This window comes from Bombina bombina, chromosome 10, assembly GCF_027579735.1.
Source record: "Bombina bombina isolate aBomBom1 chromosome 10, aBomBom1.pri, whole genome shotgun sequence".
In the NCBI taxonomy this organism is placed as follows: Eukaryota; Metazoa; Chordata; class Amphibia; order Anura; family Bombinatoridae; genus Bombina; species Bombina bombina.
In genome coordinates, this window is record NC_069508.1 from 57,405,603 (window position 1) to 57,532,052 (window position 126,450).

General features: G+C 39.5%; 1 protein-coding gene across 2 annotated transcripts; it reads left to right on the forward strand.

Moving 5' to 3' along the window:
• The first annotated feature begins 16,325 nt into the window (after positions 1-16,325).
• Positions 16,326-86,249, forward strand: HSD17B7 (hydroxysteroid 17-beta dehydrogenase 7). Of its 2 annotated transcripts, XM_053694079.1 has the most exons (9): positions 16,326-16,413; positions 25,479-25,682; positions 34,117-34,209; positions 42,009-42,123; positions 43,825-44,019; positions 63,174-63,278; positions 64,892-64,948; positions 65,350-65,448; positions 85,721-86,249. In XM_053694079.1, exons 1-9 carry the CDS (start codon positions 16,379-16,381, stop codon positions 85,814-85,816), a joined length of 999 nt encoding a protein of 332 aa, XP_053550054.1. In that variant the 5' UTR covers positions 16,326-16,378; the 3' UTR covers positions 85,817-86,249. The 2 variants fall into 2 exon arrangements, with proteins under 2 accessions (XP_053550054.1, XP_053550055.1); XM_053694080.1 differs by lacking the exon at positions 63,174-63,278.
• The last annotated feature ends 40,201 nt before the right edge of the window (positions 86,250-126,450 follow it).

Consider the following 126,450-nt stretch of genomic DNA (forward strand, 5'->3'; position numbering starts at 1 on the left):
TCCCAGGTATCTGCTTTGCTGAGACCCAACCAAGCCCAGAGGGGAATACGATACCAAATGATGCCTTCTATAAGCTTTTTCAGTGGTTCTTAGCTCCTCACACATGCATCTGCATGCCTTGCTTTCCAAAAACAACTGCGCATTAGTGGCGCGAAAATGAGGCTCTGCCTATGACTAGAAAAGGCCCCCAGTGAAAAAGGTGTCCAATACAGTGCCTGCCGTTTTTTTAAAACAATCCCCAAGATTATAATAACTATTAATAGTTATAATCTGCCAAATATGCTTAGTAAAGTAATCGTTTTAGCCCAGAAAAATGTCTACCAGTTTTTTAAGCCCTAATGAAGCCCTTTATTCTTATACTAAACTAAGAAAATGGCTTACCGGTTCCCATAGGGAAAATGACAGCTTCCAGCATTACCAAGTCTTGTTAGAAATGTGTCATACCTCAAGCAGCAAAAGTCTGCTCACTGTTTCCCCCAACTGAAGTTAATTCATCTCAACAGTCCTGTGTGGAAACAGCCATCGATTTTAGTAACGGTTGCTAAAATCATTTTCCTCTTACAAACAGAAATCTTCATCTTTTTTCTGTTTCAGAGTAAATAGTACATACCAGCACTATTTTAAAATAACAAACTCTTGATTGAAGAATAAAACTACATTTAAACACCAAAAAAACTCTTAGCCATCTCCGTGGAGATGTTGCCTGTGCAACGGCAAAGAGAATGACTGGGGTAGGCGGAGCCTGGGAGGGACTATATGGCCAGCTTTGCTGGGCTCTTTGCCATTTCCTGTTGGGGAGGAGAATATCCCACAAGTAAGGATGACGCCGTGGACCGGACACACCTATGTTGGAGAAATGTGTCCTAAATCCTTTTCATATAGTAGATATGTAAGATTGAGGAAGAGAGTGACACTCAATGGATACTGTATATAAACTACAATGTATAGAAGGAATCTCTACATAAGCGCCAACTGACACCACTCTGCCCGGAAGATGGTGAATCCCTAGCTGTCACCAGTGATAAATGAATCAGAAAAAAGTGGAAGAACCAGGCGCCAACTAGTGAAGGCTTGGTGAGAGTAAAATAACAGAAGTTTTAATGCTAAATCAATAACATATATAAATACAGTACATATAATAAAATCAAATTCCTAGTCTATGGATCCAAGACTTCTTACAGTCTAAAAATATAAATATATATATATATGACGATGCAATAATCAATATAATTGAACAAATGAGTAAAATTCAACTCTTAAAAAATCCTGGTAGAAGAGATAGAGGAGTAATCTTAAAAGATGTATATGTGTGTATTCTACTGTGCTTTTAGATACAACCTTGCTGCTATCAAAGGTTATACAAAATAGTCCATAAGTTAATGTTCAATATAATGGAGATTGGTGTTGGTTTCTAAAAATAAACAATATTCAAATGTTAGGTGTTCAATGTCACTTCCTTAATTGTGTCCTAATGTGATAATCCAAAAAATACAATCCAAAAGTTAACTTGCAAGCCAAAAAATTGCTGGTGAAATCCAATAAAGATTCAATAAAAATACTAGAGTCAAATGTCAAATTCCAGAAAAATAATAAGTGCCAAAAAATCAAATGTTCCAAAAGAAACGATTAAATCTAAGTACTTTGCAAAGTGAAAAAGTTCTGTCAACCTAGGCGTAATTTTTTTTGCTGTTTCAACACCAGAAATAAAAATAAACCTCCAAAAAAAGTTATGATTCCAATGCAAAATGACTGTGCGTGAAGATTATGCAAAACAATCCAAAGAATGTCCAAAAAATATCCAAAAAATAGTGATGTGACGCAGTGTGCTATTTTTCAACACCAAAAATAATGTGCTATTTCAAACACCACAAAAACAATAAGTTATAAATCATAAGATCCTGGGGTAAAAGATGGGTATTGTTCCAAACTTTTAAACACAGAGGGTCAATTCATACAAAGGGAGAGTAATCCATAGTAGATGGTGAAAGTGTTAAAACAAAAATGGAAAACACATGAGAAAAATAAAAATAAAAATGCTGGTGAAAAATACCTGTGGAGAAAAGAAATGGATACAATGTGTAGCAGGTTTTTCACAAGGTGCTCCAGTAGAATTAGACTTACCAGTACAAGGTCTACGCGTTTCGGCCTCTCATCAGGCCTTTATCAAGACTGGTTTCTTATACTGGTTACTGGCCTTTTATAGTAGCTGTCTGTAAATGACCGGAAGTAAACATCTATGTCACTTCCGGTTTCGGGTCTAGCAATAACAATAAAGATCTTTCTTTTGACAGACTCCCTAAGTGAGTGGAGCCATGAGAGGATGTTTCATAATATGTTTCCTTTCATAGGATGTGATTCTATACATCTGTCTTCTTAAAGGAGAGATTTTCCTAACTTTCGTTTAATCGTGACGTCACTTCCGGTTTGGGCTGGTTATCGAAAGTACAGCTTTATAACAGATATAAACATGTCCGTGTGTACTTTTAATGTAGATTAGTGGACATATGTTAATTTGAGCATGTCATATTATAGATAATCTTCCGGAATTGGTTTTTAGTTATTCCGTTTTTTAAGGCTTTCTATTGGTTGTTTAGTGGGAGTGCCGTCTTTAGAGTTATCCCATTGGTCGTGACGTCATGATCAGCTGTGTTTGTTATAGGAGGTAATTGGAGGTGTGTAATTTGTAGTGTTTTTGTGCTCAGACATATATATTTCAATATTTATTGTTTGAGAACATTCGGATGGGAAAGCTAAATTTACTTTTAAATATCATTCCCTAAGCTATCTTGTGTTTTCTTGTCTGCAATCTATCAGGCCCATTTATCAAGCTCCGTATGGAGCTTGAAGGGCCGTGTTTCTGGCGAGTCTTCAGACTCGCCAGAAACACAACTTATGAAGCAGCGGTCAAAAGACCGCTGCTCCATAACCCTGTCCGCCTGCTCTGAACAGGCGGACAGGAATCGCCAGACATCAACCCGATCGAATACGATCGGGTTGATTGACAGCTCCCTGCTGGCGGCCGATTGGCCGCGAGTCAGCAGGGGGCGGCGTTGCACCAGCAGCTCTTGTGAGCTGCTGGTGCAATGTTAAATGCGGAGAGCGTATTGCTCTCCGCATTTAGCGAGGTCTTGCGGACCTGATCCGCAGTGTCGGATCAGGTCCGCAAGACCTTTGATAAATGGGCCTGTAAGTGTTTAAAGTTATAATCTTTGATTTGAGTAGGACATATGAGTATAATATTTCTTAACTGAGTCTTCCTTATTCTTTATTTTTTAAGGTATGATCAAAAGTGTGATCAAATTTTCTCAGTTTTGAAATAAACACTATGCTGTTTATTATTTTCCTTTGTGTTAAGTAGTACATATGAGTATAATGTTTCTTAACTGAGTCTTCCTTATTTTTTATTTTTTAAGGTGTGATCAAAGGTATGATAAAACTTTCTCAGTTTTGGAATAAACACTATGTTGTTTATTATTTTCCTTTGCGTGTTATATTTTCATCAGACCTACATATGAGAGAGCTAGTAAAACAATGCTTTCGAGCATATTTATATAAAAGGAGGGGGTATTTTGTAATGGTTCTACTCAGGGAATTGCTTGCCTCATTCTTATTAGCCCTTTAAGGAAAAATAATAATAATACTCACAAGCAATATCTAAAAACTTTCCTTGATTTGGGTCAGTCTTTTTTTCTTTTTTTCTTTTTTACTTGTATGGAGGTAGTTTCTTGGTAATTATTAATTTGATATTCCCTTGTATTATAAAGAACGCATTTCTTATGAATCGATCTTTATAGATCTCAAAGGGTGAATTTTATAAAGGAAGGTCTACTTTATGCCTAACTGTCCCCAAAAGTTAGGAGCCTTGTCGATGTTGTAATGGTGGTGACATATATACAGATATACTATAGGATGATATTGGACGGAAGTTTCGTGAATAGATATTCCTTGAATTTCAGAAAGTGAAGTGTGTTATGGCTACACTTATGAGGTGACATATGTTTTAGGTAGACTATTTGGGGGGTTGGCTGGACAATTTTTAAGATTGGTTTAATTAGAGTGCTGATAGTCAAAACGGTTGGCCATTTACTCCAAACTTGGTTCCTCATCATTAGTGGTAGTGTAATTTTATCCGAGGTGGTCTGAAGGATCGGCTTTTTGATCCAACTTGTATTATGGAACAACGAACTTTGGTAAATTTTAGATTTTAAATTTTGCCCTTGTTGTTTTAGGTAATAACGATATCTGATTTAGGACACAAGGAGAGAGAATGGAATCAACATTTCAGGAGTTTCACAAGGAGAGAGAGTGGATTCAACATTTCAGGAGTTTCAGCCATATACTTGTTTTTCAGATGATATTGAATAAATGTGAGAGGTCTTCTTTGTTATTTAACCCCTTTGGGTAGAGGCAATCGAGGTTGAAGATCCACTTCGATTCGGCAATGCGCAGTTTGTTATTATAGTTGCCGCCTCTCCAACATTTCGTCACTTTTTGTATCCCCATAAAGGATAACTCTTTTGTGTTCCCTTGGTGTTTTGTTGAGAAATGGCGGTATAGGGCTGTGTCCATGTTTAATTTCTCAATTGAGAGCAGGTGTTCGCGGATTCTATCCTTTAGGGTCCTTGACGTTTGCCCCACGTATTGGAGCCCGCATGAACATTGTAACATGTAAATGACCCCGCTGTCTTGGCATCTAATTAGGTCATGGACCTTATATTTTTCTTTTGTGTGGAAACAGTCAAATGTTGCAGATTTGATACCATGTTTGCAAGCCTTGCATGATATACAAGGAAAGAAGCCCTTTATCTCATTGCCATAGACGTCCTTGACGCCTAATTTTCTCTTCCTTTGTATGCTAGGGGCTAGTTTATTTTTTAGATTTTTGGTTTTTCTGTACACGAATCTTGGTTTAGGTGGACATTCTTTGGATTGTTTTGCATAATCTTCACGCACAGTCATTTTGCATTGGAATCATAACTTTTTTTGGATGTTTATTTTTATTTCTGGTGTTGAAACAGCAAAAAAAATTACGCCTAGGTTGACAGAACTTTTTCACTTTGCAAAGTACTTAGATTTAATCGTTTCTTTTGGAACATTTGATTTTTTGGCACTTATTATTTTTCTGGAATTTGACATTTGACTCTAGTATTTTTATTGAATCTTTATTGGATTTCACCAGCAATTTTTTGGCTTGCAAGTTAACTTTTGGATTGTATTTTTTGGATTATCACATTAGGACACAATTAAGGAAGTGACATTGAACACCTAACATTTGAATATTGTTTATTTTTAGAAACCAACACCAATCTCCATTATATTGAACATTAACTTATGGACTATTTTGTATAACCTTTGATAGCAGCAAGGTTGTATCTAAAAGCACAGTAGAATACACACATATACATCTTTTAAGATTACTCCTCTATCTCTTCTACCAGGATTTTTTAAGAGTTGAATTTTACTCATTTGTTCAATTATATTGATTATTGCATCGTCATATATATATATATATTTATATTTTTAGACTGTAAGAAGTCTTGGATCCATAGACTAGGAATTTGATTTTATTATATGTACTGTATTTATATATGTTATTGATTTAGCATTAAAACTTCTGTTATTTTACTCTCACCAAGCCTTCACTAGTTGGCGCCTGGTTCTTCCACTTTTTTCTGTATATAAACTACAGCTGTTTCCATTGAATCCCAATTTCAATATGGTTTAGTAGCTTTTAATTGATTTGTTTCACTTTTGTTTATGGTTATCAATTTTCCTATTATTAGGTATTCTGCTAGACACATGGCATACACTTTTCATATACAATTTTTATATTTTTGTTTTATAATACACATATTATTTGGTTTATATTATCTTTTTTTATGTTCACTTGCACTAGATCATTACATGACCTATAGGTAATCAAAGAGTATTTTTATCGTATTAGAATACACTTTGCCATTATTTTTAGGTAGATTTTCCTTAATTGGTATTTGTATTCTTTTTTTACAAGTGGAGAGCTAATTTATTGTCTAGATAATTATGTCAAGAAAAAACTTATGCCTAGGGGACTGCGTATCCAAATAGCACCCTCTTTTCATATTAGCGATGAGACATTTATTCAGAAATGGCAGGATATTCTAACTCAGTGCTCTTTAGATCTAATGCAATTGACTTTGGAGTATGAAAGAAAAAAATATGAACAACTAACTAAATGAGTGGAAGATGCAAAAGTACAAACAAATAAATTTATGACACAAAAAGATTTTAATACTCTAGATCAAAAATTAAAAATTCATATACAGTAGATAAATTAAAAGAAGAACTGAGTGAGAGTAAAAACAGAAAGCTTCAGAGAGATTGGTCAGACCACCAGAAAGGGAATATCTACAAATCAAATTACAAACATAGAAATCCCAGACAGACACAGAATAGAAGAGGTAAGCCACAGTCAGATAATTCCTCCACTGAATCTGAACCTTCAGATGATGAACATGCACAAATAACAACAGGGAATTTAATTACACCGACTACTGAACCTTCAATAACAAGGATTTTTTTAGAGAAGGATTTGTTCCCTCCAAAAAGAACTATAAGAACAAGACAACAAAACAAATCAAAGCCCCCAAACAAACAGATATAACACAGGGTGACCTACAGATAATAAACTTGCTGGCATTGAATTGAGAAGAGAACACTACACACTTATATCCAAAGGACTCTCATTTATACCTACTCCTAGATTTGACACTTTTAATTGGGTTAAAGGCACACACTTGTTTGCTAGGAAATTGGCATTGCATACATTTTAAAAAATATCCAATAAAAACTGTCTTACTGACATGGGAATTGAGGAGGATGACCATGAAATGGTCAATCTAATGCTAACTTTATTAGATGAAAATTACACTGCCCAATAAACAATAAACAGAATGAATCTTTGTAGCATGCAATATATCATGATGTAGACACCAGTGTCAATGCTCTTCAGAAACTAATCACACCCTCAAGATACCTGCTGCAGCTTCCTCATAGGCATTAGAAATTATGTTGGTAGGCAATATGGATATAGTACATTGAGTATAATCACGTTAATGTAAATGATGGTTATATATATAGGATGATAACTTTACTCATACATGTATATTAGTCAAAGTAATTAATAATACACCTAAGATATTGAGCACAGTGACACGAATAGTACAATGTGGATATAGCACATTGTGAATTTCTAACAAAGCACGAAATGGGGATTTTTTTGAAAAATATGACCACATTATGCATTTCAAACAAAGTATAAAATGGTGTTTTTGAAAAATATGACCATTAGTGATGTCGCAAACCTAAAAATTTCGGTTCGCGAACGGCGGACTCGAACTTCCGCAACTGTTCGCGAACCCAGTAGGCAGGCGAACTTTAATACCAACAGGGACTCTTTCTGGCCACAATAGTGATGGAAAAGTTGTTTCAAGGGGACTAACACCTGGACTGTGGCATGCCGGAGGGGGATCCATGGCAAAACTCCCATGGAAAATTACATAGTTGATGCAGAGTCTGGTTTTAAGCCATAAAGGGCATAAATCACCTAACATTCCTAAATAGTTTGGAATAACGTGCTTTAAAACATCAGGTATGATGTTGTATCAATCATGTAGTGTAAGGGTTACGCCCGCTTCACAGTGACAGACCAAACTCCCCGTTTAAAGGGACAGTCTACACCAGAATTTTTATTGTTTTAAAAGATAGATAATCCCTTTATTACCCATTTCCCAGTTTTGCATAACTAACACATTTATAATAATATACTTTTAACCTCTGTGATTATCTTGTATCTAAGCCTCTGCAAACTGCCCCTTTTTTCAGTTCTTTTGACAGACTTGCAGTCTAGCCAATCAGTGCCTGCTCCCAGATAACTTCTCGTGCACGAGCACAGTGTTATCTATATGAAATACGTGAACTAACACCCTCTAGTGGTGAAAAACTGTTAAAATGCAATCTGAAAGAGGTGGGCTTCAAGGTCTAAGAAATTAGCATATGAACCTCCTAGGTTAAGCTTTCAACTAAGAATACCAAGAGAGCAAAGCAAAATTGGTGATAAAAGTAAATTGGAAAATTGTTTAAAATTACATGCTCTATCTGAATCCTGAAAGTTTATTTGGGCCTAGACTGTCCCTTTAACGCACCGCAAACAACCGCAAACAGTCCATTTGCACAACCGCAAACTCCCCATTTGCACAAGGTTGGATACCAAGCTAGCCATGTCCCGTTCCTTGTCCTCACTGATGTCATTGAAGGTCTCTTCCTCCACCCAGCGACGTACAACACCAAGGGTCCCCGAAAGGTGACAACAAGCCCCCTGGGACGCCTGCTGTGTTTGGTCTTCCACCTCCTCAAAGCCACCTTCCTCCTCTGATTGGTGGCACTAGTTGGCAAGTGGGCCTGGCACACACGCTGGCAGGCAGTCAACTGCAATTAGTTTACACTAGCAGACTGATGTTTCACAGTCAAAAAAGATTTTTTTGTAAATATTTACACTACTGTTACAACAAATATGAGTGGTGGCACTAACTTGGCAAGTGGGCCTGGCACACATGCTGGCAGGCAGGCAGACAACTGCAATTAGATTACACTAGCAGACTGATGTTTCACAGTCAAAAAAGTTTTTTTTTTAAATATTTACACTACTGTTACAACAAATATGAGTGGTGGAACTAACTTGGCAAGTGGGCCTGGCACACACGCTGGCAGGCAACTGCAATTAGATTACACTAGCAGACTGATGTTTCACAGTCAAAAAAGTTTTTTTTTTAAATATTTACACTACTGTTACAACAAATATGAGTGGTGGCACTAACTTGGCAAGTGGGCCTGACACACACACTGGCAGGTAGGCAACTGCAATTAGATTACACTAGCAGACTGATGTTTCACAGTCAAAAAAGTTTTTTTTTTAAATATTTACACTACTGTTACAACAAATATGAGTGGTGGCACTAACTTGGCAAGTGGGCCTGGCACACACGCTGGCAGGCAGGCAACTGCAATTAGATTACACTAGCAGACTGATGTTTCACAGTCAAAAAAGTTTTTTTTTTAAATATTTACACTACTGTTACAACAAATATGAGTGGTGGCACTAACTTGGCAAGTGGGCCTGGCACACACGCTGGCAGGCAGGCAACTGCAATTAGATTACACTAGCAGACTGATGTTTCACAGTCAAAAAAGTTTTTTTTTAAATATTTATACTACTGTTACAACAAATATGAGTGGTGGCACTAACTTGGCAAGTGGGCCTGGCACACACGCTGGCAGGCAGGCAACTGCAATTTGATTACACTTGCAGACTTATGTTTCGCAGTCAAAAAAGTTTTTTTTTTAATATTTACACTACTGTTACAACAAATATGAGTGGTGGCACTAACTTGGCAAGTGGGCCTGGCACACACGCTGGCAGGCAGGCAACTGCAATTAGATTACACTAGCAGACTGATGTTTCACAGTCAAAAAAAAAAAAAAGATGTTCTAGCCCTAAAAAGGGCTTTTTGGGGTGCTATCCTTACAGCAGAGATCAGATTATTCCTTCAGGACTGTATTGGACACTGAATACACTAGCCTAGCTATGAATTTCCCTATAAAATCAGCAGCAGCTACACTATCCCTCCTCTCACTAAGAATGCAGGATCAGAATTAATCTAAAATGGCTGCTGTCCAGGAGGTGGGAGGGTCTGGGAGGGAGTGTCTGCTGCTGATTGGCTGAAATGTGTCTGCAGACTGTGAGATACAGGGTCAAAGTTTACTCAATGATGACGAATAGGAGGCGGATCGAACATCGCATATGTTCGCCCGCTGCGGCGAACAAGCTATGTTCGCCGGGAACTATTCACCGGCAAACTATTCGCGACATCACTAATGACCATATCCTTACCTCCAACATTAGGCCAATAAAACTTACAATTAGAACGTAAGATGGCATTTTAGACTAGTGACCAATTAGATTAGAGGGACATGGATGTTTGTCATCAAATTATATTCGGACTAAGTCTAAATATATTATTGGATTAAATGGCTACTCAAAGGATTTCTTAAAAATAGGTGGTTCATTGCAGATGGAAGATTTTCCGTGTTTATCATTAAAATCGCCAAGTGTAGTTCTAAACACTTCCGTGCATACAGGAATCGGTTACCTAGACAATAAAGGGAGTAGCGTAAGGCTGGGTCGGCCCTATGCCCTGACGAAGTCACGCACAGTGCCGAAACGCATCGGTGGGCGGAGCCTGAGGGACAGTTCTGTGTGAATGTAGCGGTCTTAAGTCTACCGCTCTCAGAGAAAAATCTTTCTTGCTACATAGTCTTTGGCTACAGTATTAATGAGTGATATTGATACTAAATGGCTGATAAGCCAGTGATGTTTTGACCGATTATTTACATCACAATTAGTGAATGCTTGGCGGTTAAAACTGCATGATATGCTGTATGCAAGATTTAAGAGGCTTAGGGAAACTAGTTAGAAATCGGCTGACTGTGTTCAATCACAGCAGTAAGCAGGCATGCAGGACGCCTATGAGCGCACAGACTGTGTGTCTTCAGTATGGATGTTTTATACTTTTCCCTTTCTCTCACAAAGATTCACTATATCATCCACACCAATATACTAAATGAAGAAGTGGTAGTGACCATCCCACTTTCTTTTTATTCCAATTTCAGTATTTGGTATGTCTGTATAGATGTTCAATAAAGTGTTTGTTTTTAACCTTATTGCAATTACGGTTTCGTTGGAACGGTGTAAAAGCCGGAACGGAACGGAACAGGCCGGAACAGGCCTTTTATGAAGGAAATTGATTTAAAATATAATGGGATGTATTAGAGACTCTTGAGAACAATTTTAGGAACAAGAATATTTGTGATATAATAATTAATTAACCCTTTAACTACCAAAATAGTGTCCGGAACCAAACATAACAGCCCGGAACAGCACCTTCCCAGAAAACCAGATACACCAAATTCACAAGTCACATGTGACTAAATGTAATAAGTGTAATCAGCCACAAACCATCCACAGAAACCACGATCCAATACCCGTTCCGGCCTGTAAAACGCTTTTTCATGAAAAGTGACGGAACGGCACCTTACAAGCAAACCAGATAGACCAAATTCACCAGTTACACATAACTAAATGTTATAAGTGTAATCAGCCACAAACCATCCACAGAAACCACATTATGATATCTGTTCCGGCCTTTAATACACTTTTTTTATAAAAAATGACGGAACGGCACCTTTCCAGCAAAATATACAGAACAAATTCACCAGCCACACATAACTAGATGTGATAAGTGTAATCAACCACAAACCATCCACAGAAACCACATTCCAATACCCGTTCCGGCCTGTAAAACACTTTTTCATGAAAAGTGACGGAACAGCACCTTACCAGCAAACCAGATACACCAAATTCACCAGTCACACATGAGTAAATGTTATAAGTGTAATCAGCCACAAACCATCCACAGAAACCACGTTCCAATACCCGTTCCGGCCTGTAAAACGCTTTTTCATGAAAAGTGACGGAACGGCACCTTACCAGCAAACCAGATAGACCAAATTCACCAGTTACACATAACTAAATGTTATAAGTGTAATCAGCCACAAACCATCCACAGAAACCACATTATGATATATGTTCCGGCCTTTAATACACTTTTTTTATAAAAAATGACGGAACGGCACCTTCCTAGCAACATATACAGACCAAATTCACCAGCTACACATAACTAAATGTGATAAGTGTAATCAACTACAAACCATCCACAGAAACCACGTTCCAATATCTGTTCCGGCCTGTAAAATGCTTTTTCATGAAAAGTGACGGAACAGCAACTCACCAGCAAACCAGATACACCAAATTCACCAGTCACACATGACTAAATTTTATAAGTGTAATCAGCCACAAACCATCCACAGAAACCACATTATGATATCTGTTCCGGCCTTTAATACACTTTTTTTATAAAATGTGACGGAACGGCACCTTCCTAGCAACATATACAGACCAAATTCACCAGCTAAACATAACTAGATGTGATAAGTGTAATCAACCACAAACCATCCACAGAAAACACGTTCCAATATCCGTTCCGGCCTGTAAAATGCGTTTTCATGAAAAGTGACGGAACAGCACCTCACCAGCAAACCAGATACACCAAATTCACCAGTCACACATGACTAAATGTTATGAGTGTAATCAGCCACAAACCATCCACAGAAACCACATTATGATATCTGTTCCGGCCTTTAATACACTTCATTATAAAAAGTGATGGAACGGAACAAACCCAGCAAAATATACAGACCAGATTCACCAGCCACACATAACTAGATGTGGTAAATGTAATCAACCACAAACCATCCACAGAAACCACGTTCCAATACCTGTTCCAGCCTGTAAAACGCTTTTTCATGAAAAGTGATGGAACGGCACCTTACAAGCAAACCAGATACACCAAATTCACCAGTTACACATAACTAAATGTTATAAGTGTAATCAGCCACAAACCATCCACAGAAACAACATTATGATATCTGTTCCGGCCTTTAATACACTTTTTTTTATAAAAAGTGACGGAACGGCACCTTCCCAGCAAAATATACAGACCAAATTCACCAGCCACACATAACTAGATGTTGGAACGTGGTTTCTGTGGATGGTTTGTGGTTGATTACACCTATCACATCTAGTTATGTGTGGCTGGTGAATTTGGTCTGTATATTTTGCTGGGAAGGTGCCGTTCCGTCACTTTTTATAAAAAAGTGTATTAAAGGCCGGAACAGAGATCAAAATGTGGTTTCTGTGGATGGTTTGTGGCTGATTACACTTATAACATTTAGTTATGTGTGACTGGTGAATTTGGTGTGTCTGGTTTGCTAGTAAGGTGCTGTTCCGTCAGTTTTCATGAAAAAGCGTTTTACGTGCTGGAACGGGTATTGGAACGTGGTTTCTGTGGATTGTTTGTGGTTGATTACACTTATGACATCTAGTTATGTGTGGCTGCTGAATTTGGTCTGTATATTTTGCTGGGAATGTGCCGTTCCGTCACTTTTTATAAAAAAGTGTATTAAAGGCCGGAACAGATATCATAATGTGGTTTCTGTGGATGGTTTGTGGCTGATTACACTTATAACATTTAGTCATGTGTGACTGGTGATTTTGGTGTATCTGGTTCGCTGGTAAGGTGCCGTTCCGTCACTTTTCATGAAAAAGCTTTTTACAAGCCGGAACGGGTATTGGAACGTGGTTTCTGTGTATGGTTTGTGGTTGATTACACTTATCACATCTAGTTATGTGTGGCTGGTGAATTTGGTCTGTATATTTTGCTGGGAAGGTGCCGTTCCGTCACTTTTTATAAAAAAGTGTATTAAAGGCCGGAACAGATATCATAATGTGGTTTCTGTGGATGGTTTGTGGCTGATTACACTTATAACATTTAGTCATGTGTGACTGGTGAATTTGGTGTATCTGGTTTGCTGGTAAGGTGCCGTTCCGTCACTTTTTCATGAAAAGTGATGGAACGGCACCTTACAAGCAAACCAGATACACCAAATTCACCAGTCACACATGACTAAATGTTATAAGTGTAATCAGCCACAAACCATCCACAGAAACAACATTATGATATCTGTTCCGGCCTTTAATACACTTTTTTTTATAAAAAGTGACGGAACGGCACCTTCCCAGCAAAATATACAGACCAAATTCACCAGCCACACATAACTAGATGTTGGAACGTGGTTTCTGTGGATGGTTTGTGGTTGATTACACCTATCACATCTAGTTATGTGTGGCTGGTGAATTTGGTCTGTATATTTTGCTGGGAAGGTGCCGTTCCGTCACTTTTTATAAAAAAGTGTATTAAAGGCCGGAACAGAGATCAAAATGTGGTTTCTGTGGATGGTTTGTGGCTGATTACACTTATAACATTTAGTTATGTGTGACTGGTGAATTTGGTGTATCTGGTTTGCTAGTAAGGTGCTGTTCCGTCAGTTTTCATGAAAAAGCGTTTTACGTGCTGGAACGGGTATTGGAACGTGGTTTCTGTGGATTGTTTGTGGTTGATTACACTTATGACATCTAGTTATGTGTGGCTGCTGAATTTGGTCTGTATATTTTGCTGGGAATGTGCCGTTCCGTCACTTTTTATAAAAAAGTGTATTAAAGGCCGGAACAGATATCATAATGTGGTTTCTGTGGATGGTTTGTGGCTGATTACACTTATAACATTTAGTCATGTGTGACTGGTGATTTTGGTGTATCTGGTTCGCTGGTAAGGTGCCGTTCCGTCACTTTTCATGAAAAAGCTTTTTACAAGCCGGAACGGGTAGTTTGTGGTTGATTACACTTATCACATCTAGTTATGTGTGGCTGGTGAATTTGGTCTGTATATTTTGCTGGGAAGGTGCCGTTCCGTCACTTTTTATAAAAAAGTGTATTAAAAGCCGGAACAGATATTATAATGTGGTTTCTGTGGATGGTTTGTGGCTGATTACACTTATAACATTTAGTCATGTGTGACTGGTGAATTTGGTGTATCTGGTTTGCTGGTAAGGTGCTGTTCCGTCACTTTTCATGAAAAATCTTTTTACAAGCCGGAACGGGTATTGGAACGTGGTTTCTGTGTATGGTTTGTGGTTGATTACACTTATCACATCTAGTTATGTGTGGCTGGTGAATTTGGTCTGTATATTTTGCTGGGAAGGTGCCGTTCCGTCACTTTTTATAAAAAAGTGTATTAAAAGCCGGAACAGATATTATAATGTGGTTTCTGTGGATGGTTTGTGGCTGATTACACTTATAACATTTAGTCATGTGTGACTGGTGAATTTGGTGTATCTGGTTTGCTGGTAAGGTGCCGTTCCGTCACTTTTCATGAAAAATCTTTTTACAAGCCAGAACGGGTATTGGAACGTGGTTTCTGTGTATGGTTTGTGGTTGATTACACTTATCACATCTAGTTATGTGTGGCTGGTGAATTTGGACTGTATATTTTGCTGGGAAGGTGCTGTTCCGTCACTTTTTATAAAAAAGTGTATTAATGGCCGGAACAGATATTATAATGTGGTTTCTGTGGATGGTTTGTGGCTGATTACACTTATAACATTTAGTCATGTGTTTATGGTGAATTTGGTGTATCTTGTTTGCTGGTAAGGTGCCGTTCTGTCACTTTTCATGAAAAAGCATTTTACAGGCCGGAACGGGTATTGGAACGTGGTTTCTGTGGATGGTTTGTGGTTGATTACACTTATCACATCTAGTTATGTGTGGCTGGTGAATTTGGTCTGTATATTTTGCTGGGAAGGTGCCGTTCCGTCACTTTTTATAAAAAAGTGTATTAAAGGCCGGAACAAATAATATGTGGTTTCTGTGGATGGTTTGTGGCTGATTACACATATTACATTTAGTCACATGTGACTTGTGAATTTGGTGTATCTGGTTTTCTGGGAAGGTGCTGTTCCGGGCTGTTATGTTTGGTTCCGGACACTATTTTGGTAGTTAAAGGGTTAATTATTATATCACAAATATTCTTGTTCCTAAAATTGTTCTCAAGAGTCTCTAACACATCCCATTATATTTTAAATCAATTTCCTACATAAAAGGCCTGTTCCGTTCCGGCTTTTACACCGTTCCATATTTATAAATAGAAAACCCATTTTACATTTCAAAATGATGTGATAGAATTTACAGCACTTTTAAATAAAAAGTTAAATACAAAAAAAATCTATTTTGTTTTTGTTTTACAAGATTTCTATAAAGGGACAGAACCCATATGTTGAAATACGACAAATGTAAAATATATATAGCTGATTTTTTTCCCCCATTATACAGAGTGACGATACTAGTATGGTAATCTCAATAGTGTGTCACACTCGCATGGCGCAACAGCTGTATATAATCATCATTGATATCAGCATCCGGTTAGCTTTCGCTAAATGAGTTTGTCCCATCCGAGCTCCTGTACACCAGACAATGATTGACAGTCAGCATACACGGACCTCCCATCGGCCCATTCTCACCTCACTGATGTTGTCTTCCTAAAAGCAGCGCTTGTCGTGTTCCCGCCCACCGCTGACGCACTTATGTTATCCTCTCTTTGCTGTTGGCAGTCATGCTCTTTGCCCCGCCTATCTTTTTTACAAATCCCCGCCTATCTTATTACAAAGCCCCGCCTCTAGTGCTGATCGCGGCCGCAAAAGCGTATTATTGTATTGATGGCTCAACCCTCTTATTGGTTAGCCACGCCCCCATTTTCCCCGTTCCTTTGGTTGAGTGTCAGTGTATGTAGTTCTCATTGACAGCTACTGCAGCACATTCTCACACCTGTTAGAGATGCGGAAGGTGGTGGTTGTTACCGGGGCCAACAGGTGAGGGATAGGAAGCTATGGAGAATGCTAGAGGGAAGAATGAGCAGCTGCTGCATGTTTGTGAATAGAAGCAGTGCTGAAGTGAGTGTAATTTATTTGATGTAGTAGTGTTGTGTGAGTGAATAAGGTATGTGATCTGCGTGAGTGGAAGGCAGAGTAAGAGTTGCTTGTGTTAGTGGATGGTACAGTGAGAATAGTGAGTAATGAATTATGTATCTGCTTTAGTGTGAGTGGAAGGCAGAGAAAGAGTTGCTTGTGTTAGTGGATGGTACAGTGAGATTAGTAAGTAAGGGTTTATGTATCTACTTTAGTGTGACTGGAAGGCAGAGGTAGAGTTGTATGTGTCAGTGGAGGGTACAGTGAGATTAGTAAGTAAGGGTTTATGTATCTGTTTTGGTGTGAGTGGAAGGCAGAGGTAGAGTTGTATCTGTTAGTGGATGGTACAGTGAGATTAGTGAGTAATGATTTATGTATCTGCTTTAGTGTGAGTGGAAGGCAGATGGAGAGTTGTCTGTCTTAGTGGATGGTTCAGTGAGATTAGTGAGTAATGATTTATGTATCTGCATTAGTGTGAGTGGAAGGCAGAATTAGAGTTGTATGTGTCAGTGGATGATACAGTGAGATTAGCGAGTAATGATTTATGTATCTGCTTTAATGTTTTAGTGGAAGGCAGAATATTTCTGTAGTTGTCAGTGGATGGTGTAGTGTGGGATCTGCATGAATTTGAGTGGAAGGAAGAGGGAAAATTGGTGTAGGTGTGTCAGTAGTTTAAATGGAAGGCATTATGTTGTGGATGGTGTAGTGTGGGATCTGCATGAATGTGAGTGTAAGAGGGAAAGTTGGTGAAGGCATTATGTTGTGGATGGTGTAGTGTGGGATCTGCATGAATGTGAGTGTAAGAGGGAAAGTTGGTGAAGGCATTATGTTGTTGAAGATGGTGTAGTGAAGAATCTGCATGAATGTGAATAGAATAGGGAAAGTTGATGTAGCAGTTTCAGTAGTGTGTCTGTCCGTAGAATAGAGAGTTTGTGAGTGGACAGGTTCGGGATCTGAGTGTAAGAGGAACAGATTTAGGCGTAGTCTGAATGCAATTGGTAAACTTCCTTCATAATTGAGTGGTCGATTTTGTGACTGGAATGCAGAAAGAGAGGATTGCTGTAAATGCCATTGATTGGTGAAAGGCAGAGGGAGAGTTGTATGTGTCAATTGAGGGTACAGTGAGATTAGTGAGTAATGATTTATGTATCTGATTTAGTGTGAGTGGAAGGCAGAGGAAAAGTAGGTGTCAGTGTGAGATCTGCATGAATTTGAGTGGAAGGAAGAGGGAGTGTTGGTGTAGTTGTGTTAGTGGAAGGTAGAATATTGTTGTAGGTGTCAGTGGATAGTGTAGTGTAGGATCTACATGAATGTGGGTGGAAGGAAGAGGAAAAATGGTGCAGGTGTGTCAGTAGTTTGAGTGGAAGTCATTATGCTGTTGTGGATGGTGTAGTGTGGGATCTGCATAATTGTTAGTGGAAGAGAGAAAATTGGTGTAGGTGTGTCAGTAGTGTGCCTATCGGTAGAATAGAGAGTTTGTGAGTGGAAGAGGAACAGATTTAGGTATAGTCTGAATGCAATTGGTAAACACAGGGAAAAATGGTGTAGGTGTGTCAGTAGTTTGAGTGGAAGTCATTATGCTGTTGTGGATGGTGTAGTGTGGGATCTGCATAATTGTTAGTGGAAGAGAGAAAATTGGTGTAGGTGTGTCAGTAGTGTGCCTATCGGTAGAATACAGAGTTTGTGAGTGGAAGAGGAACAGATTTAGGTATAGTCTGAATGCAATTGGTAAACAGAGGGAAAATTGGTGTAGGTGTGTCAGTAGTTTGAGTGGAAGTCATTATGCTGTTGTGGATGGTGTAGTGTGGGATCTGCATAATTGTTAGTGGAAGAGAGAAAATTGGTGTAGGTGTGTCAGTAGTGTGCCTATCGGTAGAATACAGAGTTTGTGAGTGGAAGAGGAACAGATTTAGGTGTAGTCTGAATGCAATTGGTAAACTTCCTTCATAATGGAGTGGTTGATTTTGTCACTGGAATGCAGAAAGAGAGGATTGCTGTTAATGCCATTGACTGGTGTAGTGAGCATTACGAGTGGGAGATCTGCAATCTTTATGAGTGCAGGTGTCTGTGAATGGTATAGTGAGTTATTAGTGGGGGGTGGGCTATGAGATCTGACTGATGTAAGCAGAACACAGATAAACGTGTAGTTTGAATGCAATGGGTAAAATTGATTTACAATGTGAGTGAATGACAGAGAGAGAGTTGCTGTGTATGTCAGTGGATGATGGCTGCTTTTGAGTGGGGTAAATATAGGAAATCTATGAGTGTGGGTAGCAGACAGAGAGAATTGATTTAGGTGTCAGTGTAGAGCACTTGTTTTCAAACCTGTCCTTAGGCCACATTTTGAGGATATCTGAACTGGAGCAGAGGTAAAATAATCAGCTGATTAGTAGACATGGTTATTTTATCTGCTTTCGTCCAAGGTAATCCTGAAAATCTGGCCATTTGGGGAAGCCTAGTTTGAAAACCAGTGTGCGTTAGAGATCTGCATGTTTGTAAGCAGAATAGATGTAGGTGCAGTTTTATTGAAATAGGTAAATCTTCTTTACAATTGAGGGGAAGATGTATACCTGGAACAGGAGTGCTAGTGGAATAGATAAAAGGCTAATAACTTTTTTTTTTGCATCATGTTAAAGGGACATGAAACCCCAAATCTTTCTTACATGATTAAGATAGATAATACAATTTTAAGAAAGTTTTGACTTTACTTCTATTATCAAATTTGCTTTGTTCCCATGTTATTCTTTGTTGAAGAGATATCTAGACAGGTAGCGTGCACGCCTGCAGCACTACATTACAGGAAATAGTGCTCTTGCTTATGTATATAATATAATGCTGCAGACACTTGCACACTCCTGAACTAACCTTACTTCTTTTTAACAATAGATTTGATAATAGAGCATAACATTTTAAACAACTTTCCAATTTATTTCTCAATCATGAAAGAAAATTTTGGGGTTTTATGTCCCTTTAATTATAAAAAGTTATATTCTTACCCCTTTGCTGAAATTGTTTTACTAGACCTGGAGTAGAGGACATTTCCATTCATGTGCATTAATTTGGAGGAGGTCTGAGTGCTGTTGAAGGGGGAATGAGAGATGGAAGCATTTTCTGTAAGCTCTCTAGGGAGCAGGGCCCTTAAAGCCTGTCCCAGCCTGCCTTTCCTTTCTTGTCTTTATTCTATTATTTATTCTAATTCAAGCCTCAAAAAGTAAGGTTAGAGACCCCCCTGTAGGGAACAAAATACCCTACTGAGTAAAGACAGGGACTTCAGCACTTAATAGAAAATCAACTTCAAAATGTATTAGTAAAATTAAAGGGACATAATACTCATATGCTAAATCTCTTGAAACTGATGCAGTATAACTGTAAAAAGCTGACCGGAAAATATCACCTGAGCATCTCTATGTAAAAAAGGAAGATATTTTACCTCACAATTTCTTCAGCTCAGCGGAGTAAGTTCTGTGTAAAAAGTTATACTCAGCTGCTGCTCAGCTGCAGGTAAAAAAAAAAAAAAATGAAGAAATGAACAGCAGCCAATCAGCATCAACAGTGCTGAGGTCATGAACTCTTTTACTGTGATCTCATGAGATTTCACTTAACTATCATAAAATTTCATTGTAAACTTCCTTAAACTGAATAGGGAAATAACATGAGTGTGCACAAAAGCTCGCTCCTTCCGCTGTCCTGGGACAGACATACTGATTTGCTGCTTAGAAGTCCTTTACAATGGGATGTGGCTACTGAGAAACTTTTGAGGTTAAATATCTTTCTTTTTTACATAGAGATGTTCAGGTGATATTTTCTAGTCGGCTTTTTACAGCTATACTGCATCACTTTCAAGTGTTTAAACATTTGGGTATTATGGCCCTTTAATTATCAAATATATTTAGGTAAGGTTACAAAGTGAAAGTTAGCACAAATAAAATGCAGGTATGGATACCTTATATGTATTCCTTTATAAAGTAAAATACAATAAAATATGTGACCCCGAAGATCAACTGAGAAATTATCAAATAACAAATTTAATAGTTATGTACATAGACAAAAAAAAATTCCTAATAGGAAAAAAAAACTTGATAAAATCTAGGTCTAATGTGACACTGGTGTTGTCTACAATCAACAATTTTGCACTTAGCTTAATAATCATAAAATCATACATTTAACTCCATTTATACCATACAAACCTTTCTTTAACCCCTTAATGACCACAGCACTTTTCCATTTTCTGTCCGTTTGGGACCAAGGCTATTTTTACATTTCTGCGGTGTTTGTGTTTAGCTGTAATTTTCCCCTTACTCATTTAATGTACCCACACATATTATATACCGTTTTTCTCGCCATTAAATGGACTTTCAAAATATACCATTATTTTCATCATATCTTATAATTTACTATAACATTTTTTATAAAATATGAGGAAAAAATGGAAAAAAAACACACTTTTTCTAACTTTGACCCCCAAAATCTGTTATACATCTACAACCACCAAAAAAAACATATGCTAAATAGTTTCTAAATTTTGTCCTGAGTTTAGAAATACCCAATGTTTACATGTTCTTTGCTTTTTTTGCAAGTTATAGGACCATAAATACAAGTAGCACTTTGCTATTTCCAAACCACTTTTTTTTTTAAATTAGCGCTAGTTACATTGGGACACTGATATCTTTCAGGAATCCCTGAATATCCATTGACATGTATATATTTTTTTTTTAGAAGACATCCCAAAGTATTGATCTAGGCCCATTTTGGTATATTTCATGCCACCATTTCACCGCCAAATGCGATCAAATAAAAAAAATTGTTCACTTTTTCACAATTTTTTTCACAAACTTTAGGTTTCTCACTGAAATTATTTACAAAAAACTTATGCAATTATAGCACACATGGTTGTAAATGCTTCTCTGGGATCCCCTTTGTTCATAAATAGCAGACATATATGGCTTTGGTTTTGCTTTTTACTAATTAGAAGGCTGCTAAATGCGACTGCGCACCACACGTGTATTATGCCCAGCATTGAAGGGGTTAATTAGGGAGCATGTAGGGAGCTTCTAGGGTTAATTTTAGCTTTAGTGTAGTGTAGTAGACAACCCCAAGTATTGATCTAGGCCCATTTTGGTATATTTCATGCCACCATTTCACCGCCAAATGCAATCAAATTAAAAAAAACGCTACATTTTTCACAATTTTAGGTTTCTCACTGAAATTATTTACAAACAGCATGTGCAATTATGGCACAAATGGTTGTAAATGCTTCTCTGGGATCCCCTTTGTTCAGAAATAGCAGACATATATGACTTTGGCGTTGCTTTTTGGTAATTAGAAGGCCGCTAAGTGCTGCTGCGCATCACACGTGTATTATGGCTAGCAGTGAAGGGGTTAATTAGGTAGTTTGTAGGGAGCTTGCAGGGTTAATTTTAGCTTTAGTGTAGAGATCAGCCTCCCACCTGACACATCAGACCCCCTGATCCCTCCCAAACAGCTCCCTTCCCTCCCCCACCCCACAATTGTCCCCGCCATCTTAAGTACTGGCAGAAAGTCTGCCAGTATTAAAATAAAAGTTTTTTGTTTTTTTTTTTAAATAAAATACATTTTTAGCATATTTATATATGCTACTTTGTAGGATCCCCCCTTAGCCCCCAACCTCCCTGATCCCCCCCAAAACAGCTCTCTAACCCCCCCTCTGCCTTATTGGGGGCCATCTTGGGTATTGGCAGCTGTCTGCCAGTACCCAGTTTGCAAGAGAAATGTTTTTTTTTTATTGTTATGTTCTTTTTCTGTAGTGTAGCTTCCCCCCCCCCACAGACCAATCCCCCACCCCCTGACTAATGTATTTTTATATAAATAAAACAACTTTTTAAAACTTTTAATACATAATTTTTCTGTAGTGTAGCGGTTCCCACCAGCTCCCTCCCCGTGCACGCGCCCGCCCCTGCCCTCCCGTGCGTGCGCGCTCGTGCGCACCTCCGATCACCCCCGCCCACGATCCCGCCCCCCTACACATCATCAGGGCCATCGATGGCCGCCTCCCGAACCGGCTCCCACCCACCAACGGATTTAGCCGGTGATGTCCGGTGCAGAGAGGGCCACAGAGTGGCTCTCTCTGCACCGGATTGCTAAAAAAGGTTATTGCAGGATGCCTCAATATCGAGGCATCACTGCAATAACCGGAAAGCAACTGGAAGCGAGCAGGATCGCTTCCAGCTGTTTTCCAGATCAAGGACGTACGCCACACGTCCTCGGTCATTAACTGTATTTTTTTTGAGGACGTGTGGCGTACGTCCTTGGTCGTTAAGGGGTTAAAATGGTATAATCACAGAGCTCTGTGTGTAACCATAAAGCCTGAAAACTCCAGCTGTATTTTCAACTATTTGATCCGTAATTAGATGTGGAACAAACAGTCCATAGGAAACAACCAGTATAAGAGATTAGTTTGTATGTTCAATATATCTTTCACCCTTTTTCCAATAGGTAAAGGGCACAATGTTGCTTTTCATAAATGTATCAACAAAGGGGAATTATGGTTAAAGGGCCATAATACCCAAATGTTTAAACACTTGAAAGTGATGCAGTATAGCTGTAAAAAGCTGACTTGAAAATATCACCTGAACATCTCTATGTAAAAAAGAAAGATATTTTACCTCAAAAGTTTCTCAGTAGCCACATCCCATTGTAAAGGACTTCTAAGCAGCAAATCAGTATGTCTGTCCCGGGACAGCGGAAGGAGCAAGCGTTCGTGCACACTAATGTTATTTCCCTATTCAGTGTAAGGAAGTTTACAATGAAATCTCATGATAGTTAAGTCAACTCTCATGAGATCACAGTAAAATAGTTCATGACCTAAGCACTGTTGATGCTGATTGGCTGCTGTTCATTTCTTCATTTTTTTTTTTTTTTTTTACCTGCAGTTGGGCAGCAGCTGAGTATAACTTTTTACACAGAACTTACTGTGCTGAGCTGAGGAGATTGTGAGGTAAAATATCTTCCATTTTTTACATAGAGATGCTCAGATGATATTTTCCCGTCAGCTTTTTACAGTTATACTGCATCAGTTTCAAGTGATTTAGCATATCTGTATTATGTTCCTTTAAGATAGATTCAAAAGATACCTTAAACCTCCTCAGTCTGTTTTGCAGTCTCTATTCAGCGTTTCTTTCTAATCCCGTCTTAGTCACGTATCACGTTATCTACTCATATCCAACCCATGAGCTGTGTTGTGTCCATAGACAGTGCACTGTTTTCCAAATGTATTTTAATGCCAAATAGAACACATCAGCAGCAACTTATGAGCTATGAGCATATACTTCTCTCTGTAATGTACATGCACACTTTGTCTCCAATCAGGCGCTCCATCTGGAAGTAAATAAACAAACCTCCTCCCTTCATAGCCCCACTGACAGCATTTATTGGTTCTAGATCAAGCAATTATGCGTTTCGGCTATACAGCCTTTGTCAAGATGCTTGATCCGATCTACACTCCTTCCTTTTATTTCTCTCAAAGGTCCACCTCTTCGGATTAATTGTATTAACCCCTTCTTTTCTTATTCCAATTTGGCCTATATTTTCTCTTCATGTCATTTTATTCTCCACCGTGTTCATAAAAAAGGGTCTCTCAAACATTTTGCTTTTTTCCTTCTTGTCCTACATATAGCATCTTATAACTTTATGTGTAAACACCATTATCTCTACTCCACATTCAATACTAATACTCCCTAAAAATAGAATTATATATTTGGAAAAACTAAGATAAGCTCAAAATGGACATAAGGGACATACACCACTTTATTAACACCATTATTAAATAATAATACAGTATATAAACAAACATCCCATACTTACAATCACACCAAATCTCTCTATCATCTATATAAAAAAACTTCTAGAATTTCAATCATAACATTTGGCTGTTCGGATTTAAATGCTTTAATTATAAAACTAAGGTCTAATTCCCTGTTTAGACCCTTTGGATAAAGGGTCCAAACTTATAAATAAGTTCTGCTTCTTGGTGGAGCAATTTTGTTTCTCAATACTTCCCCCCCCCAGCATCTTTTTATTATTTTCTTAATTCAACAAAAAAGCATCTCCTTGGGGTTACCCTTTTTCTTTAAAATGCTTGTAAAGCAGTGATCTCAAAGTACCTGCCCTGGGGCCGTATGTGGCCCTCAAGATAGTTTAGTCTGGCCCTCCCTTGTTTATTAGGTAAGTTATTCATTTGGCCCCATCAATTTTGTTTAGGGTTCTAAGAGGTGTAACAAGTTGATGTTCTATATAGGCACTTACAAGATAAATATAAAGTCAAGAATGCATTGTCCAGTGTAGACTCCCATCATGCACTACTTGCAGGGGCAAAACTACAGGGGGTGCCAAACCGCAACTGCGACTGGGCCCCTGAGGGTGGGGGCCCACCTTCTTAGATTCTTGCACCTAAGCCCTGTTGTTTCTAGTTACGCCTCTGACTGCTTGGATAAATGTAACTTTTTATTCAGTTCCAGAATGATCACTTCACTTGGCACTCACAAGATAAATATGCACTGTGTAAGTCTAGTGTGGGCTACAGCTTCTACCATGCACTACTACTTGGGTAAATGTCACTTCCAGTTTCTAGTATATCCAGTTCCAGAGCACTCACTCTTTTCAAGTGGCCCCCATGGGATAAGAACACTTGGCCAAGGGCCCCCGGATACAATGAGCTTGATACCACTGTTGTAAAGTCTTCTTTTTCTAGTTCTATACTTCTTACGTGTGCTATTATTCGATCTCTCAGTTTGTGAGCCACTCTTGCCTTTGTAAAACCCTGTATAATTCATTGATTGGATTGGTTGTGAATTTGGGGACCCTGAGAAAATTAATGAATAAAAAAGGAGGCTTCATGCTACCTTAGCAGTTTTTCGTAAAGAAATCTTATTTTTCGGACATGCTTAGAATGTTGTATACTATATAAACTGAATTATTCTATTCTTTTCTAATAGTGGCATTGGTTTGGCTCTCTGTGAGAGACTCCTATCTGAAGATGACCAGATTCGCCTATGCTTGGCTTGCAGAAATATGCAGCGGGCCGAAGCAGCCCGCTTTGCCCTCCTCTCCTCTCACCCATCAGCTGATATCAGTATCTTGAGAGTTGATGTAGGTAACTTAAAGTCAGTAATACAGGCAGCAAAAGAGTTAAAAGAAAGGTAAGTAAAATGTGCTGTAGCTGCACAATGTTAGAGAATATACATTACAAAGTATCCTAAACTGTCTACATTTAGTTTAACCGATTAATGACCATGATGTACCCTATACGTCGCTGGTCCTTAAGGGGTTTTTGCCTGTAATAGCACGGGTCTCGTTGCTGGGAGCAAGACCGCGCTATAACAATCTCCCTCCTGCAGGCCTCACTGCGATCATGTGCTTTTCAAACGGTGCTGATTGGCTCTTGGGGAATTGCTTGTGTTGCTATGCACGTACCTTATTCAGATCAGCCACTGTTTAATTTTATAATAGAGCCGGACTTCACAAAAGTTAGGACGTTCCATGCCGTCCTAAAGGAGTTTAAGCCCATTGCTTTTAGGATGATATGGAACGTCCGAACGGCATTAAAGGGACCATCTACACCAGAATTTGTATTGTTTTAAAAGATAAGATAATAGATAGATAATCCCTTTATTACCCATTCCCCAGTTTTGCATAACCAACACAGTTATATTAATATACTTTTAACCTCTGTGATTATCTTGTATCTAAGCCTCTGCAAACTGCCCCTTTATTTCAGTTCTTTTGACAGACTTGCAGTCTAGCCAATCAGTGCCTACTCCCAGATAACTTCACGTGCACAAGTACAGTGTTATCTATATGAAACACATGAACTAACACCTTCTAGTGGTGAAAAACCGTTAAAATGCATTCTGAAATGAGGTGGCCTTCAAGGTCTAAGAAATTAGCATATGAACTTCCTAGGTTAAGCTTTCAACTAAGAATACCAAGAGAACAAAGCAAATTTGGTGATAAAAGTAAATTGGAAAATTGTTTAAAATGACATGCTCTATCTGAAGCATGAAAGTTTATTTTGGCCTAGACTGTCCCTTTAAGTGGTTAAAGGAAAGTCAAAATTTAAACTTTATTCAGACTTTCCATTTTACTTCTGTTATCTAATTTGCTTTGCTCTCTTCATAATGTTTGTTGAAATGCATACCTAGGCAAGCTAAGGGACAGCAATGCACTACTGGGAGCTAGCTGCTGATTGGTGGCTGCATGTATATGCCTCTTGTTGTTGGCTTACCTGATGTGCTCAGCTAGCTCACAGTAATGCACTGCTGCTCCTTAGGATACCTAGGTATGCTTTTTTTTTAAATAAAAAAAATACCAAGTAGAAGAACCAAATTAGATAATAAAAGTACATTTGAAAGTTTTTTGCAATTGCATGCTTTGCCTGAATCATGAAAGAAAAATGTTGGGCTTCATGTTCATTTGACTAATCAACTAATTAACTAATTAGTAGGTCAACAAAAATGAGTTAATTTGTTAAAGTGATAATCAAATATAAAAAATGCACAATTGATTAGCATTTTAAAGGGACAGTCAACACCAGAATTTTTGTTTTTTAAAAAGAAAGATAATCCCTTTATTACCCATTCCCCGGTTTTGCATAACCAACACTGTTATAGAAATACACGTTTTACCTCTGTAATTACCTTTTATCTAAGCCTCAGCAGACTGCCCCCTTATTTCAGTTCTTTTGACAGACTTGCATTTTAGCCAATTAGTGCTGACTCCTAGGTAAATTCACGTGCATGAGCTCAATGTTATCTATATGAAACACATGAACTAATGCCCTCTAGTTGGCAAAATGCATTTAGATTAGAAGTAAGTCTTCAAAGTCTAAGAAATTAGCATATGAACCTCCTAGGTTTAGCTTTCAACTAATACCAAGAGAACAAAACAAAATTGGTGATAAAAGTAAATTGGGAAGTTGTTTAAAATTACATTCCCTATTTAAATCATTAAAGTTTATTTTGGACTTGACTGTTCCTTTAACAAATGAACAATGAATCAACTAATTTTCGTTGATAACTGTTTTGTTAATTGATTGATTAGTTAAGTGTTACTCCTTTGCAAATGAAAATCTAAAAGGGAAAACATGATTCAAATACTTTTGGAGTCTGGGAATACCTTCATATTGATGTATTATACCATGATGCATAATAAAAAGTAGGTGCATTTGTGTACTTCATTAGCAAACGAATGCCGAAAATGGCCGCCCTCAGCATCATTCGTCTCTTTTCAGAGTGGGATTTCTTCTTGTGAAAAGGCAACACGCAAAGATTTGTGCAAATCCAGATCTCTCTGTGTTGCACTTTCACAAGAAGAATTCCGGCCCTGAAAAGAGCCAAATGCCGCTGGCGGCGGCCATTTTCATTATTCGTTTGATAAAAAAGTGCTGCAGTTTACCTGTCCCCACTACATTCTACACAGAGATCAAAGCGGAAACTCATATATTTGGTCCTAATTAGCCACAGCAAAAAGGCTAATTAAACAAGCTCAAGATGATTTTTAGCGGCTATGTCCCTGGGCTTTCGAGAATTTGCAAAAATTTTGGTAAAACAAATACATTTTTTAAAAGTATGTAAAACCTATATTTTGAATGCATATCTAATGTGACGCAGTACTCAAAAGCAGACATACTATGCATATATTAAGAATGACTTTAACAACCCTTTAATGAGTGAAATTAAAGGGACAGTCAAGTCCAAAAAAAACTTTCATGATTTAAATAGGGCATGTAATTTTAAACAACTTTCCAATTTACTTTTATCACCAATTTTGCTTTGTTCTCTTGGTATTCTTAGTTGAAAGCTAAACCTAGGAGGTTCATATGCTAATTTTTTAGACCTTGAAGGCCGCCTCTAATCTAAAGGCATTTTGATAGTTTTTCGCCACTAGAGGACATTAGTTCACATGTTTCATATAGATAACATTGAGCTCATGCACGTGAATTTACCATGGAGACAGCTCTGATTGGCTAAAATGCAAGTCTGTCAAAAGAACTGAAATAAGGGGTCAGTCTGCTGAGGCTTAGATACAAGGTAATTACAGAGGTAAAACGTGTATTATTATAACTTTGTTGGTTATGCAAAACTGGGGAATTGGTAATTAAGGGATTATCTATCTTTTAAAACAACAAAAAATCTGGTAATCAAAAAACAAGAGTCTGGACTAAGTCTAACCCTCTTAGCCTCTCTAAATAAGACTGATATCTCCCTACTCAGTCCAATAAAGGAAACAAAAACTTGGGTGTAAGAGAGGCGCTGTGTAAACAGCTGAGAGAACCAACAATAGCTAAAAAAAGATTGAATAAAAATATCTCAATATGTATAATACAATGTATTGTAAAATTAGATATATATCAATATGTATAATAAAAAAACAACATAGAAAGGGATAATATAAACTAGTTTAATAAAAGGCAATAATAAATAACAATAGTAAGTTGTGGCCACAACTAAATAAAATGATGAAGAAAAATTAGCAGCATAGATTTACAATTCACAATTCTAATGCTATTAAGTAACTAGGACGGTTCAGCGATGTAGTATCACTTAGATAAGGTGCAATACTAAGCCTCCTGTAAGTAAATAAGACTGAAATAATTGGCTTGTAATTTCTCCGATAATGTCCGTATGTGATTTAAATCTGGTGAGTTAGGGTATCCTTTGTGAATGAAAGAGTCCCGTTGAAAGTGTGTAGGCAAATTCCTATTGCGTGTACTGAGTTGAGCTCCTTGAGTTGAAGTGAGTGAGAGACAGGGCAATCTGCTGTTCTGCCGTTCTGTGTTAAAGTGCAAGTGATAGATAGTTCTTTGTTAAGTGAACTAGTAGATACGTGAATTTCTTTGAATTAGCTTATTTGCAAAAAAGTGACAAATTTTCTTGTTTGAGAATAGTTTATCAATGTGATAGTTATAAAATGTTCAATGTGAATCTTCAGCTGTATGACAGGCTTATTAGCTGCGCTCCCCGGCCAGCGTATGTGTGTAGATGCGTGGCGGAAGTACTCACAACTGCTTCACTGTCTGTGACAGCACTGAATCCTTTCTAGTTGCCGTTCGGCTGTTCCGTTGAAAGAATGGACAATGGTCTCCTTGATCTTCCTGGATCTTTCCTGGGTTCTATCGATAGATGATGGGTGACAAATGGAAAGTGTAAACAGACTCCACAGCTAGCTGCGCTCCCCGGCCAGCGTATGTGTGTAGATGCGTGGCGGAAGTACTCACAGCTGCTTCACTGTCTGTGACAGCACTGAATCCTTTCTAGTTGCCGTTCGGCTGTTCCGTTGAAAGAATGGACAATGGTCTCCTTGATCTTCCTGGATCCTCCTGGATCTTTCCTGGGTTCTATCGATAGATGATGGGTGACAAATGGAAAGTGTAAACAGACTCCACAGCTAGCTGCGCTCCCCGGCCAGCGTATGTGTGTAGATGCGTGGCGGAAGTACTCACAGCTGCTTCACTGTCTGTGACAGCACTGAATCCTTTCTAGTTGCCGTTCGGCTGTTCCGTTGAAAGAATGGACAATGGTCTCCTTGATCTTCCTGGATCCTCCTGGATCTTTCCTGGGTTCTATCGATAGATGATGGGTGACAAATGGAAAGTGTAAACAGACTCCACAGCTAGCTGCGCTCCCCGGCCAGCGTATGTGTGTAGATGCGTGGCGGAAGTACTCACAGCTGCTTCACTGTCTGTGACAGCACTGAATCCTTTCTAGTTGCCGTTCGGCTGTTCCGTTGAAAGAATGGACAATGGTCTCCTTGATCTTCCTGGATCCTCCTGGATCTTTCCTGGGTTCTATCGATAGATGATGGGTGACAAATGGAAAGTGTAAACAGACTCCACAGCTAGCTGTGGAGTCTGTTTACACTTTCCATTTGTCACCCATCATCTATCGATAGAACCCAGGAAAGATCCAGGAGGATCCAGGAAGATCAAGGAGACCATTGTCCATTCTTTCAACGGAACAGCCGAACGGCAACTAGAAAGGATTCAGTGCTGTCACAGACAGTGAAGCAGCTGTGAGTACTTCCGCCACGCATCTACACACATACGCTGGCCGGGGAGCGCAGCTAGCTGTGGAGTCTGTTTACACTTTCCATTTGTCACCCATCATCTATCGATAGAACCCAGGAAAGATCCAGGAGGATCCAGGAAGATCAAGGAGACCATTGTCCATTCTTTCAACGGAACAGCCGAACGGCAACTAGAAAGGATTCAGTGCTGTCACAGACAGTGAAGCAGCTGTGAGTACTTCCGCCACGCATCTACACACATACGCTGGCCGGGGAGCGCAGCTAGCTGTGGAGTCTGTTTACACTTTCCATTTGTCACCCATCATCTATCGATAGAACCCAGGAAAGATCCAGGAGGATCCAGGAAGATCAAGGAGACCATTGTCCATTCTTTCAACGGAACAGCCGAACGGCAACTAGAAAGGATTCAGTGCTGTCACAGACAGTGAAGCAGCTGTGAGTACTTCCGCCACGCATCTACACACATACGCTGGCCGGGGAGCGCAGCTAGCTGTGGAGTCTGTTTACACTTTCCATTTGTCACCCATCATCTATCGATAGAACCCAGGAAAGATCCAGGAGGATCCAGGAAGATCAAGGAGACCATTGTCCATTCTTTCAACGGAACAGCCGAACGGCAACTAGAAAGGATTCAGTGCTGTCACAGACAGTGAAGCAGCTGTGAGTACTTCCGCCACGCATCTACACACATACGCTGGCCGGGGAGCGCAGCTAGCTGTGGAGTCTGTTTACACTTTCCATTTGTCACCCATCATCTATCGATAGAACCCAGGAAAGATCCAGGAGGATCCAGGAAGATCAAGGAGACCATTGTCCATTCTTTCAACGGAACAGCCGAACGGCAACTAGAAAGGATTCAGTGCTGTCACAGACAGTGAAGCAGCTGTGAGTACTTCCGCCACGCATCTACACACATACGCTGGCCGGGGAGCGCAGCTAGCTGTGGAGTCTGTTTACACTTTCCATTTGTCACCCATCATCTATCGATAGAACCCAGGAAAGATCCAGGAGGATCCAGGAAGATCAAGGAGACCATTGTCCATTCTTTCAACGGAACAGCCGAACGGCAACTAGAAAGGATTCAGTGCTGTCACAGACAGTGAAGCAGCTGTGAGTACTTCCGCCACGCATCTACACACATACGCTGGCCGGGGAGCGCAGCTAGCTGTGGAGTCTGTTTACACTTTCCATTTGTCACCCATCATCTATCGATAGAACCCAGGAAAGATCCAGGAGGATCCAGGAAGATCAAGGAGACCATTGTCCATTCTTTCAACGGAACAGCCAAACGGCAACTAGAAAGGATTCAGTGCTGTCACAGACAGTGAAGCAGCTGTGAGTACTTCCGCCACGCATCTACACACATACGCTGGCCGGGGAGCGCAGCTAGCTGTGGAGTCTGTTTACACTTTCCATTTGTCACCCATCATCTATCGATAGAACCCAGGAAAGATCCAGGAGGATCCAGGAAGATCAAGGAGACCATTGTCCATTCTTTCAACGGAACAGCCGAACGGCAACTAGAAAGGATTCAGTGCTGTCACAGACAGTGAAGCAGCTGTGAGTACTTCCGCCACGCATCTACACACATACGCTGGCCGGGGAGCGCAGCTAATAAGCCTGTCATACAGCTGAAGATTCACATTGAACATTTTATAACTATCACATTGATAAACTATTCTCAAACAAGAAAATTTGTCACTTTTTTGCAAATAAGCTAATTCAAAGAAATTCACGTATCTACTAGTTCACTTAACAAAGAACTATCTATCACTTGCACTTTAACACAGAACGGCAGAACAGCAGATTGCCCTGTCTCTCACTCACTTCAACTCACGGAGCTCAACTCAGTACACGCAATAGGAATTTGCCTACACACTTTCAACGGAACTCTTTCATTCACAAAGGATACACTAACTCACCAGATTTAAATCACATACAGACATTATCGGAGAAATTACAAGCCAATTATTTCAGTCTTATTTACTTACAGGAGGCTTAGTATTGCACCTTATCTAAGTGATACTACATCGCTGAACCGTCCTAGTTACTTAATAGCGTTAGAATTGTGAATTGTAAATCTATGCTGCTAATTTTTCTTCATCATTTTATTTAGTTGTGGCCACAACTTACTATTGTTATTTATTATTGCCTTTTATTAAACTAGTTTATATTATCCCTTTCTATGTTGGTTTTTTATTATACATATTGATATATATCTAATTTTACGATACATTGTATTATACATATTGAGATATTTTTATTCAATCTTTTTTAGCTATTGTTGGTTCTCTCAGCTGTTTACACAGCGCCTCTCTTACACCCAAGTTTTTGTAACAAAAAATCTGGTGTTGACTGTCCCTTTAAGCTGCCAAATTAAAGAGCCACTAAAGTCAAAATTAAAGTTTCGTGATTCAAGCAGAGCAGCAATTTAAAAATAAAAATACTTTTCAAGATATGTCTATTATCAAACCGTGCACATTCTTTTTATATGCACACTTTCTGAGGCTCTTACTGAAGATGTGCAGAAGTGCACAGTTTTTTCATATATGCATTTTGTGATTGGCTGATGGCTGTCACATGACACAAGGGGAGAGTAAATTGGATTCACTTTGAAATTTGCCAGAAAATATTCTACTGATCATTTCAAAATCAAACATAAGTGCTATTGCAATGTATTTTTATTGTGTATTTGTCAGTTATTTTTATTTTTTTATCAAAGACTTTTATTTGTCTAATTAGACCACTCATTACGTTAAATTACTCCATGGTAATCTGCTTAAAACACAGCTGTCAACTAAGTTAAGTCTTTATATTTTCAGAATTGCAAGAACTTTACAAAGTGATAGTTGATAGCGGGAACACTCAAATACTTTAATAAACAATGTTTTTATATCACTGCTTGTTAGTTAAAAAGTGTTTCCTTGTTAATAATTTTCCGTTGAAGAACTGTCCCTTTGAGTAATTAAACAGACATGAGACCCAAAATTTTTCTTTAATTATTCAGAGAGAAAATACAAATTTTAAAAAAAAACTTTCCAATGTATTTCTATCCTTAATTTTCTTTGTTCTTTTGTTATTCTTTGTTGAGGAGATATCTAGATAGGTAGCGTGCACGTCTGTAGCATTATATGACAGGAAATAGTGCTGCCATCTATTGCTCTTGCTAATGTATAACATTGTTGCAAAACTGCTGTTATATAGTGCTGCAGACACATGCACATTCCTGACCTTCCAGCTTTTCAACAATGGATAATAAGAAAATGAAGTACGTTTGAAAATAGAAGTAAATTTGAAAGTTGTTTAAAATTGTTTGTTGTATCTGAATCATGAAAGACAAATTTTGGGTGTTGCGTCCCTTTAAGAAGTCTTTGAGTTTCTGGTTCTCTGTATGTTTAATAAATCTTCAAAGGAATGCAGTGAATTTAATATTTCGCAGGTTTGTGAGCTTTATTTTTACTTTTTGCTTTAAAAAAAAAAAGATGAATTGAATGTCAAGATTTGATTTAAGAAAGATGCTGACAAATCTTATTGAATTTTCCTTAACAGGTATCAGAGAGTTGACTTTCTCTACCTAAATGCTGGTATAATGCCTAACCCGCGAATCAGCCTCCAAGCTTTTATTAAAGGCCTTTTCTCCAGGTAATGACTATCAGTGCTTATCTGTAAACGAAAGTGTTTGCTCGCAATTATCTAAAGTTCACAGGTATGGCGTAAAATCATCACGCTAATCCTCACATAGGCCTATCTCACTATGCTCCTGATGATCACACCCTCGGCATGGGGAGAAATCACTAGATATGTGCAAAATTCGATATTTATATATTCTTCTGTCAAACAAATTTAAAATATGTCCGTCGGCTGTTTTCGGTACTGGATATATTAGTGTTAAAGTGCAACACACAAGGATCTGGATTTGCACTTTTTTACTAATAGATCTATAGTACCGCATATATATATATATATATATATATATATATATATATATATATATACTCTGGACTGCAAGAAGCTACAGCAATCTCGTCTGTAAAGTTACAGCCGAGAGCTGGAGTTCCTGAGCACCAGGCATCTGCCTGCATGATCGGTGCTCCGGTTCCATATGAAGGCAGATGCCTGATTGGTACAGACAGTGACACTGTGTGTCATCTTCTGTAATGAACAGCTTCTTGTGCTGGCGGGAGGCGGGTGGGCGGCACAGAGGGGGAGGGTCTCTACACTACAGAAAAATGTTTTAAGGTAGAGGAAGGGGTGGGAAGCTACACTAAAGAAAAAAAGGGGAAGGGGGTGCATAATTAATGATTTCGGGGAGGTAGGGGGCACCACTACACTACAGGGGAAAAAAACTAAGTAAAACAAAATAAATAAGTTATTATTAAAAAAACAAACTGGGTACTGGCAGACAGCTGCCAGTACCTAAGATGGCCACCAGTAGTAAGAGAGGGGAGGGTTAAAGAGCTTTTTGGGGGGAGTGATGGGAGGGTTGAGGAGTTATCACTAAACTGTGATGACAATAATAATGATAATTTAAAAAAGCTCTAAACTGCATATTGGAAGACCTTGTGCCAGTAAATAAGATGATGGTGATCAGTTGGGGGTGAGGGAGGGTAGAGAGCTTTTTGGGAGGGATAAGGTAGGGATCAGGACGGGGGAGGTGTCAGCTTGGAGGTTAATCTTTACTCTGCATCAAAAATGAACCTTACAAGCTAACTGATTAACCCCTTCACTGCCAGGAATTTCACAAAATGTGAGCACCTGCAATTAGTGGCATTCTAATTGTCAAAAAGCAGTGGCCATGCATGTCTGTTATTTCTGAATAAAGGGGATCCCAGAGAAGCATTTATAACCATTTGTCATATGTCTGCGGTAGTTGTGTGTAAATAATTTCAGTCAGAAACCCAAAGTTGTGAAAAAGTTAAAGGGATATGAGACCCAAATGTTTTCTTTCATGATAAAGATAGAGCATGCAATTTTAAGCAACTTTCTAATTTACTCCTATTATCATTTTATCTTCGTTCTCTTGGTATCTTTATTTGAAAAATCAGGAATGTAAGCTAAGGAGACCATTTTTGGTTCAGTATCCTGGGTAGCACTTGCTGATTGGTGGCTTCCTGGTTTTCAAGTAACGATACCGAGAGAACAAAGAAATATTGATAATAGGAGTAAATTAGAAAGTTGATTGCATGCTGTATCTGAATCATGAAATAAAAAAATTGGGTTTCATGTCCCTTTAACAATTCTTTTTTATATGATCATATCGGCTGTTAAATAAGTGGCATAAAATATTCCAAAATGGGCCTAGATCATTACCTCGGGTTGTCTACTTTAAAAATATATATCGTCTTCACAGGTAAATAAAAAAAACAAAAGCTCTTTTTCTGTAAAATGGGAGTGATACCAAAAATGCTAAAAATTCTCCAGTACGAAATTCCCGGTAGCAAAGGGGTTAAAATACAACACACAAAAATCTGACTTTGCTCATAAAAGGGATATGAAACCCAAATTGTTTCTTTCATGATTCAGATAGAGCATGTAAATCTAAACAACTTTCTAATTTACTCCTATTATTCATTTTCTTCGTTCTTTTGGTATCTTTATTTGAAAAAGCAGGAATCTAAGCTTAGGAGCCGGCCCATTTTTTTGTTCAGCACCTTGGTAGCACTTGCTGATTTGGTGGCTCAGTGTAACCACCAAATCAGCAAATGCTACCCAGGTGCTTAGATTCCTGCCTTTTCAAATAAAGATACCAAAAGATTGAAGAAAAATGAATAATAGGAGTAAATTAGAAAGTTGTTTAGAATTACATGCTCTATCTGAATCATGAAAGAAACAATTTGGGTCTCATATCCCTTTATTAGCTCTATTAGAGTTAAAGCGCAGCACGCAAAGATTTGGATTTGCACTTTAACACTAATATAACTGGAAATAGCCAAATGCTGGTACCCACAGCGATATTTGTTATTCGTTCACAAACGAATATCTGATAAATTAATTATGCACATACCTAGAAATCACTCAAATTCGTTTGGGGCTTTGTACTGCAGCTGTCTCTCCTTCATATCTAAAACCTGTATAGCTGGATAAAGCGCTCTCAAGCTGTTTGACCTTCTAAAATTCTTTGAGAGATCCCATAGTGCTGGTGAGATTTCTTAGATAATCTTGATAAAGATGAGACCTTTTAATCATCGGGCCCTAAGGGTCTGATTATCTAAAGCTCTCTGGGCTGGTAGGATTTTCTAAGAAAGCCCTTGTCTTAATTCTATAAAAGCAGATTTTACCTTGAGAACAGTTTCTCTAGCAAAGGAATGTTCCCTGTTTTTATGTATATTAAAGTGAAGGTAAAGTTGCATATAAACATTATTGCATTATTCGTATCCTAAACAATCTAATTGCTAACTTTTTTTCTACATAGCATTATCGATTTATCTAATAAAAAAGATTTATATTTCTCTACCGTGTTGTTACTGATTCCTCCCATCAGCCTTTTTCAGATTTCTGACAGTCTGACTTATAGAGCGGTCGCACCCGCTCTATACGTTTCTCAAAGGCGCGTTCACGTGGATCAAATGAACTGTGCATGCGCATACAGTCGTCAACGGCCACCAATGCGCATGCGTTAATCTTATCTGGTGTTAGACAAAGCCTACGTATTGATAGGAAACAACAAACCATCGCAACAGGCATGTGCAAAACGGGAGTGCGCGGATTGTCAAACAGAGGGATGACGTCGAATGATGGCCGCCTAACGGCCAGAATTTCAATTGGCTGTTGGAAGAACATGACCAGCAAGTAAAAAAAAACAAAAAAAAACCACGGGTTGAATTGACAGCTTGAAAAAAAGGTAATTAAAAACGGCGAAAATGGAGTTTACAATTAAAATTCACAAAATTGATGAATGAAAGTACCATTGATTTAGGGTGGCCGGTGTAATGCAATAATGCGATATAGCTAACTTTACCTTCGCTTTAAGGCTATGCATATATTACAATAGGGCTCACAAAAATTCGTAATTTTAAGTCGTATAAAATAAATGATATATTGAAATTAAAATATGCACTAAAAAAATGATATTGTTTAATCTCATTAAAAATCGTAAGAAAATTGTTCTACAAAATTGTATTTTGTGGAAAAATTTAAATTCATATTGAAATTACGCAGGAATAAAACAATTTAGGGCACACAGAAGATATCGTAATAAATCTACACTGCGTATGACATTTTTTTTTTGTAAAATTTGTATTTCTAATACAAAATTCAAAGCATATTTTTCTTATTATAAAATAATTTTCCTTGCCTCAGCTAATGGGCTGAACAGGGGTGTTCCGTGGGTGTAGTTCAAATTTATTTGCCAAGTCTGGTGTATTCTCTAAATCGGGGTTCTTCAAATGTTTCTAAAACATTTATTTTGTATGCAGTTTTTTTGCAATGCAGTGCTTACAGGGACAGTATACCCTAATTTTTTTTCTCCCCTTTAATTTGTTCCCAATTATCCATTACCTGCTGGAGTGTATTAAATTGTTTAAAATAGCTCCTTTATTTCAACATTTGAAATAGCTGATTTTGCCTGTAGTAAACCTATACTGAACGTTTCTATACTTTTTGTTGTGTGGTGACGAATACCGCTAGATCGAATTGGCGTCTCAAACTGTTCTATCTATGCCCCCTGGTTGAAGTGCGCATGCGGCTATCACAGAATTTCCTCCGTATGTGTAGATGCGCATTCGTGATAGCTGCATGCGCATTTCTTTTTTTTTTTTATCATTTATTTATTTCCAGGCACAAAGTACAAATCAACAATTACAAATTTATCACATGAGTAAATTTCTTTGTTTAACAAAAAGAAGAAAAGAATGGTTATCAATCAGAAAAATAGAAACAGTCAATAATTAATTCACTCTTAAATTCAGAGGATCCACCAAATCATATTTTAAGAAAGTTACTACCACAAACTTTCCAATATCTTACTCTTTGTTATTGTACACTTGTGCTGTTTCCCTGGTTACCTAAGATAATGTAACAGAACATAACAAAACAAAATAAAGCAAGATAAAACAGAACAGAACACTAAAAACAACAACAACAACAAAAAAAAACATGCGCATTTCAATGAAGAGGGAATTCCTTTGGCTGACAAAACAGCATTCAGTAAAAAAGCGATTGAACGAAATTACAAGCGGAGAGGGTATTACTGCGCATGGGCAAAAAATTGCCTGCACGAGAGCGAACAAGGCTCGATAGGTATACAGCGGGTGGGACCGCTCTTACATATTAGACTACAAAAGCAGGAAGCTAGCAGGGGCGGAGAAACATAACAAAAGGTAGAAAAATAAAAGATAAATATTTTTAAATTATACATGATTATAAGGAAAAAAAACTTACGGCCAGATTACGAGTTTTGCGGTAACAGGGGTGCGGGGCTAACGTGCAGTTTATGCTCACCACTCAATTACATACAACGCTGGTATTACGGGTTTTTACAAACCTGGCGTTAACAGGCAAAAAGTGAGTGTAGAGCAAAATTGTGCTCCACTTCTCACTTCAATACCAGCGCTGCTTAAGTCAGCGGTGAGCTGGTTGTACGTGCTCGTGCACGATTTCCCCATAGACATCAATGGGGAGAGCCGGCTGAGAAAAAGTCTAACACCTGCAAAAAAGCAGCGTTTAGCTCTGTAACGCAGCCCCATTGATTCCTAACATGAACCCGAGTCTAAACACCCCTAATCTTACACTTATTAACCCCTAATCTACCGCTCTGGACATCGCCGCCACTATAATAAACGTATTAACCCCTAAACCGCCGCACTCCCTCCTCGAAAACACTAGTTAAATATTATTAACCCCCTAATCTGCCGTCCCTAACATCACCGCCACCTACCTACATTTATTAACCCCTAATCTGCCGCCCCCAACGTCGCCGCAACTATATTAAATTCGTTAACCACTAACCCTAATACCCCCTAACTTAAATATACTTTAAATAAATCTAAATACAATTCCTATCATTAACTAAAAATTATTCCTATTTAAAACTAAATACTTACCTGTAAAATAAACCTAAGATAGCTACAATATAACTAATAGTTACATTATATCTAGCTTAGGGTTTATTTTTATTTTACAGGCAAGTTTGAATTTATTTTAACTAAGTAGAATAGTTATTAAATAGTTATTAACTATTTAATAACTTCCTAGCTAAAATAAATACAAATTGACCTGTAAAATAAAACCTAACCTAAGTTACACTAACACTACACTACAATTAAATAAATTCCCTACATTAAATACAATTAAATAAATAAAATTATCTAAAGTACAAAAACACCCCACTAAATTACAGAAAATAAAACTAATTACACCTAATTTAATAGCCCTATCAAAATAAAAAAAGCCCCCCCAAATTAATAAAAACCCCCTAGCCTAAACTTAACTATCAATAGCCCTTAAAAGGGCCTTTTGCGGGGCATTGCCCCAAAGAAATAAGCCAATAGAATGCGAGCTCAATCCTATTGGCTGATTGGACCAGCCAATAGGATTGAACTTCAACCCTATTGGCTGATTGCATCAGTCAATAGGATTTTTTTCTACCTTAATTCCGATTGGCTGATAGAATTCTATCAGCCAATCGGAATTGAAGGGACGCCATCTTGGATGACGTCACTTAAAGGAACCTTCATTCAGTGTTAGCCGTCGGATGAAGAGGATGCTCCGCGTCGGATGTCTTGAAGATGGACCCGCTCCGCGCTGGATGGATGAAGATAGAAGATGCCGTCTGGATGAAGACTTCTGCCCGTCTGGAGGACCCCTTCTCTTCTGGCTTCATCGATCTTCAGGGGGTTAGTGTTAGGTTTTTTAAGGGTATATTGGGTGGGTTTATTTTTTAGAATAGGGTTTGGGCCTGCAAAAGAGCTAACTGCCCTTTTAAGGGCAATGCCCATCCAAATGCCTTTTTCAGGGCAATGCCCATCCAAATGCCCTTTTCAGGGCAATGGGGAGCTTAGGTTTTTTAGGTAGATTTTTATTTGGGGGGTTGGTTGTGTGGGTGGTGGGTTTTACTGTTGGGGGGGTTGTTTTAGGGTTATTGATAGTTTAGTTTAGGCTAGGGGGTTTTATTATTTGGGGGGTATTTTGATAGGGCTATTAGATTAGGTGTAATTAGTTTAAAGATCTGTAATTTGTTTTTTATTTTCTGGGGATTTAGCTAATTTAATTTTATTTATTTAATTGTATTTAATTTAGGTAATTTATTTAATTGTAATGTAGTGTTAAGGTGTTAGCGTAACTTAGTTTAGGTTTTATTTTACAGGTAAATTTGTATTTATTTTAACTAGGTAGTTATTAAATAGTTTATAACTATTTACTAACTATTCTACCTAGTTAAAATAAATACAAACTTGCCTGTAAAATAAAAATAAAACCTAAGATAGCTACAATGTAACTATTAGTTATATTGTATCTAGTTTAGGGTCTATTTTATAGGTAACTATTTAGTTTTAAATAGGAATAATTTAGTTAATGTTATGAATTTTATTTATATTTATTTAAAGTATATTTATGTTAGGGGGTGTTAGGGTTATACTTAGGTTTAGGGGTTAATAAATTTAATATAGTGGGGGTGGCAGATTAGGGGTTAATAAATGTAGGTAGGTGGCGGCGATGTTAGGGACGGCAGATTAGGGGTTAATAATATTTAACTATTGTTTGCGATGCGGGAGTGCGGCGGTTTAGGGGTTAATATGTTTATTATAGTGGTGGCGATGTCCGGGGCGGCAGATTAGGGGTTAATAAAAAAAAATAAGTGTTTGTGATGCGGGAGGGCCTCGGTTTAGGGGTTAATAGGTAGTTTATGGGTGTTTAGTGTACGTTTTAGCACTTTAGTTATGAGTTTTATGTTACGGCGTTGTAACATAAAACTCATAACTACTGACTTTCAAATGCGGTAGAAATCTTGACAGGATAGGGTCTACCGCTCACTTTTTGGCCTCCCAGGACAGACTCGTAATACCAGCGGTATGCAAGTCCCATTGAAAAAAGGGTTTAGGTAAGTCCATTTGCGGTAAGCCAAAAAAAGTGTGCAGTGACCCTAAACCTGCAAGACTTTAAACGCTGCTTTTTCAGATTACCGCAAAACGCGTAATCTAGCCCATAGTGACTATATAGTTTTAGATTAGGTGAATGCATAGCATAATTCACGTTTCTTAAAATTTACTTTCACTTTAAGTACTTTTTATATTTACATGCAGAGTTAGAACTTATAGTGGAGAGGATGAAGATATACCGTAAAGAGTTTGTGTACCACAATCAGTGGAGCTAAACGGAGATTTAAGATATTGCTCCAGTAGAGGTTTAGGGAAGCTTCATCCCCTTTCTTGTATATTTGGGACCAACTTCAGACAGGCTGGGCCTATAAAATAATTTAGCTGAATTAGTATATGTCATTACAGGAAAGCCATCAGCATGTTTGCCACAGGAGAGGGACTCCTGACCCAAGAGGACAAGGTGACTGAAGATGGCTTGCAGGAGGTTTTCGAGACCAATGTCTTTGGCCATTATATACTGGTAACAATATACTTATATACTGGTAACAATATACTTATATACTGATAACAATATACTTATATACTGGTAACAATATACTGATATACTGGTAACAATATACTGATATACTGGTAACAATATACTTATATACTGATAACAATATACTGATATACTGGTAACAATATACTTATATACTGGTAACAATATACTTATATACTGATAACAATATACTTATATACTGATAACAATATACTTATATACTGATAACAATATACTTATATACTGATAACAATATACTTATATACTGGTAACAATATACTGATATACTGGTAACAATATACTGATATACTGGTAACAATATACTTATATACTGATAACAATATACTGATATACTGATAACAATATACTGATAACAATATACTGATAACAATATACTGATATACTGATAACAATATACTTATAGACTGATAACAATATACTTATATACTGATAACAATATACTTATAGACTGATAACAATATACTTATATACTGGTAACAATATACTTATATACTGGTAACAATATACTGATATACTGATAACAATATACTGATATACTGATAACAATATACTTATATACTGATAACAATATACTTATATACTGGTAACAATATGCTTATATACTGATAACAATATACTGATAACAATATACTGATAACAATATACTGATATACTGGTAACAATATACTTATATACTGGTAACAATATGCGTATATACTGGTAACATATACTTATATACTGGTAACATATACTTATATACTGGTAACAATATGCGTATATACTTGTAACATATACTTATATACTGGTAGCAATATACTGGTAGCAATATAATTATATACTGGTAATAATATAACAAAATACTTATATACTGGTAGCAATATACTTGAAACACAAAATACTGTACTTACTTTTTCAACACGCTGATTTTGTAAACATATCACTTTAAAAGACATTAAAGGGAACGTCACAATTTAAACTTTCATGATTCAGATGCAGCTTAAAGGGACAGTAAACTTACAAAATAATGTTATATAATCGCGCCATTAAACTGAATGTAGCTCGCTACCAGAGCGGGAGCAAGCTATATTCAGTTTAATGGCACAATCGTACTCGCTGTGCCTAGACAGAGCGCCCGCGAAGCGCTTTTGAAAAACAAGACCCGCTCAGTAGAGCCTGGAGCGGAGTCCAACTTTGGAATAAAGAATCTGGCAATGCTTTTGATTTATAAAGCTGCCGCTAAGATAATGTTATATAATTCTGCACTATGTGCAGAATTATATCACATTATTTTGTAAGTTTACTATCCCTTTAAGCTCAGAGAGTTGGCGGTGGTGCGTACTGTGTTTGTGAAGACTTAGTTTGTGTCATACAAGCCACTGCTGATTCTCTGAGAAGGTGTAGTGTTTGAATACTGGTGTTTGGGAAATAAAAAACATAAAAACAGGAATAACTTTTACTCAAATAATTTTTGCTAATGGATAAATGTTGGGGGAAATGCTTCTATTTAAGATTGAAATATACCCATGCACATTTAAAAAAAAATTAATTCTATTCCTTTAATTTCGCTTTAAATAGGAGGCACAAATTTGGAAATAAGAATTATTTATTACAATTATAACAAGTTAGAGGAGAAATTATAAAAACCTTCCAGACATATAATGTTCTCTTCTTTTACTCCTGTAGATACGAGAGCTGGAACCTCTATTGTGTCACACAGATATCCCGTCACAACTCATCTGGACGTCTTCAAGCAATGCCAGGAGGTCGGCTTTTAACCTATCAGATTATCAGCACAGCCAAGGCCAAGAATCGTACAGCTCCTCCAAATATGCCACTGACTTGCTTAGTTTGGCTTTGAACAAGCACTTCAATAAACAGGTCTGTACCCCTTCTCAAAGGTCATGTGCAAATAGTTCACAGATTGTGTTACACATCATTAGCTGACCTAGATGCAAACTATAGTATTTATAGCGTTTCAAGGAGGTATACCCTGTATTGTAAAACAATGCACATTTTTGTAACAAAATTACCCTAAAAAACAGTGCTTGACAATATCCATCCTTGTCCTTCCCTGTCCCTATGGAGGTTTAAAGATTCTGACCTAGGTCATAAGTGGAGAGCGAAAATATAAGTGTTATCGTACTTTAACATTGCTCGAACCCAGTCAATAGCACTTCTGTTTTTTAGCCCATATTACAAGTCCAAAGTTAGTTTTTATCGCTCAAGCGATAGTCTAAAGGGAGCTAAATTCACCCTGACTGTGCTGATGCACCTCACTAAACTCAGAGGCTCTGGCCGCCCATGGCACAGCGTTCTCCTTCGTCCTCTAAACCAATAGCCCTGCGTGTCAGCGAACAGTATTCTGTATGCTAGCACGGCCATTGGTTTAGAGGTGCAAACGTTGTCTCATTGATAGAAGAGGGCTGTGCCACGGGCGGCCGGAGCCACTGAGTTTAGCAAACTGCAGCGGCACAGAAAGGGTGAGTTTAGCACTTTTTTTTTTTTTACTAACTGGTCACTTAAACTCAACTTTATTTTTATAACGTGACGGTAAATCCTAGCGATTTTGCTCGCACAATACTTAACCACTTGTAAAGAGTGTAATACCATCAACTTGTAATACCAGATTGTGGATATTCTTGGCATGAAGCTGCACAAAATATAACGCACTCTGCGCTATCGATTGAGCTCCACTTGTAATTTAGCCCTCTGTTGGTTATTAAACGTTTTTTAAGGTGCTATTCTATGATCAAGTCCTCTGGTGCTTTTTTTCTGGAACCTGCACATAGGGAGTGGAAAGTATTACAATTGTGACATTCAGATATTTCTATATAATATATGTTTACACTTGAATATTCCCTTGAATGTTAAAATTGACCCTTTAGACTTAGAGGGTCATTAAACGCTTTGAGATTGTAATATAAAATGCTTAATTATATGAAGAAAAAAAAATACAGTTTACTTTTAGCATTTATTTTTTTCCCCATTTCCTGTGATTTAATTCTGGAATATGTTGGCTTTCCAATTCATTTTGTAATTCTGTTGTATCATTAAAGCAGGCATCTTAGGTAAATGGGATTGCTATCTAAAATGGTCAAGTATGTACTATATGTACTAAAAAAATTAAAGGGACACTAAACCCAATTTTTTAATGTCAATTTTTCTTTGTTCTCTTGCTATCTTTATTTAAAAAGCAGGAATGCTTAGGAGCCGGCCTATTCTAGGTTCAGCACCATGGATAGCGCTGACTACATTCAACCAACCAATAAGCAAGCGTAACCCAGTATTCTTTGGACAAGCAGATATTCAGCAGATATTCATCCTTTGGCCCCACATTTATCAGCCAATTGTGCGAGAGCAGGGTCTGTCAATCATCCCGGTCAATCCTGCCAGTTTTGAGGTGGTGGGAGGCTAAGTAGCAGTGGTCTTAAGGCTGAGGCTACTTAAACGGATATGAACCCAAAATCTTTCTTTCATGATTCATATAGAACATACAATTTTTTATTTTTTTTTATTATTTTAAATAATTTTTATTGTGGTTCAGTTCAAGGCATACAGAATTTGGAAGTCAACTACCGGTACATGGAACAGAAATAAACATTTACACAGCATATAACCAGTATAAGACAAGAAAAATATACATTATACATGCTCATCTAACATTATACACTTGATGTACACAATATTTGCCTGACAAACGGTATACCTCCTAGTTGACTCACGAGGCCACTGTTGGACCTCTCATCAGAGTATAAATTGAAAATTCTAGTCAGTAAACTGAGAAGAAAAAAAAAGGGAGACCGCTAAAAAAAGGGAGACCGCTCATGGGTCTCAACTGATGAACCATGTTTTTCTTTTGTTTTGATGAAATTATAGATAGGGTTCTGCCTGCAGTATAATTAGGGTAAACCTTTATAATGCTTAATTTAAGGTGGAGTTGTGCTTAAAATGAATTAACATATCTATATAGGATGTAGGGGCTTGCAAGTAAGGAACAGTTCTAGGCAGAATGCATAAGATTAGGCGGGATGTAGGCCACTGATTTAAGGTAAAAGGGAGACTCAACTATTATCAACCCAGGAGGAGATCACTAAGTATGCTTCTTCTATGTTTTATGTTGCAGCACAATATCAGCCATAGCTAAGACAATAATATTACTCCAAAAACATTTAGAGAAAGAAATGGATAGCCTTTATGAGTATGCTGAAAAATAAAGCTCAAAGGCTATCATGTATGTGTGGGATATAAATGCGGAGGTGACTGTATACGTTTGTTACAAGTTTTGAGGAAATATATACGTTGGGCACTGTTAAATGTATGAGCATACCACATTTGATGTTAATAAACATTCAAGAGTAGGGAAAGAGACATGCAAATATATATCGAATAGAGTGTTCTCATAGATTAGGTAATAGGGAGTGAGGTATGGATGACTTAATTTGTTATTCATAAATTACATAGACACTTTTCTAACCTGCAGCTATGTAAATAAATAGAAAAATTAGAAAATCCACAGCACCACTGTAAGTTTTCAATGCTTTATTGGAACATCTTTATCCCATGCAGGTACAAAGTAGGTAAGCAGCAACGTTTCGGGATGTTATCCCTTAATCATGCTAATGAGCCTCATCTGTTGAGGTACATTTATAGGCCTACATATTAACCCCATGTATAATGTTACAAAGTGAATTATGTCACTTAACACCACCACCTAGTGGTTACAAAAAATGATTACAATGTTAAACACATAAGCAAAGTTAAAAACAATATACAATATACCTATTCATATGTTGTTAAAATACATACAATTTTTACCAATACTTGATTTTTACAATGTAATTCATTATCTAAGGACCATTGCAATTTTTTATAATACATAAGTATTTATTACAGAAATACTTTAAAGTCCAGCTCTCTATTAATGCCTTTAGGAATTAGAGCATCCAATTTATGTATCCAGTATGACTCCTTTTGTTTTAATATGGTTTCCCTATTGCCCCCTCTTCTTAAATTATCCACTCCATCAATTATTTGCCACCTTAACTGACTTATATTGTGGCCTGCACTCAAGAAGTGGCATGATACAGGGGCTTCATGGTCCCCACATCTGATATTGGATCTGTGTTGACTCATCCTATCTCGTACCCTTCTGGTGGTCTCACCGATATAGATTTTGGAACACGGGCATTTAATAAGGGATACGACATAGGATGAGTCACACGTATAGAAATTGTTAATGCTAAATTTTTTCCTTGTCTGGGGGTGTTGAAATTCTGTCCCTTTAATAACTGCACTACAGCTTGCACAGCCCAAACATGAAAAGGTTCCATAACTCTTTTTAGTTATGTATTTCTGTTTCTTCCTAGATCCTAAATCATTTCTAACTAGAATATCTCCCAGGTTTTGGACCCTGCGGTATGCCATAATTGGTGGGTTTTTAAAGGATACAACATCCATATTACAATTTTTCAAAATATGCCAGTGTCTGGATATAATGTTTCTAATTTCTCTATTGATGGGGTTAAACTGTGTTACACATACTACCCTCTCGTCATTCTCTTTCTTAGATACACTAATTCCTTTCTCCTCTGGCTCCTGAACCCTTTTAATCTCACTCTCAATCAATTTCACAGGGTATCCCCTTTGTATGAATTTATCCCCCATTTCTTGTAGTCTATTTTTAACTAGTGATTCTTCATTAACTATCCTTTTCACTCTTTTAAATTGACTACGTGGTAGGGAATTTTTTAATGGTTCATTATGAAAGCTCTCATACATTAGTAAAGTATTTCTGTCTGTTTCCTTTCGATGTAAATCAATCTTAAAGTTACAAGTTTCCTTATTAATATGTATTACTGTGTCCAAGAATACCACCTTTTCTTCACTGAAGGTCAATGTGAATTTTAAATTATTAACAGCCAAATTTAATTCATCAACGAATGCCAATAGGGTACCAACGTCGCCCCACCACACGCCAAATATATCATCTATGAAGCGCCACCATGACGCTCCATGTTTAAGGAACAACTCATTTTCATATACAAATTTTTCTTCAACACTATTCATGAATATATTGGCGTATGCTGGGGCGACGTTGGACCCCATGGCTGTGCCTCTTATTTGGAGAAACCAATCGTCTTGAAACAGGAAATAGTTGTTATATAATACCATTCTTAACAAACTCTCAAAGAACAGTATTTGACCCTCATTATATAATGTAGAATTTCTAAGTGCCAAAATGCATGCACCATTGCCACTTTCATGATTAATTACTGTATATAGACTACTTACATCCAGTGTATACAAAAATACATTTTGCTTTACCCAATGGTAAACCTTTTAATTTTTCAATGAAGTCATTTGTATCTTTAATGTATGATGTTATTTTCTGTACCTCTGGCTGTAAAATTCTATCCAGATAAGTAGCTATATTAGTAAAGACTGACTCTATTCCTGCCACAATTGGCCGCCCAGGGGGTTGTGATAGATTTTTATGTACTTTTGGGACTGTATAAAAGATTGGCGTTTTAGGCCAATCCACATATAAATATTCACTTAATTTTTTTATCTATAATGCCAATCTTAGATGTCCAGTTTAACACTCTTTTTATTTCTGCCTGTATTTTAATCACTGGGTTACTCTGTAATGGCTTATAAGTATTAGCGTCTCCCAATTGTTGTTTAATTTCTGTGACATAATAGTTGGTATCTAAAACTACGGTGGCTCCCCCCTTGTCGGCTCTCCTTATCAATATATCTTTTTCTTTCAGTGTATCTATGGCTTTTTTCTGTAATGCTGTTAAATTAGGTTTATATCTCTTGTGTTTTTTTGAATTAATGCTGTTGTAATTAGCCTTTAATTTCATCACATCACATTTAACCAATTCAATGTAAGTTTCCACACTATTATTACCCTGAGTTGGTATGTAAGTACTTTTTCTTATATAAACCAGTAGATTTTAAAGTTAGCATATTCCCTCTAGGTGTAACAGTGTTATTAATCATTCGTGGACTCTCATTAAACATGCATTTTAATCTTAGTGTCCAAATAAATTGTATGTATTTTAACAATATACAATATACCTATTCATATGTTGTTAAAATACATACAATTTTTACCAATACTTGATTTTTACAAGTATATATTGTCATTTTGTCCGGTAAAAGACATTAACTTCTTTGAATTAGAGAAAGACCTATACAGATTTTTTCGGACACTAAGATTAAAATGCATGTTTAATGAGAGTCCACGAATGATTAATAACACTGTTACACCTAGAGGGAATATGCTAACTTTAAAATCTACTGGTTTATATAAGAAAAAGTACTTACATACCAACTCAGGGTAATAATAGTGTGGAAACTTACATTGAATTGGTTAAATGTGATGTGATGAAATTAAAGGCTAATTACAACAGCATTAATTCAAAAAAACACAAGAGATATAAACCTAATTTAACAGCATTACAGAAAAAAGCCATAGATACACTGAAAGAAAAAGATATATTGATAAGGAGAGCCGACAAGGGGGGAGCCACCGTAGTTTTAGATACCAACTATTATGTCACAGAAATTAAACAACAATTGGGAGACGCTAATACTTATAAGCCATTACAGAGTAACCCAGTGATTAAAATACAGGCAGAAATAAAAAGAGTGTTAAACTGGACATCTAAGATTGGCATTATAGATAAAAAAATTAAGTGAATATTTATATGTGGATTGGCCTAAAACGCCAATCTTTTATACAGTCCCAAAAGTACATAAAAATCTATCACAACCCCCTGGGCGGCCAATTGTGGCAGGAATAGAGTCAGTCTTTACTAATATAGCTACTTATCTGGATAGAATTTTACAGCCAGAGGTACAGAAAATAACATCATACATTAAAGATACAAATGACTTCATTGAAAAATTAAAAGGTTTACCATTGGGTAAAGCAAAATGTATTTTGTATACACTGGATGTAAGTAGTCTATATACAGTAATTAATCATGAAAGTGGCATTGGTGCATGCATTTTGGCACTTAGAAATTCTACATTATATAATGAGGGTCAAATACTGTTCTTTGAGAGTTTAAGAATGGTATTATATAACAACTATTTCCTGTTTCAAGACAATTGGTTTCTCCAAATAAGAGGCACAGCCATGGGGTCCAACGTCGCCCCAGCATACGCCAATATATTCATGAATAGTGTTGAAGAAAAATTTGTATATGAAAATGAGTTGTTCCTTAAACATGGAGCGTCATGGTGGCGCTTCATAGATGATATATTTGGCGTGTGGTGGGGCAACGTTGGTACCCTATTGGCATTCGTTGATGAATTAAATTTGGCTGTTAATAATTTAAAATTCACATTGACCTTCAGTGAAGAAAAGGTGGTATTCTTGGACACAGTAATACATATTAATAAGGAAACTTGTAACTTTAAGATTGATTTACATCGAAAGGAAACAGACAGAAATACTTTACTAAGGTATGAGAGCTTTCATAATGAACCATTAAAAAATTCCCTACCACGTAGTCAATTTAAAAGAGTGAAAAGGATAGTTAATGAAGAATCACTAGTTAAAAATAGACTACAAGAAATGGGGGATAAATTCATACAAAGGGGATACCCTGTGAAATTGATTGAGAGTGAGATTTAAAGGGTTCAGGAGCCAGAGGAGAAAGGAATTAGTGTATCTAAGAAAGAGAATGACGAGAGGGTAGTATGTGTAACACAGTTTAACCCCATCAATAGAGAAATTAGAAACATTATATCCAGACACTGGCATATTTTGAAAAATTGTAATATGGATGTTGTATCCTTTAAAAACCCACCAATTATGGCATACCGCAGGGTCCAAAACCTGGGAGATATTCTAGTTAGAAATGATTTAGGATCTAGGAAGAAACAGAAATACATAACTAAAAAGAGTTATGGAACCTTTCCATGTTTGGGCTGTGCAAGCTGTAGTGCAGTTATTAAAGGGACAGAATTTCAACACCCCCAGACAGGGAAAAAATTTAGCATTAAAAATTTCTATACGTGTGACTCATCCTATGTCGTATACCTTATTAAATGCCCGTGTTCCAAAATCTATATCAGTGAGACCACCAGAAGGGTACGAGATAGGATAAGTCAACACAGATCCAATATCAGATGTGGGGACCATGAAGCCCCTGTATCATGCCACTTTTTGAGTGCAGGCCACAATATAAGTCAGTTAAGGTGGCAAATAATTGATGGAGTGGATAATTTAAGAAGAGGGGGCAATAGGGAAACCATATTAAAACAAAAGGAGTCATACTGGATACATAAATTGGATGCTCTAATTCCTAAAGGCATTAATAGAGAGCTGGACTTTAAAGTATTTCTGTAATAAATACTTATGTATTATAAAAAATTGCAATGGTCCTTAGATAATGAATTACATTGTAAAAATCAAGTATTGGTAAAAATTGTATGTATTTTAACAACATATGAATAGGTATATTGTATATTGTTTTTAACTTTGCTTATGTGTTTAACATTGTAATAATTTTTTGTAACCACTAGGTGGTGGTGTTAAGTGACAGAATTCACTTTGTAACATTATACATGGGGTTAATATGTAGGCCTATAAATGTACCTCAACAGATGAGGCTCATTAGCATGATTAAGGGATAACATCCCGAAACGTTGCTGCTTACCTACTTTGTACCTGCATGGGATAAAGATGTTCCAATAAAGCATTGAAAACTTACAGTGGTGCTGTGGATTTTCTAATTTTTCTACATATTATTGAGGTTGACAGTCCCTCTCACCACCTGCACCTGTGATACTGTGGAGCTGTACACTGTTTGTGTGTATTCTGCAGCTATGTAAATGGCATGCACAAAATGTATAGCAAAATGGTTACTGGGTATAACTTGTACCTAGTGAGACCTAACTATGATCTTTAGTTTGACACCTTTAAGTGAAGAGAGAAAAAATAGGTCAAGGGACCTGTAGATGTAAAACAGATAGGGTATCCTCACTGATTGGGCCTTAAATGATATACCATAGATCTTTGAGCATATATTCATAGTTTACATATAAGCACTTTTCAACCCTGAAATTATATCAACAACATTCACAAAATACAGAACAAAAAGGCTCTAGGATATAACTCTAATGTAATGAGATCTAACTATGATCTTTAGCTTAACAACCTTAAATGAACAGTTATAACTCATAATCGCAGCCCATGGTGTCCTGGTTCCTCTAAACTTGTCTTGGGATAAACCTATGATATTTGATCATTTCAGCTGCGAGGGTAAACAGGGAATAATGCAACCTACTAACATAAAATTAAATTATGTAGGGGCACTCCAAGCACAATATCAAACAATAAACATGAGCGTTCCGTGAAAAGCTCAATAATAATCTGTGAGGTCCCTTGGTGATAACTTGTCAAAATATTCCTAAACGAGTATAATCAGAGTCTTTGCGGACTTTAGGAAGAGAAAGTGTCACTTAAATGGCATTCTATATTAAGCTCACTGATCTGTATAATTTACAAAAAATTACCAATGGCACTACCTTTGTGTAATAGACCTATTTGTATCTTCAATTATGCCACTACAATACGGCTAGATGTGGGTGCATGGTGTATGAGTATGAATATTAGAATTACAAAGGAAAAGCATACACTCCGACAGCACTCCTAGGTCAGATTGCAAGTTAGTTGCAAATAACAATCACTTAGTTGCTAATCCAAGGTTGGAATGCGGGAATAGGAATAGACACTAAATTAAAATATAACTTTTATTGGGTTTAATAATTAAAATAGGAAAAATCATTAAAACCACACTTAAGTACCGACTGTAGTTTGTAGAGATTTAATAACCGATTTTTAGTTAAATTAAGCAGTCATGCCTGCTTGCGTGCAAGCCTAGTGAACCTATCTATCGTAGTACATAACATATAAATTACATGTAGTGGTGATAGGTGTGACTTGACACTCTATATGAGTAAATGTGTGAGAGAGTAGAGTAAGAAGTATGTCCACGTTTATTTAGACAGGTAGTTAGACCATAACTGATTGAATGTTGTCAAAGATTCAGGTTGTGATTGTAAATATAAGGTGAGCTAGATAGACTGACGTTGTGATAGCACACAATATTGTAACTCGATGTACATAAACTTCTCCTAGATATTCGTGTGATTAACCTCAATATTGGAAAAGTTGATATAACTATAGGAGAGAGGTTGTGCTAAACTCACAAACGTTACATGTACTTAGTAATAACCCTTGTATTCAAGGTTCGTTATAGAGAAACCTGTTCCTGTTGATATTAGTCAATAAGTTATCTGACTTTTAGTAGTACCTTGATCAACTGGTTCACTATATTCGGTATATTAAGTATTCAGTGTATATCATATGATGTTAGTATACACAGAATTAGGGGTAGCTGTTTTCTACTGGAATATAGTGAGTCACACTAATGGGTATATGCCAGTTTGTTATACGTAGTAAGTGTAGTATCAGGTCTACCTCTAAACACAAACAGAATGTTTGTTACTATGACAACATAATCATAATCAGTGATCCACTTAGATTAAACGATCCTATAATCTCGTGTTGAGTATTGTATGTTATCCACACTTGTTTGATGTGCACAAGATAGGTAGATTAAATGTATGCACATCTAATGTACAAGATTATAAAGACACGTATTGCCCTGCATGTACAAAGATATGATAGTCACTTGACACAGTGCTGCCAGGAACCAACTAATAGCCACAAATTGGTATGTGGTGGTTCTAAAACCCTATATCTTATTCATAATAACATCCCAAATAGTCGTTTGTATTAAGATCACTCACTCATGTTTGATTTCATACAGTCATAGCTTGTAGCGTGTATAGCTGTTGCTAAGCGATGTGATTAAATTACGGCTAGATCAGTACAGATTACTGATGTCGCCCGGATGTAAAAGATATAGGCAGAGGTTAGCTAGGTACATGTATGCCCTTGGTCTTTAATATATTGTCGTTACTATGAGAATAGATTTATTATAACGTTATGATTAGAAGCTTGCCACGTATTTATCTTAGCGTTGTAATATTCAGAGGTACACTTGTTATGTTTGTATCCGGCTTTGTATTACGGTTAATTCACCATGTATTATTTAGCCGGTATGCCTATGTATTATATTGACCCAAAGAGTTGTAAATAATACGGTTCATTCACCTTGTATTATTTAGCCGGTATGCATTTATATTCTATTGACCCAAAGAGTTGTAAATAATACGAGGCAAGTGAGGTACCAGTTAAACGTTTGTAGCGTGGGCTCTATTAGAGCTGAATAAATATTAGCCGTGCAACGTCTAAGCAAGTGAGGTATCAGTCAGGTGTGAGTAGCGTGGGCTCAGTATTATTTAGCCGGTATGCACTTATATTCTATTGACCCAAAGAGTTGTACATAATACAAGGCAAGTGAGGTACCGGTCAAACGTTTGTAGCGTGGGCTCTATTAGAGCTGAATAAATATTAGCCGTGCAGCGTCTAAGCAAGTGAGGTATCAGTCAGGTGTGAGTAGCGTAGATTCAGTTAGAGCTGAATAGATATTAGCCGTGCAGCGTCTAGGTCAAACACGTCCTCACACACTTAGTTCTCATATAGAATATTGAATCAGTGATGGTAATAGCGTTCTGGAATAAGGTCTAATACACTCACTCTCAATCACACTTGTAAATTAGTACAGGATAACTTAAATAACTGAAAGTACTTTTTCCATGATAAGTATTGTTAACGGAGGTTATAACTCCATATAGTGACTACAGTAAAAGTTCGGTAGCTTAAGGCTAATCTAAAACACAGGAGCTCCTAGGACTCCTCACCAATGCCCTAACGTCCCTAACATGTTTCGCCACTTAGCGTGGCTTTTTCAAAGGTGAACGCGCCGCTCAGTAGTCGGCTATTTAAGGCTGATTAGAATCACACCCCCAATAGGCGTGCATACACCTTCTGACCTATCAATGACGATTGAGATGTGTGTGTCATAATGAGGAGGGGATTAGCAGGATAGTATCTGAAGTGGTTAACTGTTTGATGACTGGATACGGTCAAAAAGGCACATTTATTGACTGTCAAATTCATAGCAAACGTTTGTATTACATTACTATGGACAACTAGAACAAATAAAAAATAAGATTTGAGGTTAGATAAACAATTAAGATAAAATCTATATTGAAATATCGTGAAGTTAGGTTTTTTGCAAAAGGCACATAACATTGTATATACCTTATGCCATTAAAACGTATGTTGAGTTGGAATCTCCAGCCTATTAAATAATCATTTTTTAAGCAAGATCAGAATCAACACATTGCGGTCCTATGTGTATATATATTTACTTGCTTCATAAATCTGGAACCTCCTAATACGTGATCAAGAGAGAAACAGATATTGTTGGATGTGCAACATTCTAATGTACATCTCTGAAACACTTAATTGCGATTATATTTATTATAATATTGACATTGACAGTGAGGGTTGATATAGGAGATGTGATGTTTGTGTGATAGTAATTTTGTAAGGATAAACCTAATTGACCATTAGTGAGTAGTTTACTGTGTAAGGTCATTTTGTATTGCAAACAGTGACAGTGTTACTTAATAGTGTCTATGATAATGTGTCTCTACAAGATTGTTTCTTAGAGGTAAAAGTTGTGTAAGTGAACATTATAGTGAATACTGTCTCACCTTGTAGTGGAATTTACAAAAATTGAGATATTAATTAAGTTAAGCATAGTGTGCATTATAAAAGAAAATAAAGGATTTCAAAAGTGATGTAAATTGAAACAAATATAAAGATAACATAAAATTGTGCTTGATGTGATATATATGAGTGTTGAAATAGGGAAAAGGGGAGATTGTGATCTGTAATTTACTAGAACTGATAGGTTAATTATATGAATTGTAGTTAGAGAGATAGAATACACGAAATGTTGCTCATGATTGTTACATATAGGGATATTAGGATTTGTGTCAACAACATTTGTTAGTATTGTTATGTTACTTAATTTCATAGAAAGTTGTTTGGGTATTATTCTCTATAGCTTTTAAAACTTGATTGCTTATTTAAAGCATTATGTGATGTTATACTTGGCTTAAAATCCACTTTATATTCTGTAAATTACAGAAATGAAACAAAGTTGTTATATTCATTTAGTCCATATGGTTGAACCGTATTAAGTAAAAATATCCATTTGCTTTCTGCTTGTAGCAGGATGTTTTCTAGATTGCCTCCTCGTACACCCAGTTGTATTTTTTCAATTCCAAAGCATTTGAGTTCAGATTGTTTGGAATGATGACTTTTAAGGAAGTGACGTGCCACAGAAGTCAGATTTTTGCCTTCTTGAAGGTCTTTGCCTGCATTTTTTATGTTCCTCAGATGTTCTTGTAATCGTGTTCTGATTTTTCTTTTTGTCATGCCCACGTAGGTTTTATTACATTGACATTGGAGGGCATAGACAACTCCCTCTGTGTGGCAGTTGATGTATGATCTGATTTTATGTGTTTTTTTGAAAACGATCGCGAATTTCTAATTTTGTCAGCATAAAACTACATGTGCTACATGTGCCACATTTAAATGAGCCCTTCTTGAATGCTCCTTTAGTTTTGGGTCCTTGTAGATGACTTGGGCTGATTAAATCCTTCAGATTACGTGTTCTCCTGAAGCCTGTTTGGATTCTTTCACCCATAATGTGTGATAATATGGGGTCAGAGGTTAAGATGTGCCAGTTTTTTTGTAAGATATCCACTATTTGTGTACTCTTGGAATTGTAAGTTGAGATAAATCTGATTTCTTGCTTTTGGGATTTATTTTGCTTTTTTAACAAATCCTGTCTAAGAGTATTTTTAACTCTGAATTCAGCTTTTTTGATGGACTTACGGCTATATCCTCTGGAAATTAGTCTTTCTTTTACTTCTTTGGCTCTTAGTTTGTAATTTTCTTCAGTGGAGCAATTACGTCTCATTTGTAAGAATTCACCCACTGGAAGGGCTTTGATTGTGTTGGGAGCATGTGCACTTGTGCTATGTAGTAAGCTATTTGTAGCTGTCTTTTTACGATGGACGTCCGTTTCCAACATACCAGTTTGGGTTTTGATAATTTGGAGATCTAAGAAGTTAATCTTTGCTAGATCTGCTTTGTAAGTTAATTTAATATTCAGGTTGTTGGAATTTAATTTTGCCATGAATTCGTCTAGTTCGTTTTTCGTGCCCTCCCACAAGAAGAGCACATCATCAATGTACCGAATCCATAGGGGGATTCTATTCAGGTCTTCAGTATTATCATCTGAGAAAACATATTTTTGCTCCCACCAGCCGAGAAAAAGATTGGCATAGGTGGGAGCACATGCAGTGCCCATAGCGGTACCTCTGGTTTGGAGGTAAAAACCATTATTGAATGTGAAGAAGTTATGTGTCAAAATGAATTTTAAAAGTTGTAAGACAAAATCATCATGAGCAGGGTCTTCCTCAGAACTCATTGACAGAAACCACTTCACAGCTTGAATGCCTAATTCATGATTTATACATGTGTAAAGTGATTCCACGTCCGCTGTCACTAACAATGTAGTGGAAGCAAGATGTACATTTTCTAACTGAACCAGAACATCCGTTGTATCTTGTACATAAGACGGTAGTTGAGGGAGAAAGTTTCTTAATCTGTAGTCCAAATATTTGCTCGCTTTTTCAGTGAGACTATGGATGCCAGAGACAATTGGCCGACCGGGAGGATGTTTTTTGTTTTTATGTATTTTTGGAATTAGATAGAAGGTCGCTACCGTTTGGATTATTGACTTTCAGGAATTGAAATTCCTTGCTTGTAATAATGTTGTCATATCTGGCCATGTCGAGAATATTCATGTATTCCTGGAGAAACATTTGGTTGGGATTAAATGCCAGTTTTTTGTAGCAGGATGTATCTTTTAGTTGTTTATCAGTTTCTGTTTTATACATATTAATTGGCCATAATACAATATTCCCTCCCTTGTCGGAGTTTCGAATGATGACATCATCCCAATGTTTTATCTCATTCAATGCTTTTAATTCATTTTTGGTCATATTATATGTTGTTGGTTTGTCAGGTAATTTGTTTATCTCTTCACAAACCACATCTGTAAATGTTTGTAGTTGAGCGCATTGATTTAGTTTGGGCATGAAAGTAGATTTATTGGTTATCTTGTCTCTCCATTTGATTTCTTTAGTTAATTCTGGACTTGAATCCACTTGTGGACTGTGTTCACATAATAAGGATTCCAGGGTTTCCAATGTATTCATCTCCTCATCAGACCAGGTATGTTCAAGAGCTGGTTCAGGTGATTTTGACTTTCCACAGTAGAATCTTTTTAGTGCTATTTTCCGGACAAATAGATGAACATCTTTAATGGTTTTAAATTTGTCCAGGTTTGGGGTGGGACAGAATGACATTCCTTTAGAAAGTATGGATATGTGTGCTTCCGATAATAATTTCTGAGATAAGTTTATTATTCTCAGTGAGTCAGTCTCATTTGAGAGAAAGGGCTTGGAGCTCTTTGATAGGGTTTCCAGTTCTTTTTGTTTGTTTTGTTCGTAGTTTGGCTTCTGTTTTGCCTTTTTGGTCTGCCCCCTGCCTCTTCTGGTGTGTCTGTGTGTGAAGAGGCACCTGCTCCTAAAAAATCATTTCTCTTTCCTCTTGTAATTCTGGACTTGACTTCAGGGTTGGGTGTTTGTGGTTCTGTATCTGACTCTTGGGTTTCAGATTCTTCCCCTTCTGTATCGGAGACATCACATTGCACTAGATTAACTTGTGATGATTTTACTCTATTAAAGTTAGTTTTAGTTTTCCATTTGTAAACTTTCTTATTCTCATAGTCAGTTTTGTCCCTGTTTAGTTTCCCTTGCTTTGTCTGTTTGATTTCATTCTCGTATTTATCTAACTCCTTCTGATATTGTTTATATGTTTGTTCAAAATCTGTGAGTGATTCAAATTCTTGTAGCTGTGTATTAAGGTCCTGAACTTTTGTTTCCAAAAGGTCATATTCTTCCTTATCATGCTTAATTAAAATTTTCATTAATTTGGTTGAGCATTCAGATAATGCATCTTCCCACTCAATGTTATGTTGTGGATTTCGAAATTCAAATGCCGGGAATAGCTGTATTCGCAGCCCCCTTGGAATTAATTGTAGTTCAATATATTTTTCAAAAAAGTGGCGATTCCACCATAGTTTATCTTGTTTGAACATCAATTTATGTATATCCTTAAGGGCTGAGTTCATCTTGTCCTGTATATTGAGTACATTTGTTGTTGGATTTTTAAATACGTCATTGAGGTCAGTTTCCCTTTTGCGTTGTCTTGATAATCTATCCTGTTCCCACTTGGATGACATAGTGAAAAAATATATAATGTGAGATAATGATATATCACTTACTGTGTGCTCTATTGGTGGAAAGCCTGAGAATCAGGTATTTAAATTCGTTTAATTTACAAAAAATTACCAATGGCACTACCTTTGTGTAATAGACCTATTTGTATCTTCAATTATGCCACTACAATACGGCTAGATGTGGGTGCATGGTGTATGAGTATGAATATTAGAATTACAAAGGAAAAGCATACACTCCGACAGCACTCCTAGGTCAGGTTGCAAGTTAGTTGCAAATAACAATCACTTAGTTGCTAATCCAAGGTTGGAATGCGGGAATAGGAATAGACACTAAATTAAAATATAACTTTTATTGGGTTTAATAATTAAAATAGGAAAAATCATTAAAACCACACTTAAGTACCGACTGTAGTTTGTAGAGATTTAATAACCGATTTTTAGTTAAATTAAGCAGTCATGCCTGCTTGCGTGCAAGCCTAGTGAACCTATCTATCGTAGTACATAACATATAAATTACATGTAGTGGTGATAGGTGTGACTTGACACTCTATATGAGTAAATGTGTGAGAGAGTAGAGTAAGAAGTATGTCCACGTTTATTTAGACAGGTAGTTAGACCATAACTGATTGAATGTTGTCAAAGATTCAGGTTGTGATTGTAAATATAAGGTGAGCTAGATAGACTGACGTTGTGATAGCACACAATATTGTAACTCGATGTACATAAACTTCTCCTAGATATTCGTGTGATTAACCTCAATATTGGAAAAGTTGATATAACTATAGGAGAGAGGTTGTGCTAAACTCACAAACGTTACATGTACTTAGTAATAACCCTTGTATTCAAGGTTCGTTATAGAGAAACCTGTTCCTGTTGATATTAGTCAATAAGTTATCTGACTTTTAGTAGTACCTTGATCAACTGGTTCACTATATTCGGTATATTAAGTATTCAGTGTATATCATATGATGTTAGTATACACAGAATTAGGGGTAGCTGTTTTCTACTGGAATATAGTGAGTCACACTAATGGGTATATGCCAGTTTGTTATACGTAGTAAGTGTAGTATCAGGTCTACCTCTAAACACAAACAGAATAATGTTTGTTACTATGACAACATAATCATAATCAGTGATCCACTTAGATTAAACGATCCTATAATCTTGTGTTGAGTATTGTATGTTATCCACACTTGTTTGATGTGCACAAGATAGGTAGATTAAATGTATGCACATCTAATGTACAAGATTATAAAGACACGTATTGCCCTGCGTGTACAAAGATATGATAGTCACTTGACACAGTGCTGCCAGGAACCAACTAATAGCCACAAATTGGTATGTGGTGGTTCTAAAACCCTATATCTTATTCATAATAACATCCCAAATAGTCGTTTGTATTAAGATCACTCACTCATGTTTGATTTCATACAGTCATAGCTTGTAGCGTGTATAGCTGTTGCTAAGCGATGTGATTAAATTACGGCTAGATCAGTACAGATTACTGATGTCGCCCGGATGTAAAAGATATAGGCAGAGGTTAGCTAGGTACATGTATGCCCTTGGTCTTTAATATATTGTCGTTACTATGAGAATAGATTTATTATAACGTTATGATTAGAAGCTTGCCACATATTTATCTTAGCGTTGTAATATTCACAGGTACACTTGTTATGTTTGTATCCGGCTTTGTATTACGGTTAATTCACCATGTATTATTTAGCCGGTATGCCTATATATTATATTGACCCAAAGAGTTGTAAATAATACGGTTCATTCACCTTGTATTATTTAGCCGGTATGCATTTATATTCTATTGACCCAAAGAGTTGTAAATAATACAAGGCAAGTGAGGTACCAGTTAAACGTTTGTAGCGTGGGCTCTATTAGAGCTGAATAAATATTAGCCGTGCAGCGTCTAAGCAAGTGAGGTATCAGTCAGGTGTGAGTAGCGTGGGCTCAATATTATTTAGCCGGTATGCACTTATATTCTATTGACCCAAAGAGTTGTACATAATACAAGGCATAATACAAGACACTGATCTGTATGTCTGATACGGTCCGCCAGGAGTATGATGCGGTCCGCCAGGATCCCAGCCCGAGTGTAGCCAGACCAGATGGAAGCGGGTAACTGGTAAGGAAGGTGATCGCGGGATTTGCGCCACTCTTAGCTATATGGATCCTTTGATCTGGACATAGTCTCCTGTTAGGATCTCCTTCACACGTTGTAGCAGCCAGGGTAGAAAGTGATATTAGCATGCAACCGGGCTGATAATGTTATTAGGCAATGCCTATGTTGCGCTATGATGAATCCCATTAAGGTTAGTAGCCGATGCGACACACTTTTTCCCGTTTCTTGATTAGGACACCTCCTGGAATCTCTGTAGGTCTGAGCTTCATACCTTTCTGCATCAGCTCAAAGGCGGCATGACATACAGCACTAGCGCTGAAGGCATGACGGATCCCATAGCTTCCTGTGGACTCCCGGCCTCTGCTCCCTCCTTCCTTACTGTGGGCCGCACTGAAGCGGACTCTTGATCATTTAGGTATCCAGCATAGGTAAGCGGCAAGCGCTGGGGCCCCAAAGCGCCACCACTCTCCCGCTGTACAGGAGTAGATTCCGGCAAAGTGGGTTTCTTTGAGGTATAGCCGTGTACACAAACCGGCTCCTTACTAAGCGTCTCCTCAAAGGAAATAAGATAACCGTCCAGTAAACGGCGCAGCTCTTCTAAGACAAAGGTTGCAGTTTCCATAGCCAATTTGATTTAGGATATATGCAGGTAAATTAGAGAAAGATTTTACAGCTTTACTCTGAAAGATGGACAGGATCAGTACTCTCAAGGTACTCCTTAACGACAGAGGCCCAACGGCGCTCCGCCAGGGGGTTAGTTAGGAGGCCTCAACCTCAGAAAGTCTCCGGTAACTGTAGCTGGCGTTGTTCAGAGATATTATTAGCTCAAATTAAAGGGCTCCTTCAGCTGAAACTCATGTGCTGTGTATAACCAAGCGATGGTGGATATACAATCTGATTGTGGTTAGATTAATGAAGAAGCCTTCAGCAGCTAGCAATTATGCGACCTGTCATGGCCGCCGCCCGGAAGTTCCCCCAGAACATACAATTTTAAACAACTTTCCAATTTACTTATATTATCAATTTTACTTCAGTCTTTTTGTATCCTTTGACGGAGCAGCAATGCACTACTAGGAGCTAATTGAACACATCTGTAAGCCAATGATAAGAGTAGCCAGCATAGGTATCCAGCATAGGTAAGCAGCAAGCGCTGGGGCCCCAAAGGCGCCACCAATCAACAGCTAGCTCAAAGCTCCTAAACCTACCTAGTTGTGCTTTTCAACAAAGGATACCAAGAGTCTAAAGCAAATTAGATAATAGAAGTAAATTGGAAAGTAGTTTAAAATTGTATGTTCTATCAGAATCATGAAAGATTTTTTTTTTCTTTTTCAAGTCCCTTTAACTAGTGTTTCTGGTCCACTCGGACTCAAAACCTGCATCCAGAGCTTCATAAACCTGCATCAAGAATGAGTGCCCAGCAATTTTTTTTTTTTTTGACAAGTTTGTTTATTGCTGTGACTCAGTGTTGTGCTATAAAGTCTTTCCTAGTAATTGTTTTAATACATCTTGTATTTCTGCAGGGAATGTATTCTAGCGTTGTGTGCCCAGGGCTTGTGATGACCAACCTTACATATGGGATACTGCCATCTTTCTTCTGGACGTTAATCATGCCAATTATGTATCTGGTAAGTTGTATTTGTTGTAACATAGTAGATGAGGATAAAAAAAGACAGAAGTCCATCGAGTTCAACCTACACAAATCTTAATATACTTACAATAAAAGCTCCAGTTAAAGTGAAGGTAAAGTCGCCTCGCTATGAAAATGTAATAATAATTGTTTCCCAAAACAACTGAGTTTCATTCATAATTTTTTTTAATTATCAGTATAAACTAAGTTATCGCTGTTTTTGTACTCACTTTTTCTTTGACGGCAAATTCAATCCGTTTTTTTTTTTTCCTGGGTTGGTCACGTTTTTTTAAGAGCCTATTTAAAATCTGGCCGTTAGGCATCCGTCAATCGACGTCATCCACCTCCCTGATGGTGAGCGCATGCGCTAAGACTTATTTCTTCAGCTCGGAAGCCATGCATTCTCCCGTTTCACGCATGCCTAGTAGTATTACTATGGAATTCCAATAGTACGTAATACGCTTGCTACAGATCCATGCGCATTGGAAAAAAGAGTAGCCGATTATCGCAGTAGGGAGATAATTGCCAATTTGCGCATGCGCAGTTGATTGGAGGATCGTGAACACGCTTTGGTGACACGTATAGAGCAGGTGGGACCAGTCTATACGTCACTCACTAGAAAATAAGGAAATAACAGTTGGGAGGAGTCAAGATCACAACGGTAGGGAATTCTAAATATGTTTTATTTCAGAAATATAGAACAATTTGGGGGAAAAAGTTCGCGATTAGCTTATTTAAGTATAGAAATATTAATTAGTGTATTAATTATGTTCTAACTTTACCTTCACTTTAAGCTTAAATTAATCCCATTAAAAAGGTGACCCATTTAACACAAGCAATCATATCCCTGAATTCTGTTTGTAGTGAAATTTATATTGATGTCCATAATTCAACCATTTATTTTAAAGGGAAGAACAGTAAAGCCTTTGGTAATAATTTGTTAAGTGCTCTAGTTTTCTGCGAGTGTACCCAAAAACAAAATAATAAAAAGTAAATTTAATGGGCCGAGGAACTGGCACTGGAACATTAAAGGGACATGAAACCCATTTTTTTTTTCTTTCAGGATTTAGGTAGAAAATGCAATTTTAAACAACTTTCCAGTTTCTACTTCTATTATCTCATTTGCTTCATTCTCTTGATATTCTTTGTTGAAAAGCATATCTATGTAGGCTCAGTAGCTGCTGATTGGTGGCTGCATATAGATGCCTCGTGTGATTGGCTCACCCATGTGCATTGTTATTTCTTTAACATAGGGTATCTGGAGAATGAAGCAAATTTAAATAGAAGTAAATTGGAAAGTTGTTTAAAATTGTATTCTCTATCTGAATCATGAAAATAAAAATTGAGTTTCATATCCCTGTATATGTGTGTATATATATATATATATATATATATATATATATATATATATATATATATATATATATACTGTGTATATATATTGTGTGTGTGTGTATGTATATGTGTGTGTGTGTGTATATATATATATATATATATATATATATATATATATATATATATATATATATATATATATATATATATATAGAGCCATGCCATTTTTAAGCGAATCTCTAAAAATATATACTGAAACCATTTTTTCTTACATAGATTCGTGTGTTTACAAACTCTTTTACCATCTCCTCCTACAATGGCGCAGAAGCACTGGTAGGTTAAACACAACATTTCATTCTCAAAACCTGTAGCCAAGAACCCTATTGAGAACCACGTTTATGATTGCATCACTTAAAGGGACAGTAAACTCCTTGTAATTATGATACATGTCTGTTGTGTTGCTGTAGAATAACATATCAGCCAAGTCTAAATGTTTTTAAAACAAATTAGCATTGTTTTTTACGGCAATTGTTTTTCATTTGGCAAACTCCACCCACAATGTGCCTTATTTGGAAGAGCCAATCTGGGCTTTAGTCTGCAGACAACAAGACTAGCTGTGATCATAATGTTAGTATGAAATGCATTGTTTTTGCCGTTGTTGTCGGTTAAAGCCAATTAGGGAAAGATTACAGTAAATAAAGTCTTCATTGCTTCTAACATTTTATTTGTTTTAGCTGTGGCTTTTCAAGCAAAGACCAGAAGCTCTAAATCCTCTAGCAAAATATCAAAGCTGTACATCCGGGCTGGGCAATAACTATGTGGAACATACAAATGTAAGTAGTTGCTGTTTTGCTAAAAAATGTGATCTGACAGCTGATGCAGCTGATGCTACGTTATGACTGTTGCTAAGCTTTTTTCTCCTGTTAAGTGTGGTCAGTCCACGGGTCATCATTACTTCTGGGATATTATCTCCTCCCCTACAGGAAGTGCAAGAGGATTCACCCAGCAGAGCTGCTATATAGCTCCTCCCCTCTACGTCACCTCCAGTCATTCTCTTGCACCCAACGAATAGATAGGATGTGTGAGAGGACTGTGGTGATTTCATTAGTTTATTACCTTCAATCAAAAGTTTGTTATTTTATAATAGCACCGGAGTGTGTTATTTATTCTCTGGTAGAATTTGAAGATTTTAGCCAGAGTAGTTAAGATCATATTGCTGTTTCTCGGCCATCTGAGGAGAGGTAAACTTCAGATCAGGGGACAGCGGGCAGATTAATCTGCAAAGAGGTATGTAGCAGTTTGTTATTTTCTGACATGGAATTGATGAGAAAATTCTGCCATACCGTTATAATGTAAACTCAGCCTTAAATGCAGTAGATGTAGCTGGTATCAGGCTGTCATGTATGTATATTTTACACTTCAGTATTCTGGGGAATGGTACTTCACTGGATTTATACTGTATGCATAGACTTAACCTAATTTGCAGGGACTTGCAATAGGTTTTAAATAACAATTAATTTATTGAGGTTAAACGTTTTTTTGCTGGCATGTAAAAACGTTTATTTCTCTGAGGTACTGGGTGAAAAAATGTTTTGGGCACTATTTTTTCCACTTGGCAATAGTTTTTGTTTAAATTAAAGCAGTTCACTGATCTCTCTCACTGTTATGTGTGAGGGGGAGGGGCCATTTTTGGCGCTTTTACTACGCATCAAAAAACTCAGTCAGAGGTTCATTTTCTTCCTGCATGATCCGGTTCATCTCTACAGAACTCAGGGATCTCCAAAGCCTTTTTTTGAGGGAGGTAATCATCACAGCAGAGCTGTGAAGATTGTAGTTGACTGTGATAAAAAACGTTTATTTGTGTATTTTTTCTGCTGCCTGGGTTAGTTATCCTTTGCTAATGGGAACAATCCTTTGCTAAAATTGTATATTTCTGACAAAGATTGATGCTATAACTTAATTATTTTCAACTGTCATAATTTTTTCTGTGCTTCTTATAGGCACAGTTCGTTATCATATTATTGTAAATTACTTGAAAAAGCATTTCCAAGTTGCTAGTTAATTGCTAGTGTGTTAAACATGTCTGATTCAGAGGAAGATACATGTGCTATATGTGCTAATGCCAAAGTGGAGCCCAATAGAAGTTTATGTACTAACTGTATTGATGCTACTTTAAATAAAAGTCAATCTGTACAAATTGAACATATTTCACCAGACAACAAGGGGAGAGTTATGCCGACTAACTCGCCTCACGTGTCAGTACCTGCATCTCCCACTCGGGAGGTGCGTGATATTGTAGCGCCGAGTACATCTGGGCAGCCATTTCAAATCACATTACAGGATATGGCTACTGTTATGACTGAAGTTTTGGCTAAATTACCAGAACTTAGAGGCAAGCGTGATCACTCTGGGGTGAGAACAGAGTGCGCTGATAATATTAGGGCCATGTCAGACACTGCGTCACAGGCGGCAGAACATGAGGACGGAGAACTTCATTCTGTGGGTGACGGTTCTGATCCAAATAGATTGGATTCAGATATTTCAAATTTTAAATTTAAGCTGGAAAACCTCCGTGTATTACTAGGGGAGGTGTTAGCGGCTCTGAATGATTGTAACACAGTTGCAATACCAGAGAAAATGTGTAGGTTGGATAAATATTTTGCGGTACCGGCGAGTACTGATGTTTTTCCTATACCTAAGAGACTTACTGAAATTGTTACTAAGGAGTGGGATAGACCCGGTGTGCCGTTCTCACCCCCTCCGATATTTAGAAAAATGTTTCCAATAGACGCCACCACACGGGACTTATGGCAAACGGTCCCTAAGGTGGAGGGAGCAGTTTCTACTTTAGCTAAGCGTACCACTATCCCGGTGGAGGATAGCTGTGCCTTTTCAGATCCAATGGATAAAAAATTAGAGGGTTACCTTAAGAAAATGTTTGTTCAACAAGGTTTTATATTGCAACCTCTTGCATGTATTGCGCCTGTCACGGCTGCAGCAGCATTTTGGTTTGAGTCTCTGGAAGAGACACTTCAATCATCTACACTAGATGAGATTACAGACAAACTTAAAGCCCTTAAGTTAGCTAACTCATTTATTTCAGATGCCGTAGTACATTTAACTAAACTTACGGCTAAGAATTCCGGATTTGCCATTCAGGCACGCAGAGCACTGTGGCTAAAATCCTGGTCAGCTGATGTTACTTCTAAATCTAAATTGCTTAATATACCTTTCAAAGGGCAAACCTTATTAGGGCCCGGGTTGAAGGAGATTATCGCTGACATTACAGGAGGTAAAGGCCATGCCCTGCCTCAGGACAAAGCCAAACCTAGGGCTAGACAGTCTAATTTTCGTTCCTTTCGTAATTTCAAAGCAGGAACAGCATCAACCTCCTCTGCACCAAAACAGGAAGGAGCTGTTGCTCGCTACAGACAAGGCTGGAAACCTAACCAGTCCTGGAACAAGGGCAAGCAGGCCAGGAAACCTGCTGCTGCCCCTAAGACAGCATGAATCGAGGGCCCCCGATCCGGGACCGGATCTAGTAGGGGGCAGACTTTCTCTCTTCGCCCAGGCTTGGGCAAGAGATGTTCAGGATCCCTGGGCGTTAGAGATCATATCTCAGGGATACCTTCTGGACTTCAAATCCTCTCCCCCAAGAGGGAGATTTCATCTGTCAAGGTTATCAACAAACCAAATAAAGAAAGAAGCGTTCCTACGCTGCGTACAAGATCTTTTATTAATGGGAGTGATCCATCCAGTTCCACGGTCGGAACAAGGACAAGGGTTTTACTCAAATCTGTTTGTAGTTCCCAAAAAAGAGGGAACTTTCAGGCCAATCTTGGATTTAAAGATCCTAAACAAATTCCTAAGAGTTCCATCGTTCAAGATGGAAACGATTCGAACAATTTTGCCCATGATCCAAGAGGGTCAGTACATGACCACAGTGGATTTAAAGGATGCTTACCTTCACATACCGATTCACAGAAATCATTACCGGTATCTAAGGTTTGCCTTTCTAGACAGGCATTACCAGTTTGTAGCTCTTCCATTCGGACTGGCTACGGCTCCAAGAATCTTCACAAAGGTTCTGGGTACTCTTCTGGCGGTACTAAGACCGCGAGGAATTTCGGTAGCTCCGTACCTAGACGACATTCTGATACAAGCTTCAAGCTTTCAAACTGCCAAGTCTCATACAGAGTTAGTACTGGCATTTCTAAGGTCGCATGGATGGAAGGTGAACGAAAAGAAGAGTTCTCTTTTTCCACTCACAAGAGTTCCCTTCTTGGGGACTCTGATAGATTCTGTAGAAATGAAGATTTACCTGACAGAAGACAGATTAACAAAGCTTCAAAATGCATGCCGTGTCCTTCATTCCATTCAACATCCGTCAGTAGCTCAATGCATGGAGGTGATCGGCTTAATGGTAGCGGCAATGGACGTAGTACCTTTTGCACGCCTACATCTCAGACCGCTGCAATTGTGCATGCTAAGTCAGTGGAATGGGGATTACTCAGATTTGTCCCCCACTCTGAATCTGAATCAAGAGACCAGAAATTCTCTTCTATGGTGGCTTTATCGGCCACACCTGTCCAGGGGGATGCCATTCAGCAGGCCAAACTGGACAATTGTAACAACAGACGCCAGCCTACTAGGATGGGGCGCTGTCTGGAATTCTCTGAAGGCTCAGGGACTATGGAATCAGGAGGAGAGTCTCCTTCCAATAAACATTCTGGAATTGAGAGCAGTTCTCAATGCCCTTCTGGCTTGGCCCCAGTTAACAACTCGGGGTTCATCAGGTTTCAGTCGGACAACATCACGACTGTAGCTTACATCAACCATCAGGGAGGGACAAGAAGCTCCCTAGCAATGATGGAAGTATCAAAGATAATTCGCTGGGCAGAGTCTCACTCTTGCCACCTGTCTGCAATCCACATCCCGGGAGTGGAGAACTGGGAGGCGGATTTCTTAAGTCGTCAGACTTTTCATCCGGGGGAGTGGGAACTTCATCCGGAGGTCTTTGCCCAAATACTTCGACGTTGGGGCAAACCAGAGATAGATCTCATGGCGTCTCGTCAGAACGCCAAGCTTCCTCGCTACAGGTCCAGATCCAGGGATCCGGGAGCGGTTCTGATAGATGCTTTGACAGCACCTTGGACCTTCGGGATGGCTTATGTGTTTCCACCCTTCCCGATGCTTCCTCGATTGATTGCCAGAATCAAACAGGAGAGAGCATCAGTGATTCTAATAGCACCTGCATGGCCACGCAGGACCTGGTATGCAGATCTAGTGGACATGTCATCCTGTCCGCCTTGGTCTCTACCTCTGAAACAGGACCTTCTGATCCAGGGTCCATTCAAACATCAAAATCTAACTTCTCTGAAGCTGACTGCTTGGAAATTGAACGCTTGATTTTATCAAAACGTGGGTTTTCTGAGCCAGTTATTGATACCTTAATACAGGCTAGGAAGCCTGTTACCAGAAGGATTTACCATAAAATATGGCGTAAATACTTATATTGGTGCGAATCCAAGAGTTACTCATGGAGTAAGGTTAGGATTCCAAGGATATTGTCTTTTCTACAAGAAGGTTTAGAAAAGGGGTTATCCGCTAGTTCTTTAAAGGGACAGATTTCAGCTCTGTCCATTCTTTTACACAAACGTCTGTCAGAAGTTCCGGACGTTCAAGCTTTTTGTCAGGCTTTAGCTAGGATCAAGCCTGTGTTTAAAACTGTTGCTCCGCCATGGAGTTTGAACTTAGTTCTTAATGTTTTACAGGGTGTTCCGTTTGAACCCCTTCATTCCATTGATATCAAGTTGTTATCTTGGAAAGTTCTGTTTTTAATGGCTATTTCCTCGGCTCGAAGAGTCTCTGAGTTATCTGCCTTACATTGTGATTCTCCTTATCTGATTTTTCATTCAGACAAGGTAGTTCTGCGTACTAAACCTGGGTTCCTACCTAAGGTGGTCACTAACAGGAATATCAATCAAGAGATTGTTGTTCCATCTTTGTGTCCTAATCCTTCCTCGAAGAAGGAACGTCTGCTACACAATCTAGATGTAGTCCGTGCCCTGAAATTTTATCTACAGGCAACTAAGGAGTTTCGTCAAACGTCTTCCCTGTTTGTCATTTATTCTGGCCAGAGGAGAGGTCAAAAAGCTTCGGCTACCTCTCTCTCTTTTTGGCTTCGTAGCATAATACGATTAGCCTATGAGACTGCTGGACAGCAGCCTCCTGAAAGAATTACAGCTCATTCTACTAGAGCTGTGGCTTCCACTTGGGCCTTTAAGAATGAGGCTTCTGTTGAACAGATTTGCAAGGCTGCAACTTGGTCTTCTCTTCATACTTTTTCCAAATTTTCCAAATTTGACACTTTTTTGCTTCTTCGGAGGCTGTTTTTGGGAGAAAGGTTCTTCAGGCAGTGGTTCCCTCCGTATAAAGAGCCTGCCTGTCCCTCCCGTCATCCGTGTACTTTTTGCTTTGGTATTGGTATCCCAGAAGTAATGATGACCCGTGGACTGACCACACTTAACAGGAGAAAACAAAATTTATGCTTACCTGATAAATTCATTTCTCCTGTAGTGTGGTCAGTCCACGGCCCGCCCTGTTTTTTATGGCAGGCTAAAAAATTTTTTGGATTATACTCCAGTCACCACTACACCCTTGGGCTTCTCCTTTCTCGTTGGTCCTTTGGTCGAATGACTGGAGGTGACGTAGAGGGGAGGAGCTATATAGCAGCTCTGCTGGGTGAATCCTCTTGCACTTCCTGTAGGGGAGGAGATAATATCCCAGAAGTAATGATGACCCGTGGACTGACCACACTACAGGAGAAATGAATTTATCAGGTAAGCATAAATTTTGTTTTTTATTTTAATGAAGAGTGAATTTTACATTACTCAGGTGTATTATTTTTTTGGCACATTAGTGAAATTTATATTGATGTCCTTAAAGGGACACTAAACCCAATCTTTTTTCTCCAACATAGGTGTGTCCGGTCCACGGCGTCATCCTTACTTGTGGGATATTCTCTTCCCCAACAGGAAATGGCAAAGAGCCCAACAAAGCTGGTCACATGATCCCTCCTAGGCTCCGCCTTCTCCAGTCATTCTCTTTGCCGTTGTACAGGCAACATCTCCACGGAGATGGCTTAGAGTTTTTTGGTGTTGAAATGTAGTTTTTATTCTTCAATCAAGAGTTTGTTATTTTAAAATAGTGCTGGTATGTACTATTTACTCTGAAACAGAAAAGAGATGAAGATCTCTGTTTGTAAGAGGAAAATGATTTTAGCAACCGTTACTAAAATCGATGGCTGTTTCCACACAGGACTGTTGAGAGGAATTAACTTCAGTTGGGGGAAACAGTGAGCAGACTTTTGCTGCTTGAGGTATGACACATTTCTAACAAGACTTGGTAATGCTGGAAGCTGTCATTTTCCCTATGGGATCCGGTAAGCCATTTTTATTAAATAAGAATAAAGGGCTTCACAAGGGCTTTAAAGACTGGTAGACATTTTTCTGGGCTAAAACGATTGATTTATAAGCATTTTTAATAGTTTATAGCTTTGAGGAGTTATTTTATTCTTGGGAATTATGCTGAATAACCGGCAGGCACTGTATTGGACACCTTTTTCTCTGGGGGCCTTCTCTAATCATAGGCAGAGCCTCATTTTCGCGCCACTAATGCGCAGTTGTTTTTGGGAAGCAAGGCATGCAGATGCATGTGTGAGGAGCTCAGATACATAGAAAAAGCTTACTGAAGGCGTCATTTGGTATCGTATTCCCCTCTGGGCTTGGTTGGGTCTCAGCAAAGCAGATACCAGGGACTGTATAGGGGTTAAATATAAAAACGGCTCCGGTTCCGTTATTTTAAGAGTTAAAGCTTTCAAAATTGGTGTGCAATACTTTTAAGGCTTTAAGACACTGTGGTGAAATTTTGGTGAATTTTGAACAATTCCTTCATACTTTTTCACATATTCAGTAATAAAGTGTGTTCAGTTTAAAATTTAAAGTGACAGTAACGGTTTTATTTTAAAACGTTTTTTGTACTTTGTTATCAAGTTTATGCCTGTTTAACATGTCTGAACTATCAGATAGACTATGTTCTGTATGTGAGGAAGCCAAGGTTCCTTCTCATTTAAATAGATGTGATGTATGTGACAAAAAATTTAGAGAAAATGATGCCCAAGATGATTCCTCAAGTGAGGGGAGTAAGCATGGTACTGCATCATCCCCTCCTTTGTCTACGCCAGTCTTGCCCACACAGGAGGCCCCTAATACATCTAGTGTGCCAATACTTCTTACTATGCAACAATTAACGGCTGTAATGGATAATTCTATCAAAAACATTTTAGCCAAAATGCCCACTTATCAGCGAAAGCGCGACTGCTCTGTTTTAGAAAATACTGAAGAGCATGAGGACGCTGATGATAATGGTTCTGACATGCCCCTGCACCAGTCTGAGGGGGCCAGGGAGGTTTTGTCTGAGGGAGAAATTTCAGATTCAGGGAAAATTTCTCAACAAGCTGAACCTGATGTGATTACATTCAAATTTAAATTGGAACATCACCGCGCTCTGCTTAAGGAGGTGTTATCTACTCTGGATGATTGTGACAATTTGGTCATTCCAGAGAAATTATGTAAGATGGACAAGTTCCTAGAGGTCCCGGGGCCGCCCGAAGCTTTTCCTATACCCAAGCGGGTGGCGGACATTGTAAACAAAGAATGGGAAAGGCCCGGCATACCTTTTGTCCCTCCCCCTATATTTAAGAAATTGTTTCCTATGGTCGACCCCAGAAAGGACTTATGGCAGACAGTCCCCAAGGTCGAGGGGGCGGTTTCTACTCTAAACAAACGCACTACTATCCCTATAGAAGATAGTTGTGCTTTCAAAGATCCTATGGATAAAAAATTAGAGGGTTTGCTTAAAAAGATGTTTGTTCAGCAAGGTTACCTTCTACAACCAATTTCATGCATTGTTCCTGTCACTACAGCAGCGTGTTTCTGGTTCGATGAACTAGAAAAGTCGCTCAATAAAGATTCTTCTTATGAGGAGATTTTGGACAGAATTCATGCTCTTAAATTGGCTAACTCTTTTACTTTAGACGCCACTTTGCAATTGGCTAGATTAGCGGCGAAAAATTCGGGGTTTGCTATTGTGGCGCGCAGAGCGCTTTGGCTAAAATCTTGGTCAGCGGATGCGTCTTCCAAGAACAAATTGCTTAACATACCTTTCAAGGGGAAAACGTTGTTTGGCCCTGACTTGAAAGAGATTATTTCAGATATCACTGGGGGTAAGGGCCACGCCCTTCCTCAGGATAGGTCTTTTAAGGCTAAAAATAAACCAAATTTTCGTCCCTTTCGCAGAAACGGACCAGCCCCAAGTTCTACATCCTCTAAGCAAGAGGGTAATACTTCTCAAACCAAGCCAGCCTGGAGGCCAATGCAAGGCTGGAACAAAGGTAAGCAGGCCAAGAAACCTGCCACTGCTACCAAGACAGCATGAGATGTTGGCCCCCGATCCGGGACCGGATCTGGTGGGGGGCAGACTTTCTCTCTTCGCTCAGGCTTGGGCAAGAGATGTTCTGGATCCTTGGGCGCTAGAAATAGTCTCCCAAGGTTATCTTCTGGAATTCAAGGAGCTACCCCCAAGGGGGAGGTTCCACAGGTCTCAATTGTCTTCAGACCACATAAAAAGACAGGCATTCTTACATTGTGTAGAAGACCTGTTAAAAATGGGAGTGATTCATCCTGTTCCATTAGGAGAACAAGGGATGGGATTCTACTCCAATCTGTTCATAGTTCCCAAAAAAGAGGGAACATTCAGACCAATCTTAGATCTCAAGATCCTAAACAAATTTCTCAAGGTTCCATCGTTCAAAATGGAAACCATTCGGTCAATTCTTCCTACCATCCAGGAAGGTCAATTCATGACCACGGTGGATTTAAAGGATGCGTATCTACATATTCCTATCCACAAGGAACATCATCGGTTCCTAAGGTTCGCCTTTCTGGACAAGCATTACCAGTTTGTGGCACTTCCATTCGGATTAGCCACTGCTCCAAGAATTTTCACAAAGGTACTAGGGTCCCTTCTAGCGGTGCTAAGACCAAGGGGCATTGCAGTAGTACCTTACTTGGACGACATACTGATTCAAGCGTCGTCCCTACCACAAGCAAAGGCTCATACGGACATTGTCCTGGCCTTTCTCAGATCTCACGGGTGGAAAGTGAACGTAGAAAAAAGTTCTCTATCTCCGTCAACAAGAGTTCCCTTCTTGGGAACAATAATAGACTCCTTAGAAATGAGGATTTTTCTGACAGAGGCCAGAAAATCAAGACTTCTAAGCTCTTGTCAAGTACTTCATTCTGTTCTTCTTCCTTCCATAGCGCAGTGCATGGAAGTAATAGGTTTAATGGTCGCGGCAATGGACATAGTTCCTTTTGCGCGAATTCATCTGAGACCATTACAACTGTGCATGCTCAGTCAGTGGAATGGGGATTATACAGACTTGTCTCCGACGATACAAGTAGATCAGAGGACCAGAGATTCACTCCGTTGGTGGCTGACCCTGGACAACCTGTCACAGGGGATGAGCTTCCGCAGACCAGAGTGGGTCATTGTCACGACCGACGCCAGTCTGGTGGGCTGGGGCGCGGTCTGGGAACCCCTGAAAGCTCAGGGTCTTTGGTCTCGGGAAGAATCTCTTCTCCCGATAAATATTCTGGAACTGAGAGCGATATTCAATGCTCTCAAGGCTTGGCCTCAGCTAGCAAAGGCCAAATTCATACGGTTTCAATCAGACAACATGACGACTGTTGCGTATATCAACCATCAGGGGGGAACAAGGAGTTCCCTGGCGATGGAAGAAGTGACCAAAATCATTCAATGGGCGGAGACTCACTCCTGCCACTTGTCTGCAATCCACATCCCAGGAGTGGAAAATTGGGAAGCGGATTTTCTGAGTCGTCAGACATTTCATCCGGGGGAGTGGGAACTCCATCCGGAAATCTTTGCCCAAATAACTCAATTGTGGGGCATTCCAGACATGGATCTGATGGCCTCTCGTCAGAACTTCAAGGTTCCTTGCTACGGGTCCAGATCCAGGGATCCCAAGGCGACTCTAGTAGATGCACTAGTAGCACCTTGGACCTTCAACCTAGCTTATGTATTCCCTCCGTTTCCTCTCATCCCCAGGCTGGTAGCCAGGATCAATCAGGAGAGGGCATCGGTGATCTTGATAGCTCCTGCGTGGCCACGCAGGACTTGGTATGCAGACCTGGTGAATATGTCATCGGCTCCACCATGGAAGCTACCTTTGAGACGGGACCTTCTTGTTCAAGGTCCGTTCGAACATCCGAATCTGGCCTCACTCCAACTGACTGCTTGGAGATTGAACGCTTGATTTTATCAAAGCGAGGGTTCTCAGATTCTGTCATTGATACTCTTGTTCAGGCCAGAAAGCCTGTAACTAGAAAAATCTACCATAAAATATGGAAAAAATATATCTGTTGGTGTGAATCTAAAGGATTCCCATGGAACAAGATAAAAATTCCTAAGATTCTATCCTTTCTTCAAGAAGGTTTGGAGAAAGGATTATCTGCAAGTTCTTTGAAGGGACAGATTTCTGCTTTATCTGTTTTACTTCACAAAAGGCTGGCGGCTGTGCCAGATGTTCAAGCTTTTGTTTAGGCTCTGGTTAGAATCAAGCCTGTTTACAAACCTTTGACTCCTCCTTGGAGTCTCAATTTAGTTCTTTCAGTTCTTCAGGGGGTTCCGTTTGAACCCCTACATTCCGTTGATATCAAGTTGTTATCTTGGAAAGTTTTGTTTTTGGTTGCAATTTCTTCTGCTAGAAGAGTTTCAGAGTTATCTGCTCTGCAGTGTTCTCCTCCTTATCTGGTGTTCCATGCAGATAAGGTGGTTTTGCGTACTAAACCTGGTTTTCTTCCGAAAGTTGTTTCTAACAAAAACATTAACCAGGAGATAGTCGTGCCTTTTTTGTGTCCGAATCCAGTTTCAAAGAAGGAACGTTTGTTGCACAATTTGGATGTAGTTCGTGCTCTAAAATTCTATTTAGATGCTACAAAGGATTTCAGACAAACATCTTCCTTGTTTGTTGTTTATTCTGGTAAAAGGAGAGGTCAAAAAGCAACTTCTACCTCTCTCTCTTTTTGGCTTAAAAGCATCATTAGATTGGCTTATGAGACTGCAGGACGGCAGCCTCCTGAAAGAATCACAGCTCATTCCACTAGGGCCGTGGCTTCCACATTGGCCTTCAAGAACGAGGCTTCTGTTGATCAGATATGTAAGGCAGCGACTTGGTCTTCACTGCACACTTTTACTAAATTTTACAAATTTGATACTTTTGCTTCTTCTGAGGCTATTTTTGGGAGAAAGGTTTTGCAAGCCGTGGTGCCTTCCATCTAGGTGACCTGATTTGCTCCCTCCCATCATCCGTGTCCTAAAGCTTTGGTATTGGTTCCCACAAGTAAGGATGACGCCGTGGACCGGACACACCTATGTTGGAGAAAACTGGTTTTTTAATCAGGTCTGATAATTTATTTTCTTTAACTACAGTCACCACGGTATCATATGATTTCTCCTATGCAAATATTCCTCCTTTACGTCGGTCGAATGACTGGGGAAGGCGGAGCCTAGGAGGGATCATGTGACCAGCTTTGCTGGGCTCTTTGCCATTTCCTGTTGGGGAAGAGAATATCCCACAAGTAAGGATGACGCCGTGGACCGGACACACCGTTGGAGAAAGTAATTTATCAGGTAAACATAAATTCTGTTTTTCTTTCATGATTCAGGTAGAGCATGCAATTTTAAGCAACTTTCTAATTTACTCCTATTATCAATTTATTTTGTTCTCTTGCTATCTTTTTGCAAAAAGTAGTAATGTAAAGTATAGGAGCTGGCCCATTTTAGGTTTAGCACCCTGGATAGTGCTTGCTTATTTGTGTCTACATTTAGCAAACCAATAAGCAAGCATAACCTAGGTGCTGAACCAAAAATGGGCCGGCTCCTAAACTTTTCATTTCTGCTTTTTAAATAAAGATAGCAAGAGAACGAAGAAAATTGTTAATAGGAGTAAATTAGAAAGTTGCTTAAAATTGCATGCTCTATCTGAATCATGAAAAAAAAAATTAGCATCCCTTTAATTCAACCAGGGTTTGGCAGTTAAAGGGACATGAAAAACAAAAAAATTATTTCATGATTCAGATAGAGAATACAATTTCTCTTGTAAGATGTATCGAGTCCACGGATTCATCCTTACTTGTGGGATATTCTCCTTCCCTACAGGAAGTGGCAGAGAGAGCACCCACAGCAGAGCTGTCTATATAGCTCCCCCCTTAGCTCCACCCTCCAGTCATTCTCTCTGCCTGCTTAACTGCTAGGAAGGGCAAAGAGCTATGTGGTGACAAAAACGTTAGTTTTATTTCTCAAGCAAAAGTTTATTATTTTAAATGGTACCGGTGTGTACTATTTATTCTCTGGCAGAAAAGGGATGAAGATTTCTGCAAGGAGGATGATGATCTTAGCACTTTGTAACTAAGATCCACTGCTGTTCTCACAAGGCCTGAAGAGTACTGGAAAACTTCAGTTGGGAGAACGGTTTGCAGGCTAAGCTGCATATGAGGTATGTTCAGTCTATATTTTTCTAGACAGACTGTGTTAATTCTAGAAAAGGCTGGCAATATCCCCATGAGGGAAGGGTAAGCTGTATTCAGACACTTTGATAGGAATTTCAGCTTGCTTGAAGGGCTCATTAGTTACTGGTGACACTGTTAGGAAAAAAACGTTTTTTATTCAGTGAAAATTATAAAGTTTTTTGAAGGGACTAAAGGGGTTATTGTGGCTTGTTTTTTGAGTTTTATAACTCACATGGTTAATTAAGAGACACTCTGGTGTTTCTCTGATAGGCCTCAAAACATCGAGTGAGGTGGGAGGGACCTATTTTCGCGCCTCTGTTGCGCAGTTTCTTTTCCTCTGAGACATCTAACTGCTTCTCCTGAGGTTCCTGCTTTGTTGAGGGCTGTAAAAAACGTTTTTCCCCCCACAAATCGTTCTGAAGGGCAGGTAGGATCCACAGCAGAGCTGTGGCAAAGTACTGAAAGTCTTTTTTACCGGTTTTGAATTTTTTCAATCCGGTTTTGCTATTAAGGGGTTAATTGTTTATTTGCATAGCTGTGCAAAGTCATTAAGCCTTTATGATGCTACTGTAAAAATTTCGTTAAGTTTACTGCTTTTTTACACTATTTTGCGGAATTTGTGCAGCTTTTTTTCTCTTAAAGGCACAGTACGGTTTTATTTCTAAATGTTATTTACTTTGATTACAGTGTTTTCCAAGCTTGCTTGTTACATTACTAGCCTGTTTAACATGTCTGACACCAAGGAAAATCCTTGTTCAATATGTTTGGAAGCCATTGTGGCAACCCCTCTTAGAATGTGTCCCAATTGTACTGATATGTTTATAAACTATAAAGAACATATATTAGCACTTAAAATTAGAGCAATAGATGATTCTCAATCAGAAGTAAATGAGGGTTCGCCATCTAGCTCTCCCCAAGTGTCACAACCACTAACGCCCGCACAAGTGACGCCAAGTACCTCTAGTGCGTCAAATTCTTTTACTTTACAAGACATGGCCACAGTTATGAATACAACCCTCACAGAGGTTTTATCTAAACTGCCTGGTTTACAAGGAAAGCGGGATAGCTCTGGGTTTAGGAAAAATGCTGAGCTGTCTGACGTTTTAGTAGCCGTATCTGATATGTCCTCACAATGCTCTGAAGTAGGGGTGAGGGATTTGTTATCTGAGGGAGAAATTTCTGACTCAGGAAAGTCGCTTCCTCAGACAGATTCTGATATGACGGCCTTTAAATTTAAGCTTGAACACCTCCGCTTATTGCTCAGGGAGGTATTAGCGACTCTAGATGATTGTGACCCTATAGTGGTTCCAGAGAAATTGTGTAAAATGGATAAATACTTAGAGGTTCCTGTTTACACTAATGTTTTTCCAGTCCCTAAGAGGATTGTGAATGTTATTACTAAGGAGTGGGATAGACCAGGTGTTCCGTTCTCTCCCCCTCCTGTTTTTAAGAAAATGTTTCCTATATCTGACACCATGCGGGACTCGTGGCAGACAGTTCCTAAGGTGGAGGGAGCTATTTCTACTCTGTCTAAGCGTACAACTATACCTATCGAAGACAGTTGTGCTTTCAAAGATCCTATGGATAAAAAAATTAGAGGGTCTCCTGAAGAAATTTTTTGTTCATCAGGGTTTTTTTTTCCAACCTATTGCGTGCATTGTTCCTGTAACTACTGCAGCTGCTTTCTGGTTTGAGGCTCTAGAAGAGGCTCTTCAGATGGAGACTCCATTAGAGGAGATTATGGTCAGAATCAAGGCCCTTAAGTTGGCTAATTCTTTTATTACATATGCCGCATTTCAACTGGCTAAATTAGCGGCAAAGAATTCAGGTTTTGCCATTTTAGCACGCAGGGTGTTATGGCTTAAGTCCTGGTCTGCTGATGTGTCATCTAAATCTAAACTTTTGAACATCCCTTTCAAAGGAAAGACCCTATTCGGGCCTGAACTGAAAGAGATTATTTCAGACATCACTGGAGGGAAAGGTCATGCCCTTCCTCAGGATAGATCAAATAAGATGAGGACCAAACAAAAAAATTTTCGTTTCATTCGGAACTTTAAGAGTGGTTCCATTTCAGCTTCTTCTGCTGCAAAGCAAGAGGGGAATTTTGACCAATCCAAGATCCAGGCTTGGAACAAGGGTAAACAGGCCAAGAAACCTGCAACTGCCTCTAAGACAGCATGAAGGGTTAGCCCCCGATCCGGGACCGGATCTAGTAGGGGGCAGACTTTGCTCAGGCATGGGCAAGAGATGTTCACGATCCCTGGGCTTTAGGAATTGTGTCCCAGGGATATCTTCTGGAATTCAAAGACTCCCTTCCAAGGGGGAGATTTCATATTTCTCGATTGTCTGTAAACCAGACAAAGAGAGAGGCGTTCTTACGCTGTGTAGAAGATCTACATACCATGGGGGTGATCCGCCCAGTCCCAAAAGAGAAACAGGGGCTAGGGTTCTACTCAAACCTGTTTGTGGTTCCCAAAAAAGAGGGAACTTTCAGACCAATCTTGGATCTAAAAATTCTAAACAAGTTCCTCAAAGTTCCATCATTCAAGATGGAGACCATTCGGACTATTCTGCCTCTGATCCAGGAGGGTCAATATATGACTACCGTGGACTTAAAGGATGCGTATCTACACATCCCTATTCAAAGAAATCATCATAAATTTCTCAGATTTGCCTTTCTAAACAGGCATTACCAGTTTGTGGCTCTTCCCTTAGGGTTGGCCACGGCTCCAAGAATTTTCACAAAGGTGCTTGGGTCCCCTCTGGCGGTTCTGCGACCTCGGGGCATAGCATTGGCGCCTTATCTAGACGACATCTTAATTCAGGCGTCGACTTTTCAGCTTGCCAAGTCTCACACGGACATTGTGTTGGCTGGACGGGTGGAAGGTGAACATTAAAAAAAAAAAAAAAAAAAGAGTTCTCTCTTCCCTCTTACAAGAGTTTCCTTTCTAGGGACTCTGATAGATTCGGTAGAAATGAAACTATTTCTGACGGAGGTCAGAAAATCATAACTCTTAACCACTTGCCGAACTCTTCATTCCATTCCTCGGTCATCAGTGGCTCAGTGTATGGAGGTACTCGGACTCATGGTAGCGGCAATGGACATAGTTCCTTTTGCCCGCCTACACCTCAGACCACTGCAACTATGCATGCTCAAACAGTGGAATGGGGATTATGCAGATTTATCTCCTCGACTGCATCTGGACCAGGAGACCAGAGATTCTCTTCTCTGGTGGTTGTCTCAGGACCACCTGTCTCAGGGAATGTACTTCCACAGGCCAGAGTGGCTCATTGTAACGACAGATTCCAGCCTGCTAGGCTGGGGTGCAGTCTGGAACTCCCTGGAAGTACAGGGCTTATGGTCTCAGGAGGAATCTCTTCTTTCGATAAACATTTTAGAACTGAGAGCGATATTCAATGCGCTTCGGGCATGGCCTCAGCTTGCTGCAGCCAAATTTAGCAGGTTTCAGTCGGACAACATCACGTCTGTAGCTTATATCAATCATCAAGGAGGAACCAGGAGTTCTCTAGCGATGATGGAGGTAACCAAAATAATCCGATGGGCAGAGGATCACTCTTGCCATCTCTCAGCAATCCACATCCCAGGTAGAGAACTGGGAGGCGGATTTTCTAAGTCGTCAGACTTTTCATCCGGGGGAGTGGGAACTCCATCCGGAGGTATTTGCTCTGCTGATTCAGCTATGGGGCACACCAGAATTGGTTCTGATGGCGTCTCGTCAGAATGCCAAACTTCCTTGTTACGGGTCCAGGTCCCGGGATCCCAAGGCGGTACTGATAGATGCTCTAGCAGTGCCTTGGTCCTTCAATCTGGCCTACGTATTTCCACCGTTTCCTCTCCTTCCACGTCTGGTTGCCAGAATCTAGCAGGAGAGAGCCTCAGTGATTCTGATAGCACCTGCGTGGCCACGCAGGACTTGGTATGCAGACCTAGTGGGCATGTCCTCGGTTTCACCGTGGACCCTGCCAATGAGGCGTGACCTTCTAATCCAAGTCGGTCATTGATACCCTGATTCAGGTTAGAAAACCTGTCACCAGGAAGATCTATCATAAGATTTGGCACAAATATCTTTATTGGTGTGAATCCAAAGGTTACTCGTGGAGTAAGATTAGGATTCTTAGAATATTGTCTTTTCTCCAAGAAGGTTGGGAGAAGGGATTATCAGCTAGTTCTCTAAAAGGGCAAATATCTGCTACATAAACGTCTGGCAGATGTCCCAGACATTCAAGCATTTAGTCAGGCTTTGGTCAGAATTAAGCCTGTATTTCAGCCTGTTGCTCCGCCTTGGAGCCTAAACTTAGTCCTTAGAGTTCTTCAAGGGGTTCCGTTTGAACCTATGCATTCCATAGATATTAAGCTTCTATCTTGGAAAGTTGTGTTTTTAGTTGCTATCTCTTCGGCTCGAAGAGTTTCTGAGCTATCTGCTTTACAGTGTGATTCCCCTTATCTTATTTTCCATGCAGATAAGGTGGTTTTGCGTACCAAACCTGGGTTCTTCCTAAGGTTGTTTCTAATAAGAATATCAATCAAGAGATTGTTGTTCCTTCACTGTGTCCTAATCCTTCATCAAAGAAGGAACGTCTGTTGCACAATCTTGATGTGGTTCGTGCTTTAAAGTTCTACTTACAAGCAACCAAAGATTTCCGTCAAACATCTTCATTGTTTGTTGTTTATTCTGGTAAGCGGAGAGGTCAAAAGGCTACGGCTACCTCTCTTTCCTTTTGGCTGAAAAGCATCATCCGTTTGGCCTATGAGACTGCTGAACAGCAGCCTCCTGAAAGAATTTCTGCTCATTCTACTTGAGCTGTGGCTTCCACATGGGCCTTTAAAAATGAGGCTTCTGTTGAACAGATTTGTAAAGCGGCGACTTGGTCTTCGCTTCATACTTTTTCCAAATTTGATACTTTTGCTTCTTTGGAGGCTATTTTTTGGAGAAAGGTTCTACAAGCAGTGGTGCCTTCCATTTAAGGTCCCTGTCTTGTCCCTCCCTTCATCCGTGTCCTAAAGCTTTGGTATTGGTATCCCACAAGTAAGGATGAATCCGTGGACTTGATACATCTTACAAGAGAAAACATAATTTATGCTTACCTGATAAATTTATTTCTCTTGTGATGTATCGAGTCCATGGCCCGCCCTGTTTATTGAGACAGGCATATATATATTTTTAAACTTTCAGTCACCACTGCACCCTATAGTTTCCCCTATTTCTTCCTAGCCTTCGGTTTAATGACTGGGGGGTGGAGCTAAGGGGGGAGCTATAAAGACAGCTCTGCTGTGGGTGCTCTCTCTGCCACTTCCTGTAGGGAAGGAGAATATCCCATAAGTAAGGATGAATCCGTGGACTCGATACATCACAAGAGAAATAAATTTATCAGGTAAGCATAAATTATGTTTTTAAACAACTTTCCAATTTACTTCTATTATTTAATTTGCTTCCTTCTCTTGTTATCATTTGCTGAAAGGTCTAGGTAAGCTCAGGAGCAGCAAAGAACCTAGGTTCTAGCTGTTGATTAGTGGCTGCATATATATATATTGATTGTGACTGGCTCACCCATGTGTTCAGTTAGAAACCAGTAGTGCATTGCTGCTCCTTCAACAAATGATACCAAGAGAATAAAACAGATTAGATAATAGAAGTAAATTAGAAGGTTGTTTAACTTTGTATTCTCTATCTGAATCATGAAAAAAAATGTTTGGGTTTCATGTCCCTTTAAGTCAAAATTAAACTTTCATGATTCAGATTAAGCAATTTTACAATTTATTTCTATTATGTAATTTGTTTAATTCTCTTGATATATATTTTTTTTAAATAACATACCTAGGTAGGCCCAGGAGCTAGAACCTAGCTGCTTATTGGTAGCTGCACATATATGCCTATTATCATCGGCTCACCAGATGTGTTCAGCTCCAAGTAGTGCATTCCTGCACTTTTAACAAAGTATACAAAGAAAATTAAGCACATTTGATAATAAAAGTAAACTAGAAAGTTGTTTTAAAATTGTATGTGCTGTCTGAACTATGAAAAAAACATTTTGTCCCCTTTTTAACCTTGATTTAAAAAACAAAAGTTTTTGCATGGGATTTAAGTAGAGGGCAATAACATATTAGCTTTTTAAAGATAGTACATTTAGCTCTAATTAGTAAGAGTATAGAATTTTCCAGTACTTACTGTGGAACTCTGTTCTTAACTCTGCAAAGGGGGATTAAACACACAGGTAAAGTTTTGCTTAACCCTTTGAGTTTTTTTTTAGTTTTTTTTTTTTTTAGTTTTTTTTCAGATCCCCAAGACTTATACCGTTGAAAAAGTTAGGTGGGTCTTGGGGGTCTGTAGTTGCTTAGATGCCTGAGATAGAGGCCTCTAAGCAGCATGCCCCCTTTCCCTATACTTGTCATTGTAATTGTTCAAGAAAGTTGCGTGGTGACGTCATTACGCATGACGTCACCATGCAAAACGTGAAGCCCCCGTGATGCCGGTCACTATGCAGGCCCGATCGGGGTAGGAGCAGGTGGGAGCCCACAGATCTCCCTCAAGGTGGGAGAGTGCTAGCAATGGCTTTGAGCCGTCGTTAGCACCTGACTGAGTCAATTTGCGATGGCTCAGAGCCGTCAGATTTTTTTCTTTAATGATTCAGATAGAACATTCAATTTAGGGCAACTTTCTAATTTACTCCTGTTATCAATTTTTCTTCATTCTCTTGGTATCTTTATTTGAAAAGCCGGAATGCAAGCTTAGGTGCCAGCCCATTTTTGGTTCAGTACCTGGGTAGTGCTAGCCACCAATCGGCAAGCGCTACACAGGATTCTGAACCAAAAATTGGCCAGCTCCTAAGCTTACATTATTGCTTTTTCAAGTTAAAGGGACATGAACCAAAAAAATTTCTTTCGTGATTCAGATAGAGCATGCAATTTTTAAGCAACTTTCTAATTTACTCCTATTATCAATTTTTCTTCGTTCTCTTGCTGTCTTTATTTTAAAAAGAAGGCATCTAAGCTTAAGGAGCCAGCAAACTTTTGGTTCAGACCATGGACAGCACTTTTTTATTCGTGCTGTCCAATCAGCAAGGGCAACCCAGTTTGTTCACCAAAAATGGGCCGGCATCTAAACTTACATTCTTGCTTTTCAAATAAAGATAGCAAGAGAATGAAGAAAATTTGATAATAGGAGTAAATTAGAAAGTTGTTTAAAATTGCATGCTCTATCTGAATCATGAAAGAAAAAATGTGAGTTCAGTGTCCCTTTTAAGATACCAAGAGAATGAAGAAAAATTGATAATAGGAGGAAATTAGAAAGTTGCTTAAAATTGCATGCTCTATCTGAATCACAAAAGAGAAAAACTGGGTTCCCTTTTAGTAAACTGTTCTTTCTGGTATTAAAATATAAGGCCTCTCTACAACTGCCTCTCTGACCAGTTGCTTTCTTTCACTCCCTATTAGATGGACCTGGATGAAGAAACCAGTGACCAGTTTTATAACAAGCTCCTGGAATTAGAGAAGCAGGTTCGAAAGAAAATTACCTCTGTAAATAAATAAGAATAAAAAAAAACAAACAAAAAAAAAAACATCTCAATTTGATACAACCGGCAAATAAAATCTCAGGTTACTGTTTGCCACTGATGCATCAAACCCCGGAATCCTTTGGGACCAGAAACCTCAAGAAAGCTGCTTCTTTTGATCTAACTTCAGTTTTTTTGTATTGTAGGAGAAACCAACTTAAATATGCAGGGAACAGTAACAAAGCACTGTAAGGAAAGATCACAAGAATGTACCATAAATAATTATTGCCTTGAAACTTGAATTTGAGACAATACTTAATCATGTCCTGTTGGGGCCCTGTATGGGAGAGTATTACATTATACTATACTATAGGCCGTTATCTACACTGTTTATATTTAAGACAAGGAGGGTACATTTCTTTTAGCATTAAAATACTCTAAAGAAACATTAAACTTGTTCATATGAAAGAGCACTGTGTAAATATGTTTCATATTTTTGTGCTTGAAAAGGGGGAAGTTACAGCTGTTTTTTTTTGTTTTTTTTAAGTAACAGGAAGTGTTTGTGCACAGCTCATCCCAAGGAACAGATTGCTCATTGGTGCATAAGGGAAAAAAACCCACATCTCTATTGTTGACTAATACACTACTAATACTATAGGTCTCCCCTAATAGTAAAAACAAGTATTTTGTTCCGCATATTAAACAACATATACTTTAGTACATGCTAAATGCCCTCTTGAATGGTGCTATTTTTATTTACTTGAGTAAATCCAGACAGAGTTTTACACCTTGCTCTTCACTGGCACTTGCCACTAGCCTCCCAGGCAATTTTTTTCCCCAGAATGTTTATTGTAACAAAGTGTATAAATACATTAGTAAGTGATCACAAACATGTCAACAACATGTTCCCTTTTGTATATATTGCCTGTTCCCTTTTCTGAGCTTAAAGAGTTCTTGGATGTATGCAAAGAAAAAAAGCAAGAAAGTTCGATAGACAACGATCCTCCAACATCACTGTGGATGTGCTGTTCTTTGTTCAGATGTCTTAATGAGATGGAGTATTCATGACTCAATAATTTGTGACTGTGCAGTTAATTTCAATAACGTTTCATCTTTCACTCTATCATTGTGAATGTGGCCTATTAATAATGTGAAACATATAAGAACTGTTGAGAGAAGCAGGGTAAAAAAGGGGGGGGGGGGATGAAAAGTGATTACATTTGAAGTCCAAAATTCAGGTAGTTTGGAAAACAGCACTCTTGTGGGGCATGGAACCCTGGGTCAGCCACCTCCAGCTTGTATACAGTAAAATAAAGTTGAGTTCCAGCCACCAAATATCTTTAAAAAGGGACCTTTATTAAAACATGACAGGGTCCAATGTATGTCCAATAGACAACGTTTCGGGCCTACAATCAGCCCTTAGTCATGTCTCATGGCATGACATGTCTAAGGGCTGATCGTAGGCACGGAACATTGTCTATTGGACATACTTTGGACCCTGCCATGTTTAAATAAAGGTCCCTTTTTAAAGATATTTGGTGGCTGGAACTCAACTTTATTTTATAGTATTACATTTGAAGTGTCTAAGTGTAGTTTAAGGCAAAGGGTTTATTTCTATCTCGCTCTGTTCCATGTTTCCAACATCATTTCATGTATGCAAATATAATGCTATCTTTCCATCTGTAAGAGTAGATATACCTGAGCCAACCACTCCCCTGTATTGGGGATCACTTGGGATTTCCAGGGTTTGAGGACTAAGAATTTTAGGCCGTTGAGCATAAGAATCATCAGGGTATCATTGACTTTGTTTTTTAGTTTGGGAAGGCCTAGGAAGAGTAGTGTTTTGGGTTTGTTAGGGAAGAGAGCCTCCAAAACCCTACTCATTGTGGCGTCATTTCATCACAAAGTTTTTGGATTCCTACGCAACCCCACCAAAAGTACACAGCCCCTCTAACACTTGCCAGTGGTTTTGTGGTAGATCTGCAATCTGTAGGGCATAAGGTACCATCTCGTTAAGAATTTGTAGTTAATTCCTTGAACTCTGGAAGAAACTTGCTAACTTTTTATTTTTCTGGGAGCGTATACAGAATAAAAGATGGCACTTTAAAAGTACTACTGGGACAAAAAAGACATCCTCCTGGCTTAGGGGATAATTTTATTATGAGCGGTAATGGCAGGCACTGGGGATGAGGAGATCAGGCTCAGAGGTGGTGTTTTGACTTTTTTTTTAATATCCGACGGCTTTGCAATACATTTGGCTGAACGGGAGGTTAATCTTGTAACGCCCACGATGGGCGGAGTTAGCTGGGGCGGCAAATTTTGTTGCACGCCTTCTTTTCCATACACTTCCTGTGTTCCGGAGCGGAGAAGCTTCGTCACAGATATTAATAGTGTTGCGGTTACCGGATTTCAATTGACAGAAAATAGAAGTTGAGTCCGGTTCATCTAGCATAATATTCATTCCGGTGTCAGTCAGACAGGTAAGCACCTCAGCAAAACTGAGATTTAGAGGTTGTCCGGAGTGTTTTTTGTAATACCTTATTATTTTGTTGCAGAAAAATAAAGCAGTTGCATTTTTAAAATTTAAAAGAACAGTAACGTTTTTTTTTGTGGGGTATTTTCTAAATAAAATATCAGTTTGTTTATCTATTTATTCTGTTTATTGGGGAATAAAGATGGACCAAGATGCCCTGCAAGATGTTACATGTTCTTTATGTTTTGATGCTATTGTGGAACCACCAATCCCTTTCTGTTCCTCATGTATTAAGAGAACTTTACAGTTCAGGGATAGACTTTTTTCTGAGCCAACATTGTATAGGGCGGATGCTGTTCAGGAGTCTTCTGACAATGTACAAGATATTCCGCAGCTTTCTCCTCAAATGTCCCAACATTTATCGTCCACACATCCAGTGCCCTGCGCTTCCTCTCTTACTCCACCTGGAGTTACGTTGCAAGACATTGTTTCCCTCATGTCCCCTGCGGTTTCTAATGCGTTCTCTGCTTTTCCCATGCTGCAGGGAAAGCACAAGAGGGATTGTTAACAACCAGTAGGTAAGGTTGCTGACACAGTCGTGGCTATTCCGAATGCCCCCTCCCAAAAATCTGAGGAGGAAGATATTTCGGTAGCATCTGAGGGTGAAATCTCAGACAGTGCAATTCCTTCTGATACTGAAGTTGTATCATTCAGGTTTAAGCTAGAACACCTCCATTTGTTACGTAAGGAGGTTTTGGCTACACTGGATGACTCCGACACTACTCTCGTAGTCAATCATAGGAAGTCTAGTAAACTAAACAAATATTTTGATGTACCTTCCATGGTGGAGGTTTTTCCTGTACCAGATCGAGCTACAGAGATTATTGCTAGGGAATGGGAGAGACCGGGTATCCCTTTTTCTCCATCCCCTATATTTAAGAAGATGTTTCCTGTAGCAGACTCTATCACAGAGTCTTGGCAGACGGTACCCAAGATGGAAGGGGCAATTTCCACGCTAGCTAAGAGGACCACTATTCCCATAGAGGATAGTTGTTCCTTTAAAGATCCTATGGACAAGAAATTAGAGGGGTTACTCAAGAAAATGTATGTACACCAGGGTTTACAATGGCAACCTGCGGTGTGTATTGCTACCGTCACTAGTGCGGCAGTATACTGGTTTGATGCGTTGTCTGATTCTATTTGGACAGACACTCCCCTTGAAGAGATCCAGGATAGGATCAAGGCTCTTAAGTTGGCCAATTCCTTTAATTCAGATGCTTCCCTACAGGTTATTAAACTGGGAGCAAAGATTTCCGGTTTTGCTGTGCTGGCCTGCAGAGCATTATGGTTAAAATCTTGGTCTGCAGATGTGTCGTCTAAGCTTTTGGCAATCCCTTACAAGGGAAAGACCTTGTTTGGGCCGGGATTGACGGAAATAATTTCTGACATTACGGGAGGAAAATTACGGGCCATTTCCTCCCTCTGGATAAGAGGAATAAGCAGAAGGAACGTCAGAGCAATTTTCGTTCCTTTCGAAACTTCAAGGGTAAACCTTCCTCTCCTTCTTTGAAGCAGGAACAGTCCAAGCCTTTCCGGGAGGCCTAACCGATCTTGGAACAAGGGAAAACAATCCAAGAAGCCCGCTATTGACTCAAAAGCAGCATGAAGGGCCTTCCCCCGATCCGGGACCAGATCTTGTGGGGGCAGACTTTCCTTCTTCGCTCAGGCTTGGGTTCGGGATGTTAAGGATCCCTGGGCGGTGGACATCGTGTCCCAGGGATACAAGCTAGAGTTCAAGATCTTTCCTCCCAGGGGCAGGTTTTTGCTTTCAAGATTATCTGTAGACCAGATAAAAAGAGAGGCGTTCTTACTCTGTGTTCGGGACCTTTCAAAAGTCTAAACAAATTCCTCAGAGTACCGTCCTTCAAGATGGAAACTATTCGTTCCATTCTTCCCTTGGTTCAAGAGGGTCAATTTATGACAACGGCAGATTTGAAGGATGCGTACCTGCATGTTCCCATCCACAAGGATCATAACAAGTTTCTGAGGTTCGCATTTCTAGACAAACACTTCCAGTTTGTGGCTCTTCCATTCGGCCTTGCCAGAGCTCCCAGAATTTTTTCAAAGGTTCTGGGATCCCTGTTGGCGGTGCTCCAATTGCGGGGCATTGCAGTGGTGCCTTATCTGGACGGCATTCTGGTTCAGGCGCCATCCTTTCAACAAGCAAAATCTCACACAGAAATGTTGTTATCCTTCCTCCGATCTCAGGGATGGAAGGTGAATTTGGAAAAGCGTTCCTTAGTTCCAACTACAAGGGTAGTTTTCTTGGGAACCATAATAGATTCCATATCAATAAAAATATTTCTGACAGAAGTCAGGAAATTAAAGATTTTCGATTCTTGTCTAGCACTTCAGTCCTCTCCTCAGCCATCAGTGGCTCAAAGTATGGAGGTAATCGGTCTGATGGTAGCGGCTATGGACATCATCCCGTTTGCCAGTTTCCACCCCAGACCTCTGCAGTTATGCATGCTCAGGCAGTGGAACAGAGATTATGCGGATCTGTCTCCACAATTACACCTGGAGCAGGAGACAAGGGATTCCATTCTTTGGTGGTTGTCTTAGGATCATCTATCCCAGGGAACCTGCTTCCGTAGACCCATCTGGGTGATTGTTACAATGGACGCCAGCCTACTGGGATGGGGAGCAGTCTGGGGTTCTCTAAAGGCTCAGGGGACATGGACTCAGTCGGAGTCTGTTCTACCCATAAACATTCTGGAGCTGAGAGCACTCTACAATGCTCTTCTGGCCTGGCCTCAGTTAGCCTCGGCCCGGTTTATCAGGTTCTAGTTGGACAACATAACTTTAGTGGCTTACATCAACCATCAGGGGGGAACTCGGAGTTCCTTGGCCATGACAGAGGTAGCTAAGATAATTCAGTGGGCGGAGACCCACAACTGATGTCTGTCGGCGATCCACATCCCAGGAGTGGACAACTGAGAGGCGGATTTTCTGAGCAGACAGACCTTTCACCCGCAGGAGTGGGAACTCCATCCGGATGTATTTTCCAGCTTGATTCTCAAATCGGGACAGCTGGAACTGGATCTCATGGCATCTCGGCAGAATGCCAAGCTCTCGAGGTATGGGTCAAGGTCAAGGGACCCTCAGGCTGTACTGATAGACGCTCTAGCAGTACCTTGGAATTTCAGTCTTACATACCTTTTTCCCCCGTTCGCTGTTCTACCTCGGGTCATTGCTCGAATCAAACAGGAGAGGGTGTCAGTGATCCTCATTGCACCGGTGTGGCCTCGCAGGATTTGGTATGCAAACCTGGTGGAGATGTCATCTCTTCCACCTTGGAGACTTCCATTGAGAAAGGAACCTTCTACTTCAAGGGCCCTTCCTTCATCCAAGTCTAGTTTCTCTGAAGCTGACTGCTTGGAGATTGAACGCTTAATTTTATCTAACCGTGGATTTTCAGAATCGGTCATTGAGACCATTATTTAGGTTCGTAAGCCTGTGACTAGAAAGATTTACCATAAGATATGGCGTAAATATCTGTATTGGTGTGAATCCTAAGGCTACTCTTGGAGTAGAGTTCAGATTCCTAGAATTTTGTCTTTTCTCCAAAAAGGTTTGGAGAAGGGTTTATTGACAAGTTCGCTAAAGGGTCAAATATCTGTCTTGTCTATTTTGTTACGTAAACGTCTAGCGGACGTCCCCGACATACAATCGTTTTGTCAGGACTTGGTCAGGATCAGGCCTGTGTTTAAGCCGGTTACTCCTCCCTGGAGTCTTAACCTAGTTCTTAAAGTTCTTCAACAGGCTCCGTTTGAGCCTATGTTGGTTATGCAAAACTAGGGAATGGGTAATAAAAGGGATTATCTATCTTTTAAAACAGTAAATATTCTGGTGTAGATTGTCCCTTTTAAAATACCGAGTAAAATTCCTTCAGTATGGGGTATTTAGAGATGTGTGTGGTGTATGATTTGCAGGCAGCCATACTGTGTTGCCCAAGTTGTCCCAGTTTAGGATCGCCCTGTCTAGTGTAACCCATTGTTTATCTCCATTGTTAGAGCTCCAATTTAATAGTGTGTGCAAGAAGGTGGCTGATCGATATTTAGTAATATCTGGAACTCCCAGTCCCCGTTTTATTTTGGTAAATATAAAATGTTTTTATTTATTCGTGGTCTGATGCCATTTCAGATGGGTTTTTTTACGTGGCCCTGTAATTTGTGGATACATTTGTAGGGTAACTTATGATATAGGTAGTTCCTGTAGTACATATAAGATTCTCAGCACAACATTCATTTTAACTACACTCATTCTACCTACCCAATATATAGATTTGTTTCTCCATTTGGAGAGGTCTCCTATGATAGTGTTTTCAAGTAGTTTGTAATTGGATTCAAATAATGTCTGGGGAGATGAAATTCCCAAGATACTTTAAAAAAAATATGTTTGAAGATGTAAAGGGTAACCTATTATAACCCCTTAATGACCACAATGTACCCTGTATGTCACTGGTTGTTAAGGGTTTTTTCAGGACATAATAGCACAAGTCTAGCAAGAACACGCTATTAATGCACTCCCTCCAGCAGGCTTTGTGGAATAAAGCAGTCTCAACGCTGGTGGCAAGACCGCGCTATAAAACAATCAAGCCCCAAAAAAAGGCCAGCGACATACAGGGTATGTCGCTGGTCCTTAAGGGGATAACCTGGATAAGGTTTTTTGAGATATTGATATGTTCAAGATCTCTGATTTTCTCAGGTTAAGTTGAAAGTCAGAAACTTAGCCATAGTCTTTAAAAAACTGTAAAACTTTTGAGAGTGATGTATTTTGGTTCATAAGGGTTAGCAACACTTTGTCAGCGTACATGGGCAGTTTATATTCAGATTCACCAATTAATCCCTGAGTCATTTCTTATCTTATGAGCTTGTGTCTCGATAGATAATGCAAATAGTATGGGTGACAGAGGAGAGCCCTGTCTTGTCCCATTGGTTATGTGAAATTTATCTGAGAGTAGACTAATTACTTTAACATTTGCTGAGAGGGAATCATATAAGTTGAATACATTTGTGACTGAAATTCATATGGGACTGTGTTTTCTTTTTAAAAATGGGCAATTCACTCTATCAAAGTTTTTTTCTGCTTCTGTAGAGATGAGTACTGCAGGGATCTGGGTGTGTGTGCGCATGTGCAATGAGTTGTAAAACCTTAAGGGTGTTGTCTCTTGCTTCCTTCCCTGGTGTAAACCCCACCTGATCTAAATGTATCAATATGGTTAGAAATCTGTTTATTCTGTTGGCTAACATTTTGGTAAACATTTTTATGTCCATGTTTTATAAGGATATTGGACATAAATTTTCTGGGCAATCTGGGGGTTTACCTGGTTTGGGTAATACCGTAATGTGGGCCACCTACATGCTAGGTGGTAACCCGCCTTTGTCAAGGAGAGTATTGAATAGTGTGGAAAGGTGGAGTGTTAGTTGCACAGTGAAAGTTGTATAGTATTTTATGCCAAAACCGTCTGGCCCAGGGTTTTCCCATTAGGCATGTTTTTTTACTGCATTAGAGATTTCTTCAGTGGAGATTGGGGACTCTAGGTATACTGAGTCTTCAGGAGTGGGATTAGGTAATTAGAGGTTCGAAAAATAATACTCTGTGGTTCTCATTTTGTACACCTTCCGGGCAGTTGGTTAGGTGAATGGGATTGTTTCCAAGGTTGTATGAAGAAGAGTAATACTTTTTGAAGATGTTTGCTATTGCTATGCTGTCCTTAAGTGTTTTTACTTTTTGTCTTTTGTTTCTATCATGATTCAGATAGAACATGCAATGTTTAGCAACTTTCTAATTTACTCCTATCATCAATTATTCTTGGTTCTCTTGCTATCTTTATTTAAAAGGTGGGATTTTATCATCTCATTAGTCTGCATGTGGGAGACTAATAAACCTGTGATATTTAATTACCCTGAATTTGTGGCCTCCTTTTGAACGGTATTTGATGTCCCGGCTCGCTCATCCTCTGCGGCCAAATGACACATTTACATTTAGCAAGGTATGAGATCTGTAGCCTAGCATTGCAGCAGAGGTAGATTGGAACAATTAAGCCCTTGTTTCCGCCTTCTCTCATGGGCTTTCAGATGCGATTAAAGACGAGTTTGCTGCCAGAGATATACTAGAAGATCTTGAGGCCTTGGTGTCTTTTCTAATCCTAATTGATATCAGACTTAGAGAGACCCTCCTTCAAGGAGCGCTTGCGGAAGCCTCCTGTCCAGTTGTCTCCTACGTTTTTGTTCCCACCCATGCCTCCCTCACCTCCCATACCTCCTGGTTCCAAGACACCAGGTACTGCTGAGCCTATGCAGCTGGGATTTGCGTGCCTCTCCACGGCGGATAAGGCCTTTAGGAGGGGCTCTGCCTCTATTGTGGGCTACAAGGCCACCTTAAGTGTGATGACTATTCCTATCCACCCAGCAGTCACTATGGGGAGAGTGTGGGCATGAAGGGTTTTAATAGCACTCAGCCACTGGTTCCCTTAAGTTTAACTCTACAAAGGACCTAAAGGGACACCAAATTAACCCCCAGATCCTGCCTACACCACTCCAGATTAACAATGTGAGTTATTGGAAACCCAATAATTCACACAACTAACAATTAGGTAACGTGTCTTTAACCATCTCCTCTTCAAAGTGTGAATTCAGATATTAGAGCCCAAAAGGCAGAATTAGATTATTATATGTTTAATAACAAAAGACGAATACAGGTTACACAGTGCCAAATTACAAAAAAAACAAGACATACAAAAATAAACAATAAATGCAGGGCTGCAGTTCTTTTAAATAAAATAGGACATAAAATAAACACAATACCTATAATTATTATCCAGATTTCAATAGGTCTGTGGAGAACTCCTTTAGATGTTACTGCTTCTTGTCCCAGGCAAGTTCTCTATACTTTTTCTGTTAAATTCAATTATATCTTAGTCTCCCTTTGTCTTGTCAAGACCACCACCCTTTTGTTAATTTAAGGATTTAAAGAGATAACAGGCACCAGGAGGAGGGGGGGAAGGGATCTTTAGCTCACTGCATTCCTTAACAAACAGATTTTACACAAGGAAAAAGCAGTTCATATTAACCTGGGAATGCTGAGATCACAATACCACCTCTGCCGGGTAGCTAATCCAGGTATTAACTACTCATGAGTGTATCATGACACCTCCCCCTTTAAGATGGAGGAAAGAGGGGTTCAGCCCACGCTGAGCCCCTATGTCTACCTAAACCCTAATCTTTTACGTTCATAATACCAGTTCTGCCCATTTTGCACACTGTTTCCATTAATTCGCCGACTGCAGAAGATAGCATCAGCTGACATCATTTCCTTTGCTGGATATCATACACTCCTTGCACTCACTCGTGAAGGGATCTAGAGCCCCCTCAGGGTAACTCACTAGTGGAATAAAGGCAGTGCTTGCACAGCTTAGGCCAGATAGTCCACTGTTCACATCTACCCCTGTATGCTCTGTAGGTGTAGCAGGTTCACTAGTCACTGTAGCTGCTGGCCTCATACATTCTCTATCCAGGTCACACACAACTATGTGAGAGTTGTAGGGTGAAGTTCCATTTACCTCTCCCTTTCCTTCCCATATGCTATCACTGTAAGGTGGCGTTACACAAAAACCTAGGATCCCATCCTGTGCTACCCTCTCTAACAAGGGAGAGTTACTCTGGCCTCTACACCAGCCTGACATCCCTCACTGAGTGCATTTTACCTCAGGGGGAACCATAAAAGAAGCCTCTTCTCCTGCCCCCTGTTCACCACACTCAGATGGCACACAACACTCAGGCACCAGACATGTCACACTGGCCATTTTACCACACTCCGCACATACTACCTTTTCCTGGGGTATAGCAATCCCAGTTTCCAGTGTCACTTCACTAGGTCCTGGCACTGAACACTTTGTCTCCCTCTTCGGCATGCAATACTGGTTCAAGCACAGAAGGGCACACACACTCAGTCTGCCCTTCTGCCCAGCCCTACTGCCCTCTCACATTCCCACACATTACAACAGGCATCACATGTTCACAGCATCCAGCAACCTCTAGAACATCATCCTATCTTTGCCCCCCACTCTCAATCCAAAGCAGGGGCAAGTCAAGCTCTCCCATTAGTCCCTCTACCCTAGGGCCTGGCGCTTGACATATGTTGTCATCATCATTGGCAGTATATCCCTTTTCATTGAAACAAGACATTACTGGTACAAGCTAAGGTAAATCTGCATTAACCCTAGGCTCTCTTACCCAGCAACCATGTTTAAGAGAATCAACATTGCCACAATCATTTACAATACATCCCTCCTCACTAGAACAAGACATTGTTGGTTTAAATACAGGCAGAACAGCAATTACCCTCAGCTTCCCCTCCCAGCAACCATGTTCAAAGGAAGTATTCTCCATCCTTTGATAGGATACCTTCGGCCCTAGTGTCGCTAGAGATATGTCCATCCCCAGCCTCCCCTCCGGGTTCCCCAAAGATTCACACAGTATCTCAGTTGGGGCCAGGCCCTTTGTTGGCCCTTCCATATTGCAGGTGTTGTCTTCTGGGGCATACTCCCAAATCATCCCCCAGTAAAACATAAACAGGGATATCCGCAGAGATCCCCACCTCCTGCAAACCTTTTCCCACACCCCAATCTAGGTACACCCGTACCACAGGCACTGCTGGGCAAACTCCCCCAATTCATTGAATGGACACAGTTCTCCCTGGTATACTGTCCTCCGGCTTTACTATTCCAAGAGGTACCAAGGTAACCAAAGCTCCACTATACCCACTCGGTCACCCACAGATACCCTCTGTAGGTTATCTCACCTCTTCTTCCTTGTGAACCCACCCACAAACAAAACAGCTGCTGGTCCCCCAGCCACATCCCCACCCTCAGGCTTCTTATTCTTTGGGCAGGTAAAACTCAGATGCCCCCTCTGGTTACAATGAAAACACTGGCAGGTATCCCCCTGACCCGATGTGGCCCCTGCCCCCCTGGCTGTAGGGTGTAGAGGAGATGGTCTCTCTGATGGCTTGGTTGCCATTTTTTTTTTCATTTTGGGGATCCAGCTTGCACAGTTTCCTGCCTTGCTGCAGGTGCTCTGTTGTTGGCATAATCATTAGCCAGGTCTGTAGCCTCTGCAACAGTTTTGGGCTTTCTGTCCAGAATCCATTCTCTGGCCTCAGGACTGTGTATGCAGGAATTGCTCCAGGTTCATCAAATCCTCCAAAGCATCATACGGGATGATTTTTAGGCCCCCAGTCCATTGCTAAAAACAGCCCTCAGCTGTGCAACATTATCTGTGCAGCTGTCACCTATACCTTGCTGGACACTCCAAAAACATTTCCATTAGAATTCTGGAGTGAGGTTAAAGCTTTTTTATAAGGCTGTTTTTATGGCCTCACAGTCTTTGTTCATCCTCCACTGGCAGGGAAGCAAATACATCCAGGGCTTTACCCTCAAGGAAGAGCTAAATAGCGAACCCATTGCTCTTGGGGCAGCTGATACTGCCTGCATACTTTCCCAAAGCCCCTCAGAAAAACATCCAAGTGAGTGTTCTTTTCTAAAATTGGAAAATACTCCAGGCAGGGTTTCTCTGTTGCTGGTTCCCCACGATCACTGTGTGGGGAGACAGGCTAGTTCGGTTTATCTGCAAAGCCTCTAGCTCATGTCTCTGTTGAGCCTCCTTTTCCTCTCTCTCCATCTATCTCTATGCAGCCTCTCTCTTTCTCTCTCTCTCTCTCTCTTAAAGCCTGAGGATCAATTCCAGTTTTAGTTGTGGTTCAGCATCTCCCAAGTACCTGGGTGCTGTTAGTAGCTCAGACTGCATGGTACTCACAGGGTTAACAGTGTTAGGTACCAGCTCTTGGGTCACAGGTTCAACAGTAACCCTTTCTGTGTCTGTTTCTTGCTCTGCTGTGATGCAATCTGCCTGATACAGCTCCTGGATCAACTGCTCCTTTGTTTTGCCAAAAGTTGTTATTGCTCTTTCTTGAAAAAGCAACTCAAGTGACTCCTTGGGCATCTTTCTGTATGCTTCCATACTGCACTGTATGTCTGTAATGAGGCACTGATTTCTGATTCACACCTGGGTCCAGTCACCTCTCTGGGGACACTTTTCCTGTGTATCCAGCTTTGGCCCTGATACAGCTAGCTGGCCTGCTGTCGAAAGCCATCCTGCTTCCTCTGGCACATTTGGGTGCCGCTACACTTTGTGAGTACCCTGCATCTCATATGTGCTGTTACTTTTTGGGTTATTGATTCACACATATGGCACCTCTTTCCTTTCCTTGTTATCTATGGCACTGATTTCTGCCTTAATAAATAACACAAAAAACATGTAATTTATTTTAGCACTATACAAATAGCACTAACGGTGTGACGATTATGTCTATCCACCCAGCCGTCACTATTGGGAGAGTGTGGGCATGAAAGGGTTAATAGCACTCAGCCTCTGGTTCTCTTACCTTTAACTCTACAGAGGACCTAAAGGCACACCAAATTAACCCCCAAATCCTGCCTACACCACCCCAGATTAACAATGCTGCCACCACCAAGAGTTTTGAATAAGGGTGTATTGGAAATCCAAATACTCACACAACAATTGTTATTAGGTAATGTCACGTGCCTTTAAGCTTGTCTTTTCAGAGTGTGAATTCAGATATTAGAGCCCAAAGACAGAATTAGATTATTATATGTTTAATAACAAAAGATGAATATAGGTTACACAGTGCCAAATTACAAAAAACAGAAGACATACAAAATAAACAATAAATGCAGAGAGGCAGTTCTTTAAAATAAAATAGGACATAAAATAAACACAATACCTATAATTATTATCCAGATTTCAATAGGTCTGTGGAGAACTCCTTTAGATGTTACTGCTTCTTGTCCCAAGCAAGTTCTGAATACTTTTTCTGTTACATTCAATTATATCTCAGTCTCCATTTGTCTTGTCAAGACCACCACCCTTGTGTTCATTTACGATTATCTAAAGAGATAACAGGCACCAGGAGGAGGGGGGAAGGGGTCTTTAGCTTACTGCATTCCTTAACAAATACATATTTTACACAAGGAAAGAGCAGTTCAGATTAACCTGGCAATGCTGAGACCACAATACCACCTCTGCTGGATAGCTAATCCAGATATTAACTACTCATCATGAGTGAATCATGACAGTAAGTCTTGTCCTACACGTCTGGGAGACGCCCGCACCTAAGGTCCTGTCAGGGACAGATCTTAGGTGGTTTATCCTCGTCCCCAGAAACTCTAAAAGAGAAACCTTTGGTCACCGTTATCTTTCCTGGGTGGACTCCTCCATAGTCACCAAGGCTTATGTAGACTCCGGTGCTGCGGGATATTTCATTGATCCTGCTTTTGTGTCACAGCACTCCAGTCTGCTCCACTTGCTATTGAAGCCATTGATGGCAGGCCCCTTTGTTACTCATTAAACTGCTCCGTTATCCATGGCTATTGGGACTCTCCATTATGAAACGCTCAAGTTCTAGGTGATAACCTCTCCACATTTTCCAAAAGCACAATCCAGTCTCGACTGGCGTAGGTCTGAAATATTGTCATTGTCCCCCCAAAATGTAGTTCCACTTGTCTCCGGAAACCATTCAAAGTCTTGTGCACTTCTTCAGTATCTCGACTGCCAGAGGAGTACAGAGAGTTCCAAGATGTTTTTGACAAAGTGCGGGCCAGTATGTTGCCTCCTGACCAGTCTTACGATTGTACCATTGACTTTCCATCCAGAGCCATTTCTCCTCAGGTTTACTCTTTGTCTGTTGCGGAGAATAGAGGCATGGAGGACTATCTTCCCGATATCGTGGGGGATCATCTGCAAATCCTCCTCTCCCCCAGGGGCTGGCTTCTTCTTCGTGAAGAAGAAGGGTGGCGAGTTAAGACCATGTATCGATTATAGGGGTCTTAATCGTCTTACCATTAAAAATGCTTACCCTATTCCGCTTATCACAGAACTCTTTGACAACCTCAATGGAGCTACAGTCTTTTCTAAACTCAATCTGAGAGGAGCTTACAATCTTGATCAAATCTTGATCAAAGAGAGCCATGAATGGAAAATGGCATTTAACACCAGGAGTGGGCATTCTGAATATCTTGTAATGCCCTTTGGCCTATTCAATATTCCTGATATTTTCTAGGAAGATATTAAATATTTGCTATGAGATGTGTTGCAACAGTGTTGTGGTGTATTTAGACAACATCCTCATATACTCACCCACACTTGTGGCTCATCGTTCTGATGTCACATGGGTACTTCAGAAACTACGTGAGAACGGCCTGTTATGCAAACACAAGAAATGTTCCATCAAACTCGTCACCTTCTTAGGTTATGTAATTTTCCGCTGCAGGGTTCTCAATGGATCCTGACAAGTTATCTGTAGTTCTGCAGTGGCTTCGCCCAGTTGGTCTCCGGTCTATTCAACGTTTTATGGGCTTCGCCAAGTACTATAGAAAATGTATTAAAAACTTTTATTCCTTGGTCAAACCTATCATGGACATGACCTGTAAATAGAATGATCCACTCCATTGGTCACCTACTGCAATTAAGGCATTTGAGAGTCTTAAAACTGCCTTTGCTGCCTCCCTGGTTCTGACTCATCCTAACCCTGCTCTTCCTTTCATTTTAGAGGTCGGTTCATCTGAGACAGGAGTAGGCGCTCTCTTGTATCAACCTCCTACACCTTGCATCCATGTGGTTTATTCTCTAATAAATTGTCCCCAGCGGAATCCAATTACAAAATTGGCGACAGGGAATCAATGGGCATAATTTTGGCACTCAAGGAATGGAGGCACCTTCTCTAAGGTACTAGCATACCGGTGCTCATACTTACTGACCACAAGAATTTGACTTACCTATCTGAAGCTTAATGTTTGTCGCACAGGCCAGATAGCGCTACTTTTGTCTCAGTTCAATTATGTGGTCTCCTACCTGCCTGGTGGTAAGAATGTTAGGGCTGATGCCATCTCTCAACAATTTTCACCTCTGTCAAAAGAGGATTCTGTACCCACTCCAATTATATCCCCTGACCATATTTTGCCCACCATACGTACCAGGAGGTTGGCAGAGATGTATCAGAAGTTTGTTTTCGTCTCTTATAGAGGGTAGTACTCTTTGACATGGGACGGGAGTTTTAAGTAATCCTGTCAGTCTCTCAGTGAGGGCTTGGATGAAAGTTAGAGTCCGGAGATGCAGGAAGAGTCTTTCTGCGAAACCATCCTGACTCATTTTAACAGCTCCACAAGCAATCAGCATTGTCGAACTTCGCTTCGCTGCCTGCTTTCTTCTCTCAAGTCCATGGCGGAGGAGAGGCTACTATCCGTCACACTTGAAGGGCCGTGTTCCTGTTCCACGGCGTAGATTCCGGTAAGATCATTTTATTTTACTTCTTCATGATTGTACTGTAACTCATTTGTTCCTATTATCTCACATGAAAAATGCAGGGTCTCAGTGGGACTCCTTTAGTATCTTGGAATCAAGGGTTAATATTTCCTGAGGGGGGTTATTGAACACGTTTTTTTCTAATCATGTTTTTTATGTGATTCAATCTGCTTATGTGTAATGTAATTGGGCTCGTGGCTTTTTGGAACATAACGGCCTTTCGAAGTGACGTGACCTTACAGTCGAGCGCGTTTTTTTTTGGACTGTATGGTTCACCTTGTGACCGGGCGTGTTTACGTTCTGGTCTCCCATTTCCGCATTCCTGACTGTGTGGCGACAGAGAATTCTAGTCCACTGTTGTCTGGTTCATAGGAGGTGGTGAGTGCCCCAGCCATTGTGGGTGTCAGGTGCCATTTAAATTGTTTTATATTTAGTCCATTTTTTGGTATCCTTTATCCAGTTATGTAGGATACTGATGTTGAGATTGTTCAACTTTCTGATTCAGATTCTTTGTCCTGTCACAAATGCGAATTGGCCCCATTGACTCAGGTTGGTCAGTTATGTTCTTTAGGCCGTTCTAGAGTGCCTTGTTCCTCGGGCTCGGGGATTCAAGGGACTGGTGAGCCATCCGCCTCGGGGGACCCTATCCTCCAGGAGGTGAGTTCCCTACCGCTCCCTACTACTACACATGCGGGTAACCCAATTTATGTTTTTTCCTCCTCTGAGGGTGGATTGTTCCTCCCGGAGGTTGTGGCATGTTTCCGCTTTTACATACTTTTGGCGCATGCGCGTCTACAAAGTCTAGATGTTTATTTGCGATTGTGCCCCTGGTCTCTCGGCCACAGGAGGGTATGTGCAGTTCCCTGCGGGTGTAACTGTTCCTGAGTGTTGTGCCTTTTGCTACAGACTGGCTCGCCTTCGTGTTCTACTCGGACACATTTTTTAGCTGTTTGGGGACCCTATCCTTCTCGGTTATGGGGCTCTTCAGTCTTCTCCTTCGAATGGCTCACCTCGTTAGACATGGGGGGATGAAGTAATCTCTTTTAAGTCTTGTTATCGAGATCCTTCCCAGTTTTGTTGGATCTTTCTGTTCTTCTTCTGATCTTTCCTTTTTGGACTTGTTCCTCTAGTGGTACTCTTCTTCATTGAGACCTCTTGGTTTGTCCGTTTCTCCTTGTGGATGGGTCACCTTCGGGGGACTTGAATTCCCTTCGGAAGTTGGTTATTCCTTTTTCGGGATATTAGACAGTGAGGTATTTTGGGCTCCAGTGAGGGATCCTTCCCCGGTGTTGGGAATGCTCTGCATCTCCTTGGGATAGAAGAGGTCCTAGTGGTTTTCCACTCATATGGTTCAGGTACTGCCATCCAAACCCATGTTTTACTGTCCTCTGACTTCGAATCTGAGGTGATGTGGAGGCTTGATGTTGCTCTGTTTGGGTGGCTTGTCCTCACTATTCCCCTTGTGTCTGAGCTTGTGGCTAGCTGGATAGAGAGCTCAGCATACTAATGCTCTGTGGCTACTCTGTACTGTAACAAACCGAGGGTTTCTAGTTCGATCCCCGCCGAGGTCTACTCAGCCTTTCCTCCTTTAGAGGTTGATAAAATGAGCAGCACCTTGTGTCCCTTAGGGGGATTAGCCACACTTTCAAGCACAATCATGTTAATGATGCATGGACGTCTTCCCTTTGGGTCGGGACTTGCAAGGGCTTCGTGCTCTTGTTATCTGGATTTTTCCCTGGGAGGTCTGTTGTTTTTTAATCAGGCGAGGGATTTATGTGCCTGGAAGATTGTGTAATCTAAACATTTGTGGGACCCAGACTTCTTGTCCTTATCTTCCGGTTGTCGAGGGTTTTACTCTGCGATTTCTCTTTCTGAATTCTCGCCGCAGGATGTTACCGGACCTTATGATCCTAGCACTGGCCTTTGGTTTCCAGTTTCCAGGGTACTTGGGCTTTGCCCTTGTTCTGGTTGTTCTGTTTTACAACTTGGCCAGATTTATTGAGAGCAGGGGATCCTTGGGCCTTGCCTTGTGCCGAACGATATGGTTCCCTTGGGACAACCAACTAACGTGACCTGATGGTGGGCTTTCCTGCCTAACAAACGGAAGGTTTGCGGTTGCTCAGCTGTCACTTTTGGCACCTGTTATGTGTGCTAGCACAATGGTGTTTTAAGGGGTTCTTCCGTGTTCATCAATGATCATCTTTTTAGGGGCCTCTCCTGTGTTCGGGAGGTTGGAACAGATGTTTATCTGGTTTGGAGATTGGTCTGCTCTTTGAGTTGTTCCTTTCCATCTGGGGCACTTGTGGCTCTGCATTGAGACTTAGTTGGGTGGTCTAACACCTGCCCATTTTTCTTTAGGTTGAAGTGGCTGTGTCCATTCTTCCGCACTTTTGGGGGCCAGTTTTGCAGTTCGTCTCGGTTCCCTTACTTTCCGGTCTGCCATTGCTGGGGCTGGTCCGGCTAGGTGTAGGATCTGAGATCTGTTGTTCATCTTCAGGTCTTGGGGGTGCCAGTCTACCTTCTTTTTCAGAGGTTCAGTGCCTCTCCCCCTTTGAGATCTTTGAGTGGGCTTGGCGTCCTGGATTGCCTGGAGAGTGTCCTCTGTCTTGGAGGTTGGGCAATTTCTGTCTTGGGCCGCTTCTTCCTTATGAATAGTGTTTTCTCCATGTCTTCCTATGGATGGCTGCATGTTACGGGACTCAGATGTTTATTTTCTGAGTTTGCTGCTAGTAATTTTCTGTTTGTTCAGTCCCTGAAATCTGACGTTTTAAGAACTTTGTCTTCAGCTGTCTTTTTCGGTGCTGTTGCACGATGTTTGGGAGATGTTTCTTCTCCCTGATAATGCCCGGTTACTCCTTGTGGGTTGGGCGTCGTCTCCCCTTGGTCTCAGGATCCATGTGGGTTTCTGTGGACTTGGCCTTCCTTTGAAGGAGGCTTTTCCTTTATTGGATCTTGATGTACCTTTTGGGTATGTCTTTGGTTCACCCTTGTCCTCTCCCTTTTGGGGATTTTGGTACTGTACTAGTAAGGGTTGCGTGGGGACCAGCTGCTGGGCGACGGTTCTCCTGGAGGAGTGTTGGCTCAGTGAGTTTGCTTTGCCGTCTCTGTTTAGACTTTCGGACTATCTGCGGGTCAGTGCCCTTGGCGTCTTTTCCTCCTAGTTTTTTTGCCCGGCTCAGACGAAGCGGGAGTTGGTTGGGTTGTGTTTTTTTTCAGGCCTGGTGCCCTCAGAATGGGCCACCTATTGTACCCTCCCGTTTTTGCATTCAGTATCCTCTATAGCTTGGGTATTGTTTTCCCAAAAGTAATTAATGCAGCTGGGGACTCTTTTCATTTACGAAGAAAAACTTAAATTATGCTTACCTGATACGTTTCTTTTCTTCAGATGGAAAGAGTCCACAGCTCCCCACCCGTATTTTTCCTGTAGGGCGTCTGTTATTTTTTATTCTTCTGGCACCTTTTCACCCTGGTATTTCTTCTACTGTTCCTTGTTCCTCTGCAGAATGACTGGGGGATGAGGGAAGTGGGAGGAGTATTTAAGCCTTTGGCTGGGGTGTCTTTGCCTCCTCCTAGTGGCCAGGTTGTTAATTCCCAAAAGTAATGAATGCAGCTGTGGTTTTTCAAGCTCATCTACTATGTTACTATGTTATATTCTGCCAATAACAAATATGGCAGTGGGTAATGGGAGGGTAAGATAGCTTTTAGGGGGATCAGGGAGGTGGGAGGGCGTAGAAGGACCCCTACACTACAGAAATAAAGGAATATAAAAAGTCCTAAACTGCATACTGGCAGATTGTCTGCCAGTACCTAAGATGGTGGTGACCAGTGGATGGGGAGGGAAAAACATAATTTATGCTTACCTGATAAATTTATTTATTTCCGGATATGGTGAGTCTACGGAATCATCATTCACTAGTGGGAATATCTCTCCTGACCAGCAGGAGGTGGCAAAGAGCATCACAGCAAAAACTGTTAAATACCACTACACTTACCCACAATCCCCAGTCATTCAACAAAAAGGAAAGGAGAAAGGAAGTAATATAAGGTGCCTGATGTTTATAGAAAAATAAACTGTCTTAAATAAAGGGTGGGCCATGGACTCACCATATCCAGAAATAAATTTATCAGGTAAGCATAAATTTATGTTTCCTTTCCTAAGATATGGTGAGTCCACGGAATCATCAATTACTAGTGGGAATTAATACCCAAGCTAGAGGACACAGATGATAAGGGAGGGACAAGACAGGTAACCTAAACAGAAGGCACCACTGCTTGAAGAACCTTTCTCCCAAAAGAAGCCTCAGCCGAAGCAAAAGTATTGAATTTGTAAAATATTGAAAAAGTGTGTAAGGATGACCAAGTAGCAGCCCTGCAAATCTGTTCCATAGAAGCTCCATTATTAAAAGCCCAAGAAGAAGGAACAGCCTAGGTAGAAAGAGCCGTGATTCTCTCAGGAGGCTGCCGTCCAGCAGACTCATAAGACAAGCGAAAAATACTCCTCAACAAAAAAGAGAGAGAAGAAGCCGTAGCTTTCTGACCCTTTCTCTTCCCAGAATAAACAACAAATAAGGAAGAAGATTGACAAAAATCCTTAGTTGCCTGTAAATAAAACTTTAAAGCATGTACCACATCTAGGTTGTGCAACAAACGTTCCTTATGAGAAGAAGGATCAGGACACAAGGAAGGAACAACAATCTCTTGATTAATATTCCCATCCGAAACCACCTTAGGAAGAAAAACTAAGGCAATACGCAGAACTACATAATCAGAATGAAAAATAAGGAAAAAAGAGATTCATACTGCAAAGCTGAAAGCTCCGAAACTCTTTGAGCAGAAGAAATAGCAACCAAAAACAAAACTTTCCAGGATAAACACTTAATATCCAAAGAATGCATAGGTTCAAAAGGAGCATGTTGAAGAACTCTAAGAACCAAACTGAGACTCCACAGAGGAGTAGCAAATTTAATCCTAGGCCTGACTCTGGCAAAAAGACTTAACATTTGGCATATCTGCCAGACGTTTATGCAACAAAATAGATAAAGCAGAAATTTGACCCCTCAAGGTACTAGCAGATAACAAAAAAGTCACCAAACTGTAACCATCAGAAAGATAATAACAAAAAACAAAGGCGCCCTCCACAGGCTGTCGTAGAGGAAGAGGATAGATGATCACCAGGGTCAGCTCTTCTTAAGAATGGATGGAAAATCTGAGAAAAAAATTAAAGAGAAGAAGGCGCTCCAATGGTGCAGAATGTTAAAACCACTGCCTGATGAAAAGGTGCCAGCAGCATCTTGAAACGTGTAGCAGAATTTCTTGTATTGTTTTTATACTACTTTTTAATAAAATATATCCCTTGCCTTGGGATATTTTTATTTATTTTATTGGTTTGTGAGCTTCATTTTGGGGTCTCATATCCTTTGCTGGACTGTGGATCCTGTTCTTTGGAGTGAGTCAGCTGGTAGACTCTGATATACCAGCTTGCACTACTTGCACTGCATTATAGTGCGCAGCATATGTGAGTATTCCATCACAGAAGGGGCTCATATATGGGGCTTTGAAAGCATTAGTGACCAGCTGCACCATTGGAGTCTCCCTGTTTCCCTCCCCATTTCTGTTCTTTCATCCCAGACTCAAGATCACATCGAATCTGGTGGGAGCTAGTTGGTGGGCTCTGAATACTCCAGCTTGCAAGAATAGCACTGCATTATAGTGCGCTCCGTTTGTGAGTACCCATTTATTTGTAAGGGGATCATTTCTGGGGAAGAACTAGCAGATAAATCCTTCTCCAAACCCTCTTGGAGAAAAGATAAAATCCTAGGAATTTTAACTCTATTCCAAGAAAAACCTCTGGAATCACACCAATACAAATATATACACCAAATCTTATAATAAATCTTTCTAGACACAGGCTTACAAGCCTGAATCATAGCTTCAATAACTGATTCAGAAAAAATATGCTTAGATAATATCAAGCGTTCAATCTCCAAGCAGTCAGCTTCAGAGGAACGAAATTTGGATGAAGGAACAGCCCCTGAAGTAGAAGACCCTTCCATAACGGAAGACTCCAAGGTGGAAGAGATGACATCTCCACTAGATCTGCATACCAGATTCTGCGAGGCCACGCCGGGACAATGAGAATCACCAACTCCCTCTCCTGTCTGATTCAAGCAATGACCCATGGAAGGAGAGCGAACGGAGGAAAAACATATGCTAGACTGAAGTTCCAAGGAATGGCCAGAGCATCTAACAGTACAGCCTGATGATCTCGAGACCGTGACCCATACCTTAGAAGCTTGGCATTCTGACGAGATGCCATGAGATCCAGCTCCGGCTGCCCCCACTTGAGAATCAAGTTAGAAAATACCTCCAGATGGAGTACCCACTCCCCTGGATGAAAAGTCTGTCTGCTTAGAAAATCCGCTTCCCAATTGTCCACCCCTGGAATGTGGATCGCAGACAGACAACAATTGTGGGACTCTGCCCACTGAATAATCCTGGCTACCTCTGTCATGGCCAAGAAACTCTGAGTCCCCCCCCCCCCCCCGATGATTGATGTAAGCCACAGACGTTATGTTGTCTGACTGAAATCTGATAAACTGGACTGAAGCTAACTGAGGCCAGGCCAGAAGAGCATTGAAGATTGCCCTCAGCTCTAGAATATTTATAGGAAGAACCAACTCCTCTCGAGTCCAAAGACCCTGATCCTTTAATTAACCCCAGACAGCTCCCAATCCCAAGACTGGCATCCATGGTCACAATCACCCAGGTAGGTCTGCAGAAGCAGGTTCCCAGAGAAGATCCTGGGACAACCACAACAGAAGAGAGTTTCTTATCTCCTGATCAAAAACAATACGTGGAGACAGATCCGTATAATCACCTTTCCATTGAGATGGAACCAAGCAAACGGAATGATGTCTATAACTGACACCATACACTGAGCTACTGATGGCGAGGGAAAGGCCTGAAGAATAAGACAAGGATTGAAGATCTTTGATTTTCTGGCCTCTGTCAGAAAAAAAACTTAATTTCTAGGGAATCTATTATTGTTCCCAAATATACCACTCCTGTAGCTGGAATCAAGGAACTTTTTCCTAAATTCACCTTCCAACCGTGGAAGAGCAGAAAAGACAACAATATCTCCGTGAGGGAGCTTGCTTGTTGAAGAGATGGTGCCTGAGCCAGAAAAATTATCCAGATAAGTCGCCACTGCAACACCCTGTAACCAAAGAACTGCCAAAAATGCTCCCAGAACCTTCGAAAAATCCTGGGAGCCATAGCAAGACCAAATGGAAAGGCCACAAACTGCAACACCCTGTAACCAAAGAACTGCCAAAAATGCTACCAGAACCTTCGAAAAAATCCTGGGAGCCATAGCAAGAAACGCAAATATTAAAAACTTGTGATAATCCTTGTGGATAGGAAAATGCAGATACGCATCCTTTAAATCCACTGTGGTCATGAACTGACCCTCCTGAACTAAAGGAATAATGGAACGAACAGTCTCCATCTTGAAAGACGGAACTCTGAGAAACTTGTTCATACTCTAGAATAGAACAGAATTTTCCCTCTCTTTTGGGAACTACGAACAGAATGATTAAAAACCCAGAACCTGCTCCTGAAAAGGAACAGGAACTATTACTCCCATATCGGAAAGATCCTGGACACAACACAAGAACGCCTCTCTCTTTATCTGGTTTACAGATAACCTGGATAGAAGAAACCTGCCCCTGGGATAAGTCCTGAATTTTAGCTTGTAACCCTGGGATCCGGAAAATCCCGAACCAAAGCCTGAGCAAAAAAGAAAATCTGCCCCCCACAAGATCCGCTCACAAGATCCGTTCCCGGATCAGGGGCAGACCCTTCATACTGACTTTGAGTCAGTAACAGGCTTTATAAATTGCTTCCCCTTATTCCAGGAATGATTGGACTTCCCGGGAGACTTAGAATGCTCCTGCTTGGAAGAGGAAGGGGAAGATTTAGCTGAGAAGTTCCGAAAGGAACAAAAATTACTTTCACGCTTTTGTATATGTCTTTTATCCTGAGGAAGAAAATGACCCTTACCTCCCGTAATATCAGAAATAATCTCAGCCAGACCTGGTCCAAACACGGTCTTACCCTTGTAAGGAAAAGACAAAAAGCTTAATTTAGAAGAAACATCCGCAGACCAGGAATTTAACCATAAAACTCTGCGAGCTAAAACAGCAAAGCTAGAAATCTTTGCTAATTTGGTAACTTGAAGAGAAGCATCAGAAATAAAGGAATTAGCCAATTTAAAGGCCTTAATCCTATCCTGAATCTCCTCAAGAGGAGTGTCTGACCGAATAGAATCAGACAATGCATCAAACCAATAAGCTTCTGCGCTAGTGACAGTAGCAATACACACCGCAGGCTGCCATTGCAACCCCTGATGAACATACATCCTCTTAAGAAAAGCTTCAAGCTTCTTATCCATAGGATCCTGAAAAGAACAACTATCCTCAATAGGAATAGTAGTTCTCTTAGCCAAAGTAGAAATAGCACCCTCAACCTTATACACTGTCTACCAAGACTCTTTAAGCAATAGAAAACAATTTATTTATTTTTAAATTGGAGAAGGGGAAAAAGGAATCCCCAGGCTTCTCCCACTCCCGTGTAACAATCTCTGAAGCATGATAAGGGACAGGGAATACCTCCACTGCGGAAGGAACATCAAAATATATAATAAGCTTGCTAGATTTCTTAGGAGTCATTTTACAACCATAGAATCAGACTCATCCAAAGTAGACAAAACCTCCTAAAGTAACCCTAATTTGAACCTAAATGACACAACTTCAGCATCAGAAGAAGGAAATATACTGTTAGAGTCAGAGATCTCACCCTCAGACAATAAAGAAGAATCCTCTTCCTTAGACTTCTGAGAAGAGACATTAGAAAAAAACACAACCCCTAAAAATGTTTTACCTTTCCTCTTACGCTTCCCCTGCAACATAGGGAAAGCAGATAACGCTTCAGAAACTGCAGAAGATATATGGGAAGCCATATCCTGCAAAGAAAACTCCAGCTGGAGCATGAGAGGAAACACAGGGTATAACATGCGGGCAGACAAGGATAGGGATGCCTGAGAACAAATCTGCACTTGAACAGCATCTTCCCTAGAAAAAAAAGTCTCATATTCAAAAAGTTTATCTTTGTAATGCAATGTTCCCTCAATTACATGAGGAACAGAAAGAAATAGGAGGTTCCACATTAGCCCCCAACAGAGTACAAATAACATTTTGCAGGGCCACTTAGTCCATCAAAACACAAAAAATAAATTTCAAATAATAAATGTATACAAAAGAAAAAAAGAAGCCTAAAAAACATTACTATCCCTTTAAAAAAGTAACAAAAATAAACATGGGCACCTCTACACCTCAGCCAGATTGCTGAAGTGCCTACCTGAACCTGCTGATCAAACGGAGAAAAAATAGGAACGCTCCGGACTGAAACCACTCTGCAGCAAAGAAACAGCCACTTGTACATAGCCCAGAGCTGCACTAAAATAAAACAAACCCTTCCTGGTTTGAGTGCGCCAAAGTGGTTTAAGTGCGCCAAAACTACCTCCTCAGCAGGCTCCGCCCACCAAAACATCACAACACACCCAGACACTCATAACCTTACCCAGGGAAAAAAATGATGCAAAAAAAACATTAAACTGAAAATTGCATACAAAGTAATAAAAAAAATCATGAGCCAGAACCTTGTCAATGCCCTGTAATATAACCCCTCATGAGAAAAACTGAATTTAACTGTTTAAGTGCCAATATAAGAATATAATATAATATAGCACTTACCATAAAAGTAACTGCCCTGCAGCAGGCAGCTCACAAAGTTGAAGAGGCACCCTCCTCCTATGGACCTGTGAAAAATGAAAAGACTCTGCAAACTTAAACAGGCTTTCTGACAAGGGCAGCAATAAATCAATTTGGAGGCACAGAGGGGATTATACCCCCCAAGTTCCCAAATGCTTAAAAGCCACCAATGCTCTACTGAAGAGACTGAAATGGACTACGGCTAAACCCTTAGCAAAGATCAGAACATCTTGTCCTGCTTTGAAAATAGCAAACTCTTGATTGTAGAATCTTACAGATACCTAACTTTACCACCTTCTTGCAACTACAGGCATAGAGAATGACTGGAGATTGTGGGTAAGGAAAGTGGTATTTAACATTTTTTGCTGTGGTGCTCTTTGCCGCCTCCTGCTGGTCAGGAGAGATATTCCCATTAGTAATTGATGATTCCGTGGACTCACCATATCTTAGGAAAGAAAGGGATATAACCAAGAAATATTCAGCTCAAGGGGCCTATCACAAGTCAAGCTTCCGTGGTGCGTTTCCAATTTCACCGATGATTAGAATAAAAAAGGGTGGGATATATCAGGTGACATAACCCCAGGCAAGAGAGGAAAAAAAGGGGTCTCTGCTGCTAAATTTTGGCTGACAAATTGTTGCCTTGGAAGCCAGTCTCTAAAGCAAATCTGGGCCTAATTTTTATCCATCTTGCAAAATTACCTCTTTTAATTTATGAGGTGAAATTGGACTTATCAGAGAAAACTGAAACATTAATTTGGTTATTTGGGGTAAAGTATACAAGATTGATAAATATATACATATATATATATATATATAACTTTTTAATCAAAGGTATTTGGTAATTACAATTAGATTGCAGTTAGTAATTTTAAAAAGGCACAATTTTTATTTTAAGCTCATGTTCATAGTCCTGTGTAGTTTAACTAGTCATATTTAGTGCTTAGTAATTAATATTTGCAACTATATATATATTTTAGAACTTGCCTTAATTGTAGCTAAAATAAGATTTATTTCAGCTCAGATAACTTGGCATAGAAATTGGCTGTTAAAGTATCTTGTTATATTGTTTAACTAGGCACTGTAAAAGTTAGTGATCCATACTCTGGTATTTCATTGTGGTATTTTAATGCAACTCATTGAGAATAAGGTATATTTTTATGATCTTTGTATAGAATATTGTAACAATTGAAGCTTGTATAGTTTGATTCATAATCTGCTTTCTATAAATATATTTCAATGTGTCTATAACTTTAACTTATCGTAAAGAATTTAGGAATAAATATTGATTTTAATTGTTTCGTATATGCATTTTAATTGGGGGTTAATTTAAAGAATAATTATTAAAGGGACACTGTACCCAATATTTTTCTTTCGTGATTCACTTTGAGTATGAAATTTTAAGCAACTTTCTAATTTACTCCTATTATCAAGTTTTCTTCATTCTCTTGGTATCTTTATTTGAAATGCAAGAATGTAAGTTTAGATGCCGGCCCATTTTTGGTGAACAACCTGGGTTGTCCTTGCTGATTGGTGGATAAATTCATCCACCAATAAAAAAGTGCTGTCCAGAGTACTGAAACCAAAAAAAAGCTTAGATGCCTTCTTTTTCAAATAATGATAGCAAGAGAACGAAGAAAAACTGATAATAGGAGTAAATTAGAAAGTTGCTTAAAATTGCATGCTCTTTCTGAATTACAAAAGAAAAAATTTGGGTACAGTGTCCCTTTAAATAAATTGTATTATAACCCTAGTATATACTGACATATTATCTGGAGGCACTGCAAGATGATTATTAAATGTATCACATTGATATAATATATTTGTAGTAACTAGAAATTATAAAAAAAAGAAAAGAAAAAAAATATATATATATTATTAAAATATTTTTTTTTTAAATTGATTAAAAAATAAATTTTTCATATTTCAAAATTAATATTAATATTTTTGAATTTTTTTTTTTTTTCTTCTTATTGGTCAAAATTGTATTAGCGTTTTAATTAAACCAAATACTAAGCCAATATAATAATGTCTGTTACTAGAAGTGAATCAATTAATTCTATAGATAGTTTTGAAATATGTTCCCCAAGATTACCCCTCACTCAGGGCAATATCCTTAAGATGGACATCATGGGCTACATTAAAAAGAGGTTTAATATGGTGGGTGAATTAAATGATTATATGGATATACTTGCAATTCCGGCTAAAAATATTGCTATTGCATCGAAAATAGCTGTATACGGTTTAAAATGTGGCGCAAATCAAAGCCCTATATAATTTCTTTCTGTACTGAAAAGTGCGTACAGTATGGCCGAAGACTACCCCATATTTGAAAGCTCAGAATTTGTAAATTTATTTTTCAAAGCATTGCCCGCGCACATCAATATTAATTTAGCTAGAGATTTTGATGAGCACTGCTCATTGGACTGGCTTATCAAAGAGAGTACAAAGTTATGCTCTATTCAGCAAAAGGGAACCAAAACCCAGTCCCAAAATTGTGGCAGAAACTAGGGTGTCACCTAGACCCCTCAATTTGGAGTCTAACAAGAAAACTTATGCGGAAGGGGCCCGAGAAAACAGGCCTTCCCCACAAAGTTTTAACTCTGCCTCTCTCCCATCACGGGCCGAGATGCAAAGAGAATATACTTAAAATGAGGGGCATGCCAAGGTAAATAATTATCCCAAAAAGAGATGAATACTCACAAGGTAATTGGTATCTCGTAAAAATAAATACCAAAAGTGGTGAAAATACTCTCAGGATAACTAGACACCCCAAGTAAATAGTGCTCCCCAAGACATTAACGCAGAACAAGTTGAACCCCAAAGACAACCATGTCAAAATAGCAACAATAGTTATGATTCTGAGGGATCCCAAGGATCCAAGAGTCAATACACTGGGATATCAAAAAATCGGTCCATGGGTAAAAATGGCTTGTCCGTTCAAGTGGGCCAACTCAGTACGCAAATAAGTCAATTATGTACCTTATTTATTAATATGAGTCAAGCTTTGACGGCTCAGAACCCTAATAATCCTTATTTAGGGGTACAGCCAGTGGCCAGCAGTGGGTCACAGGCACAGTCATAAATACTGCAGTATTACCTGAAAGAGAGGGGAGAGATATACCAAATAAAATGATAAATGTCAATAATGGTACTAATTATATTCTATCCCTACAGACCAAAACGGACGATTTAGCAGTGATGACGAGCAACCTCAGCCTTAAAGCTCTAACAAATCTCTTCCTATGCAGTATTCTCTTAACCTTATTTGAACAGATGCAGTACACAGGAACCCGGCCGGCCGTATTATAGAAGAGAGGACCAGTAAGAATGAGAATTCTTCTGCATCAGGTAACGTGGCAGATTCAGGTAACTCGTGGTGAAGCCCACAATTGTGTAATCATGCTAATTTTATGTGTGAAATGGTAGAAACTGCAGGAAGATATTATGTATTAGCTGAGCTCCAGGATTCAGTCTCCAACCCTATCATGGGATTAATTGATACTGGATCTCAGGCAACTATTTTATCCCACAGGTACTACACACAGCTAAATGAGCTAACACCCCACAAACCTAAGATAAAAGAATTTGATGGTTCTCTAATAAATGTTGGGGGTGACTCTCTAAAAGTCTACGGTACGGCATAGTTAAAATTGAAACTGGGGGAACAGGGTAATAAGACACACTGTCATTATAGTGGATCTACCAACTGATCATTTAATTATTGGTAATGATCTCCTGAAGCGATTAAGCACCATAATTGATTGCATAAATAATGTAATTTGGTCACAAGCAAAAAGGCCTTTTTAATTATGAGCGATCAGGAATATCTTGCACCTGACATAACTGTCACGTGGTGGAAGAGAAGCCAGATGCTGTGGAGATTCATTTCAGGAAAGACTCTATACCTGAAATCACGATGCTACAAATAGATGATCAGACTCCTTTAAGTGGCTCTGATGGTAATATTTTTAAAATTTCGCATGTAAAGATAGCAAATATTTCCTTAGATTGCGATGTATTAACCATATCTCTCCACAAGGGAGATCATAAAATCCCTAAAGGGGGAGGCCACACTCAATACCTCGCAGGAATTGAGAGAGTTAAAGATGATCTATTTATCCCTATGCAAGTGCATGACCTTGGTAAAACCAAATATGCTAAATTGAACTTAAAACACTAAGGCCTAGATTTAGAGTTCGGCGGTAGCCGTGAAAACCAGCGTTAGAGGCTCCTAACACTGGTTTTGGCCGCCCGCTGGTATTTGGAGTCAGTGATTAAAGGGTCTAACGCTCACTTTTCAGCCGCGACTTTTCCATACCGCAGATCCCCCTACGCCAATTGCGTATCCTATCTTTTCAATGGGATCTTCCTAACGCCGGTATTTAGAGTCGTTTCTGAAGTGAGCGTTAGAAATCTAACGATAAAACTCCAGCCGCCTGAAAATAGCAGGAGTTAAGAGCTTTCTGGGCTAACGCCGGTTCATAAAGCTCTTAACTACTGTACCCTAAAGTACACTAACACCCATAAACTACCTATGTACCCCTAAACCGAGGTCCCCCCACATCGCCAACACTCGATTAAATTTTTTTAACCCCTAATCTGCCGACCGCCACCTACGTTATACTTATGTACCCCTAATCTGCTGCCCCTAACCCCGCCGACCCCTGTATTACATTTATTAACCCCTAACCTGCCCCCCACAATGTCGCCGCCAGCTACTTAAAATAATTAACCCCTAATCTTCCGACCGCAAAGCGCCGCCACCTACGTTATCCCTATGTACCCCTAATCTGCTGCCCTAACATCGCCGACCCCTATATTATATTTATTAACCCCTAATCTGCCCCCCTCAATGTCGCCGACACCTGCCTACACTTATTAACCCCTAATCTGCCGAGCGGACCGCACCGCTACTATAATAAAGTTATTAACCCCTAACCCGCCTCACTAACCCTATCATAAATAGTATTAACCCCTAATCTGCCCTCCCTAACATCGCCGACACCTACTTTCAATTATTAACCCCTAATCTGACGACCGGAGCTCATCGCTACTATAATAAATGGATTAACCCCTAAAGCTAAGTCTAACCCTAACACTAACACCCCCCTAAGTTAAATATAATTTAAATCTAACGAAATAAATTAACTCTTATTAAATAAATGATTCCTATTTAAAGCTAAATACTTACCTGTAAAATAAATCCTAATATAGCTACAATATAAATTATAATTATATTATAGCTATTTTAGGATTAATATTTATTTTACAGGCAACTTTGTAATTATTTTAACCAGGTACAATAGCTATTAAATAGTTAAGAACTATTTAATAGCTACCTAGTTAAAATAATAACAAATTTACCTGTAAAATAAATCCTAACCTAAGATATAATTAAACCTAACACTACCCTATCAATAAATTAATTAAATAAACTACCTACAATTACCTACAATTAACCTAACACTACACTATCAATAAATTAATTAAACACAATTCCTACAAATAAATACAATTAAATAAACTAGCTAAAGTACAAAAAATAAAAAAGAACTAAGTTACAAAAAATAAAAAAATATTTACAAACATAAGAAAAATATTACAACAATTTTAAACTAATTACACCTACTCTAAGCCCCCTAATAAAATAACAAAGCCCCCCAAAATAAAAAATTCCCTACCCTATTCTAAATTAAAAAAGTTAAAAGCTCTTTTACCTTACCAGCCCTGAACAGGGCCCTTTGCGGGGCATGCCCCAAGAATTTCAGCTCTTTTCCCTGTAAAAGAATAAATACAATACCCCCCCCAACATTACAACCCACCACCCACATACCCCTAATCTAACCCAAACCCCCCTTAAATAAACCTAACACTAAGCCCCTGAAGATCTTCCTACCTTGTCTTCACCATCCAGGTTCACCGATCCGTCCTGAAGAGCTCCTCCGATGTCCTGATCCAAGCCCAAGCGGGGGGCTGAAGAGGTCCATGATCCGGTCAAAGTCTTCATCTAAGCGGGGCAGAAGAGGATCTTCCATCCGATTGAAGTCATCATCCAGGCGGCATCTTCTATGGTCTTCCATCCGGAGCGAAGCGGCAGGATCCTGAAGACCTCCAGCGCGGAACATCCATCCGGCCCGACGACTGAACGACGAATGACGGTTCCTTTAAGGGACGTCATCCAAGATGGCATCCCTTGAATTCCGATTGGCTGATAGGATTCTATCAGCCAATCGGAATTAAGGTAGGAATTTTCTGATTGGCTGATGGAATCAGCCAATCAGAATCAAGTTCAATCCGATTGGCTGATCCAATCAGCCAATCAGATTGAGCTCGCATTCTATTGGCTGATCGGAACAGCCAATAGAATTTCTCAGCTCAATCTGATTGGCTTCGCTCCGGATGGAAGACCATAGAAGATGCCGCCTGGATGATGACTTCAATCGGATGGAAGATCCTCTTCTGCCCCGCTTGGATGAAGACTTTGACCGGATCATGGACCTCTTCAGCCCCCCGCTTGGGCTTGGATCAGGACATTGAAGGAGCTCTTCAGGACGGATCGGTGAACCTGGATGGTGAAGACAAGGTAGGAAGATCTTCAGGGGCTTAGTGTTAGGTTTATTTAAGGGGGGTTTGGGTTAGATTAGGGGTATGTGGGTGGTGGGTTGTAATGTTGGGGGGGGGGTATTGTATTTATTCTTTTACAGGGAAAAGAGCTGAAATTCTTGGGGCATGCCCCGCAAAGGGCCCTGTTCAGGGCTGGTAAGGTAAAAGAGCTTTTAACTTTTTTAATTTAGAATAGGGTAGGGAATTTTTTATTTTGGGGGGCTTTGTTATTTTATTAGGGGGCTTAGAGTAGGTGTAATTAGTTTAAAATTGTTGTAATATTTTTCTTATGTTTGTAAATATTTTTTTATTTTTTGTAACTTAGTTCTTTTTTATTTTTTGTACTTTAGCTAGTTTATTTAATTGTATTTATTTGTAGGAATTGTGTTTAATTAATTTATTGATAGTGTAGTGTTAGGTTAATTGTAGGTAATTGTAGGTAGTTTATTTAATTAATTTATTGATAGGGTAGTGTTAGGTTTAATTATATCTTAGGTTAGGATGTATTTTACAGGTAAATTTGTTATTATTTTAACTAGGTAACTATTAAATAGTTCTTAACTATTTAATAGCTATTGTACCTGGTTAAAATAAATACAAAGTTGCCTGTAAAATAAATATTAATCCTAAAATAGCTATAATATAATTATAATTTATATTGTAGCTATATTAGGATTTATTTTACAGGTAAGTATTTAGCTTTAAATAGGAATAAGTTATTTAATAAGAGTTAATTTATTTCGTTAGATGTAAATTATATTTAAGTTAGGGGGGTGTTAGTGTTAGGGTTAGACTTAGCTTTAGGGGTTAATACATTTATTAGAATAGCGGTGAGGTCCGCTCGGCAGATTAGGGGTTAATAATTGAAGGTAGGTGTCGGCGATGTTAGGGAGGGCAGATTAGGGGTTAATACTATTTATGATAGGGTTAGTGAGGCGGATTAGGGGTTAATAACTTTATTATAGTAGCGCTCAGGTCCGCTCGGCAGATTAGGGGTTAATAAGTGTAGGCAGGTGTCGGCGACGTTGAGGGGGGCAGATTAGGGGTTAATAAATATAATATAGGGGTCGGCGATGTTAGGGCAGCAGATTAGGGGTACATAGGGATAACGTAGGTTGCGGCGGTTTACGGAGCGGCAGATTAGGGGTTAAAAAAAATATGCAGGGGTCAGCTATAGCGGGGGCGGCAGAATAGGGGTTAATAAGTGTAAGGTTAGGGGTGTTTAGACTCGGGGTACATGTTAGAGTGTTAGGTGCAGACGTAGGAAGTGTTTCCCCATAGGAAACAATGGGGCTGCGTTAGGAGCTGAACGCTGCTTTTTTGCAGGTGTTAGGTTTTTTTTCAGCTCAAACAGCCCCATTGTTTACTATGGGAGAATCGTGCACGAGCACGTTTTTGAGGCTGGCCGCGTCCGTAAGCAACTCTGGTATCGAGAGTTGCATTTGCGGTAAAAATGCTCTACGCTCCTTTTTTGGAGCCTAACGCAGCATTTGTTTGAACTCTCGATACCAGAGTTAAATTTATGGTGCGGCCAGAAAAAAACCCGCGGAGCGTTAACATCCCTTCTACCGCCAAACTCCAAATCTAGGCCTAAGGCCTAGATTTAGAGTTCGGCGGTAGCCGTCAAAACCAGCGTTAGAGGCTCCTAACGCTGGTTTTGGCCGCCCGCTGGTATTTGGAGTCAGTGATTAAAGGGTCTAACGCTCACTTTTCAGCCGCGACTTTTCCATACCGCAGATCCCCCTACGCCATTTGCGTATCCTATCTTTTCAATGGGATCTTCCTAACGCCGGTATTTAGAGTCGTTTCTGAAGTGAGCGTTAGAGCTCTAACGACAAAACTCCAGCCGCCTGAAAATAGCAGGAGTTAAGAGCTTTCTGGGCTAACGCCGGTTCATAAAGCTCTTAACTACTGTACCCTAAAGTACACTAACACCCATAAACTACCTATGTACCCCTAAACCGAGCTCCCCCCACATCGCCGCCACTCGATTAAAATATTTTAACCCCTAATCTGCCGACCGCCACCTACGTTATACTTATGTACCCCTAATCTGCTGCCCCTAACCCCGCCGACCCCTGTATTACATTTATTAACCCCTAACCTGCCCCCCACAACGTCGCCGCCAGCTACTTAAAATAATTAACCCCTAATCTTCCGACCGCAAAGCGCCGCCACCTACGTTATCCCTATGTACCCCTAATCTGCTGCCCCTAACACCGCCGACCCCTATATTATATTTATTAACCCCTAATCTGCCCCCCTCAACGTCGCCGACACCTGCCTACACTTATTAACCCCTAATCTGCCGAGCGGACCGCACCGCTACTATAATAAAGTTATTAACCCCTAACCCGCCTCACTAACCCTATCATAAATAGTATTAACCCCTAATCTGCCCTCCCTAACATCGCCGACACCTACCTTCAATTATTAACCCCTAATCTGACGACCGGAGCTCATCGCTACTATAATAAATGGATTAACCCCTAAAGCTAAGTCTAACCCTAACACTAACACCCCCCTAACTTAAATATAATTTACATCTAACAAAATAAATTAACTCTTATTAAATAAATGATTCCTATTTAAAGCTATATACTTACCTGTAAAATAAATCCTAATATAGCTACAATATAAATTATAATTATATTATAGCTATTTTAGGATTAATATTTATTTTACAGGCAACTTTGTAATTATTTTAACCAGGTACAATAGCTATTAAATAGTTAAGAACTATTTAATAGTTACCTAGTTAAAATAATAACAAATTTACCTGTAAAATAAATCCTAACCTAAGATATAATTAAACCTAACACTACCCTATCAATAAATTAATTAAATAAACTACCTACAATTACCTACAATTAACCTAACACTACACTATCAATAAATTAATTAAACACAATTCCTACAAATAAATACAATTAAATAAACTAGCTAAAGTACAAAAAATAAAAAAGAACTAAGTTACAAAAAATAAAAAAATATTTACAAACATAAGAAAAATATTACAACAATTTTAAACTAATTATACCTACGCTAAGCCCCCTAATAAAATAACAAAGCCCCCCAAAATAAAAAATTCCCTACCCTATTCTAAATTAAAAAAGTTACAAGCTCTTTTACCTTACCAGCCCTGAACAGGGCCCTTTGCAGGGCATGCCCCAAGAATTTCAGCTCTTTTGCCTGTAAAAAAAAACATACCATACCCCCCCCCCCAACATTACAACCCACCACCCACATACCCCTAATCTAACCCAAACCCCCCTTAAAGAAACCTAACACTAAGCCCCTGAAGATCTTCCTACCTTGTCTTCACCATCCAGGTATCACCGATCCGTCCTGGCTCCAACATCTTCATCCAACCCAAGCGGGGGTTGGCGATCCATCATCCGGTGGCTGAAGAGGTCCAGAAGAGGCTCCAAAGTCTTCCTCCTATCCGGCAAGAAGAGGACATCCGGACCGGCAAACATCTTCTCCAAGCGGCATCTTCGATCTTCTTCCATCCGGTGCGGAGCGGGTCCATCTTGAAGCAGGCGACGCGGATCCATCCTCTTCTTCCGTTGTCTCCCGACGAATGACGGTTCCTTTAAGGGACGTCATCCAATTGGCGTCCCTCGAATTCAGATTGGCTGATAGGATTCTATCAGCCAATCGGAATTAAGGTAGGAATTTTCTGATTGGCTGATGGAATCAGCCAATCAGAATCAAGTTCAATCCGATTGGCTGATCCAATCAGCCAATCAGATTGAGCTCGCATTCTATTGGCTGTTCCGATCAGCCAATAGAATGCGAGCTCAATCTGATTGGCTGATTGGATCAGCCAATCGGATTGAACTTGATTCTGATTGGCTGATTCCATCAGCCAATCAGAAAATTCCTACCTTAATTCCGATTGGTTGATAGAATCCTATCAGCCAATCGGAATTCGAGGGACGCCATCTTGGATGACGTCCCTTAAAGGAACTGTCATTCGTCGGGAGACAACGGAAGAAGAGGATGGATCCGCGTCGCCTGCTTCAAGATGGACCCGCTCCACACCGGATGGAAGAAGATCGAAGATGCCGCTTGGAGAAGATGTTTGCCGGTCCGGATGTCCTCTTCTTGCCGGATAGGAGGAAGACTTTGGAGCCTCTTCTGGACCTCTTCAGCCACCGGATGATGGATCGCCAACCCCCGCTTGGGTTGGATGAAGATGTTGGAGCCAGGACGGATCGGTGATACCTGGATGGTGAAGACAAGGTAGGAAGATCTTCAGGGGCTTAGTGTTAGGTTTCTTTAAGGGGGGTTTGGGTTAGATTAGGGGTATGTGGGTGGTGGGTTGTAATGTTGGGGGGGGGGGTATGGTATGTTTTTTTTTACAGGCAAAAGAGCTGAAATTCTTGGGGCATGCCCCGCAAAGGGCCCTGTTCAGGGCTGGTAAGGTAAAAGAGCTTGTAACTTTTTTAATTTAGAATAGGGTAGGGAATTTTTTATTTTGGGGGGCTTTGTTATTTTATTAGGGGGCTTAGAGTAGGTGTAATTAGTTTAAAATTGTTGTAATATTTTTCTTATGTTTGTAAATATTTTTTTATTTTTTGTAACTTAGTTCTTTTTTATTTTTTGTACTTTAGCTAGTTTATTTAATTGTATTTATTTGTAGGAATTGTGTTTAATTAATTTATTGATAGTGTAGTGTTAGGTTAATTGTAGGTAATTGTAGGTAGTTTATTTAATTAATTTATTGATAGGGTAGTGTTAGGTTTAATTATATCTTAGGTTAGGATTTATTTTACAGGTAAATGTGTTATTATTTTAACTAGGTAACTATTAAATAGTTCTTAACTATTTAATAGCTATTGTACCTGGTTAAAATAATTACAAAGTTGCCTGTAAAATAAATATAAATCCTAAAATAGCTATAATATAATTATAATTTATATTGTAGCTATATTAGGATTTATTTTACAGGTAAGTATTTAGCTTTAAATAGGAATAATTTATTTAATAAGAGTTAATTTATTTCGTAAGATGTAAATTATATTTAAGTTAGGGGGGTGTTAGTGTTAGGGTTAGACTTAGCTTTAGGGGTTAATACATTTATTAGAATAGCGGTGAGCTCCGGTCGGCAGATTAGGGGTTAATAATTGAAGTTAGGTGTCGGCGATGTTAGGGAGGGCAGATTAGGGGTTAATACTATTTATGATAGGGTTAGTGAGGCGGATTAGGGGTTAATAACTTTATTATAGTAGCGGTGCGGTCCGCTCGGCAGATTAGGGGTTAATAAGTGTAGGCAGGTGGAGGCGACGTTGTGGGGGGCAGATTAGGGGTTAATAAATATAATATAGGGGTCGGCGATGTTAGGGCAGCAGATTAGGGGTACATAGGGATAACGTAGGTTGCGGCGGTTTACGGAGCGGCAGATTAGGGGTTAAAAAAAATATGCAGGGGTCAGCGATAGCGGGGGCGACAGATTAGAGGTTAATAAGTGTAAGGTTAGGGGTGTTTAGACTCGGGGTACATGTTAGAGTGTTAGGTGCAGACGTAGGAAGTGTTTGCCCATAGGAAACAATGGTGCTGCGTTAGGAGCTGAACGCTGCTTTTTTGCAGGTGTTAGGTTTTTTTCAGCTCAAACAGCCCCATTGTTTCCTATGGGAGAATCGTGCACGAGCACGTTTTTGAGGCTGGCCGCGTCCGTAAGCAACTCTGGTATCGAGAGTTGCATTTGCGGTAAAAATGCTCTACGCTCCTTTTTTGGAGCCTAACGCAGCATTTGTTAGAACTCTCGATACCAGAGTTAAATTTATGGTGCGGCCAGAAAAAAGCCCGCGGAGCGTTAACAGCCCATCTACCGCCAAACTCCAAATCTAGGCCTAAGCTAGCTATATAAGCGAAGGCTTATTAGCGCAGATCGCTAAACCTAAAGTGATTAAATACCTTTCTCCCCAAGACCACTGTGTCCATGGCCTGGATGACAGGTCTGAAAGCTATAACGTCACAGCTAAATGTTTATTATCTATCTCTATAGGTAATAAATCAGCAAAGCACCTGTTTTTAGTTTTAAATACTCCCCACAATCAAATATACATTGGCAATGATCTCTTACATAGATATGCCATACAAATAGATTTGATTAACTCTTGCCTCTGGAGCAGGTTAAAGGGGGACCCTGAAGTATTTCAGGATGAAAATACAGCCCTGAAATCAAACCAGCAAATGCCATATGCTGTGAATATGCAGGTGTCTAACGATGTCGTAATCCCTGCTGGGGCTGACAAATTCATCTTACCCTTACAGGTAAAAAGAGGTCAGAAATTAAAAACTTCTGAAACGCTAATGTTATTGTGCATAACATGAACCCAACCCACAGGATATAACCTTATCCAAGGGAACTACCATAGGATATGCTCTGGAATCAAGTTATTACACTTTTGGATTCCAGAATAATGTAATTGGGCTAATACCTGAAGGATACTTAACCGAAGAACAATTAATAGAACATTCCTTTGCATCTATTTATCCCTTCAGCTCAGAGGAAGGCATCTGTAAAATTGAAGAAGCCTCTCTAATATTTGATCAGCCGATCAAACAGCAAGAATACACCAATACACAGAATCATGGGAGCAATGTAAATTATAATCAAGGGGATCTCACCTCTAGGTTGGAAGAAGCCTATGAGATAGGACAGCCTGAAATCTTTCCAGGATTTCAGCAAATAGTCAAAGAGCAAATCTCCTTAGCTAATGGCTGTTCCAGTGATGATGAACGCCGACAGCTACGAGAACTCCTGATGGAGTACAAGGATATTTTCACTAGGGATTCTTATGACTGTGGAACTACAGGCTTGCACATTGCAAGAATCCAAACAGATCCCAATGCCCCACCTGTCTTTGTTAAACAATAAAGACTTTCTTTAGCCTCATATGATTTTCTTGCAGAAATCATAAGGAACTTGGAAGAAAGAGGTATTATCAGACAGGTGCATAGCTCTTATACCAATCTAGGTGTTCTTAAGCCCAATGGATAATGGCGTTTGTGTGCTGACTTAAGACAGCTAAACAAACAAGTATCCATGTCTGGCTGGCCTGTGCCATATATTGACCAGTGCATAGCGCAGATGCAGGGACCTAAAATATTTTCTGCCATTGATTGTGCACAGGGATATTGGACCTTAAAGGTACATGAGGAGGACCAGTATAAGCTTGCATTATCGTTCCAAAAGGTCCAGTATGCATTCCAAAGACTCCCGTTTGGATACATAAATTCAGGACATGAATTTGCTGTATTTATGCATAAGGCTATGCCTGATGCACTGGAAAGGGGAACCTTATCTTATGTTGCACAGACTTTGAAAAACACATCACAGAACTCAAACATGTCCTCAGCCAACTTAAAAGGGCAGGTGTCAAATTATCCCTACAAAAAGCTCAATGGTGCCGCTCTTGTGTAAACGTCTTGGGACATGAAGTTTGTTCTGAAGGGTTAAATCCTCAGAAGAAAAGGTGGAAGCTATAATAAATTCTAAAATCCCAACTAACTTAAAGGAATTGAGATCATTCCTGGGTATGATGAATTATTCTCACAAATATATTGATAATTATGCAGAATTAGCTAAACCACTACTACTACTTCTAAAGGACATGAAATGGCACTGGAGTGAGACTCAAGAGACAACCATCAAGGAGCTGAAAAGAAAACTCACTCAAGCACCTTGCTTAGCGTACCCTGAGGGTGGTAAACTTTTCTACTTAGAAACATGTTACACAGATATAAGCATGAGTGCCATTTTATACCAAAAGCATGATAATTTAAAGGGACAGTCTAGTCCAAAATAAACTTTCATGATTCAGATAGGGCATGTAATTTTAAACAATTTTCCAATTTACTTTTATCACCAATTTTGCTTTGTGCTCTTGGTATTCTTAGTTGAAAGCTTAACCTGGGAGGTTCATATGCTAATTTCTTAGACCTTGAAGGCCACCTCTTTTCAGAATGCATTTTAAAAGTTTTTCACCACTAGAGGGTGTTAGTTCATGTGTTTCATATAGATAACACTGTGCTCATGCACGTGAAGTTATCTGGGAGCAGGCACTGATTGGCTAAACTGCAAGTCTGTCAAAAGAACTGAAATAAAGGGGCAGTTTGCAGAGGCTTAGATACAAGATAATCACAGAGGAATGGGTAATAAAGGGATTATCTATCTTTTAAAAAATAAAAATTCTGATGTAGACTGTCCCTTTAAGCAAAGACATTGCTTATGCAAGCAAAACTTTATGCCCAGTAGAAATAAAATTGACCAATTGCGAAAAAGCTCTACAAAATTTCTGCAGCTATATAC

Excerpts from the sequence above, each read along its gene's own strand:
- HSD17B7 (XM_053694079.1), top strand. The coding sequence starts at position 16,379 with ATGCGGAAGGTGGTGGTTGTTACCGGGGCCAACAG. Across the intron at positions 63,279-64,891 it reads TCATGCCAATTATGTATCTG|ATTCGTGTGTTTACAAACTC; the intron begins GTAAGTTGTATT and ends TTTCTTACATAG. Across the intron at positions 64,949-65,349 it reads ACAATGGCGCAGAAGCACTG|CTGTGGCTTTTCAAGCAAAG; the intron begins GTAGGTTAAACA and ends TATTTGTTTTAG.